General features: G+C 45.5%; 2 protein-coding genes and 1 pseudogene across 2 annotated transcripts in view; 2 read left to right on the top strand and 1 right to left on the bottom strand.

Moving 5' to 3' along the window:
* The first annotated feature begins 33,757 nt into the window (after positions 1-33,757).
* On the top strand, positions 33,758-41,139 carry LOC140197112 (uncharacterized). Its single transcript, XM_072257027.1, has 3 exons — positions 33,758-33,932; positions 35,179-35,302; positions 40,371-41,139. Exons 1-3 carry the CDS (start codon positions 33,758-33,760, stop codon positions 41,137-41,139), a joined length of 1,068 nt encoding a protein of 355 aa, XP_072113128.1.
* Positions 41,140-52,272: 11,133 nt separating this feature from the next.
* Positions 52,273-106,550, bottom strand: LOC140197111 (uncharacterized; annotated as a pseudogene).
* A 21,478-nt stretch (positions 106,551-128,028) lies between these two features.
* The window catches only part of LOC140196928 (uncharacterized), an 18,740-nt gene continuing 2,589 nt past the window's right edge, over positions 128,029-144,179 (top strand). The window contains exons 1-2 of the mRNA XM_072256871.1: positions 128,029-128,061; positions 142,249-144,179. The exon at positions 142,249-144,179 is cut by the window's right edge and continues 2,589 nt beyond it. Coding sequence (XP_072112972.1) covers positions 142,978-144,179 — 1,202 coding nt within the window. The 5' untranslated portion in view covers positions 128,029-128,061; positions 142,249-142,977. The remainder of the gene's footprint in view (positions 128,062-142,248) is intronic.

Genomic DNA, 144,179 nt, shown 5'->3' with positions numbered 1-144,179 from the left:
TGGACAACCCACAAGTGGTGGTCATCTTCTACAGGTAAGGAGCGCCGTGAGCTTATAACACAAGCAATACGAGAGGTAGAAGAGGAGAAGAGGTTAACTAAAACAGCTGGCCTGGCCAAACAAGGGGCTTGGACCCGGTGAGAAAGTGTTGAACAACGACACCTATCTTGGAATTCTGTGGCAGATGGAACCGCTCCACATTTCTTTTTTATGCAGAGCAGCGTACGATCTGCTCCCAACACCTGCCAACCTCAGCACCTGGTATGAAGATAAGACAGACAGGTGTGCTTCTTGTGGCGAGAAGGGAACACTTCAACGTATTTTGAGTGCATGCGGAGTCAATCTTTCCAGCGGCATGTACACTTGGAGACATAACAACGTTCTCAAAGTTGTGACAGAAGCGGTTGAGCAGAGAGTACTGCAGCACAACTTATCTCATGCCCCATGCTGCACAGAACATCGCATATCATTTGTGAAAGAAGGCTCCAAGTCAAGGGTGTTACAGCATAGGCTCACGATCAAGCATACTTTCTTCAGCCAATGATTGGTGTGTCAAGGCTGACCTGGACGGGAAAGGCAGTTTCCCGGAGCAAATAGCTTTCACCACTTTGCGTCCAGATATAATCGTATGGTCTGACACCAGTAGAGAAGTGGTTATTGGTGAACTCATAGTCCCCTGGGAAGACAACATCAATGAAGCCCATGAGTGCAAGTTAACCAAATATGCAGAATTAAGATCAGAGTGCAGAGACAGAGGGTGGAAGGTCTCACGCTATCCATTCGAAGTAGACTGCCGTGGGTTTATTGCGTTCACTGTCCAGAAGTGGCTCCGTGACCTTGGCTTCACTAGAAGAGAGATCAAGTCAACCAGCAGGGCTGTAGCTGAGGCAGCAGAGAAAGGATCAGCATGGGTGTGGACCAAGTATGTCCAGAGGGGCAGATAGTCAGACAGTGTATACATATCTTGCAAACCCTTCAGTAGTTGCATAGACACCTGAAGAGTAGACTATCTGTTGGATGGAAGTGACCAACAACTCTGATAGATGCAGATGCCAAGTTTTTAAGCTCACCAGTGGGAGGTGGTGCTTTAGCACTGCTGGCCCACCACCTCGAGGGAGTGTTGATCATAAGCAGGCCGAAACTCCTGAAGACGGGTAGCAGATCAACTGATGATCCCACTGGTGGTAGCAAGGACAGTTAACATCTTAGTCCACGTGTATTTTGTAACTCTTGCAATAGTTCCATAGTTTCACCCTGCTCGGCTTTCTGATCCGACACATGTCGCATTTCCAGATCAGAACCTTTTTCAACTGACCGGCCAGTCAAATATCGACACTCAGGTCTGTTCTTCCATAAAATGTTAAATTTTAACTTGTGCATTAAATCTCATGATTTCACTACAAATAAACCCTTCAGCTATTTCAACTCAAACAATGGAAATGGTGTTGTTTATGGAGAGATCGACCATCACCGGTACGTAACGTGGAAATCAGATGCCCGGCTCTAACCTGTCGGAAAGTCGCCAACCCACTGTTAATTCTGTCCATTATTGTCCAGCCGAAGTGCACGGACAGAGTCCGCCCAAAATTCCGGACCTCCCTCTCCGTTTTTTTGCACTATCTTACTCTCCCGTTTTCTATTTTCTATTTATGATTTATAATTTAATTTTGTAATGTTACTAACGATTTGCACTCCAGGGAGCACGAAGCGCAGAATCAAATATCGCTGTGATGATTGTACATTCTGGTATCAATTGTTTGGCGACAATGAAGTATAAAGTATAAAGTATGACTCTGTGAATGGGGATGTTGTCCCCGCAACTTTCCTATCGGCTGCACACACTTCCTTTGATCTCCAGTGTTAGGTTCTTTTTTTGATAATAATTTCGACATTACATTCAAATTGTGTTTAAATCAGTATACTCATCCTTCCACTTCACTGCAAACTAAAACGCTTCTTATCACTCACTCTTTTCTTTCACAACCACTCTAAAACTGATCCAAATGCATTATTTACCCGCTCCTCGCACCCACCTCCTTCGCAAATTGGTTGCCTTCTCATTAAGGTTGACAGCTGCTCTTCAAAACGGGTCACCACATGATGGAAAACCTGATTGCTGCTCCTAGTCTGACCCGCTGAACTTTAGCTTGTTGCCGCAATTCTACCCATTTCTCAATTAAGCTTCCTTTAGCTCCAGCTTCGTTTAAGTTCCTTGCCTCACATTATGCCATGGGTAATCATCGAGATCTTCATCTCAGCGTTTTTACTTTCCTTCATACATCCATGACCAGCAATATCTCCACTCTGAGGAGAGTTCCAGGTTACCGTGGACAATCAGAATAGAATTCTCAGTACGGAAGCTGTTGAGCCTTTCGGAGCAAGTTATTATTTCATTGTTTGCCTAGAAGTTTTGTCGGGGTTATATCAATAAAAAATAAATTAAATCTCATAAAGATAAATTTATGTATTTACTGGGGAAACTGGCATGAAGTCTATGGAAGTAAGGGAAACAAGTAGTGAGATCATGGGAACTGTACAGACTGAAAAGGAGGAGGTGCTTGCTATCGAGGCAAATTAAAGTGGATAAATCCCCAGGATCTGACAGGGTATTCCCTCAGACCTTGAAGGAGACTAGTGTTGAAATTGCAGGGGCCCTGGGAGATATATTTAAAATGTCGGTGTCTACGGGTGAGGTACTGGAGGATTGGAGAGTGGCTCATGTTGTTCCGTTGTTTAAAAAAGGATTGAAAAGTAATCTCGGAAATTATAGGCCAGTAAACTTGACGTCGGTAGTGGGTAAATTATTGGAGGGAGTACTAGGAGACAGAATCTACAAGCATTTGGATAGACAGGGACTTATTAGGGAGAGTCAACATGGCTTCGTGCATGATAGGTCATGTTTGACCAATCTGTTGGAGTTTTTCGAGGAGGTTACCAGGAAAGTGGATGAAGGGAAGGCAGTGGATATTGTCTATATGGACTTCAGTAAGGCCTTTGACAAGGTCCCAAATGGGAGGTTAGTTAGGAAAATTCAGTCGCTAGGTATACATGGAGAGGTGGTAAATTGGATTAGACATTGGCTCAGTGGAAGAAGCCAAAGAGTGGTACTACAGAATTGCTTCTCAGAGTGGAGGCCTGTGACTGGTGGTGTGCCACAGGGATCAGTGCTGGGTCCATTGTTATTTGTCATCTATATGAATGATCTGGATGATAATGTGGTAAATTGGATCAGCAAGTTTGCTGATGATACAAAGATTGGAGGTGTAGTAGACAGTGAGGAAGATTTTCAGAGCCTGCAGAGGGACTTGGACCATCTGGAAAAATGGGCTGAAAATGGCAAATGGAATTTAATACAGACAAGTATTGCACTTTGGAAGGAGTAGAACAGAGGGATCTGGTAATACAGATACAAAATTCCCTAAAAATGGCGTCACAGATAGATAGGGTCAGAAAGAGAACTTTTGGTACTTTGGACTTTATTAATCAAAATACTGAGTATAGGAGCTGGAACGTTATGATGAGGTTGTATAAGGCATTGGTGAGGCCGAATCTGGAGTATTGTGTTCAGTTTTTGTTACCAAATTACAGGAAGGATATAAATAAGGTTGAAAGAGTGCAGAGAAGGTTTACAAGGATGTTGCCGGGACTTGAGAAACTCAGTTACAGAGAAAGGTTGAATAGGTTGGGACTTTATTCCCTGGAGCATAGAAGAATGAGGGAGATTTGATAGAGTTATATAAAATTATGATGGGTATAGATAGAGTGAATGCAAGCAGGCTTTTTCCACTGAGGGAAGGGGAGAAAAAAAACAGAGGACATGGGTTAAGGGTGAGGGGGAAAAAGTTTAAAGGGAATATTAGGGGGGGCTTCTTCACACAGAGGGTGGTGGGAGTATGGAATGAGCTGCCAGACGAGGTGGTAAATGCGGGTTCTTTTTTAACATTTAAGAATAAATTGGACAGATACATGGATGGGAGGTGTATGGAGGGATATGGTCCGTGTGCAGGTCAGTGGGACTAGGCAGAAAATGGTTCAGCAAGCCAAGAAGGGCGAAAATGCCTGATTCTGTACTGTAGTTTTTCTATAGTTTCTATGGTTTCTAAAGTGTGTGCAGATGCAACTGGGACTTCAGAAGTTAAACTCAAAGGAACTGCTTGACGTTGAGTCAGTTGCGGAACAATGGTGTCGATTTGAAATGCTTATTTATGCTGTGCAGGAAGCTTGCAAACCCAAGGTCGTGAGAAGCACAGGAAAATCAATAGATTAAAGTTGAAAGTTCAAAGTAAAATTTAGTATTAACGTAGGTATTGTTTTGCACTGTTGTAACTATGTTATAATTACGTGTTTTTTGTCAGTTTTCATCTTGGTCTGTCCTGTGTTTCCGTGATATCATACTGGAGGAACATTGCATCTTTTCTTAATGCATGCATTCCTAAATGACAATAAACGAGGAATGAGTGTCCTCATAACTTAATCTAATCTAATGTAAAAGATACTACTGTCTCGGTCCGTTCCACTGACTTGTCATTTCAGTTAATTTCCATTTCCCCGTATTCTACTGGGCTCCTTTAGGACACCTGATCCTCATCCGAAAAGGCAGCATAAAAACTCCGGCTTCCATCTATTCGGTGCTAGTCCGTCTCCTGAGCAGCTCCAGGCCGCCGAGAATAGTGGACTCTAAATTGCTTCAGTGCCTGAAGTTGCTTTGTGAATTCTGTCGTTTTCCTGTCCAGCTGAGTTTAGCCGGCCGTTTGCCGCTACTGCGAGCCAAGATACGAATTGTCTGTCTTCGTTTTGTTTTGTTGTCCCGAGTCCGAGTCCGAGTTCCCGCTTCCTGTCCGCGTCCAACTCCAGGTTCCGTGTCCGAGCCCAAGTCCAGGTTCTGTGTCCGAGTCCCAGTCCAGGCTCCGTTGCCAGGTCCATGTCCAGGCTCCTCAGGTTTGTTGTCCAACGTTCACGTCCATGTAAGCATCTAATCCTCGCTCTCCGGCCTTCCTGGCAACTATCAATAAAAATACATGTATGTTAATGCTACCTACTTGTCTGTATACTGCACTTGGGTCCGTTCCAGTCACGTTCATTGCAACAACAACCTGAGATTTTTTTTTTGTCCTGCCGGCATATTTAGCAAGTCTATAGACTAGTATACGGATGAATAAATATACATAGAAAATAGGTGCAGGAGTAGGCCATTCGGCCCTTCGAGCCTGCACCGCCATTTATTATGATCATGGCTGATCATCCAACTCAGAACCTCGCCCCAGCCTTCCCTCCATACCCCCTGATCCCCGTAGCCACAAGGGCCATATCTAACTCCCTCTTAAATACAGCCAATGTGCTGGCCTCAACTGCTTCCTGTGGCAGAGAATTCCACAGATTCACCACTCTGAGTGAAGAAGTTTTTCCTAATCTCGGTCCTAAAAGACTTCCCCTTTATCCTCAAGCTGTGACCCCTTGTTCTGGACTTCCCCAACATCGGGAACAATCTTCCTGCATCTAGCCTGTCCAATCCCTTTAGGATTTTATACGTTTCAATCAGATCCCCCCCTCAATCTTCTAAATTCCAACGAGTACAAGCCCAGTTCATCCAATCTTTCTTCATATGAAAGTCCTGCCATCCCAGGAATCAATCTGGTGAACCTTCTTTGTACTCCCTCTATGGCAAGGATGTCTTTCCTCAGATTAGGGGACCAAAACTGCGCACAATACTCCAGGTGTGGTCTCAGCAAGGCCTTGTACAACTGCAGTAGTACCTCCCTGCTCCTGTACTCGAATCCTCTCGCTATAAATGCCAGCATACCATTCGCCTTTTTCATCGCCTGCTGTACCTGCATGCCCACTTTCAATGACTGGTGTATAATGACACCCAGGTCTCGTTGCACCTCCCCTTTTCCTAATCAGCCACCATTCAGATAATAATCTGTTTTCCTGTTTTTGCCACCAAAGTGGATAACTTCACATTTATCCACATTAAATTGCATCTGCCATGAATTTGCCCACTCACCCAACCTATCCAAGTCACTCTGCATCCTCTTAGCATCCTCCTCACAGCTAACACTGCCGCCCAGCTTCGTGTCATCCGCAAACTTGAAGATGCTGCATTTAATTCCCTCATCCAAGTCATTAATATATATTGTAAACAATTGGGGTCCCAGCACTGAGCCTTGCAGTACCCCACTAGTCACCGCCTGCCATTCTGAAAAGGTCCCGTTTATTTCCACTCTTTGCTTCCTGTCTGCTAACCAATTCTCCATCCACATCAATACCTTACCCCCAATACCATGTGCTTTAAATTTGCACACTAATCTCCTGTGTGGGACCTTGTCAAAAGCCTTTTGAAAATCCAAATATACCACATCCACTGGTTCTCCCCTATCCACTCTACTAGTTACGTCCTCAAAAAATTCTATGAGATTCGTCAGACATGATTTTCCTTTCACACATCCATGCTGACTTTGTCCGATGATTTCACCGCTTTCCAAATGTGCTGTTATCACATCTTTGATAACTGACTCCAGCAGTTTCCCCACCACCGACGTTAGGCTAACCGGTCTATAATTCCCCGGTTTCTCTCTCCCTCCTTTTTTAAAAAGTGGGGTTACATTAGCCACCCTCCAATCCTCAGGAACTAGTCCAGAATCTAACGAGTTTTGAAAAATTATCACTAATGCATCCACTATTTCTTGGGCTACTTCCTTAAGCACTCTACGATGCAGACCATGTGGCCCTGGGGATTTATCTGCCTTCAATCCCTTCAATTTACCTAACACCACTTCCCTACTAACAAGTATTTCGCTCAGTTCCTCCACCTCACTGGACCCTCTGTCCCCTACTATTTCTGGAAGATTATTTATGTCCTCTTTAGTGAAGACAGAAGCAAAGTAATTATTCAATTGGTCTGCCATGTCCTTGCTCCCCATAATCAATTCACCTGTTTGTGTAGGGGACCTACATTTGTCTTTACCAGTCTTTTCCTTTCTACATACCTATAAAAGCTTTTGTAGTCAGTTTTTATGTTCCCTGCCAGTTTTCTCTCAATCTTTCCCCCCCCCTTCCTAATTAAGCCCTTTGTCCTCCTCTGCTGAACTCTGAATTTCTCCCAGTCCTTAGGTGAGCCACTTTCTCTGGCTAATTTGTATGCTTCTTCTTTGGAATTGATACTATCCCTAATTTCTCTTGTCAGCCACGGCTGCACTACCTTCCTTGATTTATTCTTTTGCCAAACTGGGATGAACAATTGTTGTAGTTCATCTATGCAACCTTTAAATGCTTGCCATTGCATATCCACCGTCAATCCTTTGTGTCATTTGCCAGTCTATCTTAGCTAATTCACGTCTCATACCTTCAAAGTTACCCCTCTTTAAGTTCAGAACCTTTGTTTCTGAATTAACTAATGACTTGCTAAATGAGACCATTCTTGGAGGAGGTGCTACTTATGTAAAGTGCCAGACCTACCAAAGAAGCAATCCATAATCTCGTTAAATACTGTCTGTGTTGCCTTATTTAATTGCTTTAGACCAGTCAGAGTTGGAAGACAAAATACACAAGGCTGGGGTGAGGGGGAGGGGGTGCGGGGGGGAAAACAATGCTGGTTGTAGCCCTGTAAGAAGCTGATCCAGGTAGGTCAGGTGACCTTGAACCAACGGAATGAAGATCAACTGATGGGGAACACTGTAAAAGTCGGGAGTTCTAAATACGCTGGGGCGGTAACTCTCCAGCAACTAAAGACCAAACATCGCTGTTGAGGACGAGCCCACGGACACGTGGAGATCGGGACCACGAGGAATGTCTTACCAGCGCAGACTCTTTTCCCGCGTAATCACTTTCCTCTGCATTGACTCATCATGGAGTGTCCGGAATTCTAGTAGGGTATACAGAGGTAGATAGTTTGTGAACCCAAGTGCTTTTTATTTGAGACAATAAAAGCTACTTGTCGGTAAATACAGATTCCCTGTGCCTTACTGATCATTACAAGGGGTGATACTTGTAATAGAATTGACGACCCTGCGTGGTCTCGAGGATAAATCTCTGATGAGCTGGTGAGTCAAGTCCGACCACGTGAGTAAGGCATTGAGAGATCGGTTGCTAAAAAAAAAATAAAGAATTCAGGGGATTCTGCAAATCAAAAGTGCAAATTGCTTTAATTTGAGTGGCTACCTCTAGAGACACGAGTTGGAGAAGGGGCCGGAGTTGTCACAAAGGCGGGGCATTGGGAGCAAGGGTGGACCCAAATGCAAGACACATCTTGTGAAGTTACTAGGTTTAGTTTATTGTACGATACCAGGAGAGCAAGACAGAAGCAGGAATGGCGAGCAGGATAAGGACTCAGGACTACGACCAGACTGGGACCAAGGGTCTGGGCTAGGACTCGGAATCGGCTTCCAGAACTAGAGGAGACATGAAGAGGCTGGGGTATGGACTCCGAGCCCGAGACTGGGCAAGGACCCAATACCTGGGTCTTGCCTCGGGCTCGGACCCCAGAACCAGGCAGGGACATGACATGGGCTAGGGAGAGGAGGGACATGGGAACACAGGGCCTCGGTCTCAGGAAAGCAGGTACATGGAACCTTGGACACATACACAGAACAGAGTCAGGACCCCTCCTTGGATAGAGGACATAGGACCGGGACTCATGACTCTCTGCAGGGCAACGGCAAGTCAGCCTGACTTACCCCATGGAGGAGAGGACAAGACGAGACAAGACATGACTCCCCGCGGGGCAACGGCAAGACGGCCTGACCTCCCCACAGAGGCGAGGACAAGACAAGACCAACACGAATGAACACCAGACAGTACCTATCTAGCTCCAGTGATGGAACTAGACCGAAGTGCAGGCGGGGGCTGCAGACGCGGGCTAGAGGCGAGAGGGACAGAGAAGGGATTCAGACAAGGGGGTAGGACAGGGATCACAGACCGCCAGGGCCAGGTCTTGACATGGCACTTGAACGCCGCCAGGGCCAGGTCTTGACATGGCACTTGAACGCCGCCAGGGCCAGGTCTTGACATGGCACTTGAACGCCGCCAGGGCCAGGTCTTGACATGGCACTTGAACGCCGCCAGGGCCAGGTCTTGACATGGCGCCTCCGGATAGTGGTGAGCTCTCGACTCGGCCCGGAACAGTAGACAGCAGTTCTTGACTCCCTCCGGCGTGTTAACTGACGGACCCACCTCGGTAAAGAAACCCTGCAGCCTCGCTTTGGCGAGGTAACTTGACAAGGTTGCTCCGGTGAGGAAAGGCGAATTACCGGCACTTGCTTCGGGCGGAGACCGGGCTTGCTCCGGCCAGATGACATTAGCACGTCGTACCTTAGTGACTTTGCAAACGCTCCCACACCGAACGGTTGAAAGCCGGAGACTATAAACTACCGGTTCAGCCGAGTGTTAATTGCCTCTAATCACCAAAGTCGAGGGACACGGGAAAACAGGGAATCAACCGTCCGGATCGTAACATAAACAAGGTAAATTTAAAGGGACCCCGATCCGGACCATGACAGGAGTATGAGGAGTTTGTCTGACTGTGACGGGAACACTGCTAGGGATGCCCAGTGTAAATTAGCCCTCAGGGAAACTGTCGTGCAGGAAGTTTAAACAACTACAAAAAAAACAGTCACAGTTGGCACAGAGATGTCTCCAAAGACAAAGTTAAAACACTTTGATCTTGAGTTCAGACAGGTGGCCTCTGCCCCAGGTTATGAAACCACTTATCCAGACGATCGAAACTGTGGCGACTGTGGAAGAATATAAAGCCTGAGTTATAAAAGTTAACAAAATCAGAAGGATAGCTGGGCATTTTCCTGTCTACTTCTGCGAAACAGCAATACCTTCTATTAGAAATGAAAAACTGATAACGCACAGATATATTAAATCATGTTGGTAATATAGAACGAATAAGATGTGTGTCAGGAGGAACCGATTTCCTTCAGGACTACATGACCAACAGCTTGGTGTCTAATGATTGATGGAGAGCTTCGCTTGGCCTTAAAGGCGACAAGACTGTCGGTTCGGTGTCTTCTGATTATTAGGGATCTGTTTCGGAATGCGGGGTCACTATGTCTAATTTTGTGTAAGGAGGAACCCTTCGGCCTTCAAGACGACGTGACTAACCGCTTGGTTTATTATAATTAATGGACAGGTTCGTTCATCCTTCAAGACTACAGGACGGAAGGCTTCATTTCTAATTAATTAGATTAGATTAGATTATGAGGACACTCAGTCCTCGTTTATTGTCATTTAGAAATGCATGCATTAGAAGTGATACAATATTCCTCCAGAAAGATGTCACAGAAACACCGGACAAACCAAGACTAAAACTGACAAAACCACGTAACTATAACATATAGTTACAGCGGTGCAAAGTAATACCATAATTTGATAAAGAACAGACCATGGGCACGGTTAAAAAAAGTCTTAAGTTCCGATAGCCTCATCATCTCACGCAGATGGTAGAAGGGAGAAACTCTCCCTGCCATGAACTTCCAAGCGCCGCAAACTTGCCGATGCATTGGAAGCACCCGACCGCAGCCGACTCTGAGTCCGTCCGAAAACTTTGAGCCTCCGACATCGAGCACCGAGCTCCATCCTCAGCGGAGCGCTTCGACCTCACCCCGGCGGCTGAGCAACAAGCAAAGCCGAGGGCTCGGGGCCTTCCCCTCCAGAAATTCTGGAACGCACAGTAGCAGTGGCAGCGAAGCAGGCATTTCAGAAGTTTCACCAGATGTTCCTCCGCGCTCTCACATCTGTCTCCATCAAATCAGGATTGTGCACGGCACTCTACTTGACAGATAACAGATATCAGCGGAGTGGCCGCTGCGAGCTGCGTCGTACCGCCATCTTCTCCTCCCGCCTGAGGAGTCTGATAAATGAGAGTCTGATTGTGTGAGTGGGGACCCTATACCTGATCTGAAATGGCATAATTTAATTCAATATTCTGCATCTGGTAATGGTTCCATTGAAGTACATATCTACGGCAGAAGCACCCTTAATTGATAAGACACCTAGGAAGGGTCAGTCAACTTTGTTTGGACAAGCTAACTGACACAAATGGTTTATAGAATAATTCACTAAATTAATCACAATTTGTAACCACGGAGATTGGACTAGTCTGACGTAATCAACTTGTTTAAAAGTCTTTATTTTTAAATCTGTTAAAATCCGTCCCTGTGGAGTAGCTTACTGGCATTTGAAATGTCAGGCCTTAGCATTTCATTTACAGAGATCGTCTGTAGCATCGGGGGACAAATCACGGGATAGGGAAAACGTCTGCAATGTAAGTTAGGTACAACAGTATACAGAAAATATTGTACCCGTTCATCGCCATCATTGGAGTTCCTGGTGAGTGAGCAGAGCAAGTCATGTTTGGGGTGTCCGTGTGTGAAACGGAGTGAACCTGTTTATGATAACTTTACAAAATTCCACCTTCACGATTATTGCACACATATCCGGCGGCGATATGGATCCTGTTAATTCAACATTCTGAACGTTGACATTTAAAGAGACACTAAATTTCTGCCTCTCCTCTGACTCACGGGACCGAGTGGAACGTTATTCTCAGCCTCTGGTTACAAATTGTTGCTGTTTACCCACCGAAATCCTTCGTTAATTGGAGCACTGCTTCGACCTGGAGAAAGGCTGCGGCCCGAAACGTGAGTTTGTTCAATTCCATGGATGCTGCCGGACCTGCTTACTTACTCCAGTATTTTGCGGGTGCTGCTCCCCTCTATATCCCGTTAGTGAAGTCGGTCCCATCAGCGACATCAGCACCAATGGCTGTGGTTGATGCAGCTCATTTTTATCCCTGACTATTTCCGAAGCATCGTCCTATCTCCACACTGCAGAAGGCAGGTCAGAGACACTGTGATATGTGTCTGATGTTAGATTATCATCCGTTCACCGACGTCTTAAAACCCAGCCTGTGTTAATTCCTCTCTCCCTCTCTCTCCCTCTCTCTCTCGCCCCCACCCCCCCGTGAATTTAGTAGCGATTGTGACCCTGTCCCGGGGAAAGTGCGGCCACTCTACCTGCACCACTCAGTACCTGGTTGCCAAGGCAGCGGCGGATCTACCAGCTATTGTCACACCAGTCATTTTCGGTCAAATAAATGGATACAACTTTCCGTAGGGTTTTCTGAGCATCACTCCTTTGAGCAGTGTTATCGATATACTGAGGTTCACAGCCACAGATTGTTCTGTCTGGTTCACCGTCACTTTCACCTTTGATTGGTTTGTCGCCATTTGCTGCCAAAAACTGAAAACAAAAATTGCACCGGAAACAATGCGGCTGTGGTTCTAACAACAGTCGGTTTACTGTTCTGCCTGAAGAATGTTTCCTGCTTCTTCACGTGGGAACCCAGTGTGATCATCGACGGAGTACCGTGGTTCTGTGTGGACAGAGAACATTATTTCACTGAGCCCGGGTGGGTAGTGTATGATTGGCTCGACACGGTTTTAAATCCGCTCGTCCCTTTCGCTGGGATTCTGCTGCTCAACGCTGTGACTGTTCGGCATATCTTGGTGTCCAGTCGGGTCCGTAAGGGGCTGAAATGTCAGAGCAAAGGGGAGAACCGTAGTGACCCGGAGATGGAGAGCAGGAGGAGGTCTGTGGTTTTAGTCTTCACCCTCTCCGGCAGCTTCATTCTTCTGTGGATGACAATTGTGGTAAATCTCATATATTATCAAGTCTCAGGAAAAGGATTCGTATTCATTGATTCTGAATGGATCTTTCACGACGTCGGGTTTTTGCTGAGGAATTTCAGCTGCTGCACGAATGCATTTATTGACGCGGTGACTCAGTAGAAATTCAGAGAGTAGGTGATCAGCGCGGTGAAATATCCGGTCGCATCGGTCCTTCATTTCTGTAATAAAGCCGTGTCCTGATCACAAGCCAGACGCGGCCGCAGTGTCTCCGGTCCGGGCTCCGGCTCCTGATATTCAGTGCCTGATCTCCCTGGTGCTCCTGGGCGCATTCTTCCACCGACCGGCAGCTCCGGGGCACTGGGTAAGTGTTTGCTGGGGGAGGGGCGCAAAGCACCATCCACATTGACTCTGAGAGATATCAGACAAAGAACATCCGGAATACCGGCTAACCATTGGTCTGTAGATATGTTAGTCAATTTCCATTCACGCCCTCAGAGTCTGTCGTTCCTTTTGGACGACAGGGTTAGTCTGATGCAGGCTGGCAAATCGACTGTTCATCGCATGATTGTCCGCCTTCCACTTGTATTATTGGCTGACGCGAAGAAACACGCGGTGTGGTTTGTATACATGGCATTTGACATTCCATCTGAAACGTTCATTCCCGCCACCAGCTGGACTTGACTGTGATGCAGAGAAGTGGAAAATAAACCCTTTACTACGCTTTTTTTTTCAAATGAAAGCCATATGATCCCAACGCTCCATGGATTTTACGGAATGAAAGAGAATGCTAAGAATGAAATTAAAGTCACTCCTAGAGATAAATTAAGCTTTGAAAATGAAAACATCGACCCTCAAAGATTGTAATGACGTCTGCATTTGATTACTTTCAACTTCACCTGTTTCGTACGGTAAAAGAATCTGAACAGTTTCCAAACATTACTTGGAAAAACTTCCTCCACACAGACTAAGCCCAGAATGATGGCAACCAATTCAGCTGTACGTACTGATAAATGTCTGGTACGTTGTTTCTTTATCGCTATCTGTAACTCCGGCACAAAAAAGCCACAGCCACAGTCCCAATCAAAATACTTTTTATCCATCTGTTAAATGGGTAATATATCATAATAAATGTCCTTAACATACTATCGAACCAATGGACCCTCAGCCATAAGAATATCCTTAAACCTTATAAAATCGTGCAACCGAAATTAAACTAAATTAATTAGGGATAATTAAAAAAAAGTTGTGTTTACGAAAAGAATGACAGAGGGCCATATTGCATAATCCAACGCGTCCATATTCTTAGCGTGATTAAGCACGCAGCCACTCAAACTCAAAACACACTTCTTGTGAAGTTTACAACAATCCTCCAACATATCTTTAACAGGATAACCACTTCGTTGTCCCTGCGGATTAATACAGAATGTCAACAGCAATTCAAAACCGTAAAGTTAAGGGTACTTGTGGCACTTGAAGAAGAAAAGGCGAAACAGTGGACACATTTGCTGCAGTACATCACAATCTTAAAGCCAATCAATTGAAATGTGAATATGAAGCTGTTCCATAGCCACCAGCCGGACGAGCGGAGGGAGTTGGCTCGACTGGAAGTTGGCTGTGTTTTGCTTGATGCGTGAATGTGGTTTGGAACCTGTTGAGGGAAAGAGGGTGGGTAAGGAACGGAAATTGCTGGGAGGGGGTCGTGTGGGTCCGGTAATGGCGGACAAGATAAGAGGCGGGGTTGAGGGAAAGAAAGTGGGGAAGTAGAGGGATAGAGACTTGAGACCAGAGGTAGGCAGCTGGGGAGAGGTGGATTATTGTGAAGGGAGAAATAAAGGGAATGAGGAGGTAATGAGGGGTCGGATGAATAGAAACCAAGACAAAGGGAATAAAAGAATAAGAAATGATAGTGGAGAAATCTCTGTAAGTGAGGAAGATGAACAAGCTCAGAGAGGAGGTGTTGTCATAATTAGGTTTAATGAGAAGGCTCAGGGACATATGAAGAAAATTAACCCGTTTGTGCTAACAACAACTCTGACAAATAAGATAGGGGAAATAGTATTTGCAAAAGTCCTTAATGATGGCAACTTATTGGTAAGATGTGCGAATGAGGAACAACTTGAGAAAGCACTCAAGCTAAAAGAGATAGGAAAATGCAAGGTGCAATACACTGGGAGGGTGGGAGCACAAAATAATGGTTGTAAAGGAGTGATCACGGGGATACCAATGAGTATAAATATGGAGGAGATAAAGAGGAATATCAAAGGAGGGAAAGTAATGAATGTTCAAAGACTGAAAACAACAAAGAAGGGAGTGAAAAAGGAAAGTGAATCAGTATTGATTGAATTTGAAGAAGAAAGAGTGCCAAGGAAGGTGTTCCTGGGTTTCATGAGTTACCCAGTAAGGGTGTATGTGCCAAAGCCACTGAGGTGCTATATTTGTCAAAGGTTTGGACACATGGCTAAAAACTGTAAAAGGCAGAGGAGATGTGCTAGATGTGGGGGTGATCATGAATATGGAAAGTGCGGAACAGGAGTTCAACCAAAACGCTGCAATTGTGGAGGAGCTCATAATGTTGCATATAGTGGGTGTGAGGTTGTCAGACTGGAGACTAAAATTCAAGAAATAAGAGTGAAAAGAAAGATCACTTATGCAGAAGCTGTAAGAAAGTCAAGAGAACAGAATAATGCTCCTAATGAACAGGGAGCAATAGGGATACGAGAGATGCAACAAAGAACAAATTACAGGATTTATGTAGACAAAAAGGCTCTAGTAACATTCATTGCATGAGTGATTAATAGTATGGCTGAGGTAAAGTCAAAAAGTGACAAAATTCAGCTGGTGGTAAAAGCAGCAGTAAACCATTTAGGGTTAGTAGGACTACATAGGAGGAAGTGAGGGAGAACCTCAGTAATCAGTCAAGCCAGGAAGTGTCATGTGTTGGTTAATACTAACTATGGTGATTCTTTTACAATGGAATGCAAGGAGCTTACTGGCCAATAGCCAGGAATTCAAGCACTTTATTAAAGAAATGGTTGTAAAACCGGATGTAGTGTGTATTCAGGAAACTTGGTTGAAACCAACTTTAGACTTTGTGGTATATGGGTATACAATGATAAGGAAAGATAGAAATCTAGGGGGAGGAGGGGGTTGTGCTATGTTAATCAAGCAAGGTATACCATATAGGGTACTGGAAAAAGGAGATGATCAGGAATACATAGTGGTGGAAGTGTGGGAGAGAGGGGAGGGAGTGATTATAATTAACTACTACAATCCATGTAAAAGGTTGAATTTGGACAGCCTATTAAAGATACAAGGAGAAAACAGACATAAAGTAGTGTGGTGTGCAGATTTCAATGCTCATAGCACAATATGGGGGGATCAGATTACAGATCCAACTGGAAAGGTAATTGAAGATTTGATGGAAGAAAGGGATTTGGTGTGTATGAATGATGGTAGCGGCACAAGGATAGATATAACAACAGGAACTGAATCAGTGTTAGATATTACGTTAGTGTCTAATACCTTGGCTGGCGTTAGTAACTGGGGAGTTTGGACTGCTTCAACAGTAGGCAGTGATCACTACCCAGTTTTGTGTTCAGTGGGTGAAAGAGTTGAAGTAAGACCAGGTGGCGGAACCCCAAAGTGGGTGTTTGAAAAGCAGATTGGGGTAAGTTCCAGAAATTGAGTGAAGAAGGGTTGACAAAGATTGATATTTCTGGAAATGTAGATGTATTAAACAGTCAGGTGACTTCAGCAATTATCATGGCAGCAGAAGTATCTATACCTAGGAGTAAAAATAGGATGAATAGAAAACTGGTACCATGGTGGACAGAGGAATGTTGTCAGGCCGTAAAAAAACAGAAATAGAGCATTCAGGCTAGTTAAAAGAACCCATAATATGCAGCATTTGGTTCAATATAAGAAAGCACAGGCAGTGGTGAGAAGAACTATACGTCAAGCTAAAAGGGCAAGTTGGAGGAGTTTTTGCGACAAGGTAGGAAGAACAACACCTGTGGGAGTGATGTGGGGAATGATTAAGAGGATGGGAGGAGATAGAAGGGAATGGGAATATCCAGTAAAGATATCTGAGTAGGAAACTGCAGTCTCCAGTGGGGATAAGGCTGAGGTCATGGCCAAATCATTTGTACTGATACACAGTTCAGAAAATTTGTTTGAAGAAGGGAAAGAATAATGAGCCAACACCCAGGTGTGTTAAGCAGGAGGGAAGGAACAGATGATATAATTGATGATCCATTTACATTAGCAGAAATGGTGAGAGCAATAAAGAGATCGAGACCAACCTCCCCAGGGAAAGATCTGATATGCTCTGTGATGCTAAAAAATCTAGGAGAAGGAGCGCTCTTGAAGTTGCTGCATTTTTATAACAGAGTGTGGGAGGAGGGAAGATTACCAAGTGCATGGAAAGAAGCAGTAGTAATTCCAATAAGGAAGCCTGGCAAGGATCTGTCAAAACCCACTAGCTACAGACCAATTGCATTAACATCAAGTATATGTAAGATAATGGAAAGGATGATAACAGAAAGGTTATCATATGAGCTTGAGAAAAGGGGAATGCTGGCAAGTTATCAGAGTGGTTTTAGAAAGGGAAGGAATTCCATGGACTCAGTGATAATGTTAGAGACTGAAATAAGGAAGGCCCAGGCAAATAGAGAGTCAGTAGTGGCAGTGTTCTTTGACATTGAAAAAGCCTATGATATGACGTGGAAGGAAGGATTATTAATTAAACTGCACAAGATAGGGGTTAGTGGGAGAGTTTTTAATTGGATTAAAGATTTTTTGTTTGGTAGAAAAATTCAAGTTCGGATTGGATCAGAATTATCAAAACAGTACATAGTGGAAAATGGCACACCTCAAGGTAGCGTGATTAGCCCGTTACTTTTCATCATTATGATCAATGATGTCTTCACAAAGATACCAGTGGATATAGGTAGGTCACTGTTTGCGGATGATGGGACCTTGTGGAAAAGAGGCAGGGACATGGACCATATAATCAGGAAACTACAAGAAGCAATTGATGAAGTGGTGGAGTGGGGTTATGATTGAGGATGTAGATTTCCAGTAGATAAAACTCAAACTGTGTTTTTTACCAGGAAAAGGGTTGGGGTAGGGAAGAAGTTAAGGATGTATGGGGTTGAATTAGAAAGGGTTGCATCATTGAAATTTCTGGGAGTTATATTTGATTCACGATTAACATGGGCAGATCATATCAGGAAAGTTGAGGAGAAATGTAAAAAAGTAATAAATGTGATGAGATGTTTGACCGGTAGGGAATGGGGAGCAAGTTGTTCAGCTTTGAAGAGAATGTATGTGGCTTTAGTGAGATCTGTATTGGATTATGGAAATATAGTATATGGATCAGCAGCTAGGTCTCTTATAAGGAAACTGGATGTGATTCAGGCTCAGGTCTTGAGAGTGTGCAGTGGGGCTTTTAAAACGTCACCAGTGTCAGCCCTACAGGTAGAAATGGGAATAATGCCTTTGGAACTAAGAAGGATGCAACTGATGGCAAACTACTGGGCTAACTTGCAGGGGCACAATGATTCTCACCCTACTAAAGGAGTGTTGCAGGAGTACTGGGAAAATGAGAGGTTTCAGAGGGATACCTTTAGTCGGGTAGGGAATGATATCGTGAAAGAATGTGGAATGTTTGATCTGAGGATAAGTCCTTCAGTAGTTTATCCGGTTGTAGCTCCATGGAAGCTTTTATGGCCTGACATAGACTGGCATTTGTTAGGGGTAAAAAGGAAAGAAAGATATAAAACAAATTTGGTAAATGCATTTAACTGTCATGTGATGGAAAAGTATAGTGATTATACTCACATTTATATGGATGGTGCGAAGGAACCTGAAACAGGAGTAACAGGGTTTGGGGTGGTAATACCAGCAAAAGAAATTGGAATCAGCAGAAGAACATCTAATAAGTTAGGGGTGTTTACAATGGAGATGCTGGCAGTGTTGGTTGCGTTGCAATGGGTGCAGAAAGCCAGACAAGCCAAAGCATTGATATGTTCAGATTCATCCTCAGTTCTAGCAAGTTTAAGGTCTTTTCACACAAACAGTCGGCAAGATGTACTTTATGAAGTCCTTCAGTTAGTTACAAGAATTGCAAATCAGGGAGGTCAGGTAAAATTTCTATGGGTTCCAGCACATGTAGGGGTGAAGGGGAATGAGAAGGTGGATGAGTTGGCAAAGAGGGCGTTAAAGAAAGAAAATGTGGAAATGCACATTAGTATCAGTAAAGCAGAGGTTAAGTGTGTAATCTGGGAAAAAGTCAACCGAATGTGGCAAGAAAGATGGGACAGGGAGGGGAAAGGGAGGCATTTATATCAAATACAAAAGAGTGTTTCAGTTACTAGGGTAGGTAATGGAAACAGAAGAGAGGAAATTGTGTGGACTAGGTTAAGGCTGGGGCATTGTGCATTAAACAGACCATTGAAAATGATAGGGAAACACCAGACAGGATTGTGTGAGGAATGTCAGGAAGAGGAGTCAGTAGAACATGTAGTTTTGTGTTGCAGGAAGTATGGGATACAGAGAGAGATGATCAGAAATAAATTAAGGGAGTTGGGGATGCAGGAATTCACATTAAAAGGGTTGCTGGGCATGGGTGAGAGAGCACAAGTCCGGGTATTTTTAGCGTTTTTAAGGGGTACAGGGGTTTTTCATAGGATATGACGAATAAACAGGAATAGGATACTAGGATGGTCAAAGATGGGAGGGTGAAGTGTGTGTGTGTGTGTGAGATTGGGTGAAGGATATTTGTCTAGTGCACATTCCGGAGCAGAGGGTGGCGGTAATGCACCATTAAGCTGGATGCCAACCACCGTTAAACAAGATACAGACAGACAGACAGATGGCCACCAGCCATAATCAAGAGTAGATCTAATTAAACAAATATAAATGGATCAGCAAAAATATTCGTGTATCACCCCAAGAATACCCACATAGACACCTTAGGAAATTAAATGTTTCTTTGCACTTATCAATTATTTTTACCGATAAGGTGCTTCCAAGTCAGTGGATAATCTAACTACATGCCTGGATATCATAACACCGACTCATCTTCAAGAGTTTGATCTTATAATTTCAAATCAAAAGCAGGTCTATTTTTAGCTACTGAAGGTTTACATCCTCATTCTCTTGCCTATGTTCCACCTTATTAATTGCGAATTGTATCCAATAGAGTTAAATTAAAATTTCTGTCCCTAAGCCATAAAACCCGTACATCTGCGTAAAGTGATTTACTGAACTCAGTACCTATCTCAGAGAAAATATCATCAATCATGAAATCAAATAAAGAGTGGCTTCTAATTCTGCCTTGTGGGACTTCATTCCCTGACTGATAGAAACTGGAATATAACTTGCGCACCCATACCTGCATAAACCGTCCAAATAAAATAAAAGTCAGAAAATGATACAAATTCCTGGTAACTTATAACTTCCATATTTTTTTCCCAAAAAGTTGTTTTTTCCATCCCATATTATATGTCTTTTCAATATCGAAAAATCTGTTATTACAACCTCCTTATTTACCAGTGCGTACGCGATATCATCTTCCAAACTGAATCCAATGTCCTCAGACCCTTCCGAAATCGACTCTGGTAAAATCTTGTATGATTAAAATGCTGGATTACCATAAATTTCTTAAGTTTATATTAATGAAACATTAACGATAACAGCCTATAACGAGAAGGATCAGACGGAGTGCTCCCAGGTTGAGAATAGGCACTACTACTGCTTTTTTCACTGAGGAAGAAAGATGGCATAACCTCCAAATACAATTCAACATTTTAATATGATCTCAACAGGTCAGCCATATGTCTCATCACACAGTGATATATATCGTCCTTCCTGGAGACGTCTGACCTCCATTGATAATAACCTTGTTACATTCACACAAAGAATATTAAATATCAGTAATACGATCATTGAAACGCTGATTTCCAGTACATTAGGATATTCATTTACATCCGCCACACCTGCCTAAACCAGAAAATCCGTACTTGCCCCCAAAATCCGTGCGCGAAAGCAAATTCGCCTGGAGCTTCAAATTGGTGTTGATCCTGCAGTTCTCAGACAGCCATCTGGCCATGCCAGTTCGGCAGCCCCTCTTAGTTAGCGCGGTGCCCGAAGTGAGTTGACGTTCCGATGAAAAGTGGGTGTTTGTGAATTATATACAGCATTTTCTGTTTAAGGAAAAGGTACAAGATTGTACTAAATTACAAAACAGATGAATCAGGGAAAAACGGTGCTAATGAGGTAGTGTTCTTCCTTTAACTTTAAATGCAGTCCCTCTGATAATAGACATTTCATACTGAGGAATAAATACCAGCTGTCCATTCCATGTGTGCCAGTTCAGTCTGACTACAGAAGGTCCCCACATTTTCCACAAATTCATGTAGTATCCAACAGCGTCTGTCGCATCTACTTATACCACCACCACTGGCATTCATTCCAGTTACCCACCACTCTCAGTATTAAGAAAGTCTTGCAAGTCTTGAGTTTAACGTCAGTAGTAGGTAAGTTATTAGAGGGAGTATTAAGAGACAGAATCTACAAGCATTTGGATAGACAGGGGCTTATTAGGGAGAGTCAACATGGCTTTGTGCGTGGTAGGTCATGTTTGACCAATCTGTTGGAGTTTTTCGAGGAGGTTACCAGGAAAGTGGATGAAGGGAAGGCAGTGGATATTGTCTACATGGACTTCAGTAAGGCCTTTGACAAGGTCCCACATGGGAGGTTAGTTAGGAAAATTCAGTCGCTGGGTATACATGGACAGGTGGTAAATTGGATTAGACATTGGCTCGATGGAAGAAGCCAGAGAGTGGTGGTAGAGAATTACTTCTCTGAGTGGAGGCCTGTGACTAGTGGTGTGCCACAGGGATCAGTGCTAGGTCCATTGTTATTTGTCATCTATATGAATGATCTGGATGATAATGTGGTAAATTGGATCAGCAAGTTTGCTGATGATACAAAGATTGGAGGTGTAGTAGACAGTGAGAAAGGTTTTCAGAGCCTGCAGAGGGACTTGGACCATCTGGAAAAATGGGCTGAAAAATGGCAGATGGAGTTTAATACTGACAAGTGTGAGGTATTGCACGTTGGAAGGACAAACCAACGTAGAACATACAGGGTTAATGGTAAGGCACTGAGGAGTGCAGTGGAACAGAGGGATCTGGGAATACAGATACAAAATTCCCTAAAAGTGTCGTCACAGGTAGATAGGGTCGTAAAGAGAGCTTTTGGTACATTGGCCTTTATTAATCGAAGTATTGAGTATAAGAGCTGGAATGTTATGATGAGGTTGTATAAGGCATTGGTGAGGCCGAATCTCGAGTATTGTGTTCAGTTTTGGTCGCCAAATTACAGGAAGGATATAAATAAGGTTGAAAGAGTGCAGAGAAGGTTTACAAGGATGTTGCCGGGACTTGAGAAACTCAGTTACAGAGAAAGGTTGAATAGGTTAGGACTTTATTCCCTGAAGCGTAGAAGAGTGAGGGGAGATTTGATAGAGGTATATAAAATTATGATGGGTATAGATAGAGTGAATGCAAGCAGGCTTTTTCCACTGAGTCAAGGGGAGAAAAAAAAACAGAGGACATGGGTTAAGGGTGAAGGGGGGAAAGTTTAAAGGGAACATTAGGGGGGCTTCTTCACACAGAGAATGGTGGGAGTATGGAATGAGCTGCCAGACGAGGTGGTAAATGCGGGTTCTTTTTTAACATTTAAGAATAAATTGGACAGAAACATGGATGGGAGGTGTATGGAGGGATATGGTCTGTGTGCAGGTCAGTGGGACTAGGCAGAAAATGGTTCGGCACAGCCAAGAAGGGCCAAAGGGCCTGTTTCTGTGCTGTAGTTTCTATGGTTCTATCAGCATCAATCTTTCTATGGTTCTAGCGGCAGAAACAGAGGGACGCCTGACAGAAGTTTATCGGAATAAGAGAGCCACAGACACAGTCGATCTCCGGTAATTTTCGCTGAGGTTGAAATGTATAATTCCAGAGGACTTGCATTTACGGTGAAAGAGGAAACACAAACTCCTTCGTCTTTTGTTGCACGACATATTTATTTTGTAATTTAGTGTAATTTTGCATATTTTCCCAGTAGTGCTACTGTGAATAAAATGTAACTCACGTAATACCGTACCGTTAAACATGACTCAGAATATTTAAGTGATATGCCTTGCAAGACCTTTTTAATACTTACAGTGGTGGATGACTGGAATGAATACCAGGGGTGGTGGTGTAGGCAGATGCGACAGACGCTATTAGCTACTATATGAATTTGTGGAAAATTGGGGGACGTTCTGTAGTCAGATTGTACTGGCACCGGCTGAGTGGAGAGCTGGTATTTATTCCTCAGTCCAATATCGGACGGAATGCATTTAAATTGAGATAGAACATAGAACATAAAATAGTACAGCACAGTATAGGCCCTTCGGCCCACAATGTTGTGCCGACCCTCAAACACTGCCTCCCATATAACCCCACACCTTAAATTCCTCCATATATCTGTCTAGTAGTCTCTTAAACTTCACGAGTGTATCTGCCTCCACCACTGACTCAGGCAGTGCATTCCACGCACCAACCACTCTCTGAGTAAAAAACCTTCCTCTAATATCCCCCTTGAACTTCCCATCCCTTACCTTAAAGCCATGTCCTCTTGTATTGAGCGGTGGTGCCCTGGGGAAGAGGCACTGGCTATCCACTCTATCTATTCCTCTTATTATCTTGTACACCTCTATCATGTCTCCTCTCATCCTCCTTCTCTCCAAAGAGTAAAGCCCTAGCTCCCTTAATCCCTGATCATAATGCATACTCTCTAAACCAGGCAGCATCCTGGTAAATCTCCTCTGTACCATTTCCAATGCTTCCACATCCTTCCTATAGTGAGACAAACACCAGCTCATTAGTTGCAGTTTTCCAGATTCATTTATTTTTTTAATTTAGTACAATTTTGCATATTTTCCCTAAACTGTTGCTGTAAAGAAATTACCGTATATAAGACAGTCATGTCATGATAAACCTGTCTGGGAATATTTAAAGATGCGCGGTGTCCTGTTTTCCGTACTCATAATCGTGGATGCCTGGAATGAATGCCAGGGATGGCGGTCGAGGCAGATGCCATAGATTCCTTTCGGTCCCACATGAATGTGGAGAAAATGGAGGGTCGTAGGCCTTGTTTAGGCAGAGGAGATTGGTTTAGTGAGGCATGAAATGACCAGTTCGACAACACAGTGAACAGAAGGGCCTGACCCCCGCGGCACTGTTTCATGTCGTGAGACGACAGTTGAGTAATTTGCGCATCTCTGGTCGGCCATTTCAGGAAGGCCGTGATTAAACGGGAAAGGCGCAGTAATTATTCACGACTTTGATTAACCAGAACCAAAAGGAGATGGATAGCAACTGTGCACTGATCCCAACATTGTCCACAGTTTAGTCTTCACTAGTTCAAATGCTGCAAGTTCCCTCACGATTGCGGACGTTGAAGTTGCTGTTAGCATTCTGGATTAATCTGTGGGGGGAAAGAAATGGTCATACTGTTAAAGGTACGCTTGAACACTGTAGGAAACTTCACAGAATTGTGTTTACAGTTTGGGTGGCTGGGTGCTTAATCACGCTAGGAATATAGACGTGTTGCATTCTGAAATATGTCCCTCTGTCGCTTTCTCCGTAACCCCAGCTTTGTTTTCCTGATGATTTTAGTTTAATTTAGGTTGCACGATTCACTAAGTTTTAAGGAATGCCTTACATCTGAGTGTCTGTTGGTTCATCAATTTATTAAGGATATTTATTATGATATATTAACAATTTTACAGGTGGACGAAAACAATTTTAATTGGCACTTTTGCTGGGGCTGTTTTGTGCCTGAATTACTGGCAACGATAAAGAAACGATTTATCCAACGTTTATCAATACATACAGGTTACTTGACCGCCATCATTCTGGGCTTAGAGTATGTGGTGGAATTTATCCAGTTAATGATGGAAACCTTTACCGTGATGATTCCTTTACCGTGTGAAGCACATCACGTTGAAAGTAATCGAATACAGGTTTGATAGTTTTCATTTTCAAAAGTTCATTAATTTATGAGAGTGACTTTAATATTTTAGCATTCTGTTTCGTTACTTACATTCTGTGGAGCATGTTGGGGTCATCTAGCTTTCATTTGAAGAAAAAAAGAGGTAGTAAATGTTTTATTTCCCAATTCTCTGCACCACACTCAAATCCAGTTGGTGGTGGGAATGCAGTTTTAAATTGGAATGTGAACCGCCATCTATCCAAGCCACCCGCTATTGCTTAGTGTTAGACAGAAATGCAATTGGAAGGCGAGCGATGGTGTGACGGACAGCGGATTAGCCAGTCAGCATCAGAATCGCCCCTCCTCCTCTGCGAGCGTCAGACTGTGAGGTATATTCTGAGGACATAAGTGGAAATCTATTGATATATCTGCAGACGAATAGTTAGGCGATATTAGGGTAGTTTTGGCTGATATTTGGGTGGTCTTTGAGGTATTGAGACGACAGGACGCTGCTTTGCCTCCCTCTCCAGCACACCCTTTCACAAGGTCCCATAGCTGCCGGTCGCCCGGGAACACCAGTGATATCGGGCGAAAAGTGTCAGGTGCTGGAGCACAGGCGCTTCTGGCTTGTGCTTACGACACGGCTTTATTAATAAAATGAACCACCGAGATGACCGGATATTTCACCACGCTGATCACCTGCTCCCTAAATTTCGACCGAGTTACGGCATAAATAAATGTGTTCGTGCAGCAGCTGAAATTCCTTAGCAAAAATCCAACCTCGTGAAAGATCCATTCAGATTCATTGAAATCCAATCCTTTTCCTGAGGCTTGATAATATATGAAATTTACAAAGTTTGTCATCCACAGAAGAATGAAGTTGCCGGAGAGGGTGAAGAGTAAAACCACAGACCTCCTCCTGCTCTCCATCTCCGGGTCATTGCGGTTCTCCCCTTTGCTCTGACCCTTCAGCCCCTTACGGACCCGACTGGACACCAAGATATGCCGAACAGTCACAGCGTTGAGCAGCAGGATCACAGCGAAAGGGACGAGCGGATTTAAAACCGTGTCGAGCCAATCATACACTACCCACCCGGGGTCAGTGAAATAATGTTCTTTGTCCACACAGAACCACGGTACTCTGTCGATGGTCACACTGGGTTCCCACGTGAAGACGCGGGGAACATTCTTCAGACAGGAAAATACACCGACTGTTGTTAGAACCACAGGCGCAGTTTTTCCGGTGCAATATTTTGTTTTCAGATTCTGGCAGCAAATGGCGACAAACCGATCAAAGGTGAAAGTGACGGTGAACCAGACAGAACAGTCTGTGGCTGTGAACTTCAGAACATTGATAACACTACACACTGGGGTGATGCTCAGAAAACTCCACGGGAAGTAATAGCTATTTATTTGACCTAAAATGACCAGTGTGACAGTAGCTGGTAGATCCGCCGCTGCCGTGGCCACCAGGTAGCAAGTGGTGCAGGTAGAGAGGCCGCACTTTCCCCGGGACAGGATCACGATAGCCACTAAGTTGACTGGAGGGAGGAGACAGGCAGAGAGAGAGGGGGGAGAGAGAAAGAGAGAGAGAGAGAGAGAGAGAGAGAGAGAGAGAACAGACACTGGGCATTACTGAACACAATCATACATTCTACGGAATTCATACGGGACAAGGTTTCAGGAGCCGCTGAACGGCTGCCAATCTAACATCAGACACGACCACTGTGTCTCTGAAATGCCTTCTGCAGTGTGGAGATAGGACAATGTGTGGGTAACTCTCGGGGATAAATACGAGCTGCATGAACAACAACCATTGGTGATGATCCCGATTGCAAGTCGCTGATGGGACCGGCTTCACTGACGGGATATAGAGGGCAGCAGCGCCCGCAAAATACTGGAGGAATTCAACAGGTCCGGCAGCATCCACGGAATTGAACAAACTCACGTTTCGGGCCGAGACGCTTCTCCAGGTCGAAGCAGTACTCCAATTAGCGAAGGATCTCGGTGGGTAAACAGCAACAATTTGTAACCAGAGGCTGAGAATAACGTTCGATTCGGTCCCGTGAGTCAGAGGAGAGGCAGAAATTTAGTGTCTATTTAAATGTCAAAATTCAGAATGTTGAATTGACAGGATCGATATCACTGCCGGATATGTGTGCAATAATCATGAAGGTGGAAGTTTGTAAAATTATCATAAACAGGTTCACTCCGTTTCACACACGGACACCCCGAACATGACTTGCTCTGCTCACTCACCGGGAACTCCAATGGCGGCAATGAACGTGTACAATACTTTCTGCACAGTGCCGTACCTAACCCACATTCCAGACATTTTCTCCATCCAGTGATTTGACCTCAGACGGGACAGACGATCTCTGGGAATAAAATGTTAAGTTTGTGATTTTAAATACCACTTAGCCACTCCATAGGGAGAAATTTCAACAGATTTAAAATTAAAGATTTTGAACAAGCCGATTACGTCACACGAGTGTAATCCCTGCGCTGACAGACTGTGATTCATTTAGTGAATTATTTTAGGTATTATTTCTGTGATCTGGTTTGTCCCAACAAAGATAACTGACGCTTCGTGTCTTATTAATTAAGGGTGTTTCTACTGTATATACGTACTTGAATAGAATCATTTGTCACATACAGAATATTGAATTACATTATGCCATTGCATAGGGTCCCAACTTACACAATCAGGGCGTTTTTTTTAGAAGAAACGATGCTGTCCGTCCTGTGGACTTGAAGGACGAATGAACCTCCCCATTAATTATCAGAAACCAAACCGTTAATCATGTCATCTTGAAGGCCGGAGGGTTCCTCCTTACACAAAATTCGACACAGTGCCCCGCATACAGAAACATATCCCCAATAATTAGGACAAAGCAAGACGACGGTGCTGTCGCCTTGAAGGCCGAGGGAAGCTCTCCGTTAATTATAGGTGTATAAGATTATGAGGGATATCGATCATGTGGTTAGTTAAAGGATTTTTCCCAGGGCTGAAATGGCCAACAAGAGAGGGAACAGTTTTAATGTGCTTGGAAGAAGGTACAGAGGAGATATCAGGGGTAAGTTTATCTTACAGAGAGTGGTAAGTGCGTGGAATAGGCTGCCGGCGACGATACAATAGGGTCTTTTAAGAGACTCTTGGATAGGTACATGGAGCTTAGAAAAATAGAGGGCCACGGGTACATGTTCGGCATAGCATTGTGGACCGAAGGACCTGTATTGTGCTGTAGGGTATTTATGCTTCTATGTTTCTAAGACACCAAGCTGTTGGTCATGTAGTCTTGACTGAATTGCGTTCCTCCTTACACACAACATCTGTGCTTATCGGTTCTGCATTACTAGCAGGAGGTATGAATCTCTGTGTTATCAGAGCTTCATTTCTATCAGAACTCGTTGCTGATTAGTATACGCAGACAGACAGACCCCATTTGCTTCTTACCCTGCCCCGCTCTCCTTATGATTTTGTTCACCCTTAATTCTCAGGCTTAAGTTTCGTCCACAGTCGCCGCAGTTTTGATCGCCAGATCAACTTTATTCGCATATCTCTTCCAGATAAGAGGCTTCATAACGTAGGAGAAGCGTCTTTAAATTACTCAGGATCAAAGGGTTTTAACTTCATTTTTGGAAACATCCCTGTGGCTCCATACCGTGGCTGGGATACCAATGCACCAGTAAATCTAAAGGTCGCTACTACCACTACTATCAACACTAGTATTAATCTATAAAGCTCCACCGTTGTCCACCACCCTCCTAAGATATTTCCAAAAGGCAACGACACTCTGGCAGGATTATAGCTCCGGAATTACTCACCTACCTGACGTATCTGTTTGACGCTCTTCTGACTATCATCCGCCAGAAGGGTTATATTCTCGGACTCGCCGGGTATACAATTACAACCTTCTGGTCGTATGATAGCACAGATCACTCCTTTCTCAGCTAGTATGAAGTCCAGAGCCATTCTATTCTGCAGGGACCCTATTCCAATGTCTATGATGTCGGCAGCTCGTTCCTTCGTCTGCTGCGGAGCTTCCTCCAGGGACAAAGCGGCTGTCATTGGCTGTGTTTTCAAGATCTGATGCTATTCCAGTCAATTCTTGAGCTGTCCTGCCTGCCCCGTACAGAGGAAACATAATCATCCAGAAACTCTCAGCATCAGTGATACTTCCCTTAATCCGGAGGCTGGGGCGGGGGGGGGGGGGGGGGAGGGGGAAAGTTTAAGGATTTCAGGAGCCGCATGAAGGGAGCTACACAGGTCAAATAACAGGTCCCTACCCAGTGTCGAGTCAGCCTGCTATAGACCCGATCGCCGCAGACAAAGTACGGACACTTATCGGGAATCATGTTGAAATAACCTCTGAGTGAGTGGCATTTCGATGGGTGACACATTCCTCGGGACTGAACGCGGTCTTCCTCCTGAAGAGTAAGAAACTACTTCCGACTGGATCGCTGAAGGCAAGGGTGAGTATACAGTGGCTAATACCAACAGGCCTCGGTTACCCCTCTACACACAGTTCGCGCACAGAGGAAACGCGCAATACAAGGAACAGTGGAAAGTGGGTCACGTTGTACTTCGTTTGATTGCATCCCTTAAAGCTCTCCAAACTATATCCTCTGCTGCCCATTCTTCCTTATGGTTTGTCATATCTCCGATATAACCCTCTCCGTCCCAGTTAATCTCTTCCGTCTCTCGGTTTGCCAGAGGATCCATTTGGCCACCGTATCTTCCCCGATGGAAACAGGCCGGAGAAGAATAGCCCCGCTATTTGCTGAGGTGACGAATGTGAGTGTGCCTCTAGCTAGCATAAGTATCCAAGCGTGCAGCACATTCATAACTAAGAGATAAAAAAGTTATTATGCCGTGTGGCGTTTATACATCTTCGAAGGCCTATGTCTGCAAGAGTCCAAGCGGAAGTCCAACAACTTTCATTCTTATTTTGAGGCGCCAGGCTGTCCTTAACCGTGGCTGAGCTTGCACCGCGTACCGTGAATCCATTCGGGGTTTCTTTGCTCCTTTACTGCAGTCCGAGTCACCAAAATCACGTGGGACTATCCCTCCGCCACAACACATTATCGAGTTAGGGCAAAGAGCTCAGTCTCCTGAGCGCACGGTCCTTGCGAGCTGGCCTCCAATGTCTCCATTACTGCATTACCTGGTTTTATTGTGTCGTCACTAGGTTTACAATACGAGCCATAGGTGGAGTATCAAGTTCCGGTTGTCGAGCACACAGTAGGTAAACCGGGACAGGTTGACGTGACACTTTTGACCACTTTTCCATATTCATGGGGTTCGGCGGCTTCCACCATAGCGACCAATGTAGCCGGTTGAGGGCCGGTATTGTTGTGAAAGTTACATTCTGTTTGCAGAGTAGCATGACTTCATACCACATTCGGTGGGTTGTGATAAAGTCCCGAGTTTGTGCCGTAAGAGCAGCCTTTTCAACCGCTGCCACTGCCCTCAAATATTCTGGCATTCCTCTAGCCACTGGGGCATTAGTGAAATAGTACGCCACAGTTCTTCTTAGTCTCGCTCCCACCCCTCCAAACCCCAACCCCATCTTCCTCGGTCATCAGTATTCCACTGGCAAAGCACTTATTTTTGTTCACATGCAGCGGAAATGGTTTACTGCATTCTGGCAGTAACAGGGCTTGCGCCTGAATCAGAGTACCCTTCAATGCCTCATATGTTTGCTCCATCTCCTCTGTCCACGATATGGTGTCCCGGGTCGCCGGAGTTACAGCGACTTGCAAGGCAGCGTCAAGCAGTCAATATCCAGGGAGTCAATGTCTGCAATAGTTCGTCATGCCCAGAAAGGCCATCATCTGCTTCTTGGTAGCTGGCCAGGGAGGCTATACAACAGCTATTATGCACTCGGGCACCAGCAGGCGGGTCCCTTGGTGTAGAAGGTACTCCAGGTATGTCACTGCAGATTGGCAGAACTACAAACGCTTGTGTACAATTTTGATAGGGATGTTCTATCTGCTACGTGATTTAATAAAGTCACGGAGTCCATTTTACAGTTAATCAACTTTTGCGAAGCCAACAACAAAGCATGAACAAACTATCATGTCACGCTGCCTCCGGGCAGTGATAAATTTACCGGATTATCGCGGACAGTAGTTGCACATACTGCAGGGCTTTCTGTATGACCGTGAGGTGACTTTGTCCATGTATATTGTTGTCCATTACAGGCAAAATGCGAACAGGTATTCTCTGTCTTCGTGTACGGGCATAGAGAAGAAAGCAGAATACAAATTAATTTTATTTATACCAACAGCTATCTGACGAGATAGAGGCCAATATCAAATTGGTGTCCGGCACAGCGGGTGAAAAGGGCTGTACTATCTGATTTTCACTCTCAAGTCCTGTACAAACCGCCACTCATCCAGTTTCCCAGGCTTGGGAGTGGTTAATTTCGGCTTGCCGGGGCTTTCTGTTACTCGAAGAACCGCTTGCTGCAATAAGGCTGCATCACTGGCGTAATCCCATTCATTGCTTCCGGAGATAAACGGGACTGACGGAAGCAGTCGGGCGTTTCGCCGGACCGTGGCCTGGTGAGGGTCTACGGGCTTCACTACGCCCACCTGACTCTTATGTTGTCCCCATATCTCCGGGTCCACTTGAAGAATATCGTCATGTTGACTCAGTGGAGGGTCGGGTGTTCGGGGAGGGTGGGGGTATGGTGTGGGGCTCAGTCTGTGAACCTCAGATCTAACTTGTGACGGAATTAATATCACTCCAGTATCAGGTCCGTAATAAGTCATCCCTCTTTGGTGAGGCGGCTCTTGGTTCACAAATACCTGCCTCACCATAGGTCCTAGGTCTTCTGGTTTAAAGGGAGGTTTAATTGCTGAAGATTCATGGGGTAGTGAGTACAGTCAGCTTTTTCGGTTGTAAATCAATTTTCCGCGGAAATACCCTCCATCCAAAGAATACCCACCCTGTTAATGAAATTAGCTCTTCCTGTCCCTCAACAATTCACGCTATGTCTATACCTATCATCACGATCTGGGTCTCTAAGGGTAGCAGTACGATGCAGCGCAGTTATTACATTACATGTGCTATTTAAATAATCCAAAAATCTCCCATCATCTGCATATTTCCACTGCTGTAGTTATTTACAAATATCTTTCAATATTTACCAGTTATAAAGAGCCGCTTGATGTATTGTGTGGTCTGTTTTGGAGCACTATAGTGCATATCACAGGCAGTCTATTCTTGGTTATTGTATCGACGGCTAGAGGACCAGTTTGCACATTGAGCGGAATTCCTGCACTAAATTCCCAGGTAGCCTTGATTTGCCGCATGCGCCGGTCGTGCATGCAGCCTGTTACAGCCGTTCCGATCAGTATTCTTACTTTTTTCTTCTTACTTTTTAACTTACGTTATTTTTTGTATTTTTTTTCACGGTAACACGTCGAAGCTGCACCCTCTCTAACATGCTGGTAGAGAGAGTTTTATTTGGGTTTTTAGTGCTGGAAATAGCTACTATCCGACACGTCTCATTAGCGTGGCAGCAGTGTGGTCGCATTGTTTGTTCCAGGGACAGCTGATTGAGCTAATGCCAGCCGGTTTAGCGAACAGAGCGGCGGACACCCCGGCTGAAATCTGGAGGAAAACACACAGAGGATGCAGAGGGGGATTACAAAGTCGAGGAAAGAGGACCGGGTCGAGACAACAGATACTTATGGAGAAGAGGAGTTCGGTGGGTAATAAAATGGATGAGTTGACGGCGCTAGCCAGGCGTCAGAGAACATTTCGGGAGTGCAGTGTTATGTGTTTCACTGGAACGGGGCTGCACGAGGACATACCCGATCAAAACGTTTCCAGGGACGGCTTCCAGAACGTTCGGGCTGACCGGAAGTACACTGAGAGCGGTAAGCGTAAAGGAGTTGGGTGCTTACTGTTCTGATTAACAACAGATGGTGCAATCCGGGTCATATTACGATCGAGGAACGTGTTTGTAGACCGGATATTGAACTTTTTACTGTTGAACTTCGGCCATATTCCACCGAGATACAACACTGGGCGGCACGGGAGGTCATTCCTGCCTGTGGCCATCGAACGTGCAGCTCCTCCCGTGGAGGGTCAGACACCCTGAGCCAATAGGCTGGTCCTGGACTTATTTTCCATCTGGCATAGTTTGCATTTTGTTGTTTGATTGTTTGTGGTTTTTGTATTGCTATATTTATGCTCTATTCTTGGTTGGTGCAGCTGTAAAGAAATCCATTTTCCCTCGGGATCAATAAAGTATATCTATCTATCAATGAAATCGGTAAAGATTTCGCCCTTTTTCAGCTGACACCTGGTAACTTCCCCAAAATCTCCGTGCAATCTTGATTCCGCGAGGATGGGCGTCTAAGGGATGGCTTTTAAGAACATCTTATTATTGAGCCCACGAGGGAATCAGCTGTGCTAGATCAGGTTCTGTGCAATGATCCGGATGTGATAAGCGAGCTTAAGGTTAAGGAACGCTTCGGGAAGAGTGGTCACAATATGATCGAGTTCACTTTAAAATTTGAGAAAAAGAAACTAAATTCCAATTTATGGAATAAAGGAAATTACAATGGCATGAGATGTGAACTGGACAAAGCTGACTGGAAAGGGACACTAGCAGAAAGGTCGGCAGAGCAACAACGCCTGGAATCCCTGTGGGAAACGAGGGAAGTGCAAGACAGATACATTCCAAATAAGAAGAAATTTTTAAAGGGAAGACTCTTATTTAAGGACCATTTTGTTCTGTTTTAAGCAGTTAAATCAACCGAAATGTTGTGAGATTTTTTTTCTGTAAATCCAATATATGTAGTAACAGCAGCACTTATCTACACTCTTCTTCCTCAGCTGCTGGGTAAACCAAAGGTTAACACTTCCTGTCATTTCATGTAAAATAATTCGCGTCAATTCAAGGTAGGCTTCTGACGTCACCGGAGAGTTTCTCTCTCTTATTAATAAGCATCCCTTTCACTCGGTCCCCCCTGTTTCAGCGTGAGCAGCCTCTCCCGTCACGGACAGAGATCTGAGGCTGCACCGAGAGGACAGTGAGGACAGACTGACTCGTTCTGTCATGGATCAGAATCCGGGAAGGACAGCTTGGAATATAACAGGAAATGTGAAAAATATCTTCTGGCTGGTTCCATATATCTTTGCAGATGATGATTCGCTAACGGTAGATTTTCGAATGATGAGTATTATTATTCAAGTGATTTTCTTCCCCGTCCTCGCTATCATTGCCCTTCCGGGTGAGTCTTTATCCAAAGATAACTTATGAAACAGCATTGAACTGCACGTTTTCATTGTCACGTGTGCCTCTTATAATATTAATTAAGGCTGCTGTCGCACATACCAGCTGTTGATTAAGCAAATCCTTACTCTATGAACTTTGGTAATTTACTGGCCCGAGGAGCCCCGTCTAAGAAAATATGTGCTGGCGGTTGTGATGATCCAAAACAGGTTTACGAGAATGATTCAGGAAATAAAAGATTTAGTGCTTGACGCGTGCTTGATAGCCCAGTGCCTGTATTCACAGGAGTTTAGGGGAATAGGGCTGGGGAACCGGGGAAGCTTACCTGTAATTGAAAGTCTCAGATGGAGCCATCGGGCAGACGATGCATCCAACAGTGGGAGAGTTTCGGGCCAGAGAGTGCAGACTCAGAATAGTTGAATTCCCCCTCAGAAGAGTGCCGCGGAGGAATTTCTATCGCCAGAGGCAGTGTGTCTGTGGAACTCATTGCTAGACGGTTGATGAGGCCAAATGTTTGGGCACATTTAAAGCGGAGGTTAACAGTTACGTGCTTGGTCAGGCTGCCTTAGTTAATGCTCCGGATGCAAAGGTCAGCTTTCTGATGAGTAAACTTACATGCAATCGTAGCACACAGCAGCCTGTCGGTGATCATGCCGAATTGTGTCGGTGACAAATCACCTTCTTGTTGCTGGAAAAATAAAGCATCATCGAGACCTCAATGAATAGCATTCGATTGTAAACGCGAAAGTACAAGAAGGAGGCGGTGACACTCGTGGTATGACTTGAAGGTGATGTCGACAAACAGGAAGAGAGGTGCAATTATAAGGTTTTGGGCTGCTGCTCCACTTGCAAATCCAGCGCCCTGGGAAACGATCAGGGACGGTAATCTGCGCTGCAGCTAAACATGGTCGGTGTCAAGGACACTTACTTCACGACAGTTGAGATTCTGCAGATTCTGCAGATGCATCATTCAGCTCTTTATCCCTCAACAAGTACGGAATTTCCAATCATCAGTCACCTTTATCTGCGTTCGTCGCTTTCTGTTTCGTTGCTGATATTCGATAGAACAGATTGAACTGAGCTTCCACTACTTTGCAAAACCGTTTAGTTTCATTGATTGGTAATCCCTACGATTATATTATTCTATCAAGTAGACTCATTCTTATCATTGGTACACATTATATACTTGCTTTAAGAGAATCCTACCTGGTGTGTTTACGCTGATTGTTTATTTTGTTTGGCAGTGAACACGCTGACCCTATTCATCCTGTCTCGCGGAAAGTGCGGCCTCTCCAGAGTTGTCACTTGCTACTTGGTTGCCATGGCCGTTGCGGATCTCCTGGTTCTTCTCCTGGACCTGATATTGGAAACCATAGAAACTACAGCACAGAAACAGGCCTTTTGGCCCTCCTTGGCTGTGCCGAACCATTTTCTGCCCAGTCCCACTGACCTGCACACGGACCATATCCCTCCATACACCTCCCATCCATGTATCTGTCCAATTTATTCTTAAATGTTAAAAAAGAACCCGCATTTACCACCTCGTCTGGCAGCTCATTCCATACTCCCACCACTCTCTGTGTGAAGAAGCCCCACCTAATGTTCCCTTTAAACTTTTCCCCCCTCACCCTTAACCCATATCCTCTGGTTTTTTTCTCCCCTTGCCTCAGTGGAAAAAGCCTGCTTGCATTCACTCTATCTATACCCATCATAATTTTATATACCTCTATCAAATCTCCCCTCATTCTTCTATGCTCCAGGGAATAAAGTCCTAACCTATTCAACCTTTCTCTATAACTGAGTTTCTCAAGTCCTGGCAACGTCCTTGTAAACCTTCTCTGCACTCTTTCAACCTTATTAATATCCTTCCTGTAATTTGGTGACCAAAACTGAACACAATACTCCAGATTCGGCCTCACCAGTGCCTTATACAACCTCATCATAACATTCCAGCTCTTATAAACAATACTTTGATTAATAAAGGCCAATGTACCAAAAGCTCTCTTTACAAGCCTATCTACCTGTGATGCTACTTTTAGGGAATTTTGTACGGTTAATCTCAGATCCCTCTGTTCCACTGTACTCCTCAGTGCATTACCATTAACCCTATATGTTCTACGTTGGTTTGTCCTTCCAACGTGCAATACCTCACACTTGTCTGTATTAAACTCCATCTGCCATTTTTCAGCCCATTTTTCCAGCTGGTCCAAGTCCCTCTGCAGGCTCTGAAAACCTTTCTCACTGTTTACTACACCTCCAATCTTTGTATCATCAGCAAATTTGCTGATTTAATTTACCACATTATCATCTAGATCATTGATATAGATGACAAATAACAATGGACCCAGCACTGATCCCTGTGGCACACCACTAGTCACAGGCCTCCACTCGGAGAAGCAATTCTCTACTACCTCTCTTTGGCTTCTTCCATTGAGCCAATGTCTAATCCAATTTACCACCCCTCCATGTATACCTAGCGACTGAATTTTGCTAACTAACCTCCTATGCGGGACCTTGTCAAAGGCCTTACTGAAGTCCATGTAGACAATATCCACTGCCTTCCCTTCATCCACTTTCCTGGTAACCTCCTCGAAAAACTCCAATAGATTGGTCAAACATGACCTACCAAGCACAAAGCCATGTTGACTCTCCCTAATAAGTCCCTGTCTATCCAAATACTTGTTGATTCTGTCTCTTAGTACTCCCTCCAATAACCTACCTACTACCGACGTTAAACTTACTGGCCTATAATTTCCCGGATTACTTTTCGATCCTTTTTTAAACAACGGAACAACATGAGCCACGCTCCAATCCTCCGGCACCTCACCTGTAGACAGCGACATTTTAAATATTTCTGCCAGGGCCCCTGCAATTTCAACACTAGTCTCCTTCAAGGTCCGAGGGAACACCCTGTCAGGTCCCGGGGATTTATCCACTTTAATTTTCCTCAAGACAGCAAGGACCTCCTCCTTTTCGATCTGTACAGTTTCCATGATCTCACTGCTTGATTCCCTCAATTCCATCGACTTCATGCCAGTTCCCTTAGTAATTACAGATGCAAAAAACCTATTTAAGATCTCCCCCATTTCCTTTGGTTCCGCACATAGCCGACCACTCTGATCTTCAAGAGGACCAATTTTATCCCTTACAATCCTTTTGCTCTTAATATACCTGTAAAATCTCTTTGGATTATTCTTCACTTTGACTGCCAAGGCAACCTCATGTCCTCTTTTAGCCCTCCTGATTTCTTTCCTAAGAATTTTCTTGCACTTCCTATACTCCCCAAGCACTTATTTGCTCCCTGCTTCCAATACATGTCATACAACTCCCTCTTCTTCTTTATCAGAGTTGCAATATCCCTTGAGAACTGAGGTTCCTTATTCCTATTCACTTTGCCTTTAATCCTGACGGGAAGATAAAAATTCTGCACTCTCAAAATTTCTCCTTTGAAGGCTTCCCACCTACCGATCACATCCTTGCCAGAGAACAACCTGTCCCAATCCACGCTTTTTAGATCCTTTCTCGTTTCTTCAAATTTGGCCTTCTTCCAGTTAAGAACCTCAACCCTAGGACCAGATCTATCCTTGTTCATGATCAAGTTCAAACTAATGGTGTTATGATGTTAATGGTGTTATCTCCAAGTTTGCGGATGACACGAAGCTGGGTGGCAGTGTTAGCTGTGAGGAGGATGCTAAGAGGATGCAGGGTGACTTGGGATAGGTTGGGTGAGTGGGCAAATTCATGGCAGATGCAATTTAATGTGGATAAATGTGAAGTTATCCACTTTGGTGGCAAAAATAGGAAAACAGATTATTATCTGAATGGTGGCCGATTAGGAAAAGGGGAGGTGCAACGAGACCTGGGTGTCATTATACACCAGTCATTGAAAGTGGGCATGCAGGTACAGCAGGCGGTGAAAAAGGCGAATGGTATGCTGGCATTTATAGCGAGAGGATTTGAGTACAGGAGCAGGGAGGTACTACTGCAGTTGTACAAGGCCTTGGTGAGACCACACCTGGAGTATTATGTGGAGTTTTGGTCCCTTAATCTGAGGAAAGACATCCTTGCCATAGAGGGAGTACAAAGAAGCTTCACCAGATTGTTTCCTGGGCTGGCAGGACTTTCATATGAAGAAAGACTGGATGAACTGGGCTTGTACTCGTTGGAATTTAGAAGATTGAGGAGAGATCTGATTGAAACGTATAAGATCCTAAAGGGATTGGACAGGCTAGATGCAGGAAGATTGTTCCCGATGTTGGGGAAGTCCAGAACGGGGGGCCACAGTTTGAGGATAGAGGGGAAGCCTTTTAGGACCGAGATTAGGAAAAACTTCTTCACACAGAGAGTGGTGAATCTGTGGAATTCTCTGCCACAGGAAACAGTTGAGGCCAGTTCATTGGCTATATTTAAGAGGGAGTTAGATATGGCCCTTGTGGCTACGGGGGTCAGGGGGTATGGAGGGAAGGCTGGGGCGGGGTTCTGAGTTGGATGATCAGTCATGATCATACTAAATGGCGGTGCAGTCTCGAAGGGCCGAATAGCCTACTCCTGCACCTATTTTCTATCTTTCTATGTTTCTATGATCACTGGAACCAAAATGCTCCCCTACACAGACTTCCGTCACTTGTCCTAACTCGTTTCCTAACAGGAGTTCCAATATTGCATCCCCTCTAGTTGGTCCCTCTATATATTGATTTAGAAAACTTTCCTGAACACAGTTTACAAACTCTAACCCATCTAGACCCCTAACACTATGGGAGTCCCAATCAACATGTGGAAAATTAAAATCCCCTACCACCACAACTTTATGTTTCCTGCAGTTGCCTGCTATCTCTCTGCAGATTTGCTCTCCCAATTCTCGCTGACTATTTGGTGGTCTGTAATACAATCACACTAATGTGGCCATACCTTTCCTGTTTCTCAGCTCCACCCATAAGGACTCAGTAGACAAGCCCTCTAATCTGTCCTGCCTGAGCACTGCTGTAATATTTTCCCTGACAAGCAATGCTACTCCCCCACCTTTCATTCCTCTGCCTCGATCACATCTGAAATATCGGAACCCTGGAATATTAAGCTGCCAGTCCTGCCCCTCCTGTATCCAAGTTTCACTAATTGCTATAACGTCATAATTCCACGTGTCATTCCAGCCCTCAACTCATCCGCCTTCCCCGCAATACTCCTAGCATTGAAATATATACACCTCAGAAGATTTTTACCACCACTCACAACCTTTCTATTAGCGGATTTGCTTGAACTTTTAACATCATTTATTTTCACCCCAGCCACACTGTCAGCTCTGGCACTGTGGTTCCCATCCCCCTGCAAATCTAGTTTAAAACCTCCCCAATAGCACTAACAAACCTCTCTGAAAGGATATTGGTCCCGCGGTAGTTCAAGTGTAACCCGTCAGTCTTGTACAGGTCCCACCTGTCCCAGAAGAGGTCCCAATTATCCTGAAATCTGAAACGCTGCTTCCTACACCAGTTCCTCAGCCACTTGTTCATCCTCCAGAGCATCCTATTCCTACCCTCACTGGCACGTAGCACAGGTAGCAATCCTGAGATTACCACCCTCGAGGTCCTGCTTTTCAACTTCCTACCAAGCTCTCTATACTCACTCTCCAGGACCTCCTCACTCTTCCTTGCTATTTCATTGGTACCGATGTGCACCACGACATCTGGCTGGTCACCCTCCCACTTCAGAATGTCATGCAAGCGATCAGAGACATCCTTGACCCTGGCACTCGGGAGGCAACAAACCATCCTGGATTCTCTGTAACGACCACAGAACCTCCTATCTGTATCTCTAACTATCGAGTCCCCTATCACTACCGCTCTCCTCTTTTTCCACCCTCCCTTCTGCACTGCAGAGCCAGACTCAGTGCCAGAGATCCGGCTACTGCAGCTTGTCCCAGGTAAGTCATCCCCCCCCCCCCCAACAGTATCCAATGCGGTATACTTGTTGTTGAGGTGAATGGCCACAGGGGAACCCTGCTCTGCCTGCCCTTTCCTCTTCCCTCGCCTGACAGTGACCCAATTTCTAGTTCTCTGCTCCTTTGGCGTAACTACCGCCCTGTAGCTACTATCTGTAATCTCCTCATTCTCCAGAATGATCCGCAGATCATCCAGCTCCTGCTCCAGTTCCCTAACGTGGTTTGTTAGGAGCTGCAGCTGGATGCACTTCCTGCAGGTGTCATTGTCAGGGACACCGGAGGGCTCCCTGACTTCCCACATCCTGCAAGAGGAGCATTCCAACATCCTGCCTGACATTCTCTCTACGCTAGAGAATCTGAATTAAAAACTTACCGGAACCTACCCCAGCCTCTGCCTGTTCTCGCCGAAGCCTGTTGAGCCAAAGCCGTCCCACTCTGACTTAGTCCACTCCGACGATGGCCGCTGTATATGGTGGTCTGCTTTGAAACCTTGGCGCGCTACGTCAAGATTCCACTTACGTACATGCCGTACTACGTTTTTCTGCAATCAATGACCAAGTGGTGTAATATCCACACTGCTCTGATTTACACCGTCACCGGCTGTTCGGTCTGGTTCACCGTCTCGTTCATCTTTGATCGGTTCGTCGCCATTTGTTGCCAGAAGCTGAAAAGAAAATTTTGCACGGGGAAAACTGTGGCCTTGGTTTTGGGGACAGTAACTGCAATCAGCGGTTTAAAAAATATCTACTGGTATTTTCGGCTCACAGAGGAATACACATGGGTAATCAATCCATTCCTTTATATAAAGAGATTTCTTTATTTCAATTTCACGACTCAAATTGACCTATTTTATTACTTCCTCACCCCTGTATTCCCATATGTTCTGGTTCTAGTAACGAATGGCTTCACCGTCAGGCACGTCTTACTCACCAGCACAGGTCGCAGGAGACTCAGGGTTCCCGGTAACGGAGAAAGTACCAAAGACCCGGAGATGGAGAAACGCAGGAAATCCCTCGTTTTATTGCTAATCGTTTCGGGGAATTTCATCTTGCTATGGGTACCTTTCACTGTTTATTCTGTGTGGGATCGGCTGTGTGATCTTACCATTTCTGTGGTTCCGCCCGAATCTCTGCGAGAGCTGGGCATCATTCTGCAGCTTCGGAGCTGTTGTACAAACACGGCCCTTTACGCTCTTACACCGACCAAGTTCAGGGAGCAGCTAAATAATGTGGTAAAATCTCCGCTCGCTCTCATTGTAGTGAGAAAGTCGTGACCTAGCAGCGCCTCCAGCCAACACAGCCCCTCGCCCCGAACCTAACCAACATTGTTCCATACACTGTGGCGGCTTTCTGTTCCTCTGGGACCGGCACTATCCGTCTTCCACTCACTTCTCCCAAGGGCCAATACCATAGAAGGGTCCCTTAAACAGCCGCAATGCACTTCTCTCATTCACCGGCCTATCCTCTCATCCGTGCCCTACAGATCTTCGTGCATTTTTCCCCACAGTTCCACTGTGCAGGACTTCTGACCGCCCGGATATATTAGTCCAATTGCAAGGGCCATACTCCTGCGACGGCGTCTGTCTTCCCGAAGCAACTTGTTTATCCCCTACAGTGACGAATGAATCGATACTGCAATCCATTGTCGACTCAATTAGTGCTGCTTCCTGCACCCAGGCTGAGCTCGTCAATTCATCAACGTTGCCTACAACTTTCCACAACGCCCTCAGATCTGGTTTGTCCCATTTTGACACCGCTCTTGTCTCTCGATCTCTCTGTCCCCAATTCCAGAGATAGATCATCAAAGACATATTTTACAAAGCCAAGCTACTGACTCCCACAGTTATGGTGAGATACCTCCTGCCACACGGACGATCACATAAGGGCTATTCCGTTGTCGCCATCACCGATATCTGTTGTACTTCCCGCAGGTAACATCACTCCATCTCACCTAGAATAGTAGGAGACTGGGTCTCCTTGTCTTCACGTAACACGCCACGAGCCTCCGCATGCAGCATATTTTTCCGTAACTTCCAGCATTTGCATATTGCCTTTACTTCCAGGCACGACCTTCCGTCCCCCATCTCCGCTCTCCGAAGATCGTTCTCTGCGCTACTCCATTGTTTACTCGTCGTTGCCCACAATTCTCCCCTATTCCTGTCGCCATACTCCAGACATTATTCCTGGTTATTGAAGCACAACGGAAACCACATTGGTAACATACTTCATTTCCAGTGTTCGTTCCATTGCAAGAAATTAACCGTCGATTATCCATCCACATTGTCAATCGACAAACCCATTGTCAGCAATTGTGTCATTTATAATCCCTGTCAGACCAAGATATAACCGATGCCGCGGACAAAATTGTACTGAAAGTCGTTCTGAGCTTGGAGGAGAGACATTTAGGGACAAGGGCCCCATCGGGGGTCCAGACTTACGGAGGAAGATAGAGGCATTTACCATCGACTTTCGTTATTGTATTCGTAATAATATCCGGAATGACTTTGACGGCTGAAAGAAAAGCTCGTTGTATTATTTTTGATCTTCACAATGTAGAGTTGGAGGGATCCAATGTGACCTAGTGTTTTCCCGACACATGTTTTTGTCCGTTAATGGTGACAGTTTTCTCTCGTGAATGCCAGGTTCATTTCTGCGCGATATCCGTTGGAAGTTAACATGAACACGCTGTCGCGGGATGGTGGATAACAAATCTGAAATGTCAGATATGTGCACCTTGTGTACAGTGGCTGGAGTCAATATCCGACACCCGGGAACCTAATAATAACATTGTAACTTCCTTCAGTACAGATCGATGGGCTCAACAGCGTTACACAGCTGACCTTTCCTCAAAAATTATATCAGCAGACATATTGCATGTGTATTTTTAAATAAATATTCTGATCAAATCATTGTGCACCATGTCCTATCGCTGGAATCCTTGAGAATAAAGCTCCTTATACAGTGCCATTATTTTATTGTTCACAGTAAGGTTGCTCCTTATCCTGTCGTATCGTTGACATAACGACAATATCTGAATTTAAACACGTCCGTCAAATGAACCATACTACTAAAGATGTATTGCAGATATCACCAGGAGTAATGACACTGGTTATCCAGACCCAACTCAGATTACTTTCGATTACATGTTTTGAATTGGGAATTTTGCCTTCAAAAAAAGGTGTTTTTTTTGAGGGTACAGGATCTTGATGTTCCTGTTAGGTTGAAAGGAAAGGTTAAAAGTTTGGGAGAGCCATGGATTTCAAGGGATATAGGAAACTTGATTCGGAAAAAGAGAGGGATTTACAATAAATATACGAGAGGGATTTACAATAAATATAGGCAGCTTGGAGTTAATGAGGTGCTCGAGGAATATAAAGAATGTAAAAAGAATCTTAAGAAAGAAATTAGAAAAGCTAAAAGAAGATACGAGGCAGCTTTAGCAAGTAAGGTGAAAATAAATCCAAAGGGTTTCTACAGTTATATAAATAGCTAAAGGATAGTGAGGGATAAAATTGGTCCCTTAGAATATTAGAGTGGACGGCTATGTGCGGTGCCAAAAGAGATGGGGGCGATTTTGAACAATTTCTTTTCTTCGGTATTCACTAAGGAAAAGGATATTGAATTGTGTAAGGTAAGGGAAACAAGTAGGGTAGTTATGGAAAGTATGATGATTAAAGAAGGGGAAGTACCGGCGCTTTTAAGGAATGTACAAGTGGATAAGTCTCCGGGTCCAGATAAAATATTCCCTAGGACTTTGAGGGAAGTTAGTATAGAAATACTAACAGAATACTAAATACTAACTCTGACAGAAATATTTCAAATGTCATTAGAAACGGGCATGGTGCTGGAGGACTGGCGTATTGCTCATGTTGTTCCATTGTTTAAAAAAGGTTCTAAGGGTAAACCTAGCAATTATCGGCCTGTGAGTTTGACGTCAGTGGTGGGTAAATTGATGGAAAGTATTCTTAGAGATGGTATATATATATATCTGGATAGACAGTGTCTGATTAGGAACAGTCAACATGGATTTGTGCGTGGAAGGTCCTGTTTGACAAACCTTATTGAATTTTTGAAGAGGTTAGCAGGAAAGTTGACGAGGGTAAAGCGGTGGATGTTGTCTATATGGACTTCAGTAAGGCCTTTGACAAGGTTCCACACGAAAGGTTAGTTCGGAAGGTTCAATCGTTAGGTATTAATATTGAAGTAGTAAAATGGATTCAGCAGTAACTGGATGGGAGACACCAGAGAGTAGTGGTGGATAACTGTGTGTCAGATTGGAGGACGGTGTCTAGCAGTGTGCCTCAGGGATCTGTACTGGGTCCAATGTTGTTTGTCATATATATTATCGATCTGGATGATGGGGTCATAAATTGGATTAGTAAGTATGCAGATGATACTAAGACTGGTGGCATTGTGGATAATGAGGTCGTTTTTCAAAGCTTGCAGAGAGATTTAGGCCAGTCAGATGAGTGCTGAAAGATGGCAGATGGAGTTTAATGCTGAAAAAATGTCAGGTGCTACATTTTGGTAGGACTAATCAAAATAGGACATACATGGTAAATGGTAGGGCATTGAAGAATGTTGTAGAACAGAGGGATCTAGGAATAATGGTGCATAGTTCCCTGAAGGTGGAATCTCATGTAGATAGGGTGGTGAAGAAAGCTTTTGGTATGCTGGCCTTTATAAATCAGAGCATTGAGTATAGGAGTTGGGATGTGATGTTGAAATTGTATAAAGCATTGGTGAGGCTAAATATGGAGTATTGTGTACAGTTCTCGTGGCCAAGTGGTTAAAGCATTGGACTAGCGACCTGAAGGTCGTGGGTTCGAGCCCCAGCCGAGGCAACGTGTTGTGTCCTTGAGCAAGGCACTTAACCACACATTGCTCTGCGATGACACCGGTGCCAAGCTGTATGGGTCCTAATGCCCTTCCCTTGGACAACATTGGTGTCGTGGAGAGGGGAGACTTGCAGCATGGGCAACTGCTGGTCTTCCAAACAACCTTGTCCAGGCCTGCGCCCTGGCGAGTGAAGACTTTCCAGATGCAGATCCATGGTCTCGCAAGACTAATGGATGCCTCATTACAGGAAAGATGTCAATAAAATTGAGAGAGTACAGAGGAGATTTACGAAAATGTTGCCTGGGTTTCATCTCCTAAGTTACAGAGAAAGGTTGAACAAGTTAGGTATTTATTCTTTGGAGCGTAGAAGGTTGAGGGGGCACTTGATAGTGGTATTTAAAATTATGATGGGGATAGATGGAGTTGACGTGGATAGGCTTTTTCCATTGAGAGTGGGGGAGATTCAAACGAGAGGACATGAGTTGAGAGTTAAAGGGCAAAACTTTAGGGGTAACATGAGGGGGAACTTCTTTACTCAGAGAGTGGTGGCTGTGTGGAATGAGCTTCCAGCAGAAGTGGTTGAGGCAGGTTCGATGTTGTCATTTAAAATTAAATTAGATAGATATATGGACAGGAAAGGAATGGAGGGTTATGGGCTGAGTGCAGGTCGGTGGGACATGGTGAGAGTAAGAGTTCGGCACGGACTAGAAGGGCCGAGATGGCCTGTTTCTATGCTGTAATTGTTATATGGTTATATGGTTAAGCCAGGTTAGTCCAGTCTCTTCCATAAGTTTGGGTTAGCTTATTCTTTAAGGTTCCATTTGTTCGTTCCACTATACCAGCTGCTCTTGGATGGTGAGCACAGTGAAATTGTTGTTTTATTGCCAATTCTTTACAGATTTTCTCATTTATCTTAGCAATAAAATGAGGTCCATTGTCTGAGCTTACTGATTCAGGTAATCCATAATGGGGAATCGTTTCTCTTAGTAATATTTTTACAACAGTATTATCAGTAGTGGGTATAGCCTCAATCCATCTGCTAAATACATCTACTATTTCCAAGCAATATTTATAACAATGTACTCTAGGTAGTTCTATGAAATCAAGTTGTAAACATGAAAAAAAAGGTCCACCAGGCAAGGGGTGGTTCCAGAACCACAGGGAATCCCTTTGCAGCATTCATTTTTATTTTCCACATGCTGTGGCTCGCTTTTCAGCTGCTTGCTGGAAATCAGGGCGCTCCGCCACCAAGATATTAACCATTCCCTCCTTGCCTAAGTGTGTACAATTATTTACATAATCTATCAAGATAGATAAGAACACAGAGGGAACACAAACCTGTCCCACAGGGGTCACCCATAAATTGGTCTGATGTTTAAGGTGGTAACCCATTTGGGACCGAAGTTTGCCCTCTCCTTCAGGAGCGTCCCCCTGGAAATTTTATATTAACCCTGTGTCTGGCATACCCGTCCTTAGATTTTGTCTAATAAGAGCTTGCTGGGCTCCCGAGGGGACTAAAAGTGCGGGGTCCAAGGCTGTCTCTTTAGCTGCTGCATCAGCCCTAGTATTCCCCTTAGATATCTTATCAGATTCCCCAGTACAGGCTGCACATTTAATAATGGCCAAAACTCGAGGTAGCTGTAGAGCGGTAAGTAAGTTGTTTATAAAGGTAGCATTACTAATGGGAGGGGGGCGGCAACAGAGGAAGTCAGGAATCCCCAGAGTTCTGTAGTCAGGGCATAACGGGAGTCTATGTAAAAGTCACACTTTAATCTGTTTGACACTTCTTTTCCACAGGCTTTTTCATTTTAAAAATTTGAAACATTAATCAAAGAGGATTCCAGCTTAGGCCTGTATTTTTGGCTCCTCCACTGAAGCCCTCATTCAGGCTCTTTTTATTTTGTTCCAAATAGTTGTGGACTGCCTCTTCAAAGTCATCTTCATTCATGACTTTGCGTTTTTTTTTCAGGTCTTCCACAAAGAATTGGTTCTGTGGTGGATTCTTCAAAATCAGAACTGAGTAGTCTGTTGCTAGGATACAGGCATGAGTCAGAGCAAGTAGCTCAGCTTTCTGGGCGGAGACAGCTGCTGCAGAGGAAACTTGCTCAATTACTTCACTGTCGTCACTATCGCACAGCTGGAATATCATTCTGCTGCTAGATGCACAAAAGAGCTTCCATCCTCATAAAACGTTGCCTCGGGCTTGAGGGGGCATTGCAGAAGGGATGGGAGAGTTTGTCCTTCTTCAACGGTGATCCGGACGGGTGGGAGGGGGGCAGTTGGTGCGGCCGACTTCATGGCCTGAAATTTCCCAGAGATGGGGTACAACGTCTTGGGTTCAGTCAATATTAAAAGAGTGTCTTACCAGATGTCCCGTCTTCAGAATCGGAGTAGGCCCACGGCCAAGTCTTGCCACCCTCCCTCGCTGCTGGAGGCTTGTTTTGTCAGGGTGTAGGCAAGCAACCCTCGGCTCTTTGGCTTGAACCCAGGGCAAACCGTAATGGTGGTATGGGAAACCACCAGTCCTGTCTGTCGCCAAAGGGAATCCGGAACATTGGCCAGTAATACACTGCACTCTTTTCCTTTAACCTCTCCAGTCACTGTGACTGGGAGCATCTGTCCCTCGAGGGGTGCATAATATTGGCTTTCCTCAGTTGAGCACTCTGTAGGATCATAGCGCAGAGTCAAATGAGCGACTGCCTCTGGCAGAGGGGGTTCACACAAATTGGAGTCCAAATTAAGTGCCCACCACTGGGGGGTGGGGGTCGGTAACTGGGGAAGCTGTCGGTTGTTCGCTAGTCCCAGGGTGACATCTTTGTCCGTGCATAGAATCTTAACTTTCAACGGACAGAGCAAGTTTCATTCTGCTTGGTTACACCCCAGTGGCTGGGGGCGTGAATATGTGCGTCCCTTCCTTCAGTTCCTTGCTGACATGGTTCAGGAGGGTTTAAACTAATTTGCAAGTGGAATAGGACCCGGAGCAATAGAACAGAGAAAGAAGTGCATGGAGTAAAGCCAGATCTAACATACAGAGGGGCTTTGAGGAAAGAGAAGCAGAATAAAGGGTGTAAAGGTAGTAAGGTAGAAGGGCTAAAGTGTGTGTACTTCAATGCAAGAAGCATCAGGAACAAAGATGAACTGACAGCTTGGATACATACATGGAATTATTATGTAGTGGCCATTACAGAGACTTGGTTGCACTAGGGTAGGAATGGATTCTCAATATTCCTGGATTTCAGTGCTTTAAAAGGGATGGGGGTGGAGGGAAGGAGTGGTAGCAATATTGGTCAGGGATACTATTACAGCTACAGAAAGGGTGGGTAATGTAGCAGGATCCTCTTTCGAGTCAGTATGGATGGAAGTCAGGAACAGGAAGGGAGCAGTTTCTCTATTGGGAGTATTCTATAGGCCCCCTGGTAGCAGCAGAGATACAGAGGAGCAGATTGGGAGGCAGATTTTGGAAAGGTGCAAAAATAACAGGGTTGTTATCATGGGTGACTTTAACTTCCCTAATATTGATTGGCACCTGATTAGTTCCAAGGGCTAAGATGGGGCAGAGTTTGTTAAGTGTGTCCAGGATGAATTCCTGTCACAGTATATGGACAGGCCGACCAGGGGGAAAGCCATACTAGATCTGGTACTAGGTAACGAACCGGGTCAGGTCACAGATCTCTCAGTGGGTGAGCATCTGGGGGGCAGTGACCACCACTCCCTGGCCTTTAGCATTATTATGGAAAAGGATAGAATCAGAGAGGACAGGAAAATTTTTTAATTGGAAAGGGCAAATTATGAAGCTATAAGGCTGGAACTTGCAGGTGTGAATTGGGATGATGTTTTTGCAGGAAAATGTACTATGGACATGTGGTCGATGTTTAGAGATCTCTTGCAGGATGTTAGGGATAAATTTGTCCCAGTGAGGAAGATAACGAATGGTAGGGTGAAGGAAGCATAGGTGACAAGTGAGGTGGAAAATCTAGTCAGGTGGAAGAAGGCAGCATCCATGAGGTTTGGGAAGCAAGGATCAGATGGGTCTATTGAGGAATATAGGGAAGCAAAAAAGGAGCTTAAGAAGGGACTGAGAAGAGCAATAAGGGGGCATGAGAAGGCCTTGGCAAGTAGGGTAAAGGAAAACCCCAAGGCATTCTTCAATTATGTAAGGAACAAAAGGATTACAGGAGTGAAGGTAGGACCGATTAGAGACAAAGGTGGGAAGATGCCTCCTGAGGTTGTGGAAGTGAGCGAGGTCCTGAATGAATACTTCTCTTCGGTATCCACCAGTGAGAGGGAACCTGATGACAGTGAGGACAATATGAGTGAGGTTGATATTCTGGAGCATGTTGATATTAAGGAAGAGGAAGTGTGGGAGTTATTAAAACACATTAGGACGGATAACTCCCTGGCGCAATACGGAATATTCCCCAGGAAGCTCCACGAGGCGAGGGAAGAGATTACTGAGCCTCTGGCTAGGATCTCTATGTCCTTGTTGTCTACGGGAATGGTACCAAAGGATTAGAGGGAGGCAAATGTTGTCCCTTTGTTCAAAAAAGTTAGCAGCGATAGTCTGGGTAATTATAGACAAGTGAACCTTACGTCTGTGGTGGGAAAACTGTTGTAAAAGATTCTTAGAGTTAGGTTCTGTGGGCATTTAGAGAATCATTGTCTGATCAGGGACAGACAGCATGGCTTTGTGAAGGGCAGATCATGTCTCACAAGCCTGATAGTGTTCTTTGAGAAGGTGACCAGGCATATAGATGAGGGTAGTGCAGTGGATGTGATCTATATTGGTTTTAGTAAGGCGTTTGACAAGGTTCCACACGGTAGGCTTATTCAGAAGGTCAGAAGGCATGGGATCCAGGGGAGTTTGGCCAGGTGGATTCAGAATTGGCTTGCCTGCAGAAAGCAGAGGGTCGTGGTGGAGGGAGTACATTCAGACTGGAGGATTGTGACTAGTGGTGTCCCAGAAGGATCGGTTCTGGGACCTCTACTTTTCATGATTTTTATTAACGACATGGATGTGGGAGTAGAAGGGTGGGTTGGCAAGTTTGCAGACGACACAAAGGTTGATGGTGTTGTAGATAGTGTAGAGGATTGTCAAAGACTGCAGAGACATTGATAGGTTGGAGAAGTGGGCTGAGAAGTTGTAGATGGAATTCAACCCAGAGAAGTGTGAGGTGGTGCACTTTGGAAGGACAAACTCCAAGGCAGAGTGCAAAGTAAATGGCAGGATACTTGGCAGTGTGGAGGAGCAGAGGGATCTCGGGGTACATGTCCACAGATCCCTGAAAGTTGCTTCACAGGTAGACAGGGTAAACATAGAAACATAGAAAATAGGTGGAGTAGGCCATTCGGCCCTTCGAGCCTGCACCGCCATTATGACCATGGCTGATCATCCAACTCAGAACCCTGTACCAGCCTTCCCTCCATACCCCCTGATCTCTTTAGCCACAAGGGCCATATCTAACTCCCTCTTAAATATAGCCAATGAACTGGTCTCAACTGTTTCCTGTGGCAGAGAATTCCACAGATTCACCACTCTCTGTGTGAAGAAGTTTTTCCTAATCTCGGTCCTAAAAGGCTTCCCCTTTATCCTCAAACTGTGACCCTTCGTGCTGGACTTCCCCAACATCTGGAACAATCTTCCTGCATCTAGCCTGTCCAATCTCTTTAGGATTTTATAGATCTCAATAAATCCCCCCTCAATCTTCTAAATTCCAGTGAGTATAAGCCTAGTTGACCCAATCTTTCATCATATGAAAGTCCTGCCATCCCAGGAATCAATCTGGTGAACCTTCTTTATACTCCCTGTATGGCAAGGATGTCTTTCCTCAGATTAGGGAACCAAAACTGCACATAATACTCCAGGTGTGGTCTCACCAAGGCCTTGTACAACTGCAGTAGTACCTCCCTGCTCCTGTACTCGAATCCTCTTGCTGTGAATGCCAGTTAAGAAAGCTTATGGGGTGTTAGCTTTCATAAGTCGAGGGATAGACTTTGAGAGTCGCGAGGTAATGATGCAGCTCTATAAAACTCTGGTTAGGCCACACTTGGAGTACTGTGTCCAGTTCTGGTCGCCTCACTATTGGAAGGATGTGGAAGCATTGGAAAGGGTACAGAGGAGATTTACCAGGATGCTGCCTGGTGTACAGAGTATGGATTATGATCAGAGATTAAGGGAGCTGGGGCTTTACTCTTTGGAGAGAAGGAGGTTGAGAGGAGACATGATAGAGGTATACAAGATATTGAGAGGAATAGATAGAGTGGATAGCCAGTGCCTCTTCCCCAGGGCACCACTGCTCAATACAAGGGGACATGGCTTTAAGGTAAGGGGTGGGAAGTTCAAGGGGGATATTAGACGAAGGTTTTTTACTCAGAGAGTGGTTGGTGCGTGGAATGCACTGCCTGAGTCAGTGGTGGAGGCAGATACACAGGTGAAATTTAAGAGACTACTAGATCGGTATATGGAGGAATTTAAGGTGGGGGGTTATATGGGAGGCAGGATTTGAGGGTCGGCACAACAATGTGGGCCTGATCGGGATTCGAAAACCGGATCTCAACAATATGTCAAAGCTCGTCGTATTCGATATTGATCAATGTCAGGCCAATCCATAGCATTTGTTTTAATCGGCCCCGATAAGATGGGGAATACGAATGGTGTCCAATCCTCAAACAAGGTCGGTATGCCAGACATGGGTTCAGGATCCCGTGTTTGCCCTAGATCTCACACGCAGCACTGCCAACCTAAACCTTCCTGTCTATCTCTGCCTTTGCCTGTTTTCTTTGTTTGTCTGTCTGGCCAGTGAAGTATTATTTCGTTTAGTATCAGCTTTATCTTTTCCATTCTTTAATCAGGAATTTCCATTTTTTTCCACAGTTCTTTTTCCAGATTAAATTAACTGCTCAATCACATGACTCTATGTCCCAAATTTCTCCGAAAGGCCAAATATCATTACCCAATTTCTAATTTAAGCATGCTAATAATCTACAATAGTCATTCTCTTTTTCTGGATCATCTTTACTTGATTTAAATAACAGTGTGTTATTTCCCGTTTTATCTAAGGTCTGAACCATCGTTTCATAGGGTTTTATATATTCATCTCTGAAACACTAATTGGGCACTCTTTTTCTCTCACCCACTTCAGGTTCCTGACCTTCGCATGGGGGATTGCCCCTCTTAACAAACAATCTAAGGCAGAGTGGATACTCAAGATGTGGCCTCAAACTGGGACTCCAACCCAACTCTTTTTGTTTAGCAGAGGACTCGAACCCCGCTTTTACCCTTTTGCTCAGCAGAGGACTCGAACCTCACTCTTACTATGGCACTCGGGTTCTGCAGGAGTACATTAGAGTTGCCCGTCAGACGAATGGATTTTCCGTGCGACTGGCTACTGAGTGAGATCAAGGTGAATCTTACCTTGTGGGCCCATCCGTCTCAAGTCGCCGCCACACAGATTATCGCTGATGCCGCCTCACGGGGATCACTCCTTTGGACTCCTGGCTGGGTCGCCAAACTGTCAACAGTGATTAAGCTGATGTAATGAAACAACTAACACAGTTGATTCTTTTCCACCTTTATAAGTAGCAAGCTATGAGAGAGAACCCTCCTTCTGCACTCACAGAGACTCAGCCACGGAAGTCTCTCTCCCGAAGCACAGAGTTACAGAGATTTTATAACAGCTTTGTCACGAATGCTCAGCAACAGTGATAGTCCGAGACAAAGGCCACTTAATCACCTAAAACAGAGGTAAACGTATTGACAAAGAACACTTAATCACAACAGGCAGAGGCAAACAGAGAACAGAGTATAATTAATTCTCACATCCTGCTTGTCCTTGTCTGGACACTCAGCATTTACATGTCAGTAGGACAGATTGAACCTTTAACATCTCAATACAAAAGAACAGTCAGGTCAATAGACATTCCGGCTACTCAAATAGAGCAAATTTAATAATTTAGATAAGAGACTCTACCGAAATTAAGAAAGGAATGTAAGGAAGGTCCTGCATTATCGCCACCCTTTGTTAAAACCAAAAGGCGTGAAAAGCCAGGAGACATCCTCTTGTGGTTTTTTAAAAATTTTGCAATCCTTATCTTCACTCAAAAGAAGCAGCTGCTCAAACACACTGCAGCCCTTCTCAAACCAGAACCCACAGGCACAGTCCGTATTCATCCTTAACCCACTATTTACAGGAATCTGAGAATCCCCCAATTCCCTTATAACTTTATCACAGGGAAAATGACCTATAACGTAGAAATGAGTCGTGAATAAGGTTAACTCCCAATGTCATTCTTCCTCAGCCCAGAGATTTGAGGGGCAAAGAACATGTCAGACAGAAAGAACATGTCAGACAGAACTGCAGTCAACTCAACTTCTTCAGTCTGCAAAAAATTCAAGAAAAACCTCTTCACCCACAGAGTGGTGACTGTTTGGAACTCATCACCACAGGGAGAGCGAGAGGGAAACAACAGGGGAGGATTTAACAGGACCGTCGTGGAACAGAATCACCGGCAGGGTCCAGCGGCCTGAGCTGACTCTCTACTGTACACTAGTTGTGTTATAAATTCACTAAGTACCGGAGATGATACCAGGGTTTAAAATAGAACTGATTTATTTGTCACAGATGTAAAATATTAAACTCCAGTCCCATTAAAAGTGAATATGCAGCAGAAGAAACTCCTCCCATGCCCAGTGATCAGGGTGCAGAACTGGGTGTGGTGAGCAGCAGCAATAATTGCAGAGTTCAGCACCAACAGTCACTCCCAAGATTGCATTCAGCAACAATGATGGACAAATATTCAGCATGCAGCTTACTGAAACTTTCACCCCAGTGCGAACCCAGCAGTGCGTCACAAGTGTAATGGCCTCTCTGTAATGTTTCACTGCTGTGGTAATGGTTTCTCTGTAGCAGCAATGTTTTAGATTATTTAGATTAGATTAGATTATGAGGACACGCAGTCCTCTTTTATTGTCATTTAGTAATACAGAAACATAGAAAATAGGTGCAGGAGTAGGCCATTCGGCCCTTCGAGCCTGCACTGCCATTCAGTATGATCATGGCTGATCATCCAACTCAGAACCCTGGACCAGCCTTCCCTCCATACCCCCTGATCCCTTTAGCCACAAGGGCCATATCTAACTCCCTCTTAAATATAGCCAATGAACTGGCCTCAACTGTTTCCTGTGGCACAGAATTCCACAGATACACCACTCTCTGTGTGAAGAAGTTTTTCCTAATCTCGATCCTAAAAGGCTTCCCCTTTATCTTCAAACTGTGACCCCTCATTCTGGAATGTATCATTTCTTAATGTATGCATTAAGAAATGATACAATTTGTTCCTCCAGAATGATTTCACAGAAACACAAGACAAACCAAGACTAATAAAAGCTGACAGAAACCACATCATTATAACATATAGTTACAACAGTGCAAAGCAATACCATAATTTAATGAAGAACAGACCATGAGCACGGTAAAAAAAAGTCTCAAAGTCTCTTGAAAGTCCCATCATCTCACGCAGACTGTTGAAAGGAAAAACTCTCCCTGCCATGAGCTTCCAGCGCCGCAAACTTGTCGATGCAGCATCCTGGCAGCACCCGACCAGAGTCCAACTCTGAGTCCGTCCAAAAACTTCAAGCCTCCGACCAGCCCTCCGACACCGAGCACCATCTCTGCCGAGCGCTTTGACCCCAGCCCCAACAACAGGCAATAGTCAAAGCAAAGGATTATGGGCCTTCCCCTCAGTAGATTCTCGATCGCACAGTAGCAGTGGCAGTGAGCCGGGCATTTCAGAAGTTTCTCCAGATGTTCCTCCGTGCTTCTCACGTCTGTCTCCATCAAATCAGGATTGTGCACGGCCCCTATTTAACAAATATGATATCAATTCGGAGCGGCCGTGCACACTGCGTCGTGCCACCATCTTCTCCTCCCCTCCTTAAGGTTTATGTTATGACTAGTGATAACAGGGTTTTGGAGTGCAGGGCGATCCAGTGAGAGAAATGTTGTTCTTTCTTGTGAGTCTGGAAGAGAGATTTTCGTGGTCTTTTGAGAGGACGTGAATGGAGAGAGTGGGCCCTTTTTTCTGTTTTCTTTTCTAACCCAATAGTCAAAGTAAAATTTATAAAGCTCAATTGTTTAATCACATACTGCACATCGTTTGTTATTTCAGGGTAGTAATTTGTAACAGGGGACACATCACACAGCAACCACCCAAAGGAGATTTTTTAAGTTTGGCCAGGCTGGGGGCTGTTAACCCCTAAATTAAGCTGCTAGCTGAAGCGAGAGTTACCAAAGGTGAGATGACTGAGTGAGTCGTTTCCCACATTCACAGCAGGTGAACAGTCTCTCCCCAGTGTGAACTCAATGATGCACATTTGGTTGATTTGGCTGAGAGAACCTCTTCCCACAGTCTGAGCAGGTGAACGGCCTCTTCCAGTGTAAACTCACTGATGTATCTTCAGTTTAGATGAGCAAGTGAATTCCTTCCCGCAGTCCAAGCAGGTGAACGGCCCTTCTCCAGTGTCACCTGACTGGTATGTCAGTAGGTGAGATGACAGAGTGACAGATGACAGCTGAATCGGCTCTTGCCAGTGTGAACACGCGGATGTACCTTCACTTTAGATGATGATGTGAATCCCTTCCCACAGTCTGAGCAGATGACTGCCTCCCCCCAGTGTGAACTCGCTGGTGTACCTTCAGATTAGATGACGAAGTGAATCCCTTCCCACAGTCTGAGCAGGTGAATGGCCACTCTCCGGTGTGAACTGACTGGTGTCTCAGTAGATCAGATGACAAAGTGAATCCCTTCCGACACACTGAGCAGGTGAAAGGTCTCTCACCAGTGTGAAGTCGCTGATGTACCTTCAGTGGAGATGACGAAGCAAATCCCTTCCCACAGTCTGAGCAGGTGAACGGCCTCTCTCCAGTGTGAACTCGCTGATGTTCCTTCAGATGAGATGACAAAGTGAATCCCTTCCCACAGTCTGAGCAGGTGAACGGCCTCTCCCCAGTGTGAACTCGCTGGTGTACCTTCAGTTGAGATGACCAAGTAAATCCCTTCCCGCAGTCTGAGCAGGAGAACGGCCACTCTCCAGTGTGAATTCGCTGGTGTACCACAAGGTAAGATGATCGAGTGAATCCCTTCCCACAGTCTGAGCAGGTGAATGGCCTCTCTCCAGTGTGAACTGACTGGTGTCTCAGTAGATCAGATGACAAAGTGAATCCCTTCCCACAGTCTGAGCAGGTGAACGGCCTCTCTCCAGTGTGAACTCGCTGATGTACCTTCAGGTGAGACGAGCAAGTGAATCCCTTCCCACAGTCCGAGCAGGTGAACGGCCGCTCCCCGGTGTGAACTCGCTGGTGAGCCATTAGGTCAGATGACCGAGTGAATCCCTTCCCACAGTCTGAGCAGGTGAACGGCCTCTCTCCAGTGTGAACACGCTGATGTTCCTTCAGTTTAGATGACCGAGTGAATTCCTTCCCACAGTCCGAGCAGGTGAATGGCCTCTCTCCAGTGTGATCTCGCCGGTGAGCCATTAGGTCTGATGACCAAGTGAATCCCTTCCCACAAATTCAGCAGATGACCAGCCTCTGCCCAGTGTGAACTGACTGGTGTGTCCACAGGCGGGAAGACCGACTGAATCCCTTCTCAAACACAGAATAGATGAATGGCCTTGTCCCAGTTTGAACTTGCTGAAGTACCTTCAGTTGAAATGATCGAGTGAATCCATTCCCACCATCTGAGCAGGAAGGATGATCGAGTGATTCGCTTGCTCCACTTCTTAAATATCTGGACAGAGACAGTAAAACTGGCGTGTTGTGTTCGAGATTCCCGTACACAAATTCCTTGTCATTTGTAACCTGTAAAAAGATTTACAAAATCCATTAATGGGTGTACGATAACATTTAAGATGAGATCACCTGAGTTGTCAAGGTGTGATCCGACATCACACTGTTACCGTGAGGTTCAACCCAAGTTGGAGAGAGAAATCATCTTCTAACTGGGCCCAGCGCTGGTATCTGGAATGACCAACAAACTCTCTGTGGCTCTTCCTGTCTCTATAAGAATGGCGCATTTCTACCATCTCCAATCTGTGACCTGGCTCAGTTTGACTTTCTCCATTGGTATTATTCCCTGTTCCCAATGAGCTGCATGGGTTTCTGGCTCCACAGTAACTGAAACACTCTCACGCAAATAGCCGGCAGTGTATTCCACTCACCCACCACTCTCTGTGTAAAAAAATTACCCCTGTCATCTCCTCGGTATCTATTTCCAAGCACCTTAAAACTATGCTCCCTCGTGTTAGCCATTTCAGTCCTGGAAGAAAACCTCTGGCTTTCTACATAATCAATGCCTCTTGTCATCTTATACACCAAAAAAGGCTGTAAACACAAACAAGGAAATTATACATTGCTTTGAAGATTTGTTAGAAGTACACAAAATTATGAGGGTGTAGATAGGGTAAATGCAAGCAGCTTTTTCCACTGAGGTTGGGTGGGACGACAACCAGAGATCACGGGTAAGTGGGGAAGTGAAAATTTAACGGGAACATTTGGAAAAGCTCTTTACTGAAATGGTCGTGAGAGTGTGGAAACGAGCTGGGTTTCAACATGTAAAAGAAGTTTGGATGGGAGCCTGGATGGTAGGGGTATGGAGGGCGATGGTCCCAGTGCAGGTAGTTGCATTAGACAGCTTAAATGTTTTTTCACCATTGACTAGATGGGCCAAATAGCCTGTTTCTGTACTGAACTTCTCCATGTTTGGATACTATTGGTGGGGACGACTTACCAGGGACAAGTTGTAGTGGTCGCATGTCTGGCACCCAGACTGGACCCTCAGAAGGGAAGGAGTGAAAAGGGGAGAGCAGTAGTGATAGGGGATTTGATAGTTAGGGGGACTAATAAGAGGTTCTGTGGGAAAGATCGAGAATCCCGGATGGTCTGTTGCCTCCCTGGTGCCAGGGGCCATAAGACCATAAGACAAGGGAGCAGAAGTCGGCCATTCGGCCCATCGAGTCTGATCTGCCATTTTATCATGAGCTGATCCATTCTCCTATTTAGTCCCACTCCCCCACCTTCTCACCATAACCTTTGATGCCCTGGCTACTCAGATACCTATCAATCTCTGCCTTAAATACACCCAATGACTTAGCCTCCACTGCTGCCCGTGACAACAAATTCCATAGATTCACCACCCTCTGACTAAAAAAATTTCTTCGCATTTCTGTTCTGAATGGGCGCCCTTCAATCCTTAAGTCATGCCCTCTCGTACTACACTCCCCCATCATGGGAAACAACTTTGCCACATCCACCCTGTCCATGCCTTTCAACATTCGAAATGTTTCTATGAGGTCTCCCCTCATTCTTCTAAACTCCAAGGAATACAGTCCAAGAGCGGACAAACGTTCCTCATATGTTAACCCTCTTATTCCCAGAATCATTCTAGTGAATCTTCTCTGTACCCTCTCCAACATCAGCACATCCTTTCTTAAATAAGGAGACCAAAACTGCCCACAGTACTCCAAGTGAGGTCTCACCAGCGCCTTATAGAGCCTCAACATCACATCCCTGCTCCTATACTCTATTCCTCTAGAAATGAATGCCAACATTACATTCGCTTTCTTCACTACCGACTCAGCCTGGAGGTTAACTTTAAGGGTATCTGGGACGAGGACTCCCAAGTCCCGTTGCATCTCAGAACTTTGAATTCTTTCTCCATTTAAATAATAGTCTGCCCGTTTATTTCTTCTGCAAAAGTGCATAACCATACACTTTCCAACATTGTATTTCATTTGCCAATTTTCTGCCCATTCTTCCAATCTATCCAAGTCTCTCTGCAGACTCTCCGTTTCCCCAGCACTACTAGCCCCTCCACCTATCTTCATATCGTCAGCAAACTTAGCCACAAAGCCATCTATTCCATACTCCAAATCGTTGATGTACAGAAGCGGCCCCAACACGGACCCCTGTGGAACACCACTGGTAACTGGCAGCCAACCAGAATAGGATCCCTTTATCCCCACTCTCTGTTTCCCGCCAATCAGCCAATGCTCTATCCACGTATGTAACTTTCCCATAATTCCATGGTCTCTTATCTTGTTAAGTAGCCTCATGTGTGACACCTTGTCAAAGGCCTTCTGAAAATCCAAATATACAACATCCACTACATCTCCCTTGTCTAGCCTACTGGTAATTTCCTCAAATAATTGTAATAGGTTTGTCAGGCAGGATTTTCCTTTAAGGAATCCATGCTGAGTTCTGCCTATCTTGTCATATGCCTCTAGGTACTCTGTAACTTCATCCTTGGCAATCGACTCCAACAACTTCCCAACCACCGATGTCAAGCTAACAGGTCTATAAATTCCTTTTTGTTTCCTTGGCCTCTTCTTAAATAGCAGAGTGACATTTGCAATCTTCCAGTCCTCTGGAACCATGCCAGAATCTATCTACTTTTGAAAGATCATCGCGAATGCCTCCGCAATGTCCACAGCTACTTCCTTCAGAACACGAGGGTGCATTCCATCTGGTCCGGGTGATTTATCTACCTTTAGACTATTCAGCTTCCTGAGTACTTTCTCTGTCGTAATTGTGACTGCGCACAGTCCTCTTCCCTGCCACCCTTGAGTGTCCGGTATACTGCTGATGTCTTCCTCAGTGAAGACTGATGCAAAATACTCGTTCAGTTCCTCCTTATCTCCTTATCTTACAATTTCTTCAGCATCATTTTCTATCAGTCCTATATCTACTCTCACCTGTCTTTTACTCTTTATGTACTTGAAAAAGCTTTTAGTATCCTCTTTGATATTATTTGCTAGCTTCATTTCATAGTTCATCTTTTCCCTCTTAATGACCTTCTTAGTTTCTTTCTGTAAGCTTTTAAAAACATCCCATACCTCTGTCTTACCATTGATTTTTGCTTCCTTGTATGCCCTCTCCTTTGCATTAACTTTGGCTTTGATTTCTTTTGTCAGCCACGGTTGCAACCTTTTTCCATTCGAAAATTTCTTCTTTTTTGGAATATATCTGTCTTGCACCTTCCTCACTTCTCACATAAACTCCAGCCACTGCTGCTCTGCCATTCTTCCTGCAAGTGTCCCTTTCCAGTCAACTTTGGCCAGTTCCTCTCTCATGCCACTGTAACTTCCGTTACTCCACTGAAATACCGACAGATCAGATTTCGGCTTCTCTTTTTCAAATTTCACAGTGAACTCAATCATGTTATGATCACTGCCTCCTAAGGGTTCCTTCACCTCAATCTCTCTAATCACCTCCGGTTCATTACACAATACCCAATCCTGTACAGCCCTTCCCCTAGTGGGCTCAACAACAAGCTGGTCCGCAAAATTTTGGATCTAGTTCTCGGTATTCTCAGGCGAGAGGGTGAGCAGCCAGATGTCATGGTCCACGTGGGGACCAATGACATAGATAGGAGTAGGGATGAGGTCCTGAAGAAGGAATATAGGGAGTTTGGAAAAAAGTTAAAAAGCAGGACCTCAAGGGTGGTAATGTCAGGACTGCCGCCTGTGCCACAAGACAGAGAGGGTAGGAACAGGAAGTTATGGCAGATGAATGTGTGGCTGAAGAGTTGGTGCAGAGGGCAGGAGTTCAGATTTCTGGGTCATTGGGATCTCTTCTGGGGAAGGTCTGACCTGTACAAAAAGGACGGACTTCACTTGAACTGGAAAGGGACCAATATCCTGGCCGGCAGGTTTGCTAGAGCTGTTGGGGAGGGTTTAAACTAGTTTGGCAGGGGGGTGGGAATCAGAATGTGAGTACAGAGATAAGGGTAGAAGGACAAGGGCACGATGCTGTGTGTTCTGAGTTGGTGAGGAAGGAAAGGCAGGGGACAAAACATAAATATAGCCAGTTAGACGGGTTGAAATGTGTCTATTTCAACGCTAGGAGCATTAGGAATAAAGGGGATGAACTTAAAGCATACAACAGGAATTCTGCAAATGCTGGAAATTCAAGCAACACACATCAAAGTTGCTGGTGAATGCAGCAGGCCAGGCAGCATCTCTAGGAAGAGATACAGTCGATGTTTCAGGCCGAGACCCTTCGTCAGGACTTAGAGCATAGATCAGTACGTGGAACTACGATGTTGTGGCCGTTACAGAAGCTTGGCTGGAGGAAGGGCAGGATTGGCTGATGCAGGTACCGGAGTTTAGGTGTTTTAAAAGGAATAGGATGGGAGGTAGGAAAGGCGGGGGAGTAGCATTACTGATCAGGGATAGTATCACGGCTATAGAAAGGGAGGACGCTGCAGAGGGAGTGTCCACTGAGTCGGTGTGGGTGGAAGTCAGAAATAGGAAGCGATCAATCACTGTGCTGGGAGTAGTCTATAGGCCCCCAAATAACCCTCGGGACACCGAGGAGCAGATAAGCAGGCGGATTTTAGAATGGTGCAGGAAATACAGGGTTGTAGTTATGGGTGATTTCAACTTCCCTCATATTGACTGGCACCTCCTGCCTGCAAGGGGGATAGATGGGGCTGAATTTGTCAGCTGTGTTCAAGGATTCCTGACACAGTATGTGGATCGGCTGATGAGAGGAGAGGCCCTGCTGGATCCAGTTCTGGGTAATGAACCTGGTCAGGTGGCAGACCTCATGGTGGGGGAGCATTTTGGTGAGAGTGACCACAACTCGCTTAGCTTCAGCATAGCTATGGAAAAGGACAAAAACAGACAAAATGGGAAAGTGCTTAACTGGGAAAGGGCTAACTATGAAGGGATGAGGCAGGAACTAGCGAGAGTAAATTGGAAACAGATGTTCAAGGGTGAAAGCACAGAAGTATTGTGGAGGAAGTTTAGGGATCACTCGTGCTGGGTTAAGGATAGATTTGTCCCACTGAGACAAGGAAAAAATGGGAGGAAAAGAGAACCGTGGCTGACGAAACACGTGAGGCAACTTGTCAAGAGGAAGAAGGAAGCATACGTTAGATATAAGAAGCAGGAAGCAGGAGGGGCTCATGAGAATTATAGGGTAGCCAGGAAGGAGCTTAAGAAAGGACTTAGGAGAGCTCGAAGGGGGCATGAGAAGGCCTTGGCATGTAGGATTAAGGAGAACCCCAAGGTGTTCTATGCGTATGTGAAGAACAGAAGGATGACAAGAGTAAAGGTGGAGCCGCTAAAGGATAACGAAGACAACATGTGCCTGGAGGTGGAGGAGGTTGGGGAGGTCCTAAATGAATACTTTGCTTCAGTATTCACAAGTTAAAAGGACTTTGATCAGGGTGAGGTCGAAATAGAACAGGCCTGTGTGCTGACAATGTGGAGATTAAGGAAGAAGTAGTGTTGGATCTTATTAAAAACATCAAGGTTAATAAATCCCCAGGGCCGGATGTGATATACCCCAAGTTGCTGTGGGAAGTGAGAGAGGAGATCGCTGGAGCAGTAGCTATGATCTTTGAATCCTCTTTGGCTGCAGGGGAGGTGCCGGAGGATTGGAGAATTGCAAATGTAGTTCCCTTGTTTAAAAAAGGTAGTAGGGAGAATCTTGGGAACTATAGACCGGTGAGTCTTACGTCAGTAAGAATAGGATCTACGAGCACTTGGAGAAGTACAGTCTACTCAAGGATAGTCAACATGGCTTTGTAAAGGGAAGGTCGTGCCTCACGAGCCTAATTGAGTTTTTTGAAGAGGTAACAAAAGAAATTGAAGACGGTAGGGTGGTAGATATGGTCTACATGGATTTTAGCAAGGCATTTGACAAGGTCCCTCATGAGAGTCTCATCCAGAAACTCAAGAGGCAAGGGATCAGTGGAACTTTGGTTATTTGGATAAAAAATTGGCTTACAGGAAGAAAGCAGAGGGTAGTAGTGGAAGGAAAGTATTCTGCCTGGAGGTCGGTGACTAGTGGAGTGCCGCAGGGATCTGACCTGGGACCCCTGCACTTTGTGATTTTTATAAATGACCTGGATGAAGAGGCGGAAGGATGAGTGAGTAAGTTTGCAGATGACACGAAGATTGGAGGAGTTGTGGATGGAGCTGTAGGTTGTCAAAGATTACAAGAGGATATAGACAGGATGCAGAGTTGGGCAGAAAAGTGGCAGATGGAGTTCAATCCGGATAAATGTGAGGATAAATCCGGATAAATTTTGAAAGGACAAACCAGAAGGCTGAGAACAGGGTTAATGGTTGGTTACTTAAGAGTGTGGATGAACAGAGGGACCTTGGGGTTCAAATCCATACATCCTTCAAGGTCGCTGCACAGGTTGATAGGATAGTTAAGAAGGCTTATGGGATGCTAGGCGTCATTAATAGGGGGATTGAGTTCAAGAGAGGTCATGTTGCAAATCTACAAACCTCTGGTGAGACCACACTTAGAGTATTGTGTTCAGTTCTGGTCACTTCATTATAGGAAGGATGTGGAAGCTATAGAGAGGATGCAGAGGAGATTTTCCAGGATGTTGCCTGGATTGGAAAACAGGTCCTATGAGGCAGGTTAGCAGAGCTGGAACTTTTCTCTTTGGAGCGTAGACGGATGAGAGGGGATGTGATAGAGGTCTACAAGATTATGAGAGGTATAGATAGGGTGGATAGCCAGTACCCGTTTCCCAGGGCATGAATAGCAAACACCAGAGGGCATATGCACAAAGTTAAGGGAGGGAAGTTTAGGGGAGACATCAGGGGTAAGTTTTTTTACACAGAGAGTTGTGGGTGCCTGCCAGGGATGGTGAAGGAGGCTAAAACATTAGGGGTATTTAAGAGCCTCTTGGACAGGCACATGGATGAAAGAAAAATAGAGGGTTACAGGGTAGTGTGGGTTTAGTACATTTTTTTAAGGATTATATGGGTCGGCACAACACCAAGGGCCGAAGGGCCTGTACTGTACTGTGGTGTTCAATGTTCTATGTTCTATGTTTCTATGACAGAGAAGCTGGCCAAACTTGTTTGGAAGGGAAAAGCTAGGGGTGACAACAGAGCAGCAATGGGTGGAGTTTCTGGGAGCAATTCGGAAGGTGAGTGCCAGACACATCACAAAGAAGTGGAAGCATTGGAAAGACAGGAGGACACAACGGTGGCTGAATTGAGAAGCCAAAGCCAACATAAAAGCCAAAGAGAGGACAAACAAAACAGCAAAAACTATTGGGAAGATTTTAGAAACCAACAGAAGACGACTAAATAAAAAGTCAGATAAAGTCAAAAAGTCAGATCTTGGCTTTTAGGTCCAGGGATACCAGTCGCTACACGGAATCCAGGCGTAAACTCTGGAAAGCCATTAAGGGCACCAAGAGGCAATATCGAGCCAAGTTGGAAGCCCAGGCTAACCAGAGGGATGCTGGTAGACTATGGCAGGGTCTAAATGAGATCACTGGGCGCAAAGAAAAGGCTGGGAATATCAGTAACTGTGGTGCTTCTCTTCCTGACGAACTTGACGTATTCTACACAAGATTCAAACAGAAGAGGAGCGTCCCGCTCCCTCCGGTTGAACCGGACCTGGTGGCAACGAGATTCATCATCACCGAGGAGGACGTTCGAAGGGGCTTCCTGAAGATAAACCCAAGGAAGGCTACGGGCCCAGATGGCGTCCCAGGACGGGTTCTCCGGGCCTGTGCAAGCGAGCTAGCTGGAGTGTTTGCTGTCATCTTCAACTGCTCCTTGCTTCAGTCTAAGATCCCTTCATGTTTTAAGAAGGCAACGATAATCCCAGTGCCAAAGAAGAGCAAGGTGGCATGCCTGAATGACTATCGACCTGTGGCTCTGACATCAAGTGCTATGAAATGCTTTGAGAGATTGGTTATGGCACACATCAACCACAGCCTACCGGTCAATCTCGACGCTTTGCAATTCGCCTACTGATGCAACAGGTCAACGGCAGATGCCATCTCTTGGCCCTACGTTCTTCCTTAGAACACTTGGAGAATAAAGACGCATACGTAAGGTTCCTTTTCATTGACTACAGTTCTGCCTTTAATACCATCATTCCAAATAAACTGATTCCTAAGCTCTGGAACCTTGGCCTTAGCACTCAGATCTGCAGCTGAATCATCAACTTCCTCACAGACAGGACCCAGGCTGTAATAGGGGACAAGCTCTCCTCTACAATCACTCTGAGCACCGGTGCCCCACAAGTCTGTGTACTCAGCCCCCTGCTGTACTCACTGTACACCCATGATTGTGTAGCCAAGTTTCCATCAAACTCAATATATAAGTTTGCTGATGACACAACAATTGTAGGCCGTATCTCGGGTAATGATGAGTTTGTGTACAGACAGGACATTAAGAACCTGGTGGCATGGTGCGAAGACAATAACCTATCCCTCAACATCAGCAAGACGAAGGAATTGGTTGTTGACTTCAGAAGGAGTAGCGGACCACACAATCCAATTTATATCGGTGGTGCACAAGTGGAACAGGTCAAAAACTTTAAGTTCCTTGGGGTCAATATCACAAATGACCTGATTTGGTCCAAGCAAGCAGAGTCCACTGCCAAGAAGGCCCACCAGCGCCTTTACTTCCTGAGAAAACTAAAGAAATTTGGCCTGTCCCCTAAAACCCTCACTAATTTTTATAGATGCACCGTAGAAAGCATTCTTCTCGGGTGCATCACAACCTGGTATGGAAGTTCTCCTGTCCAAGACCGGAAGAAGCTGCAGAAGATCGTGAAGACATCACACAAACCAATCTTCCGTCCTTGGAGTCACTTTACATCGCACGCTGTCGGAGCAGTGCTGCCAGGATAATCAAGGACACGATCCACCCAGCCAACATACTTTTTGTCCCTCTTCCCTCCGGGAGAAGGCTCAGGAGCTTGCAGACTCGTACGGCCAGATTTGGGAACAGCTTCTTTCCAACTGTGATAAGACTGCTGAACGGATCCTGACCCGGATCTGGGCCGTAGACTCCATATATCCTGCATCTCGGTTCTTTTTGTACTACCTTACTTTTGATTTTTCTATTATCTATTTATGATTTATAATTTAAATTTTTAATATTTACTATTGATTTGTAATCCAGTGAGTGGGAAGCGCAGAATCAAATATCGCTATGGTGATTGTACGTTCTAGTATCAATTGTTTGGCGACAATAAACTATAAAGTATATGCTCAGGGCGTGGAATTATGATATTGTAGTCATTAATGAGTCTTGGTAGCACCCAACAGTCTGAGGCATTTAGAGGAACAAAATATCTGGGGCCTCAATATCTCTTGAAAACCAAGGTAACCTGCACCAGTTACCACTCAACTTTTATTTTGGCAGGCACATTCAAACTCTGTGTGGCGCGTGTCCAAGTGGTTAGGGCGTTGGGTTTGAGTCTTGGCCAAGGCAGCGTATTGTGTCTTTGAGCAAGGCACTTAACCACACACTGCTCCAGTCCACCCAGCTGAAAATGGGTGCCGGGGAAATGCTGGGGGTTAACCTCATGATAGACTGGCGTTCTATCTGGGAGAGGGGGGGGGGGAAGTCTCGTACTCTCAGTTGCTTCATGCCACAGAAACCGGCAGAAACCTGATGGGCCACAAGGCTCGGGACAGACTTTAACTAACATACAATAGAAACGCTACACCCTCACTTCTGAAGAACTCCCACTTACGAAGTACTCCTTTGCCAGAAAATAGCCTGTCCCAATGCACATTTGTCAGAGCCTTAGTAGTACCATTGATAAAATTCTGATAAAATTGACCCTTCTCCAATTTAGAATGGTTGAGATCCTCCAGCCCTTTCTTTATGCATATTTACTTGGAACCTCATGGTATTATGAACACTAGATACAAAGTGTTCCCATACACTAACTTCAGCACTAATGCTGGATCATTTCCTAATACTTATTGCACACTTCTACATTGGGAATTCTACGTCTTGATTAAGGGCACATTTGAAAAACTCTACCCCATCTAGTCCTTTTACAGTATGGGACTCCCACTCAATACATGAAAATTAAAATTGCTTACTGAATCAACCTTTGTTTCTTGGCATAGTCTACAAACTCTACAAAGTTCCTCGGCATAAACATCACCGAGGATCTCGTGTGGTCTGTACATACTGTCTGTGTGGTATATGGCTGTGCGCCTCTTTCACCTCAGATACTTGAATAAGTTTGGTATGGGTCCCAAATCCAAAGAACTTTCTACAGGGGCACAATTGAGAGTATCCTGACTGGCTGCATCACTGCCTGGTATGGGAACTGTACTTCCCTCAATCGCAGGGCTCTGCAGAGAGTGGTGCGGACAGCCCAGCGCATCTGTAGATGTGAACTTCCCACTATTCAGGACATCTACAAAGGCCCGAAGGATCACTGGGGACCCGAGTCACCCCAACCACAAACTGTTCCAGCTGCTACCATCCGGGAAACGGTACTGCAGCATAAAAGCCAGGACCAACAGGCTCCGGGACAGCTTCTTCCACCAGGCCATCAGACTGATTAATTCATGCTGATACAATTGTATTTCTATGTTATAATGACTGTCCTATGTACTAACTACTTATTATAAATTACTAGAAATTACACATTGCACATTTAGATGGAGAAGTAATGTAAAGATTTCTACTCCTCATGTACATTAAGGATATAATTCATTTCAATTCACCCTCTCTACTATCTGTTCTGGCATTCTGACTCCAATCACCCTTGTAACTTTAGTTTAACCACCCCGTCCCACCACACACGAGCCTAGCAAGCCTTACCACTCGGATATCAGACCTTTGCTAGTTTTAGTTCCCTAACTAACAAATCCCCTATCAGCTCTTTGACTTTCCTGCTAGGTAATCGCCCACAACAGTTTCTAAAATGGTCTACCTGTTGTTGTGTGGGATGGCCACAAGAGTACTCTGGGATGGCTATTTAACCCCATTCCCCTTCCTGACTCGGTGCAACTCACCTCTCTTTATGGACAGGGTAGAGGGCTTGTCTACTGAGTCCTGTGGCCATTCCCTTCAACAACAAGTATACCGCACTGGATACTGTTGGGGGGGATGACTTACCTGGGACAAGCTGCAGCAGCCAGATCTCTGGCACTGAGTCTGGCTCTGCAGTGCAGAAGGGAGGGTGGAAAAAGAGGAGAGCGGTAGTGATAGGGGACTCGATAGTTAGAGATACAGATAGGAGGTTCTGTGGTCGTGACAGAGAATCCAGGATGGTTTGTTGCCTCCCGGGTGCCAGGGTCAAGGATGTCTCTGATCGCTTGCATGAAATTCTGAAGTGGGAGGGTGATCAGCCAGATGTCGTGGTGCACATCAGTACCAATGACATAGCAAGGAAGAGTGAGGAGGTCCTGGACAGTGAGTATAGAGAGCTTGGTAGGAAGTTGAAAAGCAGGACCTCGAGGGTGGTAATCTCCGGACTGCTACCTGTGCTACGTGCCAGTGAGGGTAGGAATAGGATGCTCTGGAGGATGAACAAGTGGTTGAGGAACTGGTGTAGGGGGCAGGGTTTCAGATTTCAGGATCATTGGGACCCCTTCTGGGGCAGGTGGGACCTGTACAAGAGAGACGGATCACACTTGAACTACAAGGGGACCAAGATCCTTTCAGGGAGGTTTGTTAGTGCTATTGGGGAGGTTTTAAACTAGATTTGCAGGGGGATGGGAACCACAGTACCAGAGCTGACAGTGGGGCTGGGGTGAACATAAATGATGTTAAAAGTTCAAGCAAATCCGCTAATAGAAAAGTTGTGAGTGGTGGTAAAAATCTTCTGAGGTGTATATATTTCAATGCTAGGAGTATTGCGGGGAAAGCGGATGAGTTGAGGGTGTGGATTGACACGTGGAATTATGACGTTATAGCAATTAGTGAAACTTGGCTACAGGAGGGGCAGGACTGGCAGCTTAATATTCCAGGGTTCCGATGTTTCAGATGTGATCGAGGCAGAGGAATGAAAGGTGGGGGAGTAGCATTGCTTGTCAGGGAAAATATTACAGCAGTGCTCAGGCAGGACAGATTAGAGGGCTTGTCTACTGAGTCCTTATGGGTGGAGCTGAGAAACAGGAAAGGTATGGCCACATTAGTGTGATTGTATTATAGACCACCAAATAGTCAGCAAAAATTGGAGGAGCAAATCTGCAGAGAGATAGCAGGCAACTGCAGGAAACATAAAGTTACGGTGGCAGGGGATTTTAATTTTCCACATGTTGATTTGGACTCCCATACTGTTAGGGGTCTAGATGGGTTAGAGTTTGTAAAATGTGTTCAGGAAAGTTTTCTAAATCAATATATAGAGGGACCAACTAGAGGGGATGCAATATTGGAACTCCTGTTAGGAAACGAGTTAGGACAAGTGACAGAAGTCTGTGTAGGGGAGCACTTTGGTTCCAGTGATCATAACACCATTAGTTTCAACTTGATCATGGACAAGGATAGATCTGGCCCTAGGGTTGAGGTTCAGAACTGGAAGAAGGCCAAATTTGAAGAAATAAGAAAGGATCTAAAAAGCGTGGATTGGGACATGTTGTTCTCTGGCAAGGATGTGATCGGTAAGTGGGAAGCCTTCAAAGGAGAAATTTTGAGAGTGCAGAATTTTCCTGTCAGGATTAAAGGCAAATTGAATAGGAATAAGAAACCTTGGTTCTCAAGGGATATTGGAACTCTGAAAAAGAAGAAGAGAGTTGTATGACATGTATAGGAAACAGGGAGTAAATAAGGCGCTTGAGGAGTATAAAAAGTGCAAGAAAATACTTAAGAAGGACTTTGAAGGAGACTAGTGTCGAAATTGCGGGGGCCCTGGCAGATATATTTAAAATGTTGGTGACTACGGGTGAAGTGCTGGAGGATTGGAGAGTAACTCATGTTGTTCCGTTGTTTCAAAAAGGATCAAAAAGTAATCAGGGAAATTATAGGCCGGTGAGTTTGACGTTGGTAGTGGTTAAGTTATTGGAGGGAGTACTAAGAGACAGAATCTACAAGCATTTGGATAGACAGGGACTTATTAGGGAGAGCCAACATGGCTTTGTGCGTGGTAGGTCATGTTTGACCAATCTATTGGAGTTTTTCGAGGAGGTTACCAGGAAAGTGGATGAAGGGAAGGCAGTGGATGTTGTCTATATGGACTTCAGTAAGGCCTTTGACAAGGTCCCGCATGGGAGGCTAGTTAGGAAAATTCAGTCGCTAGGTATACATGGAGAGGTGGTAAATTGGATTAGACATTGGCTCAATGGAAAAAGCCAAAGAGTGGTAGTAGAGAATTGCTTCTCTGAGTGGAGGCCTGTGACTAGTGGTGTGCCACAGGGATCAGTGCTGGGTCCATTATTATTTGTCATCTATATCAATGATCTGGATGATAATGTGGTAAATTGGATCAGCAAATTTGCTGATGATATACAGATTGGAGGTGCAGTGGACAGTGAGGAAGGTTTTCAGAGCCTGCAGAGGGACTTGGACCAGCTGGAAAAATGGGCTGAAAAATGGCAGATGGAGTTTAATACAGACAAGTGTGAGGTATTGCACTTTGGAGGGACAAACCAAGGTAGAACATACAGGGTAAATGGTAAGGCACTGAGGAGTGCAGTAGAACACAGGGATCTGGGAATACAGATACAAAATTCCCTAAAAGTAGCATCACAGGTAGATAGGGTTGTAAAGTGAGCTTTTGGTACATTGGCCTTTATTAATCGAAGTATTGAGTATAAGAGCTGGAATGTTATGATGAGGTTGTATAAGGCATTGGTTAGGCCGAATCTGGAGTATTGTGTTCAGTTTTGGTCACCAAATTACAGGAATAATATTAATAAGGTTGAAAGAGTGCAGGGAAGGAGACTGAGGTCCTTTACCATCTGTCAGACGATGCTGAGGATGTTCTACGAGTCTGTGGTGGCCAGTGCTATCATGTTTGCTGTTGTGTGCTGGGGCAGTAGGCTGAGGGTAGCAGACACCAACAGAATCAACAAACTCATTCGTAAGGCCAGTGATGTTGTGGGGATGGAACTGGACTCTCTGATGGTGGTGTCTGAAAAGAGGATGGTGTCCAAGTTGCATGCCATCTTGGACAATGTCTCCCATCCACTACATAATGTACTGGTTGGGCACAGGAGTACATTCAGCCAGAGACTCATTCCACCGAGATGCAACACAGAGCGTCATAGGAAGTCATTCCTGCCTGTGGCCATCAAACTTTACAACTCCTCCCTTAGAGGGTCAGACATCCTGAGCCAACAGGGTGACTTATTTCCTGGCATAATTTACATATTACTATTTAATTATTTATGGTTTTATCACTATTGGATTATTTAAGGTGCAACTGTAATGAAAACCAATTTCCCTCAGGATCAATAAAGTATGACTGGACTAGGCAGAAAATGATTCGGCACAGCCAAGAAGGGCCAAAAGGCCTGTTTCTGTGCTGTAGTTGTGCTATGGTTTCTATATCTATCACCTTCTTCGATTCCCAGATGATCTGGAATTCATCCATTTCCAGCTCCAACTCTGTAACGTGCAAGTGGATGCATATCTTGTAGGTGAGGGCGTCAAGGACACTGGAAGTCTCCCCACCTTCCCACCAATGTCCCCTCTAATTTGTAATGAGCAGTGTGCTGAAAAATCTTGTGCTGTACAGGTTTTACCCAGTGACAACATGTGCACACTGAATTTTAAATAAAGAGGTATTAAACAGCTAGCATCCGTTAGTCTTGCGAGACCGTGGATCTGCGACTGGGAAGTCTTCACTCTTGTATGGAAGACCAGCCCCAGTGTCGTCGCAGAGCAATGTGTGATTAAGTGCCTTGCTCAAGGACACAACACGTTGCCTCAGCTGGGGCTGGAACTCACGACCTTCAGGTCGCTAGTCCAATGCCTTAACCAGTTGGCCACGTGCCCACGTAAATCACTGTCAATAAGAACTTTGATATCCTCTGGGTTTGATCGATTTCATCTGCACTCTCAGACAACCTATGTAGCAGGCCCGAAGACGGTTATGAAGGATTTTCTCACTCCAGCTTTTGCACACTGTCCACATGTGATTAGCTTGCTGAACGACGCTTTAAAGTCAGATTTCCAAACATCACTCCACTTCTTCCCACTTGTAAATTCTGCAGCAACTTTTGCATCACCAGAACACACACAGGTGACACCAGTTTCTGTATTGTACATGAACATTTCCCCTGAACCCTCCCCCAGGTGACTGATGGTGGTGAATTCATTGATGGCAATGCCAATGAATACGAAGGGAAGGGCAGTAGTCTGTCTCACTGGAATCTGGCACATTTGTGATGTGAAAGTTACTTATTGGCCAGGGCAAGGGTGTTTGATATCATTATGTACCCAGAGAGAATGGGTCAAAACATAATCCCACCGGTAGAAAGGTCCAGAACAAGAGGAGGTAGAACAAGCAACACACACAAAATGCCGGAGGAACTCAGCAGGCCAGGCAGCATCTATGCAAAAGAGTACTAATGCTGAGTTCCTCCAGCATTTTGTGTGCGTTGCTTAGATTTCCAGCATCTGCAGATTTTCTCTTGTTTGTGACTGGAGGTGGAATAAAGGTGATTTTCTCAACAGCTGATGTAAAAGATTTTGTTCCCTTTCTCCGAGTTCCCAATCCTTGCATTTAGACAGCTGGAGCTCAGCTCTGTCTGAGAGATCCATCGGTTCCCATTCCCTCATCAGCCGGAAGCTCTCTGGGGCCCGTGTACGGATCGTGGGGCTGAGAGAGATGGACGAGAGCAGGACTGTCCCGGGATTGCGCGTCACGGTGTCCGGAGCTCACAGCAATTCATCCTCAATCCATGTTGAAAAACACCCGTCCGGAAAATTACTCTTACCTTCAATCGATCCTCCTAAGGCCTTTTTTGTGTACTGCGCGCATGCGCGATATTCGGGACAATCCGCAACCCTGACGCATGCGCATTTGACCGGAGCTTCAGTGACTCTGCCAATATTGTTACACTGAACTCTCTGGGTAATGATGGTGCCACGAAAAGTTTCCGCAAGCACCGGTTCCGTGTCCATACCTCAGTTTTTTTTTGTGTGTAGAAAACTTAGCAGCTCTTTTAACGCAGAAAGCAGCTCCCATAAACAATACACTTACTTCCAGCGGGTCTAGTGCCAAAGTAGAACCTTACAAATGCAGATGTAAAACAAGAGATTCTGCAGTTGCTCGAGATACAGAGACGCACACACACACAAAATGCAGGGGGAATTCTGCAGTTCAGCCAGCAATTAAGCAGAGTAGTACACAGACTAGGCATGCTGAAGTGGCTCGGCCTAAACGTCTATTTATTCCTCTTCACATTTGCTGCCTGGTCTGTTGATTTCCACCAGCATTTTGCAGAAATTAACCACCTTTTTTTTGGATCAATCAGTTTCCAAATGTTTCTGATCTTTCATTCGTAGCCACATCTTGCTGGTCTGATTCCTCCTCCTGCTCCTTGTAAACTCTAGGCCCCATCTCTTTCTGGAGCCCCAAAACCCTGACTCAGGCTGGCAAATCTTTGGTTTCTAACTCTGCTCCATCGAAGATTCACTCGCTAGTCTGCTGTCAGACTTTGGAGGTGCATTGCAACAACCCATTTGTCTGAGGCACAGTCCTTTAAAATTAGTTAAAATTACCCAAAACATTGAAAAGAGCAGGGAAGAAGGAGTTTAACCACCTTACTCCAGAGCCCTGGGGAACATCAAAACCACAGTGAGCTCATCGTCTTATTCAGTCCAGAGAAAATCATGCAGGGAATTCATCAGATGTATAAGATGATGAGAGGCATTGATCGTGTGGATAGCCAGAGGCTTTTACCCAGGACGGAAATGGCTAACACGAGGGGCATGGTTTTAAGGTGCTTAGATGCAGTTGCAAGGGAGATGTCAGAGGTAAGTTTTTTACACAAAGAGTGGTGGGTGTGAGGAATGCACTGCCAGTGACGGTGGTTGAGGTATTTTAAGAGACTCTTAGATTGTTACATGGAGCCTTGAGAAATAGAGGGCTATACAGTAGGGTAATTCTAGACAGTTTCTAGTGTAGGTTACATGGTTGGCACAACATTGTGGGCCGAAGGGCCTGAATGTGTCGTAGATTTATATGATTCTATGAAATTCAAGGGAAATCTCTTCTCCGACGGGGTGGTGACTAGTTCCAACCTGTCATCACAGGGAGAGTGAGAGGAGAATGGCAGGGATAGATTTTGATACACTGATATGGATTAGAAACATGGGCAGGGACCAGATGGGCCGAGTGGCCTCTCTAGTGTACATTGTGAGTGTGGTAGAGACAGAAAGTACCTGAGATACGGGATTTGATGCAGTCTGATTTATCTTTCACAGAACCACAATATAAAATACCAGTCCAGTTTAAGGCTAACATAGCAGAACAGACTCCTCTGATGCTCAGTGACCAGGGTTCAGTCCTGGGTGTGATGAGCAGCTGCAAGAACTGCAGATTCTGTCAGTAATAGTCCCCCATGAACCTGCAGCTGCTTTCAGTCACCGTGATGGTTAAGCATTTAAACCAGAGCTGATTTGAACTTCCTCCCTGTTGTGAAGTTGCTGGTGTTGCAGCAGCTGGGATGATTGAGTAAAACTCTTTGCTCACTCCGGACAGAAATGTGGCCCCTATTTATTGTGAATTCACTGGAGCATCACAAGGTGGGTTAATTGAATGAGTCTGTTCACATACACGGAGCAAGTGAACAGCAGCTTCCCAGTGCGAAGCTATTGGTGTATCCCTGACTGAATCCCTTCCAAAATGAGAGCCAGTGAATGACATCTCTCTGCTATCAACAACATGGCAATGTATCCAATCAGATGACGGACATGGACACGTGTTCGGGCTCTCCTTGTAGCGAGTGGGGCGCTGTCTTCTCCACCATTCCCGCCTCCACATTCAAGGATCGGCGGCATTCAAGCGCTGGTGAACTGACAGATACAGCAGAACTAACGTGCTGTTGTGTTTGAGATCCCCATACACAAATCCTTTGACTTTTCTGCACTGTTACAACTTTACAAAACACATCAGTGGGTGAAGGACAACATTTCAACTCAGATAATTTAGTCTCCATGGTGCCTTCTGATAAAAACACTGTCACAGCTCAAAACAATTTAGAGCAACAAGATTTCATCTTCTAACTGGCTACAGTTCTGGCATCAGGCACAATATCAAGCTCTCTGCTTCCCTCTCTGTATCAAAATGGATCATACCCGCCCTTCATCAGTCTGTGACTTGGCTCAGTTTGTTTGTCTGTCTCCTTCACATTCTGAGCATGCGCCACACACCCACTAAGATCACAGTTTATGTACACGGCTGCGACTAGAGACTTTCTGATTATTATGTCCCTCCTGGCATTTGACGGTGGTAAACTCAGAGTCAGCAATGGTATTGAACCTCAGGAGTAGGGTTTTCGTTGGAGATCGATAAAGTGCCGGTAGTGTGTGGCTGGATGAATGGGTTGTTTCAGACTGGAAGGAGGTAGCGTTTGGAGTACCCCAGAGATCAGTCCCTGACCACAGTTGTTCAGTTTAATGGCCTGGGGGAGGCAGCGAGATGTGAGATGTCCCAGTCTGCTGGTGACGCAGAAAGAGTGGAGTTGGGAGAGGGGAGGCTATTCACATGCAATTTTGTAGCTTTCCAATGAGTTCATAGTGCACTGTGGGACTGCAGTGGTGGGTTCCATTGCTGGGATCAGTGCACAGTCACTGTGGGCTGTGAAGATTTTGTGAATAAAGCGCCCTTCTCCAATTTAGAATCTCAAGCTATGGAGCAAGCCAATCGTTTGTATATTTACTTTGTAATTTATAGCATTGTGATAACCAGATGCTATAGACCTCCATGACCTCTCTATCAAGTCCTTTCAATATTCCACTTCATGGCGTAAATTTGGCCACAGGGCCATCAATACTGTCATCCGATGCACTGACATAGAACGTAAACAGAAATGTTGCCAACACAGACCCCTGTGGACCTCTGGGGTAGTAATCTCAGGATTGCTGCCTGCGCCACATGCTAGCGATGAAGGAATAGCATGATCAGCCGTATTAATGTGTGGCTGAGAGACTTGTGTAGGGGGCGGGGGTTCAGATTCCTGGATTATCGGGGCCTCTTCCAGGGGAGGTACGACCGGTACAAAAAGGACGGGTTATACCTGAACCCAAAGGTGTCCAATATCCTAGCGGGCACATTTAATAAAGCTGTTAGTGAGGGCTTAAACGAATTTGGCAGGGGGATGGGAACCAGAGTGATTGGGCTGAGGAAGGGGAAAACAGAAATCAATCAAAGATAGCATGCAACAGAGATCACAGAAAGAACAAGCAGGAGACAAAGTTTAATCAAAGCCAGTGGCATGAGTTACAGGGCAATAGAGTCATGGTGCAATTAAAACAGAATGCAACAAATACTGGACTGAGAGTGTTGTATTTGAATGCACGCAGCATAAGAAATAAAATAGATGATCTTGAAATTCAGCTACAGATTGGCAAATATGACGTTGTGGCCATCTCTGAAACTTGGCTAAAGGATGGCTGCCATTGGGAGCTGAACGTCCGAGGATATACGGTGTATCAGAAAGATAGGTTAGTAGGCAAATGAAGTGGATTGGCCCTGTGTACAAGAAATAATATTAAATCGTTGGAAAGAGATGACATAGGATTGGAAGGAGTAGAGTCTCTATAGGTTGAATTAAGAAATGGCAAGTGTAAAATGACCCGAATGACAGTTGTATACAGGCCTACAAACAGCAGCCGGGATGTGGATTGCAAATTTAGCAAGAGATAGAAAAGGCGTGTAAAAATTGTTGGGGATTTTAACATGAGAGTGGATTGGGAAAACCAGGTTACTACTCGACCTCAAGAGACAGAATTTGTAGAATGGCCAAAGGATGGCTTTTTCGAACAGCTCATTGTTGAGCCCACTAGGAGATCGGCTGTGCTGACTTAGGTGTTGTGCAATGATGCAGAGGTGATAAGGGAGCTTAAAGTTAAGGAACGCGTAGTGAACAGTGATCAAACTATGACTGAGTTCACATTGAAATTTGAGAGAGAAAAATAAAATCCAATGTGTCGGTATTTCAGTGGAATAATGGAAATTACAATGGCATGAGAGGGAAACTGGCTAAAGTTGATTGGAAAGGGACATTTGCAGGAAGGATACTGCAACAATGACTGGAGTTTTTGCAAAAAATGAGAGAAGTGCAAGACAGATTTGTTTTTCCAAATAAGAAGAAATTTTCAAAGGGAAGAAGGACACTACCGTGGCTGACAAGAGAAGTCAGAGCCAAAGTAAAAGCAAAAGTTCTAGGAAGCCAGAGCTAGCGGTAAGATAGAGGATTAGACAGCTTTTAAAAAACTTGCAGAAGAAATCTAGGAAGGTCATTCAGAAGGAAAAGATAAATTTTGAGAGGAAGCAGGCCACTAATATCAAAGAAGATACCAAAAGCTTCTTTAAGTATATAAAGGGTAAAAGAGACTCAAGGGTAGATATAAGACCAATACAAAATGACGCAGGAGATATTGTAATGAGAGATGCAGAGATGGCACTGGAACTGAATGAGTAGTTTGCTCAGTCTTCACAGTGGAGTTCGTCTGCAGTATATTGGATATTCAAGAGTGTCAGGGAAGTGAAGTCTGTGCAGTGAAAATTACGACTAAGAAGGTGCTCAGGAAGCTTAATGGTCCGAGTGTGGATAAATCTCCTGATCCTGATGGAATGCACCCTCGGGTTCTGAAGGAAGTATCTGGAAGAATTGTGAAGGCATTAACGATGATCTTACAAGAATCGACAGAGTCTGGCATTGTACCGGTTGACTGGTAAACTGCAACTGTTATCCACAATTTAAGAAAGGAGGGATGCAGAAGAAAGGAAACTACAGTCCTGTAAGCCCGGCATCAGTGGTTGGGCAGTTGTTGGAATCGCTTGTGAAGGATGAGATTACAGAATACCTGAGACCATATAACGATTACAGCACGGAAACAGGCCATCTCGGCCCTTCTAGTCCGTGCCGAACTCTTACTCCCACCTCGTCCCACCGACCTGCACTCAGCCCATAATGCTCCATTCCTTTCCTCTCCATATCTCTATCCAATTTAACTTTAAATGAAAACACCGAACCTGCCTCAACCACTTCTTCTGGAAGCTCGTTCCACACAGTTACCACTCTCTGAGTAAGGAAGATCCCACTCATATTACCCCTAAAGTTTTGCCCTTTAACTCTCACACTCATGTCCTCTTGTTTGAATCTCCCCCACTCTCAATGGAAAAAGCCTATTCACGTCAACTCTATCTATCCCCCTCATAATTTTAAACACCTCTATCAAGTCCCCCCTCAACCTTCTTCGATCCAAAAGAATAAAGACCTAACTTGTTCAACCTTTCTCTGTAACTTAGGAGATGAAATCCAGGCAACATTCTAGTAAATCTCCTCTGTACTCTCTCAATTTTGTTGACATCTTTCCTTTAATTTGGTTACCAGAACTGTACACAATACTCCAAATTCGGCCTTACCAATGCCTTGTAAATTTCAACATTACATCCTAACTCCTATACTCAATGCTCTGATTTATAAAGGCCAGCATACCAAATGCTTTCTTCATCACCCTATCCACATGCGATTCCACCTTCAGGGAACTATGCACCATTATTACTAGATCCCTCTGTTCTACTGCATTCTTCAATGCCCTGCCATTTACCATCTATGTCCTATTTTGATTAGTCCTACCAAAATGTAGCACCTCACATTTATCAGCATTAAACTCAGTCTGCTATCTTTCAGCCCACTCTTCTAAGTGGTCTAAATCTCTCTGCAAGCTTTGAAAACCTGCTTTATTATCCACATCTCCACCTATCTTAATATCATCTGCATACTTACTAATCCAATTTAACACCCCATCATCTAGATCACATCTGCCAGAAGTGCATACAGCTGGGCAGTCTGGAAGACCATGTAAGGAATCTGGAGCAGCAGCTGGATGACCTTCGACTCATAAGGGAGACTGAGGCAGTCATAGATGAGAGCTACAGGGAGGTGGTCATACCGAGGCTGTTGGAAGCAGGTCGTTGGGTGACAGTCAGAGGGGGGAAAGCGAAGGTGAGCAGACAGGTAGTGCAGAGCACCCCTGTAGCCATTCCCCTGAATAATAAGTTTACCGTCCTGGATACTGTTGGCGTGGACGACCGACCAGGTGTGAGCCACGGTGGCAGGGACTCCGGCACTGAGTCTGACCCGGTGGTGCAGAAGGGTGAGACGGAGAAGAGGAGAGCTGTCGTCATTGGAGACTCTACAGTCAGGGGAGCAGACAGGAGATTTTGTGGACATGAGAACGACACCCACATGGTTTGTTGCCTCCCGGGTACCAGGGTCCGGGATGTCTCTGACCAGGTGCACGACATCCTGGTAGGAGACGGGAAGCAACCAGAAGTCATGATACATGTTGGTACCAACGACATAGACAGGAAGAGGGATGAGGTCCTGAAGTGTGAGTTTCCAGAACTAGGCAGAAGGCTGAAGAACAGGACCTCAAGGGTGGCGTTCTCAGGGTTGCTGCCAGTGATGGTAAGAATTGGAGGAGATGGCAGTTGAATACGTGGCTGAGGAGTTGGTGCAGGGAGCAGGGTTTTAGATGTTTGGATCATTGGGATCTCTTTTGGGGAAAGTGGGATCTGTACAGATTGGAAGGGCTGCACCTGAACTTGACGGGGAGCACAATCCTTGCAGGGAGGCTTGCTAGCATGGTTTGGGAGAGTTTAAACTAATTTGTAAAGGGGATGGGACCCGGAGCAATAGAGTAGTGAAAGAAGTGCATGGAGTAAAGCCAGATCTAACATGTAGAGAGGCTTTGAGGAAAGAGAAGCAGAATAAACGGTGTAAAGGTAGTAAGGTAGAAGGCCTGAAGTGTGTGTACCTCAATGCAAGAAGCATCAGGAACAAAGGTGATGAATTGAGAGCTTACATGGAATTATGATGTAGTGGCCAATATAGAGATTTGGCTGGCAGCAGGGCAGGAATGGATTCTCAATATTCCTGGATTTCAGTGCTTTAAAAGGGATAGAGAGGGCGGAAAAAGGGGAGGAGGGGTGGCATTACTGGTCAGGGATACTATTACAGCTATAGAAAGGGTGGGTAATGGAGCAGGATCCTCTTTTGAGTCAGTATGGGTGGAAGTCAGGAACAGGAAGGGAGCAGTTACTCTATTGGGGGTATTCTATAGGCCCCCTGGTAGCAGCAGAGATACAGAGGAGCAGATTGGGAGGCAGATTTTGGAAAGGTGCAAAAATAACAGGGTTGTTATCATGGGTGACTTTAACTTCCCTACTATTGATTGGCACCTAATTAGTTCCAAGGGTTTAGATGGGGCAGAGTTTGTTAAGTATGTCCAGGATGGATTGCTGTCACAGCATGTGGACAGGCCGACTAGGGGGAATGCCATACTAGATCTCGTACTAGGTAATGAACCAGGTCAGGTCACAGATCTCTCAGTGGGTGAGCATCTGGGGGACAGTGACCACCACTTCCTGGCCTTTAGAATTATCATGGAAAAGGATAAAATCAGAGAGGACAGGAAATTTTTTAATTGGGGAAGGGAAGATTATGAGCCTATAAGGCTAGAACTTGCGGGTGTGAATTGGGATGATGTTTTTGCAGGGAAATGTACTATGGACATTTGGTAGATGTTTAGAGATCTCTTGCAGGATGTTAGTGATAAATTTGTCCTGGTGAGGAAGATAAAGAATGGTAGGGTGAAGGAACCATGGGTGACAAGTGAGGTGGAAAATCTGGTCAGGTGGAAGAAGGGAGCATACATGAGGTTTAGGAAGCAAGGATCACATGGGACTATTAAGGAATATAGGGAAGCAAGAAAGGAGGTTAAGAAGGTGCTGAGGGGAGCAAGAAGGGGGCATGAGAAGGCCTTGGTGAGTAGGGTAAAGGAAAACCCCAAGGCATTCTTCAATAATGTGAAGAACAAAAGGGATGACAGGAGTGAAGGTAGGACCGATTAGAGATAAATGTGGGAAGATGTGCCTGGAGGCTGTGGAAGTGAGTGAGGTCCTCAATGAATACTTCTCCTCGGTATTCACCAATGAGAGGGAACTTGATGATGGTGAGTTTGACGTTCTGGAGCATGTTGATATTAAGGGAGAGGAGGTGTTGGAGTTGTTAAAATACATTAGGACAGATAAGTCCCCGGGGTCTGACAGAATATTCCCCAGGCTGCTCCACGAGGCAAGGGACTAGATTGCTGAGCCTCTGGCCAAGATCTTTATGTCCTCGTTGTCCACGGGAATCGTACCACAGGATTGGAGGGAGGCGAATGTTGTCCCCTTGTTCAAAAAAGGTAGTAGGGATAGTCCGGATAATTATAGACCAGTGAGACTTACGTCTGTGGTGGGAAAGCTGTTGGAAAAGATTCTTAGAAATAGGATCTATGGGCATTTAGAGGATCATGGTCTGATCAGGGACAGTCAGCATGGCTTTGTGAAGGGCAGATCGTGTCTAACAAGCCTGATAGAGTTCTTTGAGGAGGTGACCAGGCATATAGATGAGGGTAGTGCAGTGGATGTGATCTATATGGATTTTAGTAAGGCATTTGACAAGGTTCCACACGGTAGGCTTATTCAGAAAGTCAAGGCATGGGATCCAGGGAAGTTTGGCCAGGTGGATTCAGAATTGGCTTGCCTGCAGAAGGCAGGGGGTGGTGGTGGAGGGAGTACGTTCAGATTGGAGGATTGTGACTAGTGATGTCCCACAAGGATCTGTTCTGGGACCTCTACTTTTCGTGATTTTTATTAACGACCTGGATGTGGGGGTAGAAGGGTGGGTTGGCAAGTTTGCAGATGACACAAAGGTTGGTGGTGTTGTAGATAGTGTAGAGGATTGTCGAAGATTGCAGAGCGACATTGATAGGACGCAGAAGTGAGCTGAAAAGTGGCAGATGGAGTTCAACCCGGAGAAGTGTGAGGTGGTACCCTTTGGAAGTACAGACTCGAAGGCAGAGTACAAAGTAAATGGCAGGGTACTTGGTAGTGTGGAGGCCAAGTCATTGGGTGTATTTTAAACAGAGATAGATAGGTTCTTGATTAGCCAGGGCATCAAAGGGTATGGAGTGAAAGCAGAAGAGTGGAGATGACTGGAAGAATTGGATCAGCCCATGATTGAATGGCAGAGCAGACTCGATGGGACGAATGTCCTACTTCTGCTCATAGATCTGATGGTCTTATGGATTCACTCATCCGTGCGTCTTCATCCATTTCAAATTTTCAAAACTATATACATTTCCGTATCTTAAACACGTGGATTTCTGCAGATGATGAAAATCCAAAGCAACACACACAAAATGCTGGAGGAACTCAGCAGGTGGGGCAGCATTTATGAAATGAATCAATAGTCGACGTATTCGGCCAAGATTTTTCATCAGTTCTGGAGGGTTAGGGGGAAGACGCCAGAAAAATATGTCGTGGGGAGGGAAAAAGTGATAGATGAAGCCAGGTGTGTATGAAAGGTAAGGGGCTGGAGAGAAAGCAATCTGGTAAGAGCGGACAGTGGAGCAATAGCAATAAGAGTTCCTCTTGTCCTTACCTACCAGTGACATTCCGCAATCAACATATCCTGCTCATGCAAGCGAGCAGTTAGCTTCACCTTGTCCATGGAGTTTCACAGCATCGATGTGTATAGTGAGGTCTACGATGTCCACGCCGGCGTTTCTGTCCACACCGACCTCTTTAATTCTCTCATATTACAGCAATAAGTTTTCCTGCGATGGGGAAATATCTCTGTCTGTCTGTGCTTCTCTCCATAATCTATATTTCTATCTTCTATCTATTTTCCTGTTCATTTCTCCCTCACAAAATTACAGACATTCACAGGATAACACACACACACACAGGAATTTCAATTTCTTTGTCCCAATGGAACTTCATTTTTTCGGTCTTTTTCACATATTCTGCACTTATCTCTTCTCTGTTCACTTCACTTCAGGTATTCGGGAGTATTTATTGAAATTCATTCAGAAGCACCAACTGGATTTGAGTAAGACTTTTGATAACGTTCCCCAAATTAGGCCAGGTCATGGTGTCAGGAAACATAGATCCAGGGGAACTTGGCTTTGTGGACACCGAAATGACCTGACAGAGAAGGCAGAGGGTGGTGGTAGAGTGAGCGTATTCTCTCTGGAAGCCGGTACCCAGGAGTGTTCTCAACCGATCTGTTCCGACAACCCTGTTCGCTGTGATTTTTACTTCACTCAGGAGGTGATGCAGGTTCAATTGCAGCTTTGAAGAGAAGTTTGTATGGGTACATGCATGAGGGATGTATTGACATCTCTAGTCTGGGTGCACGTGGATGGTTCCAGGCAGAAAATGGCACAGACTAGATGGGCCAAAAGTCCTGTTTCTGTGCTGTAAGAGAATGAATTACATCGTGTGTCCTACACAAGTCCATTTCCCAGGAGACTTAAATCATTCCAAAGAAATGTTCTAAAAAACTGCAAATACAAGAAGCACTCAACAGATAAAGAATATCTCTGGAGAGGAACAAAGTTAATGTTTCAGCTCCAACACCCTGTGTTGGAATAGCTTCAAACAATTTCTGATCTGATTTCAGGTCTCCAGCATCTTGAGTGTTTCTTTAATTTCCAGCTGCTCATAGACAGACGGCAGTGAGAGGGAATTTCCAAACACGGTGAGAATACTGAACCCGAGGTAGATAACCAACAATGCAAACACTGAACAGCTCATTCCAGGTGCTCACTACCTCTATGTGTTGAGATTACCTCGCAAGTCTATTCAATCCCTGTTTTTTTCTATCTGTGGCCATCCCACAATGGAGTTTTGGCGTATGTGGATGGTCGTCCAGGGTTTGGATTCACCTTGGGGGACAATGATGTGCGGCAAGTGCCGGAGCTCAGGACAACCATTGAAGACTTGGAGTTCATGCTTGTCAAAGTGGAGACGGAGAAATGGAATTCTGAGCCGAAACTGCGGTCATGTACTGATGAATTAATCCAGGGAGACGAAACAATGACCAACCTTCGAAAGGATCTGCAGAAATTGATCCAGAACAGATTGGAAGAAGCTGGTGGTGTAATTGCGTCCTGGGTGGAGATGGACATGAAGCGTGGGGCAGAACTGTTGAGACTGGGGCGAGAATTGGAGGAGTCAGAGAGGAAGCTGACGTCTTGACTGCAGGAGGCTGAAGAGGCTGCAGAGGCAGCCCAGGCTAAGTATTTCCATTTGGAGAAAATCAAACAGCAGCTACCGATTGAGGGAATGAAGAAGAATACGGATTAGAAGGATGATGTGCTGGATGTGTGGTACATGCTGCCTTTCGCTAACTTCCCCCTTGATTGAGGAAAAGACTTTTGGCCCTTCTCCCACTGAGTCAGGGGTAGTGGGGAGGGCTAGCTGTGGGCAGCCTCGGTTACAGCAGGATCAGGAAGGAAAAGAAGCGGGGCCCTGGATACGGGACAGGGGGCTTCGAGTTGCAATGGGAGCATGAGTGAGAGATTGAGAGAGGAGTTTGCAAGCAGACCCAAGGTATCTCCAGTAGTGTCTGAGCCTTAAGGGTTTAGGTCAGGGGGTACGGAGATCTCGGAGGATTAGGAAACTCCCAGATAGGTTGGCCTACGTAGCGCCGGTGGATCAGGGCCTAAGGTCTACTGTTTGGGGAGCCATGTGACTGTTTGTACCTGGATTGGGGTTTTTGTGTCTGCAGGAAGGGTTGGCGTGTTATTTAGAAGTCATGAGGACATGACTTTATTTGGTGGGGGAAGAGTGTAAGGGTTTTTTTTCTTTTATGTTACTGCAAAGGCTAACAAAATAGCTTCTTTGTTATGTTATAATCAAAATGGCTTTTCTGTAATAATAACTGCAATGTAAGGAGTTCTCTCTCTGCTTGTTTGGGTTATATTATTGATAAGAGAGTGAACGAACCAATTGGGATAGATGTTATTCTTTCTTGTGTGTCTGTAAGCTATTGTTTTGTGGGTTTTTGGGGAGAAGGCGCGATGGGGACAGAGAGAGGAGACGCGATGCTGTAAGCTGGCCGACGGGACGGACCCCCAGTGGGAGTCCGAGGCCCAGGGTCTTCGGCGAGGAGAGGAGATGAAGACAGACTCGGGTGGAGCGTCTGGTCGACCACCATGATCAGAGGGACTGAATGGTGGAAAGAAAACTCTGTTACTTGAACTCCAATGGTTGTGCATGAAGTGGTTGAACTTTGATAAGTTTGGCACCTTTTACTTTCCTTTTATATTTTATCTCTATTAATTACATTGTTCCAGTAAGTTCTATAAAGTGTAATCATTTAATCGCATATGGTGTATTGTCTGTTATTTGGCGTGGTGGGGTACATCACACAGCATCCACACAAACTTGATTACCCAGTTTGGCAGGGCCGAAGGCTGCTCCCCCGGCCAAAAGTGAGTTGAACAAGCCTGAGACTTAACAGGGGGATACACAGCAAAGCACTGACTGTGAAAATTACAAATCGGGATATTATTAGAGCAACAGACAACAAAAACAGAGAAACAGGCCCCTCAGCTATCTAGTCCATGCCAAACTGATTTCTATGCCTCGTCCCAACTGTCTGCATCATAGCCTTCCGTCCACCTCCCATTCTGTACTGATCAGAATTTCTATTAATTGTTGAAATTAAACCTGCATCTACCAGTTCCAATGGCAGCTCCTTCCACACCCTCACTAACCTCTGAGAGAGGGGGCTCACCTTTCAGATTCCCCTAAAGCAGTTCACCTCTCACTCTTAACCTATGACCTCTGAGCATTCAGGGGGAAGACTGTGTGCAGAGGGAAGGCAGCTGGAAAGGCAGAAGGTATGGGAGAGGAACAAACCGTAGGGGTAGGAAGAGGTCAAGTGGGAGAGGGAAACAGAGGGGAGTGTTTATACTTATCTTTGAATGAAAGTAATTGTTCAAACTTGCTTACTGCAAAGTTGCTACTCATCCCCTGTACATTCTCAACCAAGTTATTGATATAGATGACAAGTAGCAATGGATGTATCCCTAGGGAACATCACTCTCTGCTTCCTACCATGAAGACAACTGTGCATCCAGTTAGCCAGCTCTCGCTGGATCCCATGTGATCTAGTTTTCCACAGAAACTTACCACTTTGCACTTTATCAAAGGCTTCACTAATGCACATATAGCCCACGATCCTGGGACAGAGGTATCACACATCAGAAGTCATAGACTTAAGCAGAGGGCAAAGAGGTTTAGAGGGATCTGAGGAAGAGATTTTTCACTCAGAGGGCAGTTGAAATCTGGAACACACTGCCCGAAGTGGTGGTGGAGGCAGGTCCCTTCACAACATTTACAAAGTGGATGAGCATTGAAACTGCCGAGATACAGTCGGCTATGAACCAAGTGCTGATAGATGGGACCACTGCAGACAGTGAACGGATGGTCAGTAAAGATATGGCCGTTCAAAGGCCTGTTTCAGAGCTGCGTGATCCACCACTCTGGACATGCTAAATTAATGATGGTGGCACCGCAAGGCATTGATTTCAAAACTCTACAACCTTCTCCAACCTGAAATAAACCAGACTGCACCCTTTTGTCACCACTGTGAATATCTGTTTCTGTCAAGGTAACATATGGATTGGCCACTTCTGCTAAACAACTGACAATTGATGAAGTTCCTGTGTCCTCTTCCTTTAATGTTGCTCCCTTACAGTGAAACTAACCCTCTCACTGTGTCAGAATCAGTGATTCAATCCGGCACAAAACTCTGTGCCTCTATCCCGGCACATTGTAACTTGAACTACCTCACTGAGGGTCTAATGGAGACACAACCCCTGCCCTCTGCACGTGTGATCACATCTCCCCTGTTTCTGACATTTCATCTGCCCTCAGAATAGTTTTCTGATTCAGTCTTAAGATAGTGGTACATTCAGTTCGTCATCAGTCCTGACAAACCATGTCTTCCCACAGTTGGTTCCACCTGTTGGTGTGTCCTCTTTCCTCCAACTCCAGGGAAGCTGCATCTCCACACAAGTCACTTGAGATGACTGTTTGTAGCCGTGACACAAGAAATCACATCACTGTCACTCTCCTGATACCGGGTCTGACTAGCTCACCTCGGGGTATCCTCCCTCAACAAGCCTCTTCTTCAGTCACCATCTGTGAGATTATATATATCAAAAAATACAATTAATATGATCTGTCAGTTAGGTCCTGTCTCCCTCCACCGCTGACCATGAATCCCTGTTGAAAACTCTCTCACAAGCCGCTTCTTTTTTCCCTTTTCCCTTGCAAACTCCAGATTGCCACCAGATCTGAATCCACTCTAAGGACATTGATATCTCTCAACACACTGTACAAACCCGTGCCCTTCTCTGAGGCAGAGGTCACTGACACCCCACCGCCGACCCAGTCTGCACCAACAGCCCATGGTGATGACAGCTCTTCCCAGGCTCTGGGGCTTTGTAACAAACACAATCTTAACTGCAAGATTAGACAGTAATTAATATGAACAGAGAATTGTTGCTCAATGAAAGGATACCCGAGCGTCCGATACAATGGAGCAGATCCTCCCCTGTTTACAACCTTATTTGACCCGGGTCATGGAAGGTCCGATCATCCCACTTTCTCACAACAGACCACCACCACCACCACACCGCTACTTCAGGCCTAGGGTCCCACACCGTTCCCTCCACTCACCCCACACCCACACGTCCACCTGTAACCTGTACCCACACACAGACAGATCCCCTTCACTCCAAACCCCTCCCAGCTTGGGAACCACAACTAATTGATCCCACAGCCCGGGCTCGGGCGCAAAGCTAAAATCGGGGCTGCGGGAGCGGACAGCCCGGAGACTACCACCGTCCGGCAGAACTCGGCCCCGGGCTTTTCCCACTGCAGCATACCCCCGATTTACACAATCCCGGGATCAAACTCTTCCTCACTGCCACCTGAACTGGCAACAGCTGCAGTCGGCACCACGCCTGCGTTTAGCAGGGGGTTCTCCGCAGCACTACCGGTGGCTGGAGGTCTGCCCATCGCCAATGGTGTCGGAGCTCCCCGCAGTGCCACCAGTGTCCGGAGGTCTCTACAGAGTTACCAGTGGCCGGAGGCCGGCGGAGCAACGCAGAGGTAAATCACAAACACGACAAAGTCAGCAGATGCTGGAAATCCAAAGCAACACAAACAAAATGCTGGCGGAACTCAGTAGGCCAGGCAGCATCTACCGAAAAGAGTCAACAGTCGACGTTTCAGGTTCAACCCTCCTTCAGGACGGAGAAGGAAGGGAGGACATATCTGAATAAAAACGGGGTGGGTGAGGAAGGGGTTCATATGGACCACACTGTCACGGTGTTGAGTTTACCAGGAGACAAAGACTGCAGGGACGAGATGTTTTCTGTTGACTAATACACTCTGTGTGGACCCCGCTGGCAATTCTGGTGTTGTGACCCAAATCGAGACAAACACCACGCTGCCCACTCCACCAAAAACACGGCACAGCCGGACACATAACAGGGGACTTTACATGTCACAACACTGGATTCAGTGATAAAACCCGTGATTCATGTTGTTGTCCCACTGAAATCATGAGAAACGTCCACTAAGGCGCTTTTAAATACAAGCGCTCCCCCACAGGTGACGTCACACACGGGTTCCCCACACCGGGATCTGCCCTCACGTGCACGGTGGCTTACGTCACCCACGTGCTGCTGTGCTCGAGATCTATTGGTTTAATGGCTGGGCTAATAATCGTGTGACCACCCCTTCCCCCCACCACTGACAACCAACACATTAGGAGTCTATTATAACAGATGAGGTTTGGGGGTACTAGAAGACTAATGATAAAATAAATCAAAGCCAGCATAGCTTCTGTACAGGGAAATCTTGCCTGACAAATCTGTTAAAGTTCTTCAAGGAATTAATAACCAGGATGGACAAACGAGAGGCAGTGGATGTAATTTAATTAGATTTTCGGAAGGCATCTGATAAGGCCTCACACATGATACTGTTCAACAGGATCAAAATCAGAAGCATGGATAGAGGAATGGCTGACAGCCAAGAAGTAGGAATTGGGAATAAAAGGAGCCTTTTCTGGATGGCTAGTGTTACATGCCTCAAGGAGATCTGTGATTTTTTTTTGTGAGAATGATGTAATGGTCTTTTGGAGGTCACCTGATGTAGTTTGCCCGCCGATGTGAGGTCACGTGATGACATGTGCAGCACGGGTATATAAGGGAAGACCCCAGATGACGCAGTTAGTTTTTAGTTTTTAGATTTCCAGCTAGAATATCTGTGTCTCCCTTTCTGATGCGTATTTGTTTTTATGATGCAGTTTCATTTTTAAAACGGTTGTTACGTTCTGTTGCAAGGCACAATAGTGCTGGACTGGAAATTTTTGCTAGATGTGTTGATGTACCGTATTCCAGCAATAGTACGGGAGAGTGAAGACTTCATCGAAGTACAGGACCCGAAGGATTGAGAGGAGTTGGCATCGTTCGGCAGTTTAACAAAGGATCGACCTTATTGAGTATTCGTTGAAGGAGTAGTGACCTGCATCGAAGATAACTCTTGCCAAAAGAGGAGGGGGTTCATGCAGGATTTGCTCTCTAGAAGAATTTAAGGTCAGTTGTTTTAAACTGTTTATTTCCTGCATTGTGAATCCTGTGGACTGAACCAGCAGGAAAGTCGAGTCTATGAAGAAATCCTTCTCCAAAGAAGTCTTTCCCAAGTGAATGTATAAATCTGTTGGACTTTCGAATTTACCATTTTAAGAACCATATCTGACTTCACCACTTTAAGAACTGTTTAAGCATTTAACGCTTTCAGAACCAGTGCCGAGTGACGATTTGTTGAACCGCTGCATAGCGGTTAACTCCCGGTTAAGGTTTTCATTTTTTTTTATTGTTTATCCGTGTTTAGTAAATGTTTGGTTGTTTTTATATAACCTGTCTTGACTGATATTCACTGTTGCCGGTTACGTAACACCAGCAGTGACTAGTGGTCTTCAGGAGTCAGTGTTCCGTCCACTACTCTTCACATTGTTTGTCAATGATTTGGAAAATGGAACTGATGGCTTTGTGGCAAGGTTTGTGGATGATACAAAGATAGGTGGAGGCGTTGGTAGTGCTGAGGAAGCAATGTGATTGCAACAGGACACAGACAAATTTGAAGAATGGGTAAAAAAGTGGCAGATGGAATACAATATTGGGAAATGTACGATAATGCATTTTGGCAAAAGTAACGATATGAACTATTATCTGATTGAGGAGAAGGTTCAAACAACAGAAGTACAGAAGGAAATATGAGTCCTTGGGGAAGACTCCCAGAAGGTTAATTTACAGGTTGAGTCTGTGGTAAAGAAGGCAAATGCAAGGCTGGCATTTATTTAACGTGAGGTAGAATATATAAGCAAGGAGATAATGCTGATACTTTATAAGACACTATTTAGGCCACACTTTGAGTATTTGTGGCCCATATCTCAGAAAAGGTATGTTGTCATTGGAGAGAGTCCAGAGGATGCTCAAGAAGATGATTCCGGGAATGAAGGGGTTAAGATATGAGGAGTGTTTGCCAGCCTTGGGCCTGTACTCCTGCACTGACCTACGTTTAATAAATGCAGGTAGTGGGGGGTAAATCTCACTGAAACTCACCGAATGTGGAAAGGTCTAGATAGAGTGAATGAGGAGAGGACTTTTCGTATGGTGGGGGGAGCCGTAACAGAGGGCACAGCTTCAAAACTGAGGAGCGACCTTTTAGAGTAGTTAAGGAAGATTTTATTTAGTCAAAGAGCAGTGAATCTGTGGAATTCTATAACACAGACGGCAGTGGGGGCCCAGTCTGTGGATACATTTAAAGCAGAAGCTAATAGTTTGCTGATCAGTCAGGGCATTACAGGATATGCCGAGGAGGCAGGTGCATGGGGTTGAGTGAGAAACGGGATCAGACATGATAGAACGGCGGTGCAGACTCAATGGGGCTGAATGGCCTAATTCTGCTTCTATGTCTTATGGTCTTATACCGCTAGTGTCTTACACAGTGAAGAATGACACAAAATACTTACTACATTTGGCCGCTATTTCTTTGTTCCATTACTAACTCGCCAGCATCATCTTCCAGTGGTACAATATCAACTCTTGCACCCTTTTACTCTTTGTATATCTGAACAACTTTTGATACTTGATATTATCATTTCACTTACCGTAATTTTTCATCTTGTCTCTCCTGCGTTTTTTTCAGTTGTCTCCTGTTGGTTATGTAAAAGCTTTCCAATCCTCTAACTTTCCACTATTTTCTTGCTATATTATATGACCTCGCTTTTGTTTTTATCAAAAACAGGAGAAAATCTGTGGATGGTGGAAATCCAAGCAACACATACACAAAATACTGGAGGAACCTAGGAGGCCATTAATAATATTACAGGATAAACAAGCAGGAACAACTCCCTCAATAGATAAAAACATTCCCAACACATACGCTCCTCGACCAGTGGAGCACCTCACCACAGGTATTGTTTGTGTCATCAGTCAGACAACTGAAAGATCTTCTCTGTCAATCAGCTTCCAAATGCTGCGACTCTGTCATTTGTTGCCACGCCCCGCTGCTGATTCCTTCTCTTCATCATACGTTCTTACCCTGACCATCGTCCGGAGCCCCAAACTCTGTCCTGTGCAGGCCCACCTCTGGTTTCTGATCCTGCTTCATTGGAACATCCAACAGATGGTTTCCCATTCTGCTTTCAGACTTTAGAGGACAGGGGTGCTTTCTAACAACCCTTTAGAAGCAGAGAAAATCACCCTTAATGTGGAAATGAGTCATGATTAAGGAGGGTAACTACCATTGTCATTCTTCCTCAGCCCAGAGATTTGAGGGGCGAAGAACATCTTAGACAGAACTACAGTCAGCTCGACTTCTTCAGACTGCAGAAGAAACTCCTCTCATGCCCAGTGACCAGGGTGCAGAACTGGGTGTGGTGAGCAGCAGTAATAACTGCAGAGTTCAGCACTGACAGTCACTCTCGAAATTGCATTCAGCAACGGTGATGGACAAATATCCAGCATGAAGCTTATTGAAACTTTCCCCCCAGTGTGAACCTGGTACTGTGTCACAAGGTTAGATTACTGAGTGAATCCCTCCCCGCATTCACAGCAAGTGAACGGCCTCTCCCCAGTGTGAACTCACTGATGCACATTTGGTTGATTTGGCTGAGAGAATCTCTTCCCAATGTCTGAGCAGGTGATCGGCCTCCACCCAGTGTGAACTCGCTGGTGTTTCAGTAGATGAGATGACCGAGTGAATCCCTTCCCACATTCACAGCAGGTGAATGACCACTCCCCAGTGTGAACTGACTGGTGTGCCAATAGGGTGGATGATCGAGTGAATCCCTTTCCACAGTCCGAGCAGGTGAACGGCTTCTCTTGAGTGTGAACTCGCTGGTGACTCTGTAGTTCGGATGACTGAGTGAATCCCTTCCCACAGACTGAGCAGCTGAATGGCCTCTCCCCAGTGTGAACACGCTGGTGACTCTGTAGGTGGGATGATTGAGTAAATGTCTTCCCACAGACTGAGCAGGTGAACGGCCTCTCCCCGGTGTGAATTGACTGGTGTCTCCGTAGGTGAGATAATAAAGTGAATCCTTTCCCACAGTCTGAACAGGTGAATGGCTTCTCCCCAGTGTGAAATCGCTGGTGTCTCAGTAGATCAGATGACCAAGTGAATCCCTTCCCACAGTCTAAGCAGGTGAATGGCTTTTCCCCAGTGTGAACTCGTTGGTGACTCTGTAGGTGGGATGACTGAGTAAATGTCTTCCCACAGACTGAGCAGTTGAATGGTCTCTTCCCAGTGTGAACTGACTGGTGTCTCTGTAGGTGAGATAATAAAGTGAATCCTTTCCCACAGTCTGGGCAGGTGAATGGCCTCTCCCCAGTGTGAACTCGCTGGTGACTCTGTAGGGTGGATGACTGAGTGAATCCCTTCCCACAGTCTGAGCAGGTGAACGGCTTCTCCCCAGTGTGAACTCGCTGGTGACTCTGTAGGGTGGATGACTGAGTGAATCCCTTCCCACAGACTGAGCAGGTGAACGGCCTTTCCCCAGTGTGAACTCGCTGATGTACCTTCAGCTTAGATGAGTAAGTGAATCCCTTCCCACAGTCCGAGCAGGTGAATGGCCTCTCCCCGGTATGAACTCGCTGGTGAGCCATTAGGTCAGAGATGACCGAGTGAATCCCTTCCCACAAATTCAGATGACCAGCTTCTGGCCAGTGTGAACTGACTGTTGTGTCCACAGGTGAGAAGATGGTCTGAATCCCTTCTCACACACCGAACAGATGAATGGCCTTGTCCCAGTGTGAACTTGTTGATGTACCTTCAGTTGAAATGACTGACTGAATCCATTCCCAATGTCTGAGCAGGAAGGATGGTCGATTGAATCCCTTGCTCCACTTCTTAAATATCTAGACAGAGACAGGAAAACTGGTGTGTTTTGTTGGAATTCCCATATAAATTCCTTGTCATTTTTAACCTGTAAAAAGATTTACAAAATCCATCAATGGGTGAAGGACAACATTTCAGATGAGATCACTTTAGTTGCCAGGGTGTGATCTGGCATCACACGGTTACAGTGCAGTTCAACCCAAGTTAGGGAGAGAAATTATCTTGTAACTGGGCACAGTGCTGGTATCTGAAATGACCATCAAACTCTCTGATGCTCTTCCTGTCTCTATAAGAATGGGGCATTTCTTCCATCTCCAAACTGTTACTTGGCTCAGTTTGACTCTCTCCAGTGGTATTATTCTGTTCCCACTGAGCTACATGGGTGCCTGGCCCCACAGTAACTGAAACACTCTCAAGCAAATAGCCTTTGTTGACGTGCAGCTGGGATTTTTTTTTGTGTATTGTTAATTTAAAGTGCCAATTTTAATGCCATGTAAATATCTCCTACTCAAACGTATGGTTGGTCTGCACAGCTGTTAAAAGGAATTCGAGTGAATGTCAGTATTACTTAATATTCTTGTCACAGAGTCATGGAAAAGTACAACACAGAAACAGGCCCTTTGGCCCATCTAGTTTGTGTTGAACTATTTAAACTTTCTACTCCCCTACCCCTACAATCCAGGTATGTATATGAACCTCTTAAATGTTGAAACTGAGCTCGCATGCACCACTTGTGCTGGCTGCTCATTCCACACCCAGATGACCATCTGTGTGAAGTTCCCCTTAACGTTTCACCTTTCACCCTTAAGCCATAGCCTATGGTTGTAGTCCCATCCCATCTCAGTGGTAAAAGCCAGCTCGCATTTAGCCCATTTATAACCCTCATAATTGTGGTATACAGGTGTCCCCCGCTTTTCCAACATTCGCTTTACGAAACATCACTGTTAAGAAAGACCTACATTAGTTCCCTTTTTTCACTAACAGAAGGTGTTTTCACTGTTACGAAAAAAGGCAGTGCGCGTAAAAGTCAGCGTGCGAAAAAAATCAACTCACACCCCAAGCAGCCGCTCTCTCCTGGATTCGGAACAGCATTCTAGCCGGCATTGCTTAAACACGTGCCTGTGAGCAGCCATTAGCAAGATGAGTTCTAAGCTATCGGAAAAGCCTAAAAGAGCTTGTAAGGGTGTTACACTTAGCGTAAAACTAGACATAATTTAGCGTTTTGATTGTGGTGAATGAAGTAAGGACAAAGTGAGTTTGGCTTGTGGAAGTTGACGAACATGACGTTGAAGAGGTTTTGGCATCCCATGACCAAGAACTGATAGATGAAAAGCTGATGCAATTGGAAGGGGAAAGGATAACAATCGAAACCGAATGAGTAATGATAAAGTACCACTTTAGTTTTGAAAGGGTACGTTGGTTGCATATTTGCAAGACGGTTTGAGTCCTTACAAGGAACTGTATGATAGAAAAATGCGCGAGGCTCAGCAGTCAAGCAAGCCTTCCACATCAGCCACAGCAGATGACGAACCTCAACCTTCGACATCGAGGCAGGCAGACATAGAAGAAGATGACCGGCCTGCCCTGATCGATGATGAGATGACACCCCAGTGTCCCACCACCCCAACCCCCGGGCTTGCATCGCCTCCGATCTGGGCCGACATTTACGTGCCGGGCAGCACCTAATTAATTAGCTTGTTTATTTCGGCTTTTTTCCTAAAGATGTGCTGTGTGCCTCCCGGCTACTGCTGTACCCCTGCATGCTTCATGGATCGGTATCAGTTCGCTGCCCGGAGGGTGGGTGCCACTGCACCACCCAAACTCCACGACTCAGCCTAACACACCATCATCAGTGTGCTCGGCAAGCTGTCTTCCCGATTCCGTAAGTGATACTACACTGTACATACATTATTTCTACTTTATATAGGCTGTGTATTTTTATGTGTTATTTGGTATGATTTGGCAGCTTCATAGCTTAAAGGTTACTGGAGAGCGCTTGCGCCGTGTTTTTGCCGTGAGCGCTTGCATGAGATTTTCGCTACGGAGAACAGTGCAGGCAATGATTGTGGAAAAGTATTTCTACTTTATATAGGCTGTGTATTTAACATATCATTCCTGCTTTTACTATGTGTTACTGTTATTTTAGGTTTTTATGTGTTATTTGGCATGATTTGGTAGGTTATTTTAGGGTCTGCGAACGCTCACAAAATTTTCCCATATAAATAAATGGTAATTGCTTCTTCGCTTTACGACATTCCAGCTTACGAACCGTTTTATAGGAATGCTCTACCTTCGGATGGCGGGGGAAACCTGTATCTCTATCAAATTTCCCCTTAATCTTCTACATTCCAAGGAATAAAGCGCAGACCTGTTCAGTCTCTCCTTATAACCCAAGTCTTCCAGACCTGACAACATCCTTGTGAATTTTCTCTGAACTCTTTCCAACTCTTTTACATCTTTCCTTTAGGTTGGTGACCAAAACTGCACAGAATACTCCAAATTAGGCTTCACCAATGTCTTGTACAAAGTCAACATAACATTCATCTCCTGTACTCAGTACTTTGGTTTATGAAGGCCAATGTGCCAAAATCTTTCTTTCCATCCTTATCTAACTGTGACACCACTTTCAGTGAATTATAGACCTGCATTCCCAGGTCCCTTTCTTCAACAACACTCCTCCATGCCCCACCAGTCATTGTGAAAGTCCTAGCCCGGTAGGTCCTACCAAAGTGCAACACCTCACACTTGTCAGCATTAAATTCCATTTTCCATTTCTCAAGCCATTTTTCCAGCTGGTCCAGTTCACACTGCAAGTCATGATAGACTTCTCGCAGTCTGCTAAATCCCCAGTTTTGGTGTCATCCACAAATTTGCTGATCCAGTTCACCACCCTATCATCTAGATTACTGATATAGATGACAAACAACAACAGATGCAGCACTGATCCCTGTGGCAACCACTAGTCACTGGCCTGCAGTCAGAGAGGCAACCATCTGCTACCACACTCTGGCTTCTCCCAAAGACAGTGTCTCATCCAATTTACTATCTCATCTTGAATGCTGAGTGACTGAACCTTCTTGACCAACCTCCCAGATGAGACTTTGTCAAGTGCTTTGCTGAAGTCCTTGTAGACAACATCCACTGTCTTGCCTTCATCCATTTTCCTGATAACTTCCTCGAGAAACTCTGTAAGATTGGCTAGACATGACCTACCATGCACAAAGCCATGCTGCCTATCCTTAATCAGTTCACATCTATCCAAATATTTATATATCCGGATCCTGCACACACATTCCAATAACTTTCCCCCTACTGATGTCAAGCTCACCAACGTAAAATTTTCTCGTTTATTTTTAGAGCCTTTCTTGAACAGTGGACCAACATTGGCTGTCCTCCAATCCTCCAGTACCTCACCGGTCACTGAGGATGATTTAAATATCTGTGCTTGTGCCCTGACAATTTCTGCACTTGTCTTCCGCAGGGTCCTAGGGAACAACTTGTCAGGCCCTGGGGATTTATCCATGGTAATTTGTCTTAAGGCAGCAAACACCTCCACCTCTGTAATCTGAACAGGGTCCATGAACTTGATGCTGCTTTGCCTCACTTCGATAGACTCTGTGTCCATCTCTTGAGTAAATACAGATGCAAAAAAAAAATCACCCCCATCTATTTCGTCTCCTCATGTGGATTACCATTCTGATCTTCCAGAGGATTAATTATTTTCCCTTGCAATCTTTTCGCTCTTAACATATCTGCAGAAGCCCTGAGGATTCTCCTTCACCTTGTCTGCTGGGGCAACCTCATGCCTTCTTTTATTTCTTTCATAAGTGTTCACTTGAATTTCCTGTACTTCATAAGTACCCCATTTCTTCCTATCTGCCTGTACCTGGTATGTACCTCCTTTTTATTGATCTGGGAGACGAAAGCCAAATGGGTGATTGAGCTGCGTGGTGGGAGGTGGGGGGGGGGGGGTTAAACTAAAGTTGCAGGGAGAATGGGAGCCTGAATAACAGAACAGATAGTGGAGGGGTTAGTCAGATGTTGTTCAGTCCTCAGACTACCTAATAGTCAGCGAGAATTGGAGAAGCAAATCTGCAGAGAGATAGCAGACAACTGCAGGAAACATAAAGTTGTGATCGTAGAGGATTTTAATTTTCCACATATTGATTGGGACTCCCATAGTGTTAAAGGTCTAGACAGGTTAGAGTTTGTAAAATGTGTTCAAGAAAGTTTTCTAAATCAATATATAGAGGTACCAACTAGACACGATGCAATACTAGATCTCCTATTAGGAAATGAGTTCGAACAGGTGACGGAAGTGTGTGTAGGGGAACACTTTGGTTCCAGTGATCATAACACCATTAGTTTCAACTTGATCATGGATAAAGATAGATCTGATCCTTGGGTTGAGATTCTAAACTGGAAAAGGGCTAAATTTGAAGATATGAGAAAGGATCTAAAAAGCGTGGATTGGGACAGGTTGTTTTCTGGCAAGGATGTGATCGGTAAGTGGGAAGCCTTCAAAGGAGAAATTTTGAGAGTGCAGAGCTTGTATGTTCCTGTCAGGATTAAAGGCAAAGTGAATAAGAATAAGGAACCTTGGTTCCCAAGGGATATTGGAACTCTGATAAAGAAGAGAGAGATGTACAACATGTATGGGAAACAGGGAGTAAATAAGGTGCTTGAGGAGTATAAAAAGTGCAAAATAATACTTAAGGAAGAAATCAGGAGGGCTAAAAGAAGACATGAGGTTGCCTTGGCAGTCAAGGTGAAGGATAATCCAAAGAGCTTCTACAGCTATATTAAGACCAAAAGGATAGTAAGGGATAAAATTAGTCCTCTTGAAGATCAGAGCAATCGCCTATTAATGGAACCAAAAGAAATGGGGGAGATCATAAATAGGTTTTTTGCATCTGTATTTACTAAGGAAACTGGCATGGAGTCAATGGAAATAAGGCAAACAAGTAGTGAGGTCATGGAATCTATATACATTGAAAAGGAGGAGGTGCTTGCTATCTTGAGGCAAATTAAAGTGGATAAATCCCCAGGACCTGACAGGATATTCCCTCGGACCTTGAAGGAGACTAGTGTTGAAATCGCAGCGGCCATGGCAGATATATTTAAAATGTCGATATCTACAGGGAGGTGCCGGAGGGTTCGAGGATAGCTCACATTGTTCCGAGGTTTAAAAAAGGCTTTAAAAGTAATCCAGGAAATTATAGGCTGGTAAGTTTCACATCGGTAGTAGATAAATTATTGGAAGGAGTACTAAGAAATAGGATTTACAAGTATTTGGATAAACAGGGACTGATTAGGGAGAGTCAGCATGGCTTTGTGCGTGGTAGGTCATGTTTAACAAATCTATTAGAGTTTTTCGAGGAGGTTACCAGGAAGACAGTGGATGTTGTCTACATGGACTTCAGTAAGGCCTTTGACAAGGTCCCGCATGGGAGGTTAGTTAGGAAAATTCAGTCGCTAGGTATACATGGAGAGGTGGTAAATTGGATTAGACATTGGCTCAATGGAAGAAGCCAAAGAGTGGTAGTAGAGAATTGCTTCTCCGAGTGGAGGCCTGTGACTAGTGGTGTGCCTCAGGGATCAGTGCTGGGTCCATTGTTATTTGTCATCTATATCAATGATCTGGATGATAATGTGGTAAATTGGATCAGCAAATTTGCTGATGATACAAAGATTGGAGGTGTAGTGGACAGTGAGGAAGGTTTTTAAAGCTTGCAGAGGGATTTGGACCAGCTGGAAAAATGGGCTGAAAAATGGCAAATGGTGTTTACTACAGACAAGTGTGAGGTATTGCACTTTGGAAGGACAAACCAAGGTAGAACATACAAGGTTAATGGTAAGGCACTGAGGAGTGCAGTGGAACAGAGGGATCTGGGAATACAGATACAAAATTCCCTAAAAGTGGCATCACAGGTAGATAGGGTCGTAAAGAGAGCTTTTGGTACATTGGCTTTATAAATCAAAGTATTGAGTATAAGAGTTGGAATGTTATGGTGAAGTTGTATAAGGCATTGGTGAAGCTGAATTTGGAGTATTGTGTGCAGTTTTGGTCACCAAATTACAGGAAGGATATTAATAAGATTGAAAGAGTGCAGAGAAGGTTTACAAGAATGTTGCCGGGACTTGAGAAACTCAGTTACAGAGAAAGGTTGACTAGGTTAGGACTTTATTCCCTGGAGCGTAGAAGAATGAGGGGAGATTTGATAGAGATATATAAAATTATGATGGGTATAGATAGAGTGAATGCAAGCAGCCTTTTTCCACTGAGGCAAAGGGAGAAAAAAACCAGAGGACATGGGTTAAGGGTGAGGGGGGAGAAGTTCAAAGGGAACATTGTGGGGGGGGGGCTTCTTCACACAGTGAGTGGTGGGAGTGTGGAATGATCTGCCAGTTGAAGTGGTAAATGTGGGTTCACTTTTAACATTTAAGAAAAACTTGGCCAGGTACCTGGATAAGAGGTGTATGGAGGGATATGGTCCAGGTGCAGGTCAGTGGGACTAGGCAGAAAAATGGTTCCGCACAGCCAAGAAGGGCCAAAAGGCCTGTTTCTGTGCTGTAATGTTCTATGGTTCTAAAGTCAGGAATGAAAACCATTGAGCATGGTGCAGTGAATATGCTGAGCCCTGTATATTTCAATGCAAGGAGCAGAGTAGGAAGGGTGGATGTGTTCAGGGCATGGATCAACACCTGGAATTCTGACACTAGGATCTGGCAACTGTGGACTGGGACAGGCTCTTTATGCCAAAGGTGTGCTTGGTAAGTGGGAGGCCTTCAAAGCGAAATTTTGGAAGTACAAAGTGGGTATGTGCTTGTCAGAATAAAAGGTAAAGATAAAAACTGCAGGAATTCTTGGTTTGCAAGAGATATTGAGACCCCAGTGAAACACAAAACCGAATTGCATAACAGGGATAGGCAGGCAGGTTCTTATGGAGTATAAGAAATGCAAGAGAACACATAAGAAATAAATCAGGATGGCTAAAAGAAGGCATGAGATTGCCCTCACAGAAAAGATGAACGATATTCCAAAGGGATTCTAGAGATAGATTAAGAGCAAAAGGATTGTAAGGTACAAAGTTGGTCCTCTGGAAGACCGGAATGGCAATCCATGTGCAGAACCACAGCAGATGGGGAAGATGTTAAATAATTTTTTCATCGTGAGATGGACACAAGGTCTATGGGAGTGTGAAAAAGCGGCATTAAAATCGTGGACACTGCACAGATTAAAGAAGAGGAGATGTTTGCTATCCTGAAGCAGATTAGGGTGGATAAATCTCCAAGCATAACAAGGTGCTTCCTCGGACCCTATGGGATGCAAGTGCAGAAATTGTCAGGGCCCTAGCAGAGATAATTAAATCATCCTTAGTGTCGGGGGAGGTACCAGAGGATTGGAAAATAGCCAATGATCTTTCACTTTTTTTAAAAGGCTCTAAACATAAACCGGGAAATTATACATTGCTTTGAGGATTTGTTAGAAGGTATAGATTTGTTATGAAAGTATAGATAAAGTAAAAGGAAGCAGGATTTTTAAACCAATGTCAAGTTGGTCTACAACTGGATGTCATGGGTTAAGTGAGGAAGGTGTAAATTTAAGGGAAGCATGTAGAAAAACTCTTCACTGAAATGGCCGTGAGAGTGTGGAATGAGATGCCAGCACAAGTGGTGAATATGAGCTCGGTTTCACCATTTAAAAGAAGTTTGATTGGGAGCCTGGATGGTAGGGGTATGGAGGGCGACGGTCCCAGTGCAGGTCATTGCATTAGGCCAGAGGTCCCCAACCACCGGGCCGCAAAGCATATGCTACCGGGCCACAAGGAAACGATATGATTTGGTGATATGAGTCAGCTGCACCTTTCCTCATTCCCTGTCACGTCCACTGTTGAACTTGAACGCACACAAGGTCATTACGCACGTGTCATCCATGTCAGTGCGGGAAGAAGATCAACTCCTCGAGCTTGCAAATGGCGGTGGGCTGAAAAGTATGTTTGACATAACATCTCTGCCGGCATTCCGGATCAAAGTCAAGGCTGAATATCCTGAGATAGCCACAAAAGCACTGAAAACGTTGCTTCCATTTCCAACATATCTCTGCAATGAATGCAATGAAAACTAAATCGCGGAACAGGCTAGACGTAAAGAACCCCGTTCGAGTATCACTGTCTCCAATCACCCCATGATAGGACCCTCCTGTTGCAGAAAAAAACAAGCCCAGGGCTCCCACTGATTCAGTGATATTGGTGTGTTGTAATGATTTTATATGTTCATACGAGGAAAACATGCCTTGTGTGTTTAATATCCAAACATTACTTAAAATGTTATGATGCTATTGACTTATAAGTGACTTATCACTGTATTCATGCGAGGAAAATATGCACTGTGTGTTTAATATTAAATTCAATAAATAATCCCTTTTAGTAATGAAATTGAGTGTACTAGCCACTTATAAGTGACTTATAGTTGACTTATCACCTATATTCCAGTCGTGATTAACACCTCCCCCCCCACTAGTCCTGTATTAGCCGGGACATCCCATACATTGGGCTAAATTGGTTTGTCCCACACGAGACCGCCCTTGTCCCGTATTTCCCCCGCTAAGGTACAGCGTTCCTATGAAACCTTTCGTGCCAAAATGGCGTAAAGCGAAGAAGCAATTATCATTAATTTATATGGGAAAAATTTTTGAGCGTTTCCAGACCCAAAAAATAACCTACCAAATCATACCAAATAACACATAAAACCTAAAATAACACTAACATATAGTAAAACCAAGAATGATATGATAAATACATAGCCTATATAAAGTAGAAATAATGTATGTACAGTGTAATCTCACTGAACAGAATCGCCAAAACCGATTTGTAGAAAAAAATCAGCACGTACACACCTGTGCACAGCATGTATGCGCACACAGGTGCCCACGCAAGGCTTCATGGTCATGGTAGTCTTTCTCGGGGTAAACACAGTGAGAAAGTTGGCAACCCTACACCCTCCATCCCCCCGGGTTGGCCGGGCCGCAAGAATATTGTCAATATTAAACCGGTCAGCGGTGCAAAAGAGGTTGAGACCCCGGCATTAGACAGTTTAAATGGTTTTTTTGGCATTGACTTGGCGGGCCAGATAGCCTGTTTCTGTCCTGAACTTCTCCATGTTTCTATCACAGAGAAGCTGGCCAAACTTGTTTGGAAGGGAAAACTGGTAGGAGTGAAAATGGAGCAGCAATGGCTGGAGTTTCTGGGAGCAATTAGGAAGCTGAGTGATAGATACATCCCAAAGAAGTAGAAACATTCGAAAGGCAGGAGGACACAAACAGGGCTGAAATGAGAAGCCAAAGCCAACATAAAAGCCAAAGAGAGGACAAACAAATGAGCAAGAAGTATTGGGAAGCCTTTAGAAACCAACAGAAAAAAAAGTCAGATGAGCTCAGGATGTGAAATTATGATACTGCAGTCATTAATGAGTCTTGGCAGCACCCAACAGTCTGAGGCATTTAGAGGAACAAAATATCCGGGGTCTCAATATCTCTTGAAAACCAAGGTACCCTGCACCAGTTACCATTCAACTTTCATTTTGGAACACTCTGCACCCTGAAAATTTCACTTCCGAAGAACTCCCACTTACCAAGTACAGTACTCCTTTGCTAAAAAACATCCTGTCCCAATCCACACTTGTCAAATCCTTGCAACTACCATAAAAATAGACCCCTCTCCAATTCAGAATCTCAAGAGAGGTCCAGACCTCTGTCTTTCTGTATTTACTTGGAATCTCATGGCATTATGATCACCGGATACAAAGTGTTCTCGTACACTAATTTCTGTCACTAGCCTTGAATCACTTCCTAATAGCTTATTGCACACTTCTACATCGGAAATTTGACAAGGTTCCACACAGTAGGCTTAGTCAGAAAGCTAGAAGGCAGGGGGATCCACGGAAGTTTGCCCAGGTGGATTCAGAATTGGCTTGCCTGCAGAAGGCAGAGGGTGGTGGTAGAGGGAGTACATTCAGATTGGAGGATTGTGACTAGTGGTGTCCCACAAGGATCTGTTCTAGGACCTCTACTTTTCGTGATTTTTATTAACGACCTGGATGTGGGGGTAAAAGGGTGGGTTGGCAAGTTTGCAGACGACACAAAGGTTGGTGGTGTTGTGGATAGTGTAGAGGATTGTCGAAGATTGCAGAGAGACATTGATAGGATGCAGAAGTGGGCTGAGAAGTGGCAGATGGAGTTCAACCCGGAGAAGTGTGAGGTGGTACACTCTGGATGGACAAACTCCAAGGCAGAGTACAAAGTAAATGGCAGGATACTTGGTAGTGTGGAGGAGCAGACGGATCTGGGGGTACATGTCCACAGATCCCTGAAAGTTGCCTCACAGGTGGATAGGGTAGTGAAGAAAGCTTCCAGGGTGTTAGCTTTCATAAGTCGAGGGATAGAGTTTAAGAGTTGCGATGTAATGATGCAGTTCTATAAAACTCTGGTTAGGCCACACTTGGAGTACTGTGTCCATTTCTGGTCGTCTCATTATAGGAACGATGTGGAAGCATTGGAAAGAGTACAGAGGAGATTTACCAGGATGCTGCCTGGTTTAGAAAGTATGCATTATGATCAGAGATTAAGGGAGCTAGGGCTTTACTCGTTGGAGAGAACAAGGATGAGAGGAGACATGATAGAGGTGTACAAGATAATAAGAGGAATAGATAGAGTGGATAGCCAGCGCCTCTTCCCCAGGGCACCACTGCTCAATACAAGGGGACATGACTTTAAGGTAAGCGGTGGGAAGTTCAAGGGGGATATTAGAGGAAGGTTTTTTACTCAGAGAGTGATTGGTGCGTGGAATACACTGCCTGAGTCAGTGGTGGAGGCAGATACACTAGAGAAGTTTAAGAGACTACTAGACAGGTATATGGAGGAATTTAAGGTGGGGGCTTATATGGGAGGCAGGGTTTGAGGGTTGGCACAACATTGTGGGCCGAAGGGCCTGTACTGTGCTGTACTATTCTATGATCTATGTTTTACGTACTGATTAAGGGCACATTTGACAAACTCTACCCCATCTCATCCTTTTACAGTATGGGAGTCCCAGTCAATATATGGAAAGTTAAAATAACTTACTGAATCAACCTTTGTTTCTTGGCATAGTCTGCAATCTCTTTATGAATTTGTTCCGTGAAATCCCTCAGACTGTTGGGTGCAAGCAAGTCCAGGTAATGGCTACAATATCATAATTTCATGCCCTGAGGTCTGAACAAAATCTGAGTGGTGTCAAGAAAACAACCTTACCCTTAATGTCACTAAAACAAAGGAGCTAGCTGTAGACTACAGGAGAAATGGAGACAGACTGGCCCAGGATTTGGGGTTGAGAGGGTGAATAGCTTTAGGTTCCTTGGCATACACATCACCGACGAGCTCACCTGGTCTGTACATACTGGCTGTGTGGTGAAAAAAGCACAACAGCACCTCTTTCACCTCAGGCAGTTGAGGAAGTTTGGTATGGGGCCACAAGTACTAACAGCTTTCTACAAGGGCACAATTGAGAGCATCCTGACTGGCTGCATCACTGCCTGGTATGGGAACTGTACTTCCCTTAATTGCAGGAACCTGCAGAGAGTGGTGCGGACAGCCCAGCATCTGTAGATGTGAACTTCCCACTATTCAGAACATTTACAAAGACAGGAGTGTAAAAAGGGCCTGAAGGATCATTGGCGACCCGAGTCACCCCAACCGCAATCAACTCCAGCTGCTACCATCCGGGTAATGGTACCACAGCTTAAAAGCCAGGACCAACAGGCTCAGGGACAGCTTCTTCCACCAGGCCATCTGATTGATTAATTCATACTGATACAATTGTACTTCTATTTATACCGACTGTCCAGTTGTACATACTATTTATTATAAATTATTATAAGTTTCACATTGCACATTTGGATGGAGACGTAACATAAAGGTTTCTATTCCTCATGTATATGAAGGAAATAAGTAATAAAGTCAATTCAACCTCTCCACTCTCTGTTCTGTCATTCGGGCTCCAATCCTCCCTGCAACTTTAGTTTAACCTCCTCCCCACTAGCACTAGCAAGCCTTACCACTAGGATATTAGTTCCCTTTTAGTTCTGTTCCCCTAACTAACGAATCCCCTATCACCCCTTTGACTTTCCTCTGCCAGGTAATCCCCCCCCCCGCTACAGTTTCCCACGTTATCTACCTGTTGCTGTGTGGAATGGCCACAAGAGTACTCTGTGATGGCTATTTAACCTAATTCCCCTTCCTGACTTTCACCCAGTCTCCTGTGTCCTGCACCTTGGGTGTAACTCACCTCTCTTCCTGTCATATCTACCACCCCCTCCGACTCTTGGATAATGCGGAATTCATCTATTTCCAGCTCCAACTCCTTAAAGTGCAGGCTTACAAGCTACAGCTGGATGCACATCTTGTAGGTGAGGGCGTCAGGGACAGTGGAGGTCTCCCCGCCTTCCAACCAATATCCCTTCTAATTTGTAATGACCAGTATGGGCAAAAAATCTTGTACTGTTCAACTTTTACCCAGTGACAACATGTGCAAACTGAATTTTATGTAGATAAGTATTCATTTTAACAGCTAGCAAATCACTGACAATAAGAACTTTGATCTCCTCTGGGTTCGATCGAGTTCATCTGCAGTCTCACACAACCTATGTAGCAGGTCTGTAGCGGGTAATGAAGGATTTTCTTGCCAGAGCTTTTGCACACCGCCTATATGTGATTTTCTTGCTAAATGATGCTTTAAAAAGTCAGATTTCCAAATATCACTCCCCTTCTTCCCACTTGCAAATTCTCCAGCAACTTTTGCACCACCACAATACACACCAGTTTCTGTATTGTATGTAAATATTTCTTCTGAACCCTCCCCCAGGTGACTGACGGTGGTGAACTCATTGATGGCAATGGCAATGCCAATGAATATGGTGGGTAGGGCGGAGTCTGTCTCACTGGAGTCTGGTACATTTGTGACGTGAAAGCTAGGGCAAAGGTATCATTATGTACCCAGAGAAAATGGGTCAAAACATGTTCTCACGGGTAGAAATGTCCAGAACAAGAGGAGGTGGAACAAGCATCACACACAAAATGCTGGAGGAACTCAGCAGGCCAGGCAGCATCTATGGAAAAGAGTACTAATGCTGAGTTCCTCCGGCATTTTGTGTGCGTTGCTTGGATTTCCAGCATCTGCAGATTTTCTCTTGTTTTGACTGGAGGTAGAACAAATGTGATTTTCTCAACAGCTGATGTAAAAGATTTTGTTCCCTTTCTCCGAGTTCCCAATCCTTGCATTTAGACAGCTGGAGCTCAGCTCTGTCTGAGAGATCCATCGGTTCCCATTCCCTCATCAGCCGGAAGCTCCCCGGGGCCCGTGCACGGATCGTGGGGCTGAGAGAGAGGGAAGAGAGCAGGACTGTCCCGGGATTGCGGGTCACGGTGTCCGGAGCTCACAGCAATTGTCCCGTGTCCCTAAGTCGGTGTTCAAAATGTCTGTCCGGAGAATGCCTTACCTGCACCAATTTCGAGAAGCCTTTTGTGTAGTGTGCGCACGCGTGATATTTGGAGACGTCATAACCTTGACGCCTGCGCATTTGATCGGTGCTTCTGCGATGGCGAAATTTTGAACGCGGTGCCTTCTGGGTTATCACGGAGCCATTGAAAAGTTCTCTTTTATCGCAGACAGTCGCTCTCATAAACAATATACGCAATATCAACAGGCATTTAGTGCAGCTAATGTCAAAGTACAATCCTGTCACAAATGCAGATATAAAACACAAGAGATTCTGCAGTTGTTTGAAATACAAGGATGCACACACACAAAATGCTGGAGGAACTCTGCAGTTCAGCCAGCAACGAAGCAGAGGAGTACACAGTCTAGGCATTCTGAAGGGGCTCGGCCTAAACATTGTCTATTTATTCCTCTCCACATTTTCTGCCTGATCTGCTGATTTCCTCCAGTATTCTGCACAAATGAACCACATTTTTTTGGAAATCAGTTTCCAAATGTTTCTGATCTTTCATTTGTAGCCATATTCTGCTGTTCTGATTACCCATCCTCCTCGTAATCTCTGGACCCCATCTCTTTCTGGAGCCTCAAAGCCCCGACTCAGGCTGGCAACTCCGGTTTCTGACTCTGCTCCATCGAAGATTCACTCGCTAGTCTGCTGTCAGATTTTAGAGGCGCATTGCAACAATTCATCTATCTGAGATACAGTCCATTGAAATTAGTGAAAATGGCACAAAACATTGAAAAGAGCAGGGAAGGAAGGAGTTTAACCATCTTAGTCCAGAGCCCTGGACAGCGTCAAAACCACAGTGAGCTCATCGTCTTATTCAGCCTGAGGAAAATCATGCAGGAAATTCATACAGGTGTATAAGATGTTGAGAAGCATTGGTCGTGTGAATATCCAGAGGCTTTTTCCCAGTACTGAAATGGCTAACACGAGGGGGCGTAGTTTTAAACTGCTTAGAAGTAGTGAGCCAGTAGGGTTGGTTGGTACCATCTGAGGGGAATAATGCTCATTGTGATTTTTGGCAAGGTATATATCTCTAGAGTTTTAAAATATCTGATAGCATTGCACCAGTGGTAGCTTTACGTGATTCATACAGAATCTTCTCCTGTAGCTTTGCTGTGTACTCCCCCTTCCTCCATTCATGGACTATGAAGTTAATGAGACTATTTTTCTTACTGACTTTGTTCAGGAAGCTCCTCCACTGCCTCACCTTCTGTGTGCCTGTGATACCTTGCAACTCATGACCAGTCTCTTCACCCCTTAGAGATCTTTCACTATCCTTAATAGAGTTCTCTTTTCATGTGTCGAACACAACATCTATTCTGCTACTCTGACGGCCTTCCCTCAGAGCCATAACCAGAATTGTTGTGGCAACATTTCTGAAAGTAGCTTGATCATCTTTCACACTTTGGACCAAGTTCATTCCATCAACCACTGTAGCAGAGTTTCCTGGGAGTTGCTCTGCTACTGCTACATTTTTTTTTCTGTAAGATTTTAGATAAAGTAGCTTTATTTGTCTTTCTCAGCAATCCTTCTGGTGTGGACAGGGCCCAGGGCAATGGACCAAGGGGATAAGAAAGGATATCCTCCATACGTAGACTGGGCCCTTGTGCCATCACTATGATGTGTCCAAACACAGACCTGTCTGCTTTCAAGATGATCGTCCTCCCATTTGATTTCAATTCTCTCTTCTTACACATATCACTGAATGTTTTCAGCTTGTTGGTTTTCAGTGGGTCATGGAATTTCTTTGCTGGTGGGTCTTCCTCCAGTCTCTCATCCTTGAAGGTTGCATAGCATTGCTCACCAATCTCATATGCTTTCATCAGGTCAGAGGTAATGTCTTGGGGGCTGCCTTTGCCGTAGAGATGCTAATGAGGTCCCGCTTCTCTGCAAGTGGGTTGACCCATTCACGTATGAGGATAATCACTGCTGAAACTGCTTCCTCATCTTTCTGGATTCTTGGCCGCTGTAGCTCCGCATGACAAAGCTCTGATTTGTTGCCTTGCACCATCTCCCTTAACTGTCCCAGGAATGCACTGTGGTACTCAGCTGTTATGTAGTAACGCTTGATAGCGCCAGCATTCAGGCTGAACCGTGATGTGCCTCCAGGAGTTTGTATGTCTTTGTTCACTGTGGATTCAATAGCCTGGTCCACAGGGATCTGCCCAAAGGGGTTGTTACTTGGCAGCTGCACTGAGAATTGGCCTGTCTTGAAGGCCTCATATACAGAAGGATTCTTCTGTGGGAGATTCATCATCTGAGCAAAGTAAGGAGACAGGTACCTGGCATGATTCATCTTATCATAGGCAAATCACCATGGGATCATGGTTCTTACAGCATGGAGGTGCAACACCCAGTCCCCCTCACGAGAGACACGCAGAAGCCCAAATACTCCGTTCTCTACCATGTCAATGTATGACATCCAGAATGTGGATAGCTCTCCATTGTTGTGACGGAGGTGTTCCAGAAAGTCCAACCACAGGGTTATCGGCACAGCTAAGAGTGGACTTTGCAGCAGATTGTTCAACTTCTGTTGGTTCAAGTCACTGGCCATGTCGTTCACATGGTCTAAGAATGGTTTGATCATCCCACTCCTCTCTGGAACGTTGTCCTCAACCCACGGTGTGTACTCTGCCCATGCGAGTCTCATCAGTGCTTCATACATGTACTTGTGGACTCCGACATCACGATTGTAGTGTTTACCATAAGGGACTCCACTAATATAACCATATAACCATATAACAATTGCAGCACAGAAAGAGACCATCTCGGCCCTTCTAGTCCATGCCGACTGCTTACTCTCACCTAGTCTCACCGACCTGCACTCAGCCCATAACCCTCCATTCCTTTCCTGTCCATATACCTATCCAACTTCACTTTAAATGACAATATCTAACCTGTGTCTACCACTTCTACTGGAAGCTCGTTCCACACAGCTACCACCTTCTGAGTAAAGAAGTTCCCCCTCGTGTTACCCCTAAATTTTGGCCTTCTAACTCTCAACTCATGTCCTCTTCTTTGAATCTCCCCTACTCTCAATAGAAAAAGCCTATCCACGTCAACTCTATCTATCCCCCTCATAATTTTAAATACCTCTGTCAAGCCCCTCGCCCCCCCCCCCAACCTTCTACACTCCAAAGAATAAAGACCTAAATTGTTTAACTTTTCTCTCTAACTTAGGTGCTGAAACCCAGGTAACGTTCTAGTAAATCTTCTCTGTACTCACTCTATTTTGATGACATCTTTCCTATAATTCGGTGACCAGAACAGTACACAATACTCCAAACTTGGCCTTACCAATGCCTTGTATAATTTTAACATTACATCCCAACTCCTATACTCAATGCCCTGATTTATAAAGGCCAGCATAGCAAAAGTTTTCTTCACCACCCTATCCACATGAGATTCCACCTTCAGGGAACTATGCACCATTATTCCTAGATCCCTCTGTTCTACTGCATTCCTCAATGCCCTACCACTTACCATGTATGTTCTACTTTGATTAGTCCTACCAAAACGTACCACCTCACACTTATCAGCATTAAACTCCATCTGCCATCTTTCAGCCCACTCTTCTAACTGGCCTAAATCTCTCCATGCCTTATCTTGCCGGTAACTCTCTGCAAGCTTTGAAAACCTACTTCATTATCCACAATGGCACCTATCTTAGTATCATCTGCATACTTACCAATCCAATGTACCACCCCATCATCCAGATCATTAATGTCTATGACAAACAACATTGGACCCAGTGCAGATCTCTGAGGCACACCACTAGTTACCGGCCTCCAACCTGACAAACAGTTATCCACCACTACTCTCTGGCATGTCCCATCCAGCCACTGTTGAATCCATTTTACTACTTCAATATTCATACCTAATGATTGAACTTTCCTAACTAACATTCCATGTGGAACCTTGTCAAAGGCCTTACTGAAGTCCATATATACAACATCCACTGCTTTACCCTCGTCAACTTTCCCAGTAACCTCTTCAAAAATTTCAGTAAAATTTGTCAAACATGACCTTCCACGCACAAATCCATGTTGACTGTTCCTAATCAGACACTGTCCATCCAGATAACTATATATACCTTCTCTAAGAATACTTTCCATTAATTTAGCCATCACTGACGTCAAACATACACGCCGATAATTGCTAGGTTTACTCTTAGAACCCTTTTTAAACAATGGAACAACATGAGCAATATGACAATCCTATGGCACCATCCCCGTTTCTAATGACATTTGAAATATTTCTGTCAGAGCCCTGCTATTACGACACTAACTTCCCTCAAGGTCCTAGGGAATATCCTGTCAGGACCCGGATGTCATGGTCCGGTCCGTGAAGTCAGTATTCCGGTTCACAGTCCGGTCCATCGACCATTGCTCCAGGTTTTCCTATCTACCCTGTCTCTGTTCTCGTTGAGCTAATTGAGGCAGCTGATGCTCGTTGGGGCTGGCTGCATAAATACCTCCAGAGACCAGGGTGTGGCTGCTGGATTGTTCTTGTCCTTACTCTTTGTATCCCTTCCTCTGCCTTCTGTTTCCTCGCCTGAAGCCCTGCCTTGTCTTGCCGGTAACTCTCGCCTCACCTGAAGTTCTCATCTCGTCTCGCCTTGCTTTGCCAGAAGCCATGCCTTATCTTGCTGGTAACTGTCGCCTCGTCTCGCCTGCGGTCTTGTCCTGGAGCCACACTGTACCTAGCTCCCTTCCTGTCCCTTGCCTCCGCCCAGGTAAGCCAGGCCGTCTTGCCGATACCTGGGGTTGGTTCTGTCCCTTCCTGTCCCATGCCTCTGTCGGGTGGTGATCCGTGCCCTGCCCAGGAGTACCGTGCCCTGCCCAAGTAAACTGTGCCCTGCCCAGGAGGAGCATGCCTCGCCTCGCCTCAAGTCTCCTGCCTCCAGCCTCGCCTCACCTCAAGACTTAAGTCTCAAGCATCAAGCCTCCAGCCTTGCCTCAAGTCACAAGTCTCAAGACTCTGGCCTGCTGCTGAGCCCCAGGCCTGAAGACTCTGGCCTGCTGCTGAGCCCCAGGCCTGAAGACTGTAGCCTCTAGCCTGACGACTCCAGCCTCGTCCTGCCTGCCTGCCAAGCCTCGTCCTTGCCTAGTTCTGGGGTCCGAGCCAGAGTCAAGACCCAGCTCTGGCTCGGAGGCCAAGCCCGGGCTCCTAGCTCTTTTGTCCAGTCCTGTTCCAGGTTCCTGGTTTTCCTGTCCGTGTCCTTGCCATCGCCCTGTATCCTAGTCCTGCCCCTAGTATTTCAGTGTCTGTTTTTTTGCACTTGGGTCCGTTCCCAGCCACCTCCTTATGACACAGGAGACTTGTCCACTTTTATATTCCTTAAAAGCTCCAGTGCTTCCTCTTCAATCATCAGGCCGTACTCCTCTCCCGGCTTACAAACAGAAACTGAAGCAGGAGGTCACTGTGTCAAAAGTAGTGTCGTGTTGGACGGAGGAAATGAATGAGGTCCTCTGTGACTGCTTTGAATCCGTGGACTGGTAAGTATTCAAGGACTCGGAGCTAACCTCGATGCGTATGCCTCAGCTGTCACGGACTTTATTTGGAAATGCATGGTGGACTGTATGTCTAGCAAGACGATCTGGGTATTCCCTAACCGGAAACCTTGGATGAATTATGAGATCAAGTCCCTTTTGAAGGCTAGAGCTGTGGCTTTTAGATCCGGGGATACCAGTCGCTACACAGAATCCAGGCGTGAACTCTGGAAAGCCATTAAGGGCACCAAGAGGCAATATCGACCCAAGTTGGAAGCCCAGGCTAATCAAAGGGATGCCCGTAGACTATGGCAGGGTCTAAATGAGATCACTGGGCACAAAGAAAAGGCTTGGAATATCAGTAACTGTGGCGCTTCTCTTCCTGATGAACTTAACGTATTCTACGCAAGATTCGAACAGAAGAGGAACGTCCCGCTCCCTCCGGTTGAACCGGACCTGGTGGCAACGAGATACATCACCGAGGAGGACGTTCGAAGGGGCTTCCTGAAGATAAATCCAAGGAAGGCGACGGGCCCAGATGGTGTCCCTGGGCGGGTTCTTTGGGCCTGTGCAAGCGAGCTAGCTGGAGTGTTTGCTGACATCTTCAACTGCTCCTTGCTTCATTCTAAGATCCCCTCGTGTTTTAAGAAGGCAATGATAATTCCAGTGCCGAAGAAGAGCAAGGTGGCATGCCTGAATGACTATCAACCCGTGGCTCTGACATCAATTGCTATGAAGTGCTTTGAGAGATTGGTTATGGCACACATCAACCACAGCCTACCGGTCAACCTCGACGCTTTGCAATTCCCCTATCGGAGCAACAGTTCAACGGCAGATGCTATCTCCCTGGCCCTACATTCCTCAGAACACCTGGAGAATAAAGACGCATACGTAAGGCTCCTTTTCATTGACTACAGCTCTGCCTTTAATACCATCATTCCATATAAACTGATTCCTAAGCTCTGGAACCTGGGCTTTAGCACTCAGATCTACAGCTGGATCTTCAACTTCATCAGACAGAACCCAGGCTGTAAAAATAGGGGACAAGCTGCCCTCTACAATCACTCTGAGCACCGGTGCCTACAAGGCTGTGTACTCAGCCCCCTGTTGTACTCACTGTACACCCATGATAGTGTAGCCAAGTTTCCATCGAACTCAATATATAAGTTTGCTGATCACACAACAATTGTAGGCGGTATCTTGGGTAATGATGAGTTTGAGTACAGAGAGGAAATTAAGAACCTGGTGGCATGGTGCGAAGACAATAACATATCCCTCAACGTCAGCAAGATGAAGGAATTGGTTGTTGACTTCAGAAGGAGTAGCGGACTGCACGACCCAATTTACATCGGTGGTGCGCAAGTGGAACAGGTCAAAAGCTTTAAGTTCCTGGGGGTCAATATCACAAATGACCTGACTTGGTCCAACCAAGCAGAGTTCACTGCCAAGAAGGCCCACTAGCGCCTTTACTTCCTGAAAAAACTAAAGACATTTGGCCTGTCCCCTAAAACCCTCACTGATTTTTACAGATGTACCGTAGAAAGCATTCTTCTATGGTGCATCACAACCTGGTATGGAAGTTGTCCTGTCTAAGACCGAAAGAAGCTGCAGAAGATCGTGAACACGGCGCAGCACATCACACCAACCAATCTTCCGTCCTTGGACTCACTTTACACCGCACGCTGTCGGAGCAGTGCTGCCAGGATAATCAAGGGCACGACCCACCCAGCCTATATTTTTAATATTTACTAATTTTAACTATTTTTAATATTCTTAATATTTAAGATTTGTAATCCAGGGAGTGTGAAGCCCAGAATCAAATATCACTGTGATGATTGTACGTTCTAGTACCAATTGTTTGGCGACTATAAAGTATAAAGTTTCATAGTTTCCATAACGTCCCTACTTGTTTCCCTTGTTGTTCGTCCATCGTTGACATTGATGAGGACCTCGACACCATTATGATGGTGTCGAGACTAGTGCGTGATTTGGATTTAAGTGAGGGAGACTTGCGCAGCGTCAGCCTCACTCTCTTTTCCCAATTCCTATCTGGATCCAGTGGCAAGACAGAGTGTAGACGGCTGGAGATGGGACCAGGTGCAGTGGATGACCAGGACGTCTTCTGTGTCTTGTCCCGCTCTACACATTCCACGACACTTGCAGAGACCGCCGCCTTGACCATTGGACCTTCCATAGGTCCCTTCCGCTCAGTCCGCCGGAGTCTGTCTTCACATGTAGGGATAGACAACTCCCTATCACACCGAGGGTTTGAGACCTGTCGGCTACCCTCACCTGGTTTAGCCGGCTTGTCGAAGCCGTTGCCCGGGGTGTGGCCGCTGTCGCATGCAAACAGCTACGGGGAGCCACAGGTGAGAGCTGAGTGCCAGGCGGGGACCAAAGGTGGACTAACCGCCCTGAAAAGGATGCGACATGTTCCCCCACCAGAGATGCTACCCCTCCCTGACACCCCATACACCGCATGTTTCCCTTACCTTACATAATTCAATATCCTTCTCCTTAGTGAATACCAAAGAAAAGAAATTGTTCAAAAACTCCCCCATCTCTTTTGGCTCCATACATCGCTCTCCACTCTGATTCTCTAAGGGACCAATTTTATCCCTCACTATCCTTTTGCTATTAATATAACTGTAGAAACCAGTTGGATTTATTTTCACCTTACTTGCCAAAGCAACCTCGTATCTTTTAGCTTTTCTAATTTCTTTCTTAAGATTCTTTTTACATTCTTCATATTCCTCAAGCACCTCATTTACTCCATGCTGCCTATATTTATTGTAGATATCTTTCTTTTTCCAAACCAAGTTTCAAATATCCCTTGAAAACCATGGCTCTCTCAAGCTTTTAACCTTTCCTTTCAACCTAACAGGAACATAAAGATCTTGTACCCTCAAAATTTCACCTTTAAATGACCTCCATTTCTCTATTACATCCTTCACATAAAACAAATTGCCCCAATCCACTCCTTCTAAATCATTTCGCATCTCCTCAATGTTAGCCTTTCTCCAATCAAAAATCTCAACCCTTGGTCCAGACCTATCCTTCTCCATAATTATATTGAAACTAATGGCATTGTGATCACTGGACCCGAAGTGCTCCCCAACACATACCCCCGTCACCTGACCTGACAGGAGATCCAACACTGCCCCTTCTCTAGTTGGTACCTCTATGTATTGCTGCAAAAAACTATACTGCACAGATTTTACAAACTCCAAACCATCCAGCCCTTTTACAGTATGAGCCTCCCAGTCTATGTGTTAAAATCCTCCATACTCACAACCTTGTGCTTACTACAAATATCTGCTATCTCCTTACAAATTTGCTCCTCCGATTCTCGCTCCCCATTAGGTGGTCTATAATATACCCCTATAGGTATTACTACACATTTCCCATTCCTCAATTTCACCCAAGTAGCCTCCCTAGACGAGCCCTCTAATCTATCCTGCCACAGCACCGCTGTAATATTTTCTCTGACAAGCAATGCAACACCACCCCCTCTTGTCCCTCTGATTCTATCACACCTGAAGCAATTAAATCCAGGAATATTTACTTGCCAATCACACTCCTCCTGTAACCACGTTTCAATAATAGCTACCACATCATACTCCAAGGTATCAATCCATGCTTTGAGCTCATCCACATTTCTCATAATGCTTGTAGCATTAAAATAAATGCACTTAAGTTTTCCACCTCTTACTTTCTTATCACTAATGGTGCAAACAACTTTACTATTTTCTTTTTCTTCCTTCTCCCGTACATCTGTTCCTACACTCTGGTTCCCCTCCCCCCTTGTATCTAGTTTAAATCCTTGGAATTTCAAGCAACACACATAAAAATTGCTGGTGAACGCAGCAGGCCAGGCAGCATCTCCAGGAAGAGGTACAGTCGATGTTTCGGGCCGCCACCCTCCAATTCAGATGTAAACCGTCCCGCCGGAACATGTCCCACCTTCCCTGGAAAACTGCTCAATTATCTATAAATATGAAGCCCCCCCTCCTGCACCATGTCTTCAGCCACATGTTGATCTGCGCTATCTTACTATTTCTAAACCCGCCTGCACGTGGCACTGGTAGCAATCCTGAGATTGCTATCCTGGAGGTCCTGTCCTTTAACTTGGCGCCTAACTCCCTAAACTGACCTTTCAGGACCTTCTGACTCTTCCTACCCACGTCATGGACTACGACATCCGGCTGCTCACCTTCTCACTTGAGAATATTAAGAACTCGATCTGTTCTGAGATTCTGAATTCTGAGAGCAAAAACGTCTTGTTAATGACAGAGATTGGTGGAGAAAGGCGGGACTGATTCAATCTGCCAGTAAAACGACTACTACTGCACTGTGCAGTGGCATCACTGGACGCGTAACATGTCGAATACTGTATTGAACTGGACGGGCTACGGGAGTAGAAGACCATGGACATACAATCAGTGGCCGCATTATTAGATACAGGAGGAGCACAATAGACACCTGTTATCCACAACCAATGAGATTTAATTCAAAAAGTTTTATTTTAGATATCACTGACAGATACTTGGTGTCCTTATAAAATAGCACACTCACTCATGCAGAAAAATCAGGCAGATCCGCAAAGCCAGTGGTAGTAACACTGGAAACTTTGCCGTAACAAGTGGGCATATAATTAACACACAATAACTTTGCCCACCCAGTGCAGTCTCAGTGTTTACTTTGTGTTGAGCTCCTGTTCTGTTTCCAGCGAATCCGATCACCTGAATTTTGTGAATCCAAACAATAAGTGAACACACCCTGAGCAATATTTAGTTGACAACACACACATAAACCAGGACGTCACACTCATCAGCACGTAACTCCACACCCTGCTCCACAGCGCAAGAACTAGGCGACACAAAAAGTCATTCGAGCCAATGGTTCTGAGGTGCTGTTTGATCCAGGCTTCCTATTAGAAATATAGAAAATAGATGCAAGAGTAGGCCATTCGGCCCTTCGAGCCTGCACCGCCATTCAGTATGATCATGGCTGATCATCCAATTCAGAACCCTGTACCAACCTTCCCTCCATACCCTCTGATCCTTTAGCCACAAGGGCCATATCTAACTCCCTCTTAAATATAGCCAATGAACTGGCCTCAACTGTTTCCTGTGGCAGAGAATTCCACAGATTCATCACTCTCTGTGTGAAGAAGTTTTTCCTAATCTCGGTCCTAAAAGTCTTCCCCTTTATCCTCAAACTGTGAACCCTCGTTCTGGACTTCCCCAACATCGGGAACAATCTTCCTGCATCTAGCCTGTCCAATCCCTTTAGGATTTTATACGTTTCAATAAGATCCTCCCTCAATCTTATAAATTCCAGAGAGTATAAGCCTAGTCGATTCAGTATTCCATCATATGAAAGTCTGTCATCCCTGGAATCAATCTGGTGAACCTTCTTTGTACTCCCTCTATGGCAAGAATATCTTTCCTCAGATTAGGGGACCAAAACTGCACACAATACTCCAGGTGTGGTCTCACCAAGGCCTTGTACAACTGCAGTAGTACCTCCTTGCTCCTGTACTCGAATCCTCTTGCTATGAATGCCAGCATACCATTCGCCTTTTTCATCGCCTGCTGTACCTGCATGCCCACTTTCAATGACTGGTGTATAATGACACCCAGGTCTCGTTGCACCTCCCCTTTTCATAATTGGCCACCATTCAGATAATCTGTTTTCCTGTTTTAACCTCACATTTATCCACATTAAATTGCATCTGCCATGAATTTGCCCACTCACCTAACCTATCCAAGTCACCCTGCATCCTCTTAGCATCCTCCTCACAGCCAACACTGCCGCCCAGCTTCGTGTCATCAGCAAACTTGGAGAAGCTGCATTTAATTCCCTCATCCAAGTCATTAATATACATTGTAAACAACTGGGGTCCCAGCACTGAGCCTTGCGGTACCCCACTAGTCACCGCCTGCCATTCTGAAAAGGTCCCGTTTATTCCCACTCTTTGCTTCCTGTTTGCCAACCAATTCTCTATCCATATCAATACCTTATCCCCAATACCGTGTGCTTTAAGTTTGCACACTAATCTCCTGTGTGAGACCTTGTCAAAAGCCTTTTGAAAATTCAAATATACCACATCCACTGGTTCTCCCCTATCCACTCTACTAGTTACATCCTCAAAAATTCTATGAGATTCGTCAGACATGATTTTCCTTTCACAAATCCATACTGACTTTGTCCGATGATTTCACCGCTTTCCAAATGTGCTGTTATCACATCTTTGATAACTGACTCTAGCATTTTCCCCACCACTGATGTCAGGCTAACCAGTCTATAATTCCCCGGTTTCTCTCTCCCTCCTTTTTTAAAAAGCGGGGTTACATTAGCCACCCTCCAATCCTCAGCAATTAGTCCAGAATCTAAAGAGTTTTGAAAAATTATCACTAATGCATCCACTATTTCTTGGACTACTTCCTTTAGCACTCTGGGATGCAGACCATCTGGCCCTGGGGATTTATTTGCCTTTAATCCCTTCAATTTACCTAACACCGCTTCCCTACTAACATGTATTTCCCTCAGTTCCTCCATCTCACTAGATCCTCTGTCCCCTACTATTTCCAGGAGATTATTTATGTCCTCCTTTACCTGGAGGTCCCTGATCAAATCTGGTTCATTGCACAACACTGAATCTGGAATTGCCTTCTCTCTGGTAGGCTTCAGTACAAGCTGTTCTAAGAATCCATCTCGGAGGCACTCCACAAACTCCCTTTCTTGGGGTACAGTACTAACCTGATTCTTCCAGTCTACCTGCATGCTGAAATCCCCCAGAACAGCTGTAGCATTACCTTTGCGACATGCCAATTTTATTTCTTGATTCAACTTACACCCTACATCCAGACTACTGTTTGGCGGCCTGTAGATAACTCCCATTAGGGTCTTTCTACCCTTAGAATTTCTAGGTTCTATCCATACTGACTCCAGGTCTCCTGATTCTATGTCCCCCCTCGAAAGGGACTGAACATCATTCCTCACCAACAGAGCCACACTCTGCCTCTCTGCCCATCAATTTGTCCTTTGCATAGGACGTATACCCTTGAATATTCATTTCCCAGGCCCTGTCCACTGGAAGCCATGTCTCTGTTACTCCCACAACATCATACTTACCAATTTCCAACTGAGCCTCAAGCTCATCCACTTTATTTCTTATACTTCGTGCATTCATATACAATACTTTTAATTCATTACTCCCCTCACCTCCCATATCAATTCCTATTTCACTTGGCCATACTGTACGATCTCTTCTTGAGCTTTCTGCTCCGTTGATTCTGTTGTGGTTCTTAACTTTTCTTATTCTCACTTTCCCTTTATCTCCATCCTTATGTTTCCAGTTCGTCCCCTTCCCCCCCACTACTTAGTTTAAACACACCCGTGTTGCTGTGGCAAACCTTCTTGCCAGAATGCTGACCCCCGCCTATTAAGGTGCAACCCGTCCCTTTTGTACAATTCATCCTTTCCCCAAAACATACCCCAGTGGTCCAAGAATGTAAATCTTTGCTTCCTGCACGATTTCCTCAGCCACACATTCAGATCTATTATCTCCCTGTTCCTGCTCTCTCCAGCACGAGGACCTGGAAGCAAACCGGAGATAACCACCCTGGAAGTCCTACTTTTCAGCCTTCTTCCGAGTTCTCTGAAGTCACGCTGTAGAATGTCTTTCCTCTTCTTTCACACGTCATTTGTGCCGACATGCACCACCACTTCCGGATGTTCACCTTCACCCTTGAGGATGCCCTGCAATCGGTCCGTGACATCCTGGATCCCGGCACCAGGGAGGCGACACACCATCCTTAAATCTTGCCTGTTGCCACAGAAACCCCTTTCTGTACCTCTCACTACGGAGTCCCCTACTACCACGGCTCTGCCTGACGTCTGTCTCCTCGGCTTTGCTTCAGCGCTAATTGGTGACTCGCAGACCTGACCGCCTCTCAGGCTGGCACTGTCTTCTGTCCCGACAGCGTCCAAGAATGTGAACCTGTTTACGAGAGGCACATCTCCAGGAGTCTCCGGGACTTCAAGTATCCTTTCCTTCCTCATGGTCGCCCCGCTTCTCTCTTCCGGTATCCTCGGTGTAACGATCTCACTGTAGGTCCTGTCCAGAAAACTCTCATTTTCCCGGATGAACCTGAGGTCATCCATTTACCTCTCCAGTGCTGCAACACGGTCCTTCAGAAGCTGAATCTGGACACATTTTCCACAGGTCCCTGACCTCCCACATCATGCACGCAGCACACTGAATCAGCTTGGCGGTCATTTCTTCACCACTTCTCCCCCTCTCCAACTGGTGCGTGGTCTCCTCTCTCAGCCTCCTCGCCGAAGACTCCTCGAGCCAAAGACTCGCACTTTTCTCACAGGGCACTTCCCTCGATAAGGCCGATAGCCTACAATGTAGAGTACCAAATGGAACCGCAGTTTTGTGTCCCCCGATGGGTGGACCATTATGGATATGGGTATGCTACTCCCCCGAATGGACCTTGGGCTTGGTTACCGAAGTACCCCGAGGGCTACCCAGGACCAAGGTTCTGCCGCCCCCAACCGACTCAGCTGCCACCCGCCCCAATCGGGTCCCTCTTACTGGGTGCTATGGATGCTGTGCGGCTGATCACTGGCTGCTGCCCCCAACGCCAACACCAGCCAAGGCAGCTTGGCAGACTCCAGCTCCTTACTGCTGGCGATCCCTTTTCCTCCTGAATACCCAGTGAAAATAGGGGTGCAGAAGGAGAGCAGTGACTGTTCCCTGCCCTTACAAGCCACCCAGAGGAGGAGCCAATTATCAGCCTGTCCGTAGAAGGGCAATTGTACCTTTTATGATAGACACCGGCGCCACTGCGTCAACCCGAGTGGCTTCCTGTATTGCCCAGCATAGCTTTGCTTTGTCCGATTACTCGGTAACACTCAGTGGCCTAATAGGACAGGAAAAATCCTACCCTCTCACCATTCCACTGCAGGATCATTACAGGGAACAGCAGGGCGCGATACAATTTGCTGTGGCCCCAGACATAGGGGTCAATCTAGCCGGGCGGGATCTTTCATGCGCCCTGCACCTCCGCATCCAGTAATTAGACGAGGAGATTGCTGTCGGCATTTCAGATTCCCGGAAGGTTTTCTGAGTCCACTACCCACCCCCGTGGTAGACCCTTGATATCGCAAGAGAAGACCCATTATCTTATGAGAAAGCACCCCACTACCCCGGATCCCCATGTGACTTTATCATATGATCCTTCGGGCAATTCGAGGGATCTAGAAACCATTTATTCTCCTTACCTTGGAAATTCCGTCCCTGTGACCGTGTTTGGCGTTGTTGAAGGGAAGAAGGGTTCAGCTTTGTTGGTTGAGGTGCCTGAGGAACTGTGGAACCAATCGGGATTGGTCTCTCCCCACGTGACCCTCAAGGTCACGGAGGGACACAAACCCAAAGAGTTGGGATTTTTAGCTAACAAACTACAGGAACAGGCTACCCCGGCAGTGGTGGGCATACCACAGATTTTCCCTGAAGGGACCCTCACCTTCCACCAAAAACGCTTCAGCGTCCCGGGTTGTCTGCAGCACCATCAGCCTTGCCACAGGCCAACTGATGAACCTGTAGAGGACCTTTGGGCTGTCTCCAGGATGGAGGTGGGTCTCACCTCGGCCCCTCCCGTAAAAATAGACATTCGGAAAGGTGCTGAGATGCCATCTATTCCCCAATACCCTCTCAAGAAGGAGGCGGTTGAAGGGATAATCCATCTCCTAGAATCCTTCCGTCAGCAGGGCATTCTAGTCCCGTGCCAGTCCCTTTGCAATACTCCTATCTTGCCGTCGCAAAGCCGGGAAGGCCAGATTGACGGTTAGTGCAGGATCTCCGTAAGATTAATGAAATTGTACAGCCTATAGATCCGGTAGTCCCTAATCCCGCTATGATCTTAAGTAGCATTCCACCGGAGTCCCAAATTTTTACCATAGTAGATCTACAACATGCGTTTTTTTGCAATTCCCCTTGCTCCTGAGTGGCAGTACCTTTTTGCATTTACCTTTCACGATCAACAGTACACTTGGACTAGGTTACCCCAAGGTTACATGCACTCTCCCACCATTTTCTCGCTGATTTTGCATAGGCAGCTTAGAGATTTACAATTTCCCGGGGGTTCTACGGTGATACAGAACGTAGGCGACCTCCTACTGGCAAGCCCGTCAGAGACATCAAATGCACATGACACCAATACGCTTCCGAATGCCCTGCACTCGTGGGGATACGTGATCCCACGCCGAAAATAAAGAGAGCCCAAAGGCAAGTGAGATTTCTGGGAACCCTTTTGAGTGCAACCGAAAGGCAGCTCACTCCTGAAAGGGTGATCCCAATCCTTGCGACCCCCTGCCAACTAAACACAAAATAATCTGCAGATGCTGGGGTCAAAGCAACACACACGACGAAGGTCCTGACGAAGGGTTCCGGCCCGAAACGTCAACCAATCTTTTCCACGGATGCTGCCCGGCCTCCTGAGTTCCTCCAGCGTGTTGTGAGTGTTCCCCTGCCAACTACACCGAAAGCCATGCGTGCTTTCCTTGGCCTGGTAAACTTTTGTAGACAGTGGATTCCAAATGTTGCTCTGTATACAAGACATTTGAGCCCTCTGACTTGCAGTGCGCTTAAGGGGCCTCTAAAGCTAACTGAGCACCAGAGAGAAGCCTTTGAGGAATTGAAGAAATCTCTCTCGAGAACGCCTGCTCTCGGCCGCCCGCTCTACGACTGTCCGTTCCAGCTTTTTGTGAATGTTTTAGATGGCTGCGCCACTGCAGTGCTCACTCAGACTCATGGGGACAGACGCAGGCCTATTGCCTATTATTCCACTAAGTGGGACCCCGTAGCTCAGGGATTACCCCCTGTTCGCAGATGCTCCCGGCCACTTATTCACTGGTTACGGCTGCTTCCAACATCACTCTCCAACAGCCAGTTATAGTGCATTCGTCCCACACCATTGTAGCCCTGCTTACCTCCCACCAAACCCAACATCTTACTCAGGCCAGACTGAGCCGTTATGAGATAGCATTACTTAATAACCCACTCCTCACTTTTGCATACTGTGATACCGTCAACCCCGCTACATTTTTAGAGACGGCCCCCATTGAGTTGACTGAGCCTCCTCATGACTGTCTGCTACGGAAACATTTTCTAACCTCATCACGCCCCGACCTCCCAGATGCAGCTATTCCAGGGGCACAACTATACGTGAATGGCAGTTCCACCATCTTTGAGACCGGGGAGCGTCTCTGAGGCCACGCCGTTGTCGGCGACGACCACACGCTCGAAATCCGGGCTCTCCATCCCCCAGTCTCCGCCCAAAATGCAGAACTTTTTGCTCTCACTCACGCCTGTATTTTAGCCAAGGGAAAAAAAAAGGCCAATGTTTATACAGACTCACGCTGCGCATTCGGGATGGCCCCTGATTTTGGACAGCTCAGGGCACAGCGGGGGTTTCTCAGCTCCTCCGGGACCCCCGATCAGAATGACATGTATGTAAAGATTCTCCTCCAGGCTATACTGCTCCCCAAAAAATTGGCCATTATTAAATGTTCGGCTCATCTAAAAGACGAATCTGCAGTGACTAAAGGGAACAACAGAGCCGATTTGGCAGCCAAACAGGCTGCGCAGGAGGCGACTATTACAGTTTCCACTGCAGAGCAGTGATTTCCCCTCACCAAGACTAAATCACCACGAGCGCCGGGGCCTCCAGACAGGGCGACAGTTCAAAAACTCCAGGGGAACGCCCCTGATTCAGAAAAACAAGCCTGGAAGACACACGGACGTGCGCATTCGGTGTCCACAGGCCTCATACCCCAGTTGGAAAGTTTGTATTCCTGATGCTTTGCTACCAATGTTTATTGACTGCCTGCATACGGACACTCACCTTGGCAAGGAGGGAAATGAGTAATACTTTGCTGCGAACATGGTGGCACCCAAGGCTGGAGGAGGCTGCCACAGCAAAAATACAAGCCTGTTTGATTTGCCAGAAGACAAACGCGGGAAAGGGAGTAAAGTGTGCCCCGGGAAAAAAAAAACCCTTGCCAACTGGTCCTTCTGAATGTATTCAGCTCGATTGTATATTGTTTAGTGATTGTAGATGTGTTCAGTAGAAGGATTGAAGCCTTTCCGACCATAATAATAAAGCTTCCACGGTGGTAAGGTTGTTATACCAGGATTCGGGGTACTCAGACAGATTAGTTCGGACAATAACCCTCATTTTGTGGGAAACATAAATAGGGAGCTATGCGAGGTGCTGCATATTGAACAACAGTTTCATTGTGCTTACCATCCGAAGACTGCAGGAGTAGTGGAACGGGCCAACAGCATCCTGAAAAAATAAGCTGGCTAAGTTAATGTCCGACACCGGACAGAGCTGGCTGAAGGTCCTTCCGCTGGCTTTGTACCATATGAGAATTACCCCGCACTCCACTACAGGGGTATCTGCAGCGGAAATTGTTTATGGCCGACCAGGTGGAACACCCTGGGACGCTAATACGATACCCCCGACTCAGGTGGATCTACACATCACGGGGGAGGAGTTGCAGAAGTACTTTCGCCAACTAACATCCTCCCTAAAGTTTCTCCACTCCCAGGTAAAAACTACCCTTAAGGATTCCGGAGGATGAGGAACGGAGTGGCCGGATTTGAAAATTGTTGATTCGGTGCTGATCAGGGATTGGGAGCGTCCCAAACTTGGACCCCGGTGGAAAGGTCCATTCCAGATACTACTGCAATCGCCGACAGTGGTTAAAGTACAAGGCCAGGAACGTTGGATACACCTCAGTGACTGTAAAAGATGACTTCCTGGCCGCAATTAATTATTTGTGGACCTATTTCTTTGTTGGGTGTTGCAATGGATTCTTTAGAGGACAGCTTGTTTTATCGAGCACATCAACGGCGGCATGGAAATTGTACTGCATGTTATCCTTTGGTACCGTAGAAGCACTGTTTGTAGCTAACCCGTCAGGGCTATTCTGGATACAACATGACGGAACAGTGGAGCACAGATCAGGGGCAGAATGTGAAGGGATAGAGGGAACGTTTCGAAGAGGGACTAGGGGAAAATGTATTGAGGGAATAGCTGTTAACTATGCCGCGGAGCCTGAGTGTTTGGGGACCCGCGAACGGCATGCAGTGGGGGACGGGGAAGAGTGGGTACCTAGTACACGCTGTCGAAGCACCAGGGAGTATCTCTTCTGTTTCACAGGAAAGGGATGGGGATGCGTTTTCGTCAGGGTACGCCGGAAAATACCTTGCCTGAAGAGACACTGTTTGGACCACCGATGTAAAATAGACAAGGGAATATTCTCTTGCGAATGTATCCAAGAACAATGCGTGCCCCTCTCTAAGGGAATTCAGTATGTATGTGGATATTGTAACGGGACTCATGTGTCAGCTGGTTCAGGGACTTTTGAGTACTCCGCCCTGTATCCCGAGAAGTACACATGGTATGATAAAATAATAAGCCGTAAGAATTCTTGCTACCGGGCCAAGACAGGATACATGTTCTTGTTTAACGGCACCTATACTACGGCTACCACCACTCTACCTACCCACTTTGCAGTAGGAACAATTGGACCACTCTCTGTTCCCTGCCCCCAGAACGCCCACGTCTGACGACGACTGACAGCTCGAGCCATGAGTAAGAAATTGTGGGCTGACTGGAGGGATCCTGTTACTCTGGGCTCTTCTCTGGGCTATGGTTTTCTGAGCGCTCTCTCTCTCGGGGGTTCGGTAGGAACCATAGCTGCAAAGAACCGTAACTTCCTCATTTGTGAGCTAACGGCATTGGGAAACAGTACGGTGGAAAGCCTGGAAGCTGTTAACAGAGAATTGGTGGAGTTACGACTCTACGCACAACAAACCAGGTATACTGTGGAATATCAGTTGGCCCAGCGTTGAGGGTGGGGGGTGTGGTATGCGCTATAGTCGGAGACAAATGCATCACCCATGCTACTGATGAATCATATAATGTAACCCATGCCATCCGGTCTATTAAGAAACGATTGGATGACTTCAGGCAGCGTTCTAAGAAAGGGGATGGCTGGTTAGGATGGTTGCTGGGAGGATCTTGGGGGGTCTTATTTACTGCACGGGCTGATTGTTCTCATTGTTATATTTATCGTGCGTTGCGTGATAATGACTTGCCTAAATGTTGGCTGTAGAATTTTCTCGGAAAGGCTGATGATGCCCTTCTTGACCCCCATTTAATTAGTTATCATAATATGAAAAAAGGAGGGAATGTTAGAGTACAGCGATAGGTAAATATAGGTATAGACTAAGAACAATGATTAGCTAATGATTAATCAGCTTATGAGCACCTTAGCTCACTGTTGCTGGGCAAGTCAGAAACATGTGACGTAATAGACATTGTCCTCTATCTGGTCATACAGGAGGGACATCTCAAGGTATAACTAAATATGGGAAGGATAGCGTAGGGGGTAGAATGTTCGAGAGAAAGGGGAAGGTGTCAATATAAGGAACTGATGTTGTATCCAGGTTAGCTTTGGCAGAAAATCATTATAACTAACCAATGATGATTTTACATCGAATAGTAGACTAACATGTGATCGAAACTGTTCTAAAGCTGTCTTAACTCGCCTAATTGTAAGATTTCCTGTTGACGTAATGATCGATATTATAAATTGTGAAGGATTGTGACCCGGGGGAGGGTAGTGTCCGGACTGGCTCTTTGTGAGATCGGTCTGTAACTTCCCCATAGCATGCTATGAATAAAGAGTGAAGTTTGATCAAGTATTGCGTGCGTTATTGTGTTTGTGATACTGGTGTTCTTGCATCGTGTCGATCCGCCGCGACATGGGGCTGTAGCGGCGGGTTCCATTGCTGGGATCAGTGCACAGTCACTCTGGGCTATGAGGATTTTGTGAATAAAGCTCCATTCTCCAATTTAGAATCTCAAGCCGCAGAACGAGCCTATCGTTTATATACTTAAGTTGTATTTTTTGGCATTGTGATAACCAGATACTATAGCCCTCCACGACCTCTCTATCCAGTCCCTTCAATATTATTGTTCATATTCAGAGACAGCCAACCACTTGTCTCTGAATGTGAACAAAAGAGATAGTTGCTGACTTCAGGAGAGCACGGAGCAACCACTCTCCGCTGAACATTGACGGCTCCTCCTTTGAGATCGTTAAGAGCACCAAATTTCTTGGTGTTCACCTGGCGGAGAATCTCACCTGGTCCCTCAACACCAGCTCCATAGCAAAGAAAGCCCAGCAGCGTCTCTACTTTCTGCGAAGGCTGAGAAAAGTCCATCTCCCACATCTCCCATCCTCACCACATTATACAGACGATGTATCGAGAGCATCCTGAGCAGCTGCTTCACTTCGGGAATTGCACCGTTTCGGATTGCAAGACCAGCAGCAGATAGTGAGGTCAGCTGAGAAGATCATCGGGGTCTCTCTTCCCGCTATAACAGACATTTACACCACACGCTGCACCCGCAAAGCTAACAGTATTGTGAAGGAACCCACACACCCCTCACACAAACTCTTCTCCCTCCTGCCATCTGGCAAAAGGTACCGAAGCATCTGGGCTCTCAAGACCAAACTGTTTCTTCCCCCAAGCCGTCAGACTCCTCAACTCAGAGTCTTTTCTCCCTCTATCCCTCTCATTATACTCCTTGCTCATCCTCTGGGCTTCCCCCTGCCCCCTTCCTTCTCCCTAGTCCTCCCGTCCCATGAGCCTCTCCCTTCTCCAGCCTCATACGCCTTTTGCCAATCACCTGTCCAGCTCTTAGCGCCATCCCTCCCCCTCCTGTCTTCTCCTACATTTCGGATCTCCCCCTCCCACTTTCAAATCTCTTAGTAACTCTTCTTTCAGTTAGTCCTGACGAAGGGTCTCGGCCCGAAATATCAACTATGCCTCTTCCTAGAGATGCTGCCTGGCCTGCTGCGTTCACCAGCAACCTTCCAGCGTCATCGATTTTCCCCTCTTTAAAGTAATGCGCATGCGTGGTGGGTTCCACCAATCCCGCATCCCGCGCATGCGCTCAATAGACGAGAGGCTCTCAAGGATCGGAGGCAGGTAGGAGCGGGGCAGCGGGCGGGAACTTAATCATTGGCGTCTGAGCCGCGATTGAAGGAAAATTTGCAATGATCTCCGTCCACACTGGTCCTGCACCTCAGGATAGTCCCAGTCCTTTCCCTCCCTCTCAGCCCCACGATCCATACCCGAGCCACGGGGAGATTCCGGCTGATGAGATCTGGCGGCGCCGCCATTTTGCGGCGCATGCGCATCGATGGGTCATTGGATGGCGGATAGACTGGTTTCTTCTGCGTGGGGGCTTCTGGGGAAAGAGACAGCCATGGGTGACACTGCTAGCGTTTTCTCCGTGGAGTATATCCCAAACACTGCCGACCTCCAGCTATGTAAATCCAAGGATTAGTATAGTGTCCAGTTACTCTCGGATGAAGAGTCTACTTTCTAGTTAGTGAAAATATCAATTAGTGCTGTATGGTAAAATAAATCCTTCCGTCAGCTTTAGTCCTCTCTGGGTAAATAACGATATGAAACACCTTTGTCATCGATGACAAGAGACGTAGCTTTCGCATCACAAGCGTGCCACACTCCAGTGAGAATAACTACTGCCCTCCCCATCATTGTCACTGGCATTGCCATTGATGGGTTTATGATTGTCAATCTGCTGGGGCTAGGTGATCCCAGTAATTACCAAATCTCCAGGATCAGACATGTGGTAACAAGTTCTCTTTGTAGTGTTGTGGAACATGACCAGAACTTCAAATAATACCAAAGGACAGAGACAAATTGAGCCAAGTCACAGGTTGATTGAAGGGTGAAATGAAGAGTTTGTTGAGTGTGTCCAGGACGGATTCCTGTCACAGTATGTGGACAGGCCGACTAGGGGGAATGCCATACTAGATCTAGTACTAGTTAATGAACCGGGTCAGGTCACAGATCTCTCAGTGGGTGAGCATCTTGGGGACAGTGACCACCAGTCCCTGGCCTTCAGCATTATCATGGAAAAGGATACAATCAGAGAGGACAGGAAAATTTTTAATTGGGGAAGGGCAAATTATGAGGCTATAAGGCTAGAACTTGCGGGTGTGAATTGGGATGATGCTTTTGCAGGGAAATGTACTATGGACATGTGGTCGATGTTTAGAGATCTCTTGCAGGATGTTAGGGATAAATTTGTCCCGGTGAGGAAGATAAAGAATGGTAGGGTGAAGGAACCATGGGTGACAACTGAGGTGGAAAATCTAGTCAGGTGGAAGAAGGCAGCATACATGAGGTTTGATCAGATGGGTCTATTGAGGAATATAGGGAAGCAAGAAAGGAGCTTAAGAAGCGGCTGAGAAGAGCAAGAATTGGGCATGAGAAGGCCTTGTAGTGTTGTGTCCATCTGTCACCTCTCAGCCCAGTTCTGCATCCTATCGACGTCACGCTCCACTCTGACAACCATTCAGACTATCCACAACAGCCCCTGCATTTGTGTCATCGACAAACTTACAAACGCACCCTGCTACTTCCTCATCAAGGTCACTTTTAAAAAAAACACGAGAAGGGCTCCCAGAACAGATTGTTGCAGAATATCCCTGGTCACCATCCTCCATGCAGAATACAAACCATCGATAACTACCCTTTCCCTTCTGTGGGCAAGACAGTCCTGGATCCACTAAACAGGCCTCCTTGGATCCTTGCCTCATTACTTTCTCAATGAGCATCGTATGGGGAACCTTATCAAAAGTCTTGACTGAAAACCATGTACACTACATCCAATGTTCTCTCTTCATCAATGTGCATCCTCAAAAAAATTCTATCAGGTTCATAAGGCATCACCTGCCCTTGACAAAGCCTTTCTGACTACCCCTAATATGATGCTCGTAAGTCTATAAGACCATAAGACAAAGGAGCAGAAGTTGGCCATTCGGCCCATCGAGTGCTCCGCCATGTTATCATGAGCTGATCCATTCTCCCATTTAGTCCCACTCCCCCGCCTTCTCACCATAACCTTTGATGCCCTGGCTACTCAGATGGCTATCAATCTCTGCCTTAAATACATAGAAACATAGAAAATAGGTGCAGGAGTAGGTCATTCGGCCCTTCGAGCATGCACCGCCATTTATTATGATCATGGCTGATCATCCAACTCAGAACCCCGCCCCAGCCTTCCCTCCATACCCCCTGACCCCCGTAGCCACAAGGGCCATATCTAACTCCCTCTTAAATATAGCCAATGAACTGGCCTCAACTGTTTCCTGTGGCAGAGAATTCCACAGATTCACCACTCTCTGTGTGAAGAAGTTTTTCCTAACCTCGGTCCTAAAAGGCTTCCCCTCTATCCTCAAACTGTGGCCCCTCGTTCTGGACTTCCCCAACATTGGGAACAATCTTCCTGCATCTAGCCTGTCCAATCCCTTTAGGATCTTATACGTTTCAATCAGATCTCCCCTCAATCTTCTAAATTCCAACGAGTACAAGCCCAGTTCATCCAGTCTTTCTTCATATGAAAGTCCTGCCATCCCAGGAATCAATCTGGTGAAGCTTCTTTGTACTCCCTCTATGGCAAGGATGTCTTTCCTCAGATTAGGGGACCAAAACTGCACACAATACTCCAGGTGTGGTCTCACCAAGGCCTTGTACAACTGCAGTAGTACCTCCCTGCTCCTGTACTCAAATCCTCTCGCTATAAATGCCAGCATATCATTCGCCTTTTTCACCGCCTGCTGCACCTGCATGCCTACTTTCAATGACTGGTATATAATGACACCCAGGTCTCGTTGCACCTCCCCTTTTCCTAATCGGGCACCGTTCAGATAATAATCTGTTTTCCTATTTTTGCCACCAAAGTGGATAACTTCACATTTATCCACATTAAATTGCATCTGCCATGAATTTGCCCACTCACTCAACCTATCCAAGTCACCCTGCATCCTCTTAGCATCCTCCTCACAGCTAACACTGCCACCCAGCTTCGTGTCATCCGCAAACTTGGAGATGCTGCATTTAATTCCCTCATCCAAGTCATTAATATATATTGTAAACAACTGGGGTCCCAGCACTGAGCCTTGCGGTACCCCACTAGTCACCGCCTGCCATTCTGAAAAGGTCCCGTTTATTCCCACTCTTTGCTTCCTGTCTGCTAACCAATTCTCCACCCACACCAATACCTTACCCCCAATACCGTGTGCTTTAAGTTTGCACACTAATCTCCTGTGTGGGACCTTGTCAAAATCTTTTGAAAATCCAAATATACCACATCCACTGGTTCTCCCCTATCCACTCTACTAGTTACATCCTCAAAAAATTCTATGAGATTCGTCAGACATGATTTTCCTTTCACAAATCCATGCTGACTTTGTCCGATCATTTCACCGCTTTCCAAATGTGCTGTTATCACATCCTTGATAACTGACTCCAGCAGTTTCCCCACCACCGACGTTAGGCTAACCGGTCTATAATTCCCCGGTTTCTCTCTCCCTCCTTTTTTAAAAAGTGGAGTTACATTAGCCACCCTCCAATCCTCAGGAACTAGTCCAGAATCTAACGGGTTTTGAAAAATTATCACTAATGCATCCAGTATTTCTTGGGCTACTTCCTTAAGCACCCTGGGATGCAGACCATCTGGCCCTGGGGATTTATCTGCCTTCAATCCCTTCAATTTACCTAACACCACTTCCCTACTAACATGTATTTCGCTCAGTTCCTCCATCTCACTGGACCCTCTGTCCCCTACTATTTCTGGAAGATTAGTTATGTCCTCCTTAGTGAAGACAGAACCAAAGTAATTATTCAATTGGTCTGCCATGTCCTTGCTCCCCATAATCAATTCACCTGTTTCTGTCTGCAGGGGACCTACATTTGTCTTTACCAGTCTTTTCCTTTTTACATATCTATAAAAGCTTTTACAGTCCGTTTTTATGTTCCCTGCCAGTTTTCTCTCATAATCTTTTTTCCCCTTCCTAATTAAGCCCTTTGTCCTCCTCTGCTGAACTCTGAATTTCTCCCAGTCCTCAGGTGAGCCACTTTCTCTGGCTAATTTGTATGCTTCTTCTTTGGAATTGATACTATCCCTAATTTCTCTTGTCAGCCACGGGTGCAGTACCTTCTTTGATTTATTCTTTTGCCAAACTGGGATGAACAATTGTTGTAGTTCATCCGTGCAACCTTTAAATGCTTGCCATTGCATATCCACCGTCAATCCTTTAAGTGTCATTTGCCAGTCTATCTTAGCTAATTCACGTCTCATACCTTCAAAGTTACCCCTCTTAAGTTCAGAACCTTTGTTTCTGAATTAACTCTGTCACTCTCCATCTTAACGAAGAATTTCACCATATTATGGTCACTCTTACCCAAGGGTCCTCTCACGACAAGATTGCTAATTAACCCTTCCTCATTGCTCAAAACCCAGTCCAGAATAGCCTGCTCTCTAGTTGGTTCCTCGACATGTTGGTTCAAAAAACCATCCCGCATACATTCCAAGAAATCCTCTTCCTCAGCACCTTTACCAATTTGGTTCGCCCAATCTACATGTAGATTGAAGTCACCCATTATAACTGCTGTTCCTTTGTTGCACAGATTTCTAATTTCCTGTTTAATACCATCTCCGACCTCACTACTACTGTTAGGTGGCCTGTACACAACTCCCACCAGCGTCTTCTGCCCCTTAGTGTTACGCAGCTCTACCCATATCGATTCCACATCTTCCCGGCTTATGTCCTTCCTTTCGATTGCGTTAATCTCTTCTTTAACCAGCAACGCCACCCCACCTCCCCTTCCTTCATGTCTATCCCTCCTGAATATTGAATATCCCTGAACGTTGAGCTCCCATCCCTGGTCACCCTGGAGCCATGTCTCTGTGATCCCAACTATATCATAATCATTAATAACAATCTGCACTTTTCAATTCATCCACCTTATTACGAATGCTCCTTGCATTGACACACAAAGCCTTCAGGCGCTCTTTTACAACTCTCTTAGCCCTTATACAATTATGCTGAAAAGTGGCCCTTTTTAATGCTTGCCCTGGATTTGTCGGCCTGCCACTTTTACTTTTCTCCTTAGTACTTTTTGCTTCTACCCTCACTTTACACCCCTCTGTCTCTCTGCACTGGTTCCCATCCCCCTGTTGTGAACTAACCTCCTCACGCCTAGCCTCTTTAATTTGATTCCCACCCCCCAACCATTCTAGTTTAAAGTCACCTCAGTAGCCCCCGCTAATCTCCCTGCCAGGATATTGGTCCCCCTAGGATTCAAGTGTAACCCGTCCTTTTTGTACAGGTTACGCCTGCGCCAAAAGAGGTCCCAAAGATCCAAAAACTTGAATCCCTACACCCAATGACTTGACCTCCACTGCCGCCCGTGGCAACAAATTCCATAGTTTCACCACCCTCTGACTAAAAAAAATTCTTCACATTTCTGTTCTGAATGGGTGCCCTTCAATCCTTAAGTCATGCCCTCTCGTACTAGACTCCCCCATCATGGGAAACAACTTTTCCACATCCACTCCGGCCATGCCTTTCAACATTCAAAATATTTCTATGAGGTCTCCCCTCATTCTTCTAAACTCCAAGGAATACAGTCCAAGAGCGGACAAACGTTCCTCATATGTTAACCCTCTCATTCCCGGAATTGTTCTAGTGAATCTTCTTTGTACCCTCTCCAACGTCAGCACATCCTTTCTGAAATAAGGAGACCAAAACTGCCCACAGTACTCCAAGTGAGGTCTCACCAGCGCCTTATAGAGCCTCAACATCACATCCCTGCTCCTATACTCTATTCCTCTAGAAATGAATGCCAACATTGCATTTGCCTTCTTCACTACTGACTCAACCTGGAGGTTAACCTTAAGGGTATCCTGCACGAGGACTCCCAAGTCCCGTTGCATCTCCGAACTTGAATTCTTTCCACAATTAAATAATAGTTTGCCCGTTTATTTCTTCTGCCAAAGTGCATAACCATACACTTTCCAACATTGTATTTCATTTGCCACTTCTTTGCCCATCCTTCCGATCTATCCATGTCTCTCTGCAGATTCTCCGTTTCCGCAGCACTGCCAGCACCTCCACCTATCTTCGTATCGTCAGCAAACTTAGCCACAAAGCTATCTATTCCATAATCCAAATTGTTGATGTACAATGTAAAAAGAAGCGGCCCCAACACGGACCACTGTGGAACCCCACTGGTAACCGGCAGCCTACCAGAATAGGATCCCTTTATTCCCACTCTCTGTTTAATGCCAGTCAGCCAACGCTGTATCCATGTATGTAACTTTTCCGTAATTCCATGGGCTCTTATCTTGTTTAGTAGCCTCGTAGAACATAGAATAGTACAGCACAGTACAGGCCCTTGGGCCCACAATGTTGTGCCGACCCTCAAACCCTGCCTCCCATATAAGCTCCCACCTTAAATTCCTCCATATACCTGTCTAGTAGTCTCTTAAACTTCACTAGTGTATCTGCCTCCACCACTGACTCAGGCAGTGCATTCCACGCACCAACCACTCTCTGAGTAAAAAACGTTCCTTTAATATCCCCCTTGAACTTCCCACCCCTTACCTTAAAGCATGTCCTCTTGTATTGAGCAGTGGTGCCCTGGGGAAGAGGCGCTGGCTATCCACTCTATCTATTCCTCTTATTATCTTGTACACTTCTATCATGTCTCCTCTCATCCTCCTTCTCTCCAAAAGTAAAGCCCTAGCTCCCTCAATCTCTGATCTTAATGCATACTCTGGAAACCAGGCAGCATCCTGGTGAATCTCCTTTGCACCCTTTCCAATGCTTCCACACCTTTACTATAGTGGGGTGACCAGAACTGGACACAGTACTCCAAGTGTGGCCTGACCAGAGTTTTATGCACTTAAATGCACGCAGCGTAAGGAATAAGGTGGATGATCTTGTTGTACAGCTACAGATTGGCAGGTATGATATTGTGGCCATCACTGAGACCTGGCTAAAGGATGCATGTCTCTGGGAGCTGAACGTCCAAGGATACACGGTGTATCGGAAGGATAGGAAGGTAGGCAGAGGGGGAGGCGTGGCTTTATTGGTAAGAAATGATATTAAATCATTAGAAAGAGGTGATATAGGATCGGAAGATGCAGAACCTTTATGGGTTGAGCTAAGAAATAGCAGGGGTAAAAGAACCTGATGGCAGTTATTTATAGGCCTCCAAACAGCTGCAGTGATGTGGACTACAAATTACAACAGGAAATAGAAAAGGCTTGTCAGAAGGGCAGTGTTATGATAATTGTGGGGGATTTTAACATGCGAGTAGATTGGGAAAATTAGGTCAGCACTGGATCTCAAGAGAGAGAATTTGTAGAATGTCTGCGAGATGGGTTTTTAGAACAGCTTGTTGTTGAGCCTACTAGGGGATCGGCTGTACTGGATTGGGTATTGTGTAATGAACCGGAGGTGATTGGAGAGATTGAGGTGAAGGAACCCTTAGGAGGCAGTGATCATAACATAATTGAGTTGACTGTGAAATTAGAAAAAGAGAAGCCGAAATCTAGTGTGTCGGTATTTCAGTGGAGTAAAGGAAATTACAGTGGCATGAGAGAGGAACTGGCCAAAGTTGACTGGAAAGAGACACTGGCGGGAAAGACAGCAGAGCAGCAGTGCCTGGAGTTTATGCGAGAAATGAGGAATATGCAAGACAGGTATATTCTAAAAAAGAAGAAATTTTCGAGTGGAAAAAGGATGCAACCGTGGTTGACAAGAGAAGTCAAAGCCAAAGTTAAAGCAAAAGAGAGGGCATATAAGGAAGCAAAAACTAGTGGAAAGACAGAGGATTGGGAAGTTTTTAAAACCTTACAAAAGGAAACCAAGAAGGTCATTAAGAGAGAAAAGATTAACTATGAAAGGAAGCTAGCAAATAATATCGAAGAGGATACTAAAAGCTTTTTCAAGTATATAAGGAGTAAAAGACAGGTCAGAGTAGATATAGGACCAATAGAAAATGATGCTGGAGAAATTGTAATGGGAGATAAGGAGATGGCAGAGGAACTGAACAAGTAGTTTGCATCAGTCTTCACTGAGGAAGACAGCAGTATACCGCACACTCAAGGGTGGCAGGGAAGAGAAGTGTGCGCAGTCACAATTACAACAGAGAAGGACTCAGGGTGCTGAATAGTCTAAAGGTAGATAAATCTCCTGGACCAGATGGAATGCACCCTCGTGTTCTGAAGGAAGTAGCTGTGGAGATTGCGAGGCATTAGTGATGATCTTTCAAAAGTCGATAGATTCTGGCATGGTTCCGGAAGACTGGAAGATTGCAAATGTCACTCCGCTATTTAAGAACGGGACAAGGAAGCAAAAAGGAAATTATAGACCTGTTAGCTTGACATTGGTGGTTGGGAAGTTGTTGGAGTCGATTGTCAAGGATGAGGTTACGGAGTACCTGGAGGCATATGACAAGATAGGCAGAACTCAGCATTGATTCCTTAAAGGAAAATCCTGCCTGACAAACCTATTACAATTTTTTGAGGAAATTACCAGTAGACTAGACAAGGGAGATGCAGTGGTTGTTGTATATTTGGATTTTCAGAAGGCCTTTGACAAGGTGCCACACATGAGTCTACTTAAGAAGATAAGAGCCCATGGAATTACAGGAAACTTACATACGTGGATAGAGCGTCGGCTAATTGGCAGGAAACAGAGAGTGGAAATAAAGGGATCCTATTCTGGTTGGCTGCCGGTTATCAGTGGTGTTCCACAGGGATCAGTGTTGGGGCCGCTTCTTTTTACATTGTACATCAACGATTTAGATTATGGAATAGATGGCTTTGTGGCTTAGTTTGCTGACGATACGAAGATAGGTGGAGGGGCCGGTAGTGCTGAGGAAACGGAGAGTCTGCAGAGAGACTTGGATAGATCGGAAGAATGGGCAGAGAAGTGGCAAATGAAGTACAATGTTGGAAAGTGTATGGTTATGCACTTTGGCAGAAAAAATAAATGGGCAGACTATTATTTAAATGGGGAAAGAATTCAAAGTTGAGATGCAACGGGACTTGGGAGTCCTCGTACAGGATACCCTTAAAGTTAACCTCCAGGATGAGTCAGTAGTGAAGGCGGCAAATGCAATGTTGGCATTCATTTCTAGAGGAATAGAGTATAGGAGCAGGGATGTGATGTTGAGGCTCTATAAGGCGCTGGTGAGACCTCACTTGGAGTACTGTGGGCAGTTTTGGTCTCCTTATTTAAGAAAGGATGTGCTGGAGAGGGTACAGAGAAGATTCACTAGAATGATTCCGGGAATGAGAGGGTTAACATATGAGGAACATTTGTCCGCTCTTGGACTGTATTCCTTGGAGTTTAGAAGAATGAGGGGAGACCTCATAGAAACATTTCGAATGTTAAAAGGCATGGACAGAGTGGATGTGGCAAAGTTGTTTCCCATGATGGGGGAGTCTAGTACGAGAGGGCATGACTTAAGGATTGAAGGGCGCCCTTTCAGAACAGAAATGCGAAGAAATTTTTTTAGTCAGAGGGTGGTGAATCTGGAATTTGTTGCCACGGGCAGCAGTGGAGGCCAAGTCGTTGGGTGTATTTAAGGCAGAGATTGATAGGTATCTGAGTAGCTAGGGCATCAAAGGTTATGGTGAGAAGGCGGAGGAGTGGGACTAAATAGGAGAATGGATCAGCTCATGATAAAAATGGTGGAGCAGACTCGATGGGCCGAATGGCCTACTTCTGCTCCTTTGTCTTATGGTCTTATAGAGCTGTATCATTACATCGCGACTCTTAAACTCTATCCCTCGACTTATGAAAGCTAACACCCCATAAGCTTTCTTAACTACCCTATCCACCTGTGAGGCAACTTTCAGGAATCTGTGGACATGTAACCCAAGATCCCTCTGCTCCTCCACACTACCAAGTATCCTGCCATTTACTTTGTACTCTGCCTTGGAGTTTGTCCTTCCAAAGTGTACCACCTCACACTTCTCCGGGTTGAACTCCATCTGCCACTTCTCCGCCCACTTCTGCATCCTATCAATGTCTCTCTGCAATCTTTGACAATCCTCTACACTACCTACAACACCACCAACCCTTGTGTCGTCTGCACACTTGCCAACCCACCCATCTACCCCCACATCCAGGTCGTTAATAAAAATCACGAAAAGTAGAGGTCCCAGAACAGATCCTTGTGGGACACCACTAGTCACAATCCTCCAATCTGAATGTACTCCCTCCACCACCACCCTCTGCCTTCTGCAGGCAAGTCAATTCTGAATCCACCTGGCCAAACTTCCCCAGATCCCATGCCTTCTAACTTTCTGAATAAGCCTACCGTGTGGAACCTTGTCAAATGTGTGACACCTTGTCAAAGGCCTTCTGAAAATCCAAATATAGAACATCCACTGCATCTCCCTTGTCTTGCCTACTGGTAATTTCCTCAAAAAATTGTAATAGGTTTGTTAGGCAGGATTTTCCTATGAGGAATCCATGCTGAGTTCTGCCTGTCTTGTCATATGCCTCCAGGTACTCTGTAACCTCATTCTTGGCAATCGACTCCAACAACTTCCCAACCACCGATGTGAAGTTAACAGGTCTATAATTTCCTTTTTGCTTCCTTGCCCCCTTCTTAAATAGCGGAGTAACATTTGCAATCTTCTAGTGCTCCGGAACTATGCCAGAATCTATCGACTTTTGAAAGATCATCGCTAATGCCTCCGCAATCTCCACAGCTACTTCCTTCAGAACACGAGAGTGCATTCCATCTGGTCCAGGAGGTTTATCTACCTTTAGACTATTCAGCTTCCTGAGTACTTTCTCTGTCGTAATTGTGACTGCGCACACTTCTCTTCCCTGCCACCCTTGAGTGTCCGGTATACTGCTGATGTCTTCCTCAGTGAAGACTGATGCAAAATACTCTTCCAGTTCCTCTGCCATCTCCATATCACATATTACAATTTCTCCAGCATCATTTTATATCGGTCCTATATCTACTCTCACCTGTCTTATACTCTTTATATAATTGAAAAAGCTTTTAGTATCCTCTTCGATATTATTTGCTAGCTTCCTTTCATAGTTAATCTTTTCCCTCTTAATGACCTTAGTTTCCTTTTGTAAGGTTTCAAAAACTTCCCTCTCCTTTGTCTTCCCACTAATTTTTGCTTCCTTGTATGCCCTCTCCTTTGCTTTAATTTTGGTTTTGACTTCATCTGTCAGCCACGGTTGCATCCTTTTTCCACTCGAAAATGTCTTCTTTTTTGGAATATACCTATCTTGAACCTTCCTCACTTCTTGCATAAACTCCAGGCACTGCTGCTGTGCTGCCTTTCCCGCCAGTGTTCCTTTCCAGTCAACTTTGGCCAGTTCCTCTCTCACGCCACTGTAGTTTCCTTTATTCCACTGAAATACCGACACATCAGATTTCGGCTTCTCTTTTTCAAATTTCACAGTGAACTCAATCATGTTATGATCACTGCCTCCTAAGGGTTCCTTCACCTCAATCTCTCTAAACACCTCCGGTTCATTACACAATACCCAATCCAGTACAGCCGATCCCCTAGTGGGCTCAACAACAAGCTGTTCTAAAAACCCATCTCGCAGACATTTTACAAATTCTCTCTCGAGATCCAGTGGCGACCTGATTTTCCCAATCCACTCGCATGTTAAAACCCCCCACAATTATCATAACACTGCCCTTCTGACAAGCCTTTTCTATTTCCTGTTGTAATTTGTAGTACACATCCCTGCAGCTGTTTGGAGGCCTATAAATAACTGCCATCAGGGTTCTTTTACCCCTGCTATTTCTTAGCTCAACCCATAAAGATTCTGCACCTTCCGATCCTATATCACCTCTTTCTAATGGTTTATTATCATTTCTTACCAATAAAGCCATGCCTCCCCCTCTGCCTACCTTCCTATCCTTCCGATACACCGTGTATCCTTGGACGTTCAGCTCCCAGAGACATGCATCCTTTAGTCAGGTCTCAGTGATGGCCACAATATCATACCTGCCAATCTGTAGCTGTATGACAAGATCATCCACTTTATTCCTTATGCTGCGTGCATTTAAGTACAACACCTTAAGACCAATAGTTTGTACTTTTTGCTTTTATTTCACTGCAACTTTATTGCACTGCAACTCATCCCAATGGCTACAAATTTGCCCCATCACCTGCCTGTCTTTCCTGACATCTTTACTGCTCCCTATCTTAGATTTATTTCTGTTTTCCCCTTCCTCCGCTCTGTCATTCTGGTTCCCATCCTCCTGCCAAATTAGTTTAAACACTCCCTAACAGCTCTATTAAACTTTCCTACTGGGATATTGGTCCCCTTCGGGTTCAGGTGTAATCTGTCCTTTTTGAACAGGTCATGCTTGCCCCAGAAGAGATCCCAATTATCCAAGAATCTGAAGCCCTGCCCCCTGCACCAGTCTCTCAGCCACACATTCATCTGCCTGATCCTTCTATCCTTGCCCTCGCTAGCACGTGGCACAGGTAGCAATCCGGAGATTACTACCCTGAAGGTCCTGCTTCTCAGCTTCCTTCCTAACTCCTGGAAATCTCTCTTCAAGACCTCCTCCTTTGTCCTATCTATGTCATTGGTACCAACATGTACCAAGACAACTGGCTGCTCACGCTCCCCCTTCAGAATATTCAGGACCCAATCCGAGACATTCCGTACCCTGGCACCTGGGAAGCAACACACCATGCGGGTATCTCTATCAGGCTCACAGAATCCCCTGTCCATTCCCCTGACTCTGGAATCCCTTATGACTACTACATTCCTCTTCTCCATCCTTCCCTCCTGCACAACAGTGCCAGGCTCAGTGCCAGAGACCCGGTCACCGTGGGCGTCCCCTGTTAGGTCATCCCCTTCAACAACATCCAGAACAAGATATTTGTTGCTGAGGGGGACAGCCACAGGTGTGTTTTCCACTATCCGGGCATTTCCCTTCCCTCGCTTGACAGTGACCCAGTTTTCTGACCCCTGTAGCCTAGGGATGACTACCTCCCTGTAGCTCCTGTCTATCACCTCTTCACTTTCCCTGATAAGCAGTAGGTCATCAAGCTGCAGCTCCAGATCCCTAACCCGGTCTCTGAGGAGCTGCATCTCGGTGCACCTGGTGCAGATGTGGCCATCAGGGAGGCTGGAGGTCTCCCAGGATTCCCACACCTGACACCCTGAACAAATCACTAACCCTGCAGGCATGCTGTCTAATTCTACAGGATTGAAACAGGAAAAATAAGTCTACTCACCCACTTACCTTGCAAAACAGATGAACTTTTTAAACTGTTACCTTGTACCATTAGCTGTGAGAGCCCTGCTGTTCCTGTTTGTCTGGGCTGATTCGCGAAAGTGGGGTGGGGGAGACGGGAGTGAGAAAGAAAGAGTTGGTGCTTTGTTCTCGCTTCCTCCCGTTTACCGCCGAAGCCCGTTGAAGCCAAAGCCCTGCACTCTGCTACCGCTCACTCCACTGCCCGCTCCGACAGCTGCCCGCTGTATAGGGTGGTCTCCTTTTTAAACTCTCCGCGCTGTCCTGTTGACGTCACGCGCCTGTGCAGTCTCATCCTTCTTGCACTCGAAGAAGTTTTTAAAAAAAAATGCCTTCATTCAGAATTCAGCTCCCACGTCACTCTGTAGTCCTGATCCTAAAGACAGCCGTTGGTAGCAACTTTCCTTTTTTTTCCCTCCCTCCCTCTTCGGATCTTCTCCAACAAATTGCCCAGCACTAATGCAAGACTTACTGGTCTATAATTTCCTGGGTTACCTCTATTCCGTTTCTTGAACAATTCTCGGGTACTTTTCCCATCCCTACTGATGATACAAAGAGTCAACAATCTCCACCCTCGCTTCCCACAGTAGCCTGTGGTATATCTCAACTTGAGTTGAACTGGGTAATGTTATGATGCCAGAGCTCACATTGAGAGAAGATCTTATAGAAACATGTAAAATTATGAAAGGGATAGATAAGATAGAGGCACGAAAGTTGTTTCCACTGGTAGGTGAGACAAGAAATAGAGGACATCACCTTAAGGTTCGGGGCATTTGGGATGGAGATGAGGAGGAACTGCTTTTCCCTGAAGGTGCTGAATCTGTGGATTTCTCCGCCCAATGAAGCAGTGGAGGCTACCTCAGTGAATGTATTTGAGACAAGGTTGGATAGATTTTTGCAAAGTCGGGAAATTGAGGGTGACGGGGAAAGGGTAGATTGGTGGAGACAGGCCAGACTACGGACTAAAATCTCACCTGAAAAATTGTTCTTCACCCATTGATGTCCTTTCAAATATTTTTACAGGTTTGAAATGGCAGAACACTGTTGTGCATAGGCCGACTCTGTCTGGATATATGAGGAGTCTCCAAATGCTCTCTTTGCAAGACCAACACATCTGTTGTCGATCCTTGGAGATGAAGAAGTATCTCATCCCAGCTGGAAATGTATTTGTGTCTGAAATGAAGGTTTCTGTTGAACTCAGTGTTATCTACTGGAACCAGGGTGCTGAGAACACACCAGCGTCTGTTCACTGGGGATCAGTTCTTCAATTGCATTGATTGTACAAGAGATTCAAACATCTGACTTTCTGAATTGCCAGAGAATTGATTGTAGTGAGATATCATTCTCCATCTCTCAGTGTGGGAAGGGATTCACTCACAGCCGACCTGCAGACACGCCAGTGAGTTCACCGTGGGGAGAGGCCATTCACCCGCTCTGTGTGAGGGAGGGGAACCACTCAGTCATCCAGCCTGAAGATACATCAGCAAGTTCACACCATAGTGAGATGCTTCACCTGTTCTGACTGTGGGAAGCAATTTGATCTGTTGCTGCTGCTAACGATATATCTGAAAATTCACCAGTGAGACGACGGTAACCTGCTTAGATGGTGGGAAGGCATTCACACACTCAACCACACCACAGTGACACCAGCGAGTTCACACCAGGGAGAAGTCATTCACCTGCTCTGAATGTGGGAAAGGATTCACTCAATCATCTCAGCTGAATGAACAGCCGTGAGTTCACACTGAAAAGATGCCGTTCACCTGCTCAGACTGTGGGAAGCAATTCACTCGTTCATCCACACTACAGAGACATCAGCGAATTCACACTGGGGAGAAGCCATTCACTTGCTCTGAATGTGGGAAGGGATTCACTCAGTCATCTCAACTGGAGGTGCATCTGCGAGTTCACACTGGGGAGAGGCCATTCACATGCTCTGAATGTGGGAAAGGATTCACTGAGTCGTACTCTCTTGTGAAGCACTACCGAATTCACACTGGGGAGAAGCCATTCACATGCTCTGAATGTGGGAAGGGATTTGCTCAGTCATCCAATCTGAAAGTACATCAGCGAGTTCACACTGTGGAGAGGCCATTCACATGCTCTGAATGTGGGAAGGGATTCGCTGATTCGTACTCCCTTGTGAAGCACTGCCGAATTCACACTGGGGAGAAGCCATTCAAGTGCTCTGAATGTGGGAAGGGATTCACTGACTCATCTCTCCTCGTGAAGCACTGCCGAATTCACACTGGGGAGAAGCCATTCACGTGCTCTGAATGTGGGAAGGGGTTCACTGATTCATACTCCCTTGTGAAGCACTGCCAAATTCACACTGGGGAGAAGCCATTCACTTGCTCTGAATGTGGGAAAGGATTCACTGAGTCATTTCAACTGAAGGTACATGAGCGAATTCACACTGGGGAGAAACCGTTCAGCTGCTCTGAATGTGGGAAAGGATTCACTCAGTCATCTCATCTGAAGGCACATCAGCGAATTCACACTGGGGAGAAACCATTCAGCTGTTCTGAATGTGGGAAGGGATTTGCTCGGTCATCTCGACTGATTGAACATCAGCGACTTCACACTGGGGAGAAACCGTTCAGCTGCTCTGAATGTGGGAAGGGATTCACTAAGTCAGACACCCTCGTGAAGCACTACCGAATTCACACTGGAGAGAAGCCATTCACTTGCTCTGAGTGTGGGAAGGGTTTCACTCAGTCATCTCATCTGAAGGCGCATCAACGAATTCACACTGGGGAGAAACCGTTCAGCTGCTCTGAATGTGGGAAGGGATTCACTCAGTCATCCAACCTTGTGCAGCACTCCCAAATTCACACTAGGGAGAAACTGTTCACCTGCTCAGATTGTGGGAAGAAATTCACTCGGTCATCAGACTTTAAAGTACATCAACGAATTCACACTGGGGGATGCCACTCACCTGTTCTAAATGTGGG

The sequence above is a fragment of the Mobula birostris genome, chromosome 4, assembly GCF_030028105.1.
Source record: "Mobula birostris isolate sMobBir1 chromosome 4, sMobBir1.hap1, whole genome shotgun sequence".
NCBI lineage: Eukaryota > Metazoa > Chordata > Chondrichthyes > Myliobatiformes > Myliobatidae > Mobula > Mobula birostris.
This window is presented reverse-complemented; position numbering and strand designations above follow the sequence as displayed.

Coding starts and splice junctions, on each gene's coding strand:
- LOC140197112 (XM_072257027.1), top strand. CDS start 33,758: ATGGATCAGAATCCGGGAAGGACAGCTTGGAATATAACAGGAAATGTG. Junction 33,933..35,178: donor CGCTATCATTGCCCTTCCGG/GTGAGTCTTTAT, acceptor TTTGTTTGGCAG/TGAACACGCTGACCCTATTC. Junction 35,303..40,370: donor CTCCTGGACCTGATATTGGA/AACCATAGAAAC, acceptor GGCGCGCTACGT/CAAGATTCCACTTACGTACA.